The 121,896-nt window shown below is 38.6% G+C and overlaps 1 protein-coding gene and 1 pseudogene across 8 annotated transcripts; one reads left to right on the forward strand and one right to left on the reverse strand.

Moving 5' to 3' along the window:
• Positions 1–60,736: 60,736 nt before the first annotated feature.
• TRMT11 (tRNA methyltransferase 11 homolog) lies at positions 60,737–116,081 on the reverse strand. 8 transcript variants are annotated; one of them, XM_027601975.1, is made up of 14 exons: positions 115,939–116,043; positions 112,107–112,149; positions 110,663–110,728; positions 108,529–108,602; positions 105,265–105,346; positions 105,084–105,176; positions 104,714–104,848; positions 103,582–103,738; positions 94,353–94,433; positions 91,524–91,688; positions 89,886–89,958; positions 89,632–89,763; positions 80,479–80,599; positions 60,737–61,308 (listed from the first exon to the last, which is right to left on the reverse strand). In XM_027601975.1, the coding sequence occupies exons 4-14, from the start codon at positions 108,549–108,551 to the stop codon at positions 61,177–61,179; spliced, it is 1,194 nt and encodes a 397-aa protein (XP_027457776.1). In that variant the 5' UTR covers positions 108,552–108,602; positions 110,663–110,728; positions 112,107–112,149; positions 115,939–116,043; the 3' UTR covers positions 60,737–61,176. The 8 variants fall into 8 exon arrangements, with proteins under 8 accessions (XP_027457776.1, XP_027457777.1, XP_027457772.1 ...); XM_027601976.1 differs by lacking the exon at positions 115,939–116,043 and adding an exon at positions 112,359–112,373; XM_027601971.1 differs by lacking the exon at positions 112,107–112,149 and having other exon boundaries at positions 115,939–116,081.
• On the forward strand, positions 61,318–63,719 carry LOC113926699 (annotated as a pseudogene).
• Positions 116,082–121,896: the final 5,815 nt, after the last annotated feature.

Raw genomic sequence — 121,896 nt, forward strand, 5'->3', positions numbered from 1 at the left:
AGGTTCTTTACTAAATATCAGTGACACACTTTTCTTTTAATGCAAGGAACTCAAAATATGCCCTGAAAAGCTAAAGAAACAGTTAAGATAAAACTATAATAAATTTTACATAGGACAATAGTTACATTGCCACAACAGAATCTGAATTTTAACACAAAAGTAAAAAACGTAGCAATTATTAATGTATACACCAATATGACTAAGAATAATTAAAATAAGTCATAGCTACCATTATTTGAATATTTACTCTATGCCAGCCCTGGGCTAAGCAGTTGACATGGATGACCTCTTTGAATCCTCACTTCTTCCCTAGGAGTTAAGGAAAGTATGACCCCTCATGGTACAGATAAAGAGAGTGGAGCTTCGAGGGAGGGGAATATTCCACCCAAGGTCTTTTAAGTGCTCTTAAGATGTAGAGCCCAGGTCTCATTCCAGAGCTCAAGCTAAGCCAATTTGCCATAGCCCCCATCTTCTAATTCTGGCCTGCTCCTCCAGCAGCAAAACTTTTTCTAAGACTGAGTACTAGTGATGTCATAAAGCTAGCAATTTCTGGAATTCTAGTGAGGAAAAAATACTGGGATACAAAAATAAAGATGTCAACTGGACAGTGAATGGACACAGGGAAATTCTAATATTCCAAAGTAAGCCATTTCTTAGAAATTCAACAAATATGTATTAAGCACCTATTATGTGTGTGGCACTGTTCTGGGCACTTGAAATTATGGGGTAACACACCTTTGGATTCTCTGTATTCATTCAATGCTTTTATCAGAAACCCAGGTATTAGGTTCTATACTAGGAATCAGGGTTTCCAAGTTAAATAAAACACACTCCCTGGTTTCCAAGACCTCCCAATCCAGTGCAAACCTGCCAGACAAAAATCAGGACTACTTTGTGTTTTTTACTACTACTGTGCTTTCTCTCCTTTCCCCTAAAAATGAAAATTAACTGCCTAGGTCCAAAAGAGCACATTAAACCTTTGAGATATATCCTGTTAGTTTCCTAATTACCCTTTAAAAGAAGCAACATGCTAAGAACAACCTTCAATCCATAGAATCAGAATGTGTGAGAGGAACCTTCAAGATTACCCATCTGACCCTACAATGAGGGAACTGAGGCCTGGGGCTCACATGAACCTTCGAGATTACCCATCTGACCCTACAGGTTAGGGAGCTGAGGCCTGGGGCTCACAGGAAACCACTGGCAGATCTGAGGCTCTAACCCATGTCATCTGGCTCCAGGGACATTGTTCTTCCCCAGTGCATCATGCTGAGCCACCTCCTGTGTAATCAACCTATGTCCCTTTGCCTGCCAGAAGAAAATGAAAACTTTTATTGTTCATAATTTTGAATAAGTTGCAATATTGTGGATTCATAAAATTCACTCACAAATTATACTCAATAAACCCCGGTGAGCAATTTAAAGGCACGATACCACCACTCCACCCCCTTGCTGGGAGGGCAAAGTGATGATGGAGCAGGAGGGAGGAGAATGGGGGAAGCTCATAAATTATGAGAAGCAAAGGAGTGATTTCATCAAAGTGCCAAGCTCAGTCCATGGAATGTTTCAATTGTATAAAATTTATAGTTTTCTGAGGGGGATGATTTACGGGCCCTAATTTTCCACAATAAAAAGCTCAGTGGGGATTCTGTGAATGAAATATCTTTTTAAAAATAAATAAAAAATGTAATTCAAAATGAGGGTCAATGGTGCCACGTCTGGAGAATGACTCCTTCTCAGATCAGCTCCAAAAATGAGTCATGAGAGAAAGACCCCATAAAACATGTGTTATATTTAAAAGGCATAGGAAGTTGTATAATAAATAAGCAATACACAGAAAAGCATATTTGATCCAACTTGTTCAATTGATAGAATTATATCTTTATCATTAGGTTTCAAAGATAAAAGAATAACTGGAAAGAAATCTAACGATTCTAATGAAAGCTAAAGTTATTTCAAGAATGGGGGAGAAGAAAAAAGAAGATAGAAAAAGAAAAATCTTACTAAAAATAATTAAGGAAATGTGCCTTTCAGGAAAGAACAAAATGTAAATATGTATTGCTTCTCGTAAATTTGATCAGTATGGAATCAGAGTCTCGATTTCTTGAGATAATTTTCAGTCCCTTTCTTCAGTGAGGACTTCCTCAGGAAGAACATTAGGTGCCTTTCCTCTGCCCACACATGTAGCAAATGCTATTCCAGTGAGTAAGGCACGGGCGCACTGAGTCACAATCTGACCTCAACCCCACCTGCACACTAGTCCGTTCTTCATTGCTGCAGCTCCATCTCAGCTTCCTGCTAGCAACTGAATCCCCCACTAAGCTCTATCTCTGCCTTTCAGGCTGGGGTCTTGACAAACTACCTGGACCTTTCCAACTTCTCTCTCTGAGGAACTGAAGAATCCCAAACCTAATATACCCAGGTCTTTGCCACCCACTCTTGACTAGATGGCCTTGCATCTCAACTCAGTTTTAACTGACCACACCACTTTGGACAGTGACAATTCATAGCAAGTTATCTCCCTCAACACACACCCTAGCTGATACATCCCTGGGTTCCATCTCCCCTAGCAAGAACTTGCTGTGTAGCCAAGGCCATCTCACTATTGATGGTGATGATTTATTAATTAGGACAAAAAGATCAGAATCAGGTTTCTGAATTCTATTTCAAGTACTATTATTGATTTGCTAAATGAATTTGATAAAGTGTTAAACATTTGTGCATTTCCTGCTTTTCTCTTTGTGGTGGATAGACTCTAAGGTGGACCCCTCATGATCCTGACTCTTGTTGGTCAAGGCCTTGAGAATTCTATCTCCTTGAAAGTAAGCAGAATGTGCACCTTGTTTTTAACTAATAGACTATGACAAAGGTGATTCCACATTACTCACAGATTCATTCTAGAGATCCTGTGTTGTTGACTTTAAGGAAGGCAGCTGCAATTTTGGAAGAGGGTCTGTGAGAGAGAACTATGTAGCATGGAACTGGGGGCAGCTTCTAGGAGCTGAGAGCAGCCTCCATCTGATAGCCAACAAGGAGCTGGAGCCCTCACTTTTATAATCACAAGAAATTAACTTCTGCCAACAACCTGAGTGAGCTTGGAAACAGATCCATCAGCACTCAGGCCTCCAGATGAGAACGGAGCCCCAGCTGATGTCTCAATTACAACTTTGCAGATGACCCAGTTAAGACCTGTCCAACTCCTGACCCACAGAAATGATAATATGTGTTTTGTTTTAAGCTGCAATAGATAACCAATACCACTTTAATTCAAATAAATAGCAAAAAATTGATCATAATGTGCCCTGCAATGGATGCTATAGAAGACTTATTTTCAACCTCTAAGACAAATCCACCAACATGAAGAATTTTACATTATGTATAGGAGGATTAAACAGAGTTAAACAATATTGTGTGACAGGGGCACCTGGGTGGCTCAGTCATTAAGCGTCTGCCTTCAGCTCAGGTCATGATCCCAGAGTCCTGGGATCAAGCCCCGCATTGGGCTCCCTGCTCAGCAGGAAGCCTGCTTCTCCCTCTCCCACTCCCCCTGCTTGTGTTCCCTGTCGCTGTGTCTCTCTCTGTCAAATAAATAAATAAAATCTTAAAAAAAAAAAAAAAAAAACCCACAATATTGTGTGATAAGTGAGAGTTAGCTAGGGCAGTTCATGATTGACTGCCAAGTAAATGAAGGATACATAAGTGCTCCAGGTGCACTGTGGGAAGAAAGTTGATAGGGTCCCAAGAAGATTTTATGATGGAAATAGAGCCAGTCTCACAGTTCCTGCAGGATGCATAGGGCTTGCTTTGGCAGAGACGAGGAGTAACACACTTGTGACACAAGTACACCTCCATTAGAAAACAGTTCACACACCCCAATCTCTGTAAATGAAAATGCAATTCTCTGTGGGATCAAACATTTTATGACCCTACAATTACATGACCTTGGCAAGTTATTTTATCTTCTAAACCTCAGTTCCCTCTACTGTAATATAGGAATAAAAATGGTATCCTTCATTAGGTGGTTTTGAAGAAAAAGAATTAGAATTAAAGTGCTTGGCACATGAAAGCCCCTGATAAATGTCTGCTCTTATTATTACCAATGCGACTGTTAGTTCTTGCTGGAAGAAGAGATGGTGGTTCTACAGAGAGCTCCCTGTTTGCCAGATCCTTTGGCCATCTCAGAGGCAAGCTAAGAGTCTTAATTTCTCTCCCAACACTTGGCCATTCCAAAGAAATGTTGCCTTCCACTCCTGCTTCCTGGCTTTCTTTCTTAGGTAAGTTGATGATGGAGATTCCCTGTACTAACTCAAGAGTGACCTGAGGACAAAGGCCCAACTATTTCATTTTCTTAACTCTCACCATCTCCAAAACAAAGCTTGGCATACAGTAAATCCTCCTGAAGTGGTTTCGGTTTGTGTTTTGGCTTTTTTAATGAGGATTAGGCCAGCATCTCAGGAGGCTGGAGGGCAGACAGAGGGAGTATATGGAAATATGTCTCAAAATTCTAGCCTCTCTCTGATACCCTTGAAATGTTTTGCTTGAGGTTCCAGAATTTAATTCCCTCAAGAGATTTTCCTAGGTCAGTTAGTATAGGTGGTTCAAGTTTTTTTTTTTTTTTAAACATACCCATTACCTACTATTTATACATACATCTTTTCTTTCAGGATCCATCTTGAGAAATGGTTCTTGTTTACAAATTTCTTCACAGTTACCAACTGCTGTGAACAATAATAACAGCAATAAGCTGAGGAGATACCATCAATTTGTATATTTGCGATTTGCCACTGCCTCAATGGGGAGAGCATAAAACACCTCTATCATACTAAAAGGTCAAATTTAGAATGCATTACATCTATTGGATATTTATAAATGAGACATATGTGAGTCTTCTGGTTAGCTGATGGAATTTATGGTCTTCCTGCTGTTCAGGAACATAAGTTGCCAGGAGTTTACTGGAATATTCACATATGGTCAAATATTACACATACATCTGGCATCTTGGTATATTTGAGAAGCAGTGTGTCTACACACAGACAGTTGGCATCTGGCTTGAATGCTGAAAAGTATGGAGGGAAGTAGAGATGCCAACAGAAAATCAAAAGAAAAGAGGAGCATGGAGAATGGCTTTTCTCCCAACAAAAAGAGAAATGGAAACACTATATCTCCATCAGATGATCAGCTGTCCAAGTCTGAAAATTCGGAATGCCTTCAGGCTGCTTTTACTTAAAATTAATCCAGAATGTTGTTTCCTTCAAATAAATGAAAAAGACTGAACAACAGAGTTGATTTATTTTAAAGATTTTATTTATTTATTTGAAAGAGAGAGAAAGCGAGGGCTCAAGCGGGAGGAGGGGCAGAAACAGAGAATCTCAAGCAGACGCCCCGCTGAGCGTGGAGTCCGGGGCAGGGCTCAATCCCAGGACCCATGAGATCATGACCTGAGCCAAGACCAAGAGTCAGAGGCTTAACTGACTAAGGCACTCAGGTGCCCCCAGAGTTGATTTCTTTTAAAAATTGAAGTCGCTAGGAGGAAGATATGGTAGAAAAGGCTTGTGTTCCATCCCCGTAACTTACCAGCTGTGTGTCCTTGGGCAAACTGTGTAACCTCTCTGCACATCAGTTTCCTCAACCATAGAATGTGAACAGGCATACCTGCTGTTTGACAGCAAGTAGTTATGATTTAAAATAAAATCATGTGATGTATATAGTCTTAGAAAATATTTTTCTTATTATTAGCTTCATTGAACCATTTTGTAAGTAAGTGGAGTATACATTATAATTAAATTCAAAACCATTATTAACTGTAGTAAACATTTTTTTGTCTACCAAAGAGCACACCTCTGGGAACTGTCACCTCACTTCTCCTCTCCTACCCCCCCCCAGCCCCCAGCTGAGACTTCACTGGTGCTGTGGGAGCCACCATGTTTGATAGTATTAGTTCAGCCTGGTCACAGATGATTGGGACAATGTTCCTGAGGTTAAGCCACCTTCTTGCCCTCATAATATGTGAAGTACCCCACATATGGCACCACCCCTATATAGCAAATTCCATATATATATATATGTATATATATATATATATTGCATAAGCTTGTTCAAATTGTGTTTCTGTCACCTGCTACAAGAAAGCTTTCCAAAATCAAAAGAGCCTAGATGTCCATCAACAGATGAATGGATAAAGAAGATGTGGAATACACACACACACACACACACACACACACACACACACACACACACACACACACAGGAATATTATACAGCCATCAAAAAATGAAATCTTGTCATTTGCAAAGACGCGGCTGGAACTAGAGGGTATTATGCTAAGCGAAATAAGTCAATCAGAGAAAGACAAGTACCATATGATCTCATTGATATGAGGAATTTGAGAAACAAGACAGAGGATAATAGGGGAAGGGAGGGAAAAATGAAACAAGATGAAACCGGAGAGGGAGACAAACCATAAGAGACTCTTAATCTCAGGAAACAAACTGAGGGTTGCTGGGGTGGGAGGGACGGGGTGTCTGGGTGATGGACATTGGGGAGGGTATGTGCTATGGTGAGTGCTGTGAATTGTGTAAGACTGATGAATCACAGATCTGTACCTCTGAAACAAATAATACATTATATGTTAATTAAAAAAATTAAAAAAAAAAAGCTTTCCAAAATCAAATGGGAGACAGTAATGACTTAGGGTACAAAGACATACAGAGAATAATATCAAAAAGAAAGAAAAGTGATGGATAAGAAGAAATGAGACTGACTAGGAGATCCAGTCACAGCTATGGAAATCTCAGCACTGTGACTTACTAGTCATGTGACATTGAGCAAATCAGAATCTTACCCCTAATCCATAAAATGGAATTGATTTGAAATGCTCATAACAGGTGGGATACAAATGTGATCCTGTCTCTTATTTCATCAAATATTAACTAAAAATAACTCAAGAATCTTATACAGGCCTGGTCTTCCAGTTTTCCTTCCCCCGTACCATCAGACAACACCCAAGAGGCTTAAACAAACCAAAGAGGGAGGTCACCTCACTTGAATCCGAAGCTTGCAAAAAGTGCCATAAATTAGCTTGGCCTCTGGAAAGGAAGGACTACCGCCAGCCCACTATTCCCTTAGTGCTCCACTCCACCCAATGCTCAAACCTGCCAGGCACATGCTCAGGAAGTCCCTTCCAATCCCTAGTGCCCAACAGGCTCCATGCCCAGACTGGTGCAGATGTCCAGACCTTCCAGGGCCCACAATCACCTCTTTCTTTCAAATCCCAAAGACCACCTCAGAAGTCTGATTGCTTTCCTTTTCAATCTCTGGGATTAAAAACCAAAAAATAAAGAAAACAACAACCCAAAACAAGAGAATCCTATTCTACTTCTTTCCTTGATTCTGGAGCTACCCATGCACCACCCTCCCTCATCCCACCTCTTTCCCAGAGTAGCTACCTGGCCTGTCTTCCCTCTTTGAAGTGCCTCCACTTGAAGCCATAAGCCTAATTATCCTCCCTACTCTCTCCCTGGAGAACAGGAATTAGAAACTGCTACCATAATAGCTAAGATCTTGAGATCTGTTCCCCTTCTAGGCTGTAAGCTCCTTGAAAACTGGAAGAGCATTTTTAGTTTTTGTGTGCCAAACCAAACCTACCACCACCAGCATCCAACACTAAGTAAAGTGTCAGGCACACATTGAGCTCTTCAAAGTGTCAAATTTGAAGCTGAGAAATCTTTACCAAAGAAGAGAGCCCATTTGACTCCGACATTTCCCTAGCTACCTCCCAGATCATGCCACAGGGGGGCCCAGTCTTCACGGGCAGAGATCAGGCCTCTTGTTTTACCTCAGATGGGTGAATTATGCTGCTTCCCCTTGCATTTTTGTTTTTGGCACCATGTGCAAACAAAGAAGTATGAAACAGAAGGTCTACAATGGGCTCACGTGAAGAGCAATGTCTATTCACATCAGGATTTTCAGGTAGAATTAGAAAGGACATCTTCTGTGCCTCCTTTTTGATGACATATTTTGTATTCAGGCTGGATGCTCCATGTACCTATTTCATCCACTACTCTTACCCAAGCAACTCTGTTATCTTATCTTTAGCCTTGGTGTCTTCACTTTAAGCAAAGAGCTTAAGATAAAATATTGTATCATACAGACATTATCGGATTCTTTGGACCTGATACAAAGTTTCCACATTATTTTATATCTGTAAGTCACTGTGGTTATGCTTCAGAAGTGAATATTCTGGAAACTTTAATATACAAATAAATATAAACAAAACTTTTGTTTTTCCTCTAAAACCATTCTTCCGAAATGGAAGAATCACTGCATACTGAAGTCTTCACAAAGTCTCTTAATTACAGGGCACTTACTCAATTGTTTTAGTTTGGACAACAAAGTTAATTGACTGAAATTATATCAGATGATATTTCTAGAGGTCACCTGAAAGAACTGATTTTTTTTTTAAAAAAAAAGGAGATGGGAGGCAAAGGAACTTAATACAGATTTAGCATTATAAGCAGGCCTTCTGAAGGTAAGTTTAGTGTAATTGGATATAATGCAAAAATTACAAATAGAATATCAGTTTCAGTGTCAGCGTCATACACAAAATCAAACAATGTTATAACTCAAGTAGTAAGGCAGAGGTAAAGATGCTATTGTTTAGGGAAATTTGATAGGTGATTAAAAACCTCTTCTAGTGATAGAAAAGACACAAAGGTTGAAGATTTATGTGACACATTTAAGCAAAATTGTTTCATGAAATGTAAGGGTGGAAAAAAGAGGTACTTCTAAATCAATATGCTATTTTGTATATTACTTTATATAAATATACTGATTCTAAAATTAATATGTCATTGTATTTCAAATGTGCATAGAAAACTAATTAATTAATCACATTATATTATAGGTACCAATCACCTGTTTCATTTAACCCTAAAAGGGTTGATGTAACCAAATTGGTCACAAAACTTTTATTATCTTCTCATTGGAAAAATGGAAAATGGCCTCATACTGCGGGTTGCTTCATAGTCAGACAAGCACAATATTTCAAAGTGAAGAAAGATTAATAATATCTACAGTTGTTTTATTAAGGTCTAATCCCTGCCCCCTTCATTTTTCACTCAGTGTTGCAAGGATGTGGGGGAGGATTTCATAATCCTTAAACTGTTTCATTTTCTTCTTTCTTCTCAAAATATATTCCCCCCAAAAAATCCCTTATTGTACACTAATCATATCTCAGATGCCCAAGAAGAATCTGATTTTTCTAACATTTCCAAATATATCTGCTAAGTTTGACTTATCATTATTACTTAATCTAAGTTTCTTTTTCCTCAAATGAAAAATAAATGGAACCATCCTCATAGGGATGGCATAGGATTAAATGAGATACTGCACATAAGACCTGCCCAGTTGACTTTGGTACATTCTAACTGCTATTCTTATGAGGAAAGTACACGGATCCACCTTGCCATCCATGAAATTAATCAAAACTATCTGGAAAATCTCAGCATTAAGTCAATATGCAGAAAAGTCAGTTATCTGTATCTATTAGCTCTCATATCAATACACAAGTATGTGGACAAATTTTGAGTACTGCATAAAATTTATTTTCATCTTAACAGGGGATATGCAGAGCAAGACATCTAGACAGAATTTTGCTGAACAGGTGATGTGATTGGATATAGAAAATGTGCAAGTGTAAGCTAAGAAGTATAGTATTAACACTGCATTAAAGAGAATAGCTTTACTGAAGTCGGGGGAAATTTTCCCTCCTGAACTCAAAACACAACACATTTGATGTAGTATACACAAAAGCAATATATTCCTGAAGGGCAGTCAAATGGTAGAAATTACTGTCAACAATTTAAGAATGCCACCAAGTTTCTAGCAATGAGAAGTGACTCTCAAATGAGGGAGATTGGAAAGCCACTCCTTGGTGGATTTAATCCTATGTGACCAGCTGCCTAATTTCTTTCTATACCAACTGTGTCTGGCATATACCTGGTACTCAGTACATGTTTGCAGAATTTATGCATGTTGAACGCCTACATTTTCTAAGTCAGTCAGCATTTTAAACCCATGATTTCTTACCCATTCTTTAAAAAAAAAAAACAAAACATTTTTTGGAAACTTCTTAAACTACTGACACATGAAAGCAAAATGTTATCACCTTCTGTTTGTGTAGGCCTATTAGACAAATAGGGAAACTGATCCTCAAGTGATCACTAGAGTGAAGGACTGACAGATAGATATTAATATTCCTTAGCAGGCTTCTATTAACTATTAACCATTTTCCAACCTGTGATGCTCTAACCCTTCCAACCTTGTTTTGAAGACTTCTAGCAAGAAGGACAAAGGCAAGAGGTCACTGCAACCATGTCAGGGAGAAAAGACATAGAATTGCTACTGGGGAGAGAAGCAGGTTGGGGTAGGGTTGTAAAAAGAGTTATACAGCAGCTGTGGCCTCCATGGAGTGATAGAAGGCACACTTTTAAGAAGCTCAGACCTTTGTAGAACCCCAGGTAACCACCATTCATTTATTTGCATTACCATCATGCATCTGAAGCATACACTTAATTAAAAGGCAAATACATCTAAGAGAAATATATACGATTCACAATGAATAATTGTTCTGAATGTAAACAGTACCTGAGACAAGGAGAAGACAAATTGCAAGGAGGGTGAGGAAGTTTGGCATGCGTGGGATTGGCAGGAGGCTTTGTAGAGAGAGCTCGCTGTAGGGCTGGAAGGAAGACTTGTCCGATGGCTGTGTGGCACCTGACTGAGGAAATAAGGCAGCAGCAAAGACATGGAAGGGAGCAGATGGAGAGAAAGTGGACACCAAATTCAATAGCCAGTTACCTCAAATTATAGGTTCGAGGGCAGGGGAGGCAGTGGGGAGAAGAGAGCTATGTGGCTCCTCAATGAGAGCAAACAAGAACATCTTCTTTGGGGTGGCCAGCTGAGTCTAGAGGCAAGACCCATCCAGAAAAGCAGTGAGGAAACTCCAGACTAGACCACACGCCCTTCCATTTAGTGCTCTGGAAGAAATTTTGAATAATTCTTCAGGTCATTAAAATCCAGGGAAAATTTCAGGGAAATTATCCTACCCAGCACTTTGTAAAACCACTTACCATAAGAATAAACAAAGAGTTTGGAGATGTTTCTTTAAGAGGGTCAGAGGCATTTTTAAGTGCTTTTTTCCACTTCCTCTCCTTACTGCCCACACCCCCCCCACAGCCTTTGCCCCAAGAACACACACATACTGAAATGCAAAGAAAAGAAAAAGTTCAGAAATAAGGAGTTTAAACAAGTTTTAGTCTTCATAAGCCAACGAAATCTCTAGAGGCAAAAGAAGTAAAGATGAAATGAAGAAATCTTGGTTCAAGTTCAGATTATTTTTATTTCAATTGATTAAAAAGTTGAAGAACACCAGGATATAGAAAGAAGAAAGAAAGGAAGAAAGAAAGAAAAAAAGAAAGAAAGCTTCCTGAATCATGCTTCAGAGACCATAAAAGTAAAGTTTCACACTCAATATGCATGCAATAAAATAAAAACTATGTCACATTTCTCAGACAAGCACCATTATATATTACTGCCCTAAGGTAAGGAAAGCTAAAATGATATAAAGTGCCTCTTTTATTCATCAGCTTGGCACACTGTATTCTCTGGAAGTTTGCTTTCCCATGAGTATTATTTAAAATAATCAACACTTATTACTATAAGGCCTTCTTGATATAAAATGTAGATCCTGTGATGTAAGCATTATTTATTGCTTAGTAGCTACTGGGACACCAATAGTGCTAACAAAACAGAGGCTGAGGCAGGGAGGTTACCTTCTCAAGAAGGAAAGTCATTTTCTAATCCAGGTATTTTGTTAGAACCCTGAGGTTAATAACTTTTCCTCTAACAACACCATGAGAACATTCTGCCATTTCACAGCCATCATCATCAAATCACACATTTTGGGGAAAATATAAACCCATTCATTTCTGTATCTAGTCATCTTTTGTTTTGATACATTAACATCAAAGAAAAGTTTTTATATTGTTTGAGAGGGAAAAAAAGTCTGCAAGTTGGAAAAGTCTGATGAAACAAGTAACATTCCCTGTAATTATAAATGATTCCAGCCATTGACTGTGGTTGTAAACCCCAAGCTTATATCTGCAGCAGTGACTCACTGCCTTGAATTCTGTTCTCCAAATTTTAGCCTTTCATAGCTCTGCTATAACAAGCCTCTTTTTAAGGAAATTCTCCAAGAAAGCTGGATCAACTTAAATCAATTTCATATTAATGGCTAATGCAAGATAGCAAGAGACAGATTCCAGATACAACACAAAAATTATTTATAGGAGAAATATGATTGCGAAGTCATCATTCAGTGAACAGGTAGTAAGCTCCAACCACATGCATAAGACCATTCTAGGCATGATGGGAGAATACAAAGATGAAGAAAACCCATTCCGATTTACAGAGGTTTAAAGACAAAGCCACAAAAACAGCACCATTGCCCTAATGTCTATTATTATCATGTTACCTAAAGTATTTGATTCTCATGAGAAAGAAATTAAAATCTAATTTATCCAGGCTTTTGAAATCAGGGAGAACATGATCCAATGATGTAAGCAATTGGCTAGGACCGAGAGGATCTGGAGTCTAACTTCAATCTGCTGCCAACTGAGAGCTGGAGAGGAGCTGATGACAGATGTAGGTAACATCATAAAGGGATCCACAGAACGGTATTCCATTGTGTAGATACAGAAAATACAGTTTTCTGGGATTATACAGAACTGACCAGGCTCCAGAGAAGACTGAAACTAATAAGACTCAAAATGGACAGACTGGCAAGCTAGAATACCACTTTACCAATTTGCACTGACATATCAGGTTAGTTGCCAATGAACCTAGAATTCTATAGGTCTACTGGCCCCAAAGAAAGACTACACCAAAAAATAAAATACTCTACTCTGCAGTCAAGAGTTAATTTCAAAGAGAACCAGAATTCTTTTACTGGTTACACATGGTAAACTCTTCTCTCTTTGCTGGCTCATCATTTTGTACAGAAAAAAACTTGGCCTGTTTATCAAAGTCACTCAATGTTTGATGTCAGCTTGACTCCAGTTTTATCTATTCTCTCTCACGTGCCTGCCCTTAACCCCCCAAAAACCAATCTCCAATCACAGAAAATCTGCAGTTCTTTCCTCAATAAGCCATGCTTTCGTGTTCATGCCTTAACAAATGGGTGAGAACAATTAGAAAGTTCTCCCCCTATCTCCTTATACTGCAAGACTTAGATTAAGTGTCTTCTCCCATGTGAAAAATGTCCTGACTCCTTCCTCTTGCCCACTTAAACCTGGGCCCAGGAGACTTAGTTGTTCCCATTATAATACATTCCCTTCTCTGTTGTAGCAGGTATCCCACTCAAATTATTTTTGCTATTTGGTTTTTCGGGGGGGGGGGGGGGCGGGTAGAGGGAGAGGGAGAAGCAGTCTCCCGCTGATCAGGGAGCCCAGTGTGGGCTCCATCCCAGGACCCCGAGATCATGACCTGAGTTGAAGGCAGATGCTTAACCAACTGAGCCCCAAAATCATCTTTCTTTTTTTTTTTTTAGCTATACAATAAACATTTATTGGACAAAATTATTAGCAAGCGGCAGAAAAACAGTTCATACTGTTTGGTATACTTATGAAATTCCAATTTTGTTTTTCTTTAGATGCACCAACCTTTGCATCAAAGGTTCTCTCCAGGCAGAAGGAACAATACCCTGGAGGCATAATTTTTACCTTGTAGTCTACAATAGGCAATTAAAATCTTCCAAAATCAGTCCCGGATTTCACTCTAAATGGCATTCTAAAAGGAAGAGGGTGTAGAGTTTACCAGATCTATGCCTTGTGTCTAAGGGAGGGGAATATCCTCAAAATATTTAGGCAATTCACATGTATCAAATGTCACCAATTTCAACAAGAGCCCATTTCTAACATCTGTTACCTAAAGAAGTATCTGTTATATAATAGGAATAGCTTCGGGAGGGCTTTTAGTAGCTGCTTTGGGAGTGTGACCTTTCTGATTAAACACTAGCTGATCACTCCTAGAACTAACATTTAAATAAATAAAAGAATGTAAGCTCCATGAAGGCAAGGATTTTTGTCTTTTTTGCTCACTACTGTAACTGGCCCAGAATAAGTGCTTAAATATTTGTTGAAATGACTTTGCTGAAGTATTTAAGGTACAGACATTATAAAAACAAAAAAAAACAAAGCAAACAAACAAAACATGTTCTGGCCACAAGTATTCTTAATGCAACCACAATAACAAAAAATAGGTTTCAGACACAGTCCTATTTTAGGGGAGTTCAAGAACTTAAAAGGAAGCGAGGAGAAGCATCCAGGTAAGAGGACATGCACACTAGATTTCCAATGTTGGATATTATATACTTTCTTTGAGATTGTATCAATCTGGCAACCATAACAGAGGCCCACTTAATCTAAAAATTAAACTGGGACTTACAGCCAATACATTGTGGGCCTGCATTTTCTGTATAGCTCTGAACTCCTCTTTCTCAAAATCTTTCCCTTGCTCTTGAGTAATTTATTTTTAAATACTTCACCTTAATATTTCACCACATTTCTGCATCATATTAAACCCTGGCTAGCCCTTAAAATGTTAAAGGCAAGACATTACCATATTTCTTAACGAATACATTAAACCTTTATGTATAAATACTTTAATATTAGCCCCTGTAAAGCCATGAGATGTTTGAAAAGTTTTTAAACATGAATCAAAGAGTCTAGTTTTAAGAACTTAGCTATGAATGGGTGAGATCATTACCCATTTAATATAGTTCCCAAAAGGAGTAACAAGAGTATGTAAAATGGGGAAAAAAGTCCCTCGGTGTTTGAAATTCTGTTGCACAATCCTGTCTTCTTTGTTCAAGAAGTCTGTAGTCACTTTCAGATTCCACTCCTGGAGACAACTTCTTAATCTAGACATCAGGCAACCCATTCATGGTAAAAGATACCCAAAGATAAACAACACCACGTCAAAGAGGATGAAGAGCCAGAGATCCACCCGGTAGGAATGTTTTGAAAACTGGTCGGCCCTGGATTGAGACCCCACTTTGTGGTTATGATGCTGCTGTCGCCTCCCAGCCTCCTCCAAGCCCAGCCGCTCCCAGGACCGTCCAGACCATCTTCGGCAGCAGCGCCAGCCACGATCTCAGAATCATCTTATTTCAAACATGAGAAAATTAAGGCCATAAAAATAGTTACTAGTATCTACATCCAATTCTTCATCCAGCTTCTTTCACTAAAAGCAGCTCTCTACCTGCCTTACAAAGTCACTGTGAGGGTAAAATAAGGCAGAATGTATTGGCAGATGAGACACATGTGAGAGTTCTTTGAAAAGACGCTATAATATCCTTGTTATTAACTAAGTAGAAAATAGACCACGGTTAATGTGACCTACAGTGTTCACCCCAAGAATGTTCTTGAACATTCAGCTCACACATACTAATTAAAAACTACAAAAAAGGGACCATTGTCTTGTTTCTTTCTACATTTAAACCCCGGCCAGGCCTGGATGAGATCCCTGGCATTCTCCATGCCCACCAACCAGGGAATAACCTTTCCTCTGGTGTGCCTATTACGTCCCCAGGTTTGGGCACAAAGCCTTTGGAAGACACAACAGACCAGAGGTTTTCTATGTCTCAATGGCAAAATCACGAGTATCAAATCTAGGTAACCAGAGCAGTAGTTTTAAAGCTCCTTGAGACTATGCTGACACTGACATGTAAATTTGCCATATATAAAATAGTCCCATATAACATTTTATACGGAGAATAAAATTTTAAAGGAGAAAATTTAAAGCAACAATTTTAAAGGGGAAAATTTCCCTTCTAAAGGAACATCCCTCTCCATCCTACTGGACATATGCTTTTCTTTGACAAAGTTTCTAACTCCACACAGGATTTAAGGACACTAGCATGTTCAAAATGACACATGAGATTTTATTACTCTAAGAAACACAAACAAAATTAAATGGTTATGGATATGAGACTAGTCACCCCCAGGTATATGTCACCAAAAAAAAAAAAAAAAAAAAAGTAGTCAGGGCCGAGTTCAATAAGACGGCTCTTCTATTTTGTTTGCTGATGTGCCATGTATACAATCACTTTTTCCATTATACCACTCAGCTTAGATAACCATGAATCAAGAACCAACTGCTCAAGAACATACCACCAAAAGTCAGCTCAAGAATATAGTTTCAGAAAGCATTCAGTCCTCCTACTGCTCACACGATACTTTGGAAAAACTCTAGAGCCAAGTGAAGCATCTTGGATAAGTCTACTAACTCAGAAAATTTGCAATTATTCAGTGCTAATATTTAGAAATATAATTTATTTTTATATACTGACTTTATGTTCTGCAAACTTGCTAAATCAACTTATTGGTTTTAGGAGATATATATGTCATAGAGGCCTTATGCTATCCAAGTGCTTAATTGAGGGTACTCTCCCACTAACATGTGCTAATTCCATAATTAATTCTCTAGGAGAGTTAATCTTATTTTCTGTTTCTGAGTTCTTGAGCAAGTTCCAGCATCCAACTGATCAGCCAGTACCTGGACAAAAATATGTCCTATTATCTGAAATAGGGTACCAAATGAAACAATCTTGGTCAGTATACTAAAGACTGAAGCGACATCACCCCTAGTTTGTCTGGAACCCTATTATATTCATAAGAAGAAGCAATTACAAGTCCCTCTACCAGTCTGCAAACTTCTCATCCTACATACTTACATTGCAGTTAATTATCTTTATAGTCAATTTATCTTAACATTCAAAATAAATAGCATGCAGAGAGTGTGCAGTGAAGTAGGAAAGCTAGTATAGAAATCAATTAGAGTCAAGTGTATTCTTTGCCTCTTAGGTGTCTGAAGTTCAAACTAACCAATGTGATGGAGTCAACATGTTAGGAGAAATTACTAATTTGCTGTGTGCTTTTATTTTACCCACATAACTTAGATTTATGATCAACTAAATGTGAAGATAACTTATAAAACTCTCAAAATTATACTTGGACTTGTAAGGAAATATTTAATACCTTCCTAGGAAAATATCTCCTTCTTCCCGCCTCCATTAAATAAGCAATGTGGAAAATATTTCATAAGTAAGAAACAGTTCATGGGCGGGTTAAACTATAAGATTCCTTTTCACACAAACTCTAACACGTAAGAATTTGAGTGAAGGGCCCAGAATACTTTGAGATAAACTTAGAAATTCAGCATGGTTTCTAGAACTGTGTCATTTGGCTCCAACAAGATTGGCAGAGCTCACATACTTTCTGAGTCACAACTTAAGAGTGTCATTTTTACTTATTTGTAAGAATTCCTGTATCCACTTGATCACCTAGCAAATAAATCTTTGGAAGCAGGACCACTGGATTGGTCAACGATTCATAAAATTCTAGAAATCACCAAGACAAATGCCGGCATTCACAGTTGCCATGACTCTAAATATCAGAACAAAAATAAAGAAATAAACAAACATATGGACCAACCACTGGGAAGAACAAAAAGCTCCAAACTGTATTCGCTATGCTCTCCAGCTCCCCCTTCTAACAAAGTTAGAAAACCAGGTGTGGTACTTGATTTAAAATTAAAACTAAAACTAAATCTACACAGAGAATTCAACCACTATGAGCAAGTAATTATGATTAATCATTCTAAATGAAGTCTTTATTAGACTAAACCTGAATCACCTGAATAACACTTTAATTGGCCATTTCATATTTCTTGCATAGCTTCTTAAAGTTTGAAATCATATGATGGCATATAAATGTTTCTTAAGACTCATAAAGGTAGGTGATGAGTTATTTTTAACTCCTCTCTTCTGGGTAATTTAAACACATGGGATATGTATTAACAAGGTAAGAAGCTAGAATTTGAGCAAATTGAAAAGATCTCAAGAAATTAAATGAATTTCCATATGGTCATTTTAAGGCCAGAAAATACTGAAGGAAAGCAATCAGTGTGTCATCAAGATGCACAACATTCTTTAGACTGAGAGATAACTGAGTTTCACCATTTCAACACCAGAGAAGGTAACTAGTGCTCCTTAGGCTTTTATATAAACAACTGCCACTCGAGGTCGCCATGTCCTTCAGGGTTGACCTACACAGTGCCAGGCAAATGGGACCTGACTCCATGCACCCAACAGACATTGCCCCAAAATACTTCCCTTCAGTATGAGAGAACAAATCTGTTTCAAAGAAAAGCTTTCAGGAATGAGGCTACATTGTGATGCTGTTTCCCATATTTGCCGGGAATGGCCAGCAATCCCTGTACCAACGGATGAAAGATGACGCCCAACTTTGCCGAGAAAGAGAGAAGAAGGCAAGGGGGTCAACGCTCAGAGCCAAAGACCCTTTGTTCTTCTTTGCTTCTGCCTTCATTGGGTCCTTCAGGATAATCACAAATCTTTATCACTGTTTCTTAAGCATGTGATGTGTGACCACTGGTCTTACTGGAACTAGGAGGATCTGTTTATAGGAAAGATACGATATGCTAATCTGCATGTTCTAAGTGTTCAGCTAAACATAGCCTAAGGGACAATGCACACATCTCTTAGATCACAGGGTGGCTGTTTGAGCTAAGAAGGTTTTGGGGAAGGCAACTCCCCGTGGCATTCCAATAGCAGAGTGGTTACGCAGGCCTGGGCATTCCAAAGGCCTAGCTCTTCTCCAAAACTTCCCTCGCCCCTGGCAGCCTCTGTGTTACATTTTAGCAAGCCAGGTTTTATGGATGACTTCATGCTCTACATTAACCCCAACACATAATAACAAACTAATACCTATACCCCACATGTATGGATTAATTCTTTCCCCAAATGGTTATTTTAGTCACAGACATCCCACAGATGAACGTCAGGATAAACCAATCTTACATACTAGAGTAAACAGTGATATTAGAATGTCTTGGTATATTAAATTTAATATTACATAGAATATCAAAATTTCAAGAGAGAGAAACTGTCTACATGAGACTTACATTCATACACAGACATACATAAACACTGCTCCCTATGGCACTGTAAATCAACTAACTGCTTTCACAGAAGGCTTTATCTTTGTTTAACAGTAAATGGGCTTATTTACATATCTATACTTCTCTTAAAAAACTCTGAGGGTGACAGGTTTTCAAATGGAATAGAGATCTAACCAGATGAGGATGAACATTTTGCTCAACGTTCACAGCATGGTCTGTCAGGTAAATTCCAATTTGTTTAATAATTCACTCAAAAATTCAACCAACCATCTACTGAGCACATGCTATGTTCTAAGCACTGGGGATATAGGATCAAGAAGGAGCCCTGCCCCGAAGAAGCTTCCCACCACAGAGGAGGGGCAGGTGAGGAAGGATCGCCACTAAAGAAACTGTCACCAAGCAAGTCATAAGGTACAGCCTCAAGTGGGGAGACAAAGGAAAAAAGTTATTCAGTGCCCCAGGGTAGAGAGGAAACAGGGGTAGTGAAAACTGTTCAACAAGAGGAAAAATGCTTGAGCGTCTTAAAAGATTGGCTGGAATGTGACCAGAAGACATGACTGCGCAGGGACAAGTAGGTAGAGCAGACAGCCTGAGCATTCACAGAAGCTGAAACAGCACAGCACGGAACTGCTACAGAACTGGGAGTTGAACTATCAATAGAGTTCAACATAGAAGAGTTGTGTGACTATATTCTATAATTTCCTTATAATAAATAAACCATGCATTAAAGCCACATTGCTGCCCCTCCCCATCTTTTGATATGGAAAAAAAAAGATCCCACGAATTTTCTTTGAAATTTTACAAGATCATCCAAAACACATTCTAGTGGAAAGTTACAAACACAATTACAGTAGACAGTAGACATAAATTCATAAATGACTTACAGTTGAACTTAAATGAAGAAGAAACCCATTGCAATTTATGTCTTCTCCATCACCCTTGGATTTCAGGGTTTTACTCAGCAGCACCAGGTGGTAGAAGTTATTCCTGGAGCGCAGTGTGGAGGTTAAGAGCTTTGACCTGCACGGATCTGGGTTTGACTCCTACCTTTGTTTCTCAGTAGCTATGTGACTCTGGGTAAGTTTTTTTAATCTTCTTGAGCCTGAATCTCCTTATGTATAAAACAGGTGTTATACAAGCACATGTCTCAAATGGATAATCTGATCATTAAATCAGATTATATGTAAAGAGCTTTGCAGAGAGTCTGGCATGTAGGGAGAGCTCAATAAATAATTTAAAAATAAGAACAAAACAATACGATATTGGTCTATACATGCAAGCAAACCTAGTAGTTTATGCAATTGTCCAAATAATTAAGAATTCTCATTCTTGAGAAAAAAAACCTAGCTATTTTAGATATGAAAAATAATATGGGTTTCAGATGAAAATGGTTTGGGGTTTGATTTTTCTAGCAAAGAAAGCCAATCCTCTTTCCTGTAAGCATTAGAGAAGCAACCTAAACTTCTTGGACGTGGATTATCCCATTGGATTCTCTAGTTAAAAGTTGCCATATGGTTTATTATAAATAGATGAGTGAATTAAAAGTACCCAAGGAAGGGGATATTGGGATATTTGGGAAGCTGAAAAGCTCATGAACAGCAAGGCATACTTACTACTTAGAAGAAGCCCCCAGGAGCAGCTTCCACGGATACCTGGATGGAGTAGCACTTGGATTGACTGACTCAACCGTTGATGGGATAGCACAGTGCTTTCCAACCCTAGCTATTAAAATCACGTAGGGATCCTTTTACACTCCCTTGTGTTTTCTGCCTAAATTGGTCTCAGTAGCAGCCCTGGCATCTGTATTTTTTCAATTCCTCACGTGATTCACGAGAGGAATTTGGAAAACGAGAGAAAGAGAAAATACTTGGTATGTACAGGGACACTTAAAATGCTCACATTCTGATTTTTGTTTCTGTTAATAATTTTGCAAGGGGCAAATTGTCTCTGCCATAAAGTAACTTTTGCTTAATTCAGTGTAACTGTAACATTCACTGAGTGCTTGCTATGTGCACTGTACATTATGCTAGTAACTATCAGGAATGTGTTTTGGAAGTCAAGGATAGTTGTTGGCAGAGGGAATAATCTCATTAGGGAGCCAATATTTACACACAAAAACATAATCAGTGATAACTATGATACAATAATATCAACAATTGAATAGTCTAAATTTAAAGGTCTTGCAGAGATCAGGAGAAATGGGCACAGTGGCCGAATCTTGGGGAGTGCTTGGGTGAAGCTGGGAGAAACTGAGACAAGTCTCAAAGTGGTCAGATTTGTAAAAACAAAGAAGAAGGAATTTCAGCACTTCTTTTGGGGGGGGTGGTGTATGCTAGGAAGAATCCAGTTTTCAACTCATCTTTCTAGCTGGGCCAATTTATCACAACCTAGTTTAAAAAGGATGTCCAACCTGCCCTTGGCCTCCCAGGAGACTCTGCTTCATAATTCAGTGCTTGTGTAGTATGTGAACACGTGCCATGATAAAATGACAGCCACAGGCTCTTTCTACAAAGGAAAGTCTCTGAGATCAGCTTACAGGGAAAAACAAAACCAAAAACAATGAAAGCAAGCCTGTAGAAATGAGACATTTTTAAACTCTTAAATTTATTTCATTTTCATTCATTGCCCAAATGGGTTTCCTGATATTTTATTTTCTTGGCTAATGTTCTTTAGTTTATCATTTGTCTTCATTCCACAGTCTTGGTCTCTGGATTTGGTTATGTCCTCTCTTTAAAATGTTGGCAGTATTTAAAGTAGATTTTAATATTGGTTGAGGATTTTTTCTTCTTTAATTTGTGGTTGGGAAATGATCTGCTTTTTGTTTCAGGTTGTTTAATGTTTTCCAATATAATATTCCTTCTTGCACCCCAGTGGGTTCATTTACAAAACATTTAATGCCATTTGTGTCTTTGAAGAACAGTGGATTCAGTTAGAACAAAAGTGAGTTCCTGCACAGAACTTGGGACAGCTTATAATTGGTAAACTACTAACTTGACTAGGTTTGTGAACTAATATGGAGTAGAAAACTTTTGGATGTTTACTCTCTTCCTTTTATTCATTAATTTATTCATTCAACGACTGTTTATGGAAACATCCTCTCTGTGTCGGGCACCAGGCTAGGCACAAGGAAGTCTCAGCTCCTGTCTCTAGGTAATTTATAATTCTTTGGGAAGTGGAGAGGAGAGAGAAAAATAAAGAGAGCTAAAACACAATGTGAATAATGCCACGATGAAGGTAAGCACAGGGAGCTATGGCAAGCTCAGAGGGAAAGCAATCCCAACCCCAAGTGGTGCCTCTACTATAGTAAAAGCAAAGGATTTTAGCTGCACAAAGAAGAGAGTAAGGTCACTGCAGACAAAGGAAGCAGTTTATACATGGCCTAAAGTCAAGAGATATCATGAAGATAGTGTATGGAAGAAGTGACCCACAATAAGACTGAGGGCTAAGTCTGGAAGATCTAGAATGTGGTGTCAAAAAGTACGAGCCTAACCCTATAGACAATGTGGAATCACTGGAGCACTTTAAGTAAGAGACGCATGATCTGCCTTACCATGCAAAACAGTGAGGATAAGGAGAAGAGATGAAGTAGATGCAGTAATCTGAGTAAGAAATAAAGGAGACTATGGACCACAGTTGTAGAAATTCCTATGTTAACAAAGGGATGCTCTGGAGAATTCGCTGGAAGTAGAACTGACAGGATACAAGGAAGGCTTTGATGAGGACGGCATATAGGAATGGAGAAAGGCAGTCAAGGATGATATCTGGGTTTCTAGCTTTAGCAACTACATGGGTGCAATGCCACCAACCAAATATTCCTCTCTTACACTCATTTGTGGCTTATGTCATTTTTGCCCAGAACCAAGTTAAATAAATATGCTTAAGTAATAATGGGAAGTTTAAGTAATTCATTCACAATTCAAGAATAAAGTGGGCAAAATTTCATTTGTGGTTATATTTGTATGATGTCTGAATTGAGCACTTCTTAATTTAAATCTGTTGCTTTTAAGTCAATCAGCACAGATGTAGAGACTAGAAAATGTACCCTCTTAAGGTGAGTGATCTAAGGATACTTTCTCACAATTATTAAGACCATAGACCTCTGGTATCACTTCTCATCCATTTGCTCAACCTCTGAGTCTAGAACAGAGACAACAAGAAGGCATCTCCTTGAACACAGCCACGATGTCAACTGCCTGAAGAATTCCACTGTTCCAAGGATCGGCGTATTATAACATACTGATGCTGTAGGGCTTCATGAGTACAGGAAACACCGAGGCATACTGAGGGTCACAGGGAGCACCCTTTCTCATATTAAATATGTTTTTTTAAAAAGATTTTATTTATTTATTTGAGCATGAGTGGGGGAAAGGCAGAGGGAGAGGGAGAAACAGATTCCCCATTGAGCATGGAGCTGGACACGGGGCTCAATCCCAGGACCCTGGAATCATGACCTGAGCCAAAGGCAGATGCTTAACCGACTGAGCCACCCAGGCGCCCCATTCATATTAAATATGTTATGCTGCCTCACATATCAAACATTTTTCTAATGTTTGATATGTTTAGAAGGTAAAGGAATTTGAAATGGCAAAAGAACCAAGAAAAATGGTAAAGTTCCTAGCCCTCCTATGAAATAAGAATGGGTAACTTTCCATTTCATGAATAACTAAGAAGTCCAGAGCATTTCCTGACAATACGTTAACTGGTACTCTGTGTCAGGAATGTGTAAGCTAGTGAAAAAGACATTTAGCCAACGATGAAAGGTGGCTGAAAATTCAGAAGAGCTGCCTCTACGGAAGTACATAGCGGAGGACTTCACTTAAGGGATCAAATCTATTGCAAAGGGTCATAGAAATAACCCAGAGCAAAAGATGTTTGTACTTAAACCTAGGTCAACTGGGGTCAGGGAAAAGGGAGAATACTCCAGGAAGAAGGAAGGGTTAGAAACTACTATTGATAAACTCAGTAATGGTGCCTGGATTGCCTCATCAAGAGAAATGATGAATGGGATATCCGTTTGTCGAGGACTGAAAGCACATCAGAAAATGAAACTCCTAAAGAAGCTGAAGCTTCCAAAAAGAATGCTCAGCAAAAATCATGCTTAAAAACAGGAAGTCGTTAAAGGAAAAGTAAGATCAAAGGATTAGGGTGAATCTTTGCACCTGCTTCTGCATTATCTGGTGAAAGCAGTGATCTTTGAATTGAAAACTGGAAAATTAAATAAGAGGATATGAAATTCTAAAATGGTGAAAACTAAAACGAAGTTTAGTGTTCAATGGTTCATTTCTAGAACAATGAGAAACCTGATATAAAGTAGGACAAAACTGACAATAGTTAAAGAATTTGGGAGAATGGAGAACATGCTTCAAGACTAATTTTCCAAATGAAAAACAAATTATAAAAAGTGAAACATGAGGGGCACCTGGGTGGCTCAGACTCTTTGGTTTCTCGCAGTCATGAGATCAAGCCCTACGCTGGACTCCGCACTCAGCACAGAGTCCGCTTTAGCTTCAGATTCTCTCTCCCTTCCCCTCTGCCTCCCCCCACTCCACACGCACATGCTCTCTCTCTCTCTCTCTCTCTCTCTCTCAGATAAAAAATATATATATATTCAAAAAGTGAACATGGTAACTATTTGGAGCAAGATTCTACAGGGTGGCAACCAAGCTTTCAAAGAAGAATACACATAGTGAATGGTAAATTCATATTACATTATCGTGTGTATATTACATACACAATTGATAGTACATTACAATATACAATATTGAAATTACCGTAAAATACACAATATGCACTGATAATATATTATAATACATTACATCACAAAAACATTGTCTACTGTATTACCCAGGATTCAGAGAAACAGAACAGTGTGTATATATATCATAGTCACCTCTAAGTAGGGCTCTCATGATGCAGCTATTTTCTGTGGTATCAGCATTACATTCAGAACCTTCTGTAAACGAGGCTCAAGATTTTTCTTCCTTGTTCAGTTGGTTGTAAGAACTCCACTGGGCATCATAGGAATGACGTGAGGGTGAGGAGGCAATGCAACAGGAGTCCATTTTGAAAGAGTCTGAACCACGTGCTAGAGCAACTTACTAGGACCTCCCAGACCTGCCCAAGTCTCTTATTCATCCTCTCACTTGACGATGGACTGTGCTGTACACACCCAACCTTGTGACGAGGTGGGTCAGACAATAACCAATTCATGATGGGAAGCTCAAGCCACACAGTCACTTGGTGTCCTACGGCATTCTGTCTACACAGTGCAGTAGCAAGCCAGAAGCTGTTTTCAAGAGAATAATTACTTGCAGAGGAAGACACAGATTTGCAACCTAGAGATCTACTTGCCAGAAGTTGCATACAGCATCCCTATTTGCAGTGCACACATTGTCACTGAATCAGCTGGATCTTAAGGGCAAGGTGGCAGGGCAGCAGGTACTAAAGCTGGACTTGCTACAGAGCCTTCTTTTCATTGGGTTAACATTCAAAACTGGCAGCATCCTGGGGTAACTCTGCACATAGCTAGCAGTAACATACTCACATGTTGTAGACGTGACCTCGAAAACATTTTTTAAATCTTCATACCAAGCACTGGATCTCTCTTTTCATGGGAGATGATGCAAGGTGCAGGAACTTCTCTTTCACCTTACTCCAAACCACTGAACTCCTAGACACTTCACTGAGGTGGTGGGCCCCTGGAGTTTTGTGGGATTTACACCCCACTCTCTTGTTTACACATTTCTTACTGAGGCATCTGATTTGCTACTTTCTGCTCATTGGATCCAATCAACATAATATCATGTAGAAGACCAGTATGATGTTTTGTACAACGTCACAACAATCAATTTCTCTGCAAACAACTTTCCAGCAGAGAACAGAATTGGCATAGCCCTGACTTGAGAGTGTGAAGGTCTTACTGTCTATGAGTGAATAACTGTTGGCTATTTCAGACAAAAGCAAACTGCTTCTGGCGGTCCTTGCAAACTGGTCTGGAGTAAAAGGTATTATTTGGTCCAGGAAAGACATCATATTTGGGAGAGAAACTTCAATTGGAGTTACCACCTGCTCATTCTCCAAGATCCAGCCAATGTCTTCACAGACCAAACAGGGGAGTTCAATAGGCATGTGATAGGGATCATTCTGCACTTTTCATGTCTTTGATAATGGCACTAACCTCTGCAATTTCCCCCACGGATGTGATGGTGCTTTTGGTTTACCATATTTATAGGAATGGGAAGTTCCAGGAGCTTCCACTTTGCCCCTCTTGCCATAATGGCCCTTACTCCATCGGTCAGAGAGCCAATGTGGAGATTCTGCCTGTTATACATTCAGGAACTGGGAAAATAATCACAGGATAGTTCAATTGACCAAATGGGCTCACTGTGAATTAAACTTGGGCTCAGATTTCATCTGTCTCCTGACCACTGAAAACTTCCATTTTAACTGGGGTGCTACACTGGATAGTTTAGGCCATAGGAATTAACATAATTAAGAACCAGTGTCTAACAATTCCCAAAAGATCTAGGTATCTCCTTTTCCACAGTGCACATTCTATCAAATGGCTGCAGGTTCCTTTTAAAAAAGATGAGCAGAAAGATTTATGGTGTTTACTTGAGGCAATAAGGGGTTCCTCCTCAGCAGGGAGTCAAGAGGCTCTGAATCTGTGAATTGCCTTGGGTCAGGAGACTTGGTAAGTGTCCCTTACTCTCCATTGTAGCAACTCAAGTCAGGTTTTTGGCCACCAGAACTAGACTTTTTCTATGTTATACATTAAGCAATACTCTAGTAGGCTGCCCATTTTTTCATTCCTAGGGACACGGTGATCAGTAGCCACCACCAAAGATCTGTGCGGTGCAACACACTCTGATGATTATGATGTCCCTGCTGCCCTTGATTATAAAGTTATAATCTCAGTAAGGAAAAAAAAAAAAGAACCACCATCACCACCAACAACAAACACACACATACACACAAATAATATCATGGAGAAAAACAAAACAAAACAAAAACAAGAAATTTACCTACCTTGTCCTGGGATTTTCATGGTAAAAATGATTCTCCCTGGAGAAACTGTAACACAGGCCTACCTCACACAGGTTTGAGGTTCTGATTTATTCCAATTCTACCTTTATGGTCCAGGGACGCCCCAGTTAAGAAATTAACAAGCAACTACATCTCTCTAAGGTCATAGTTTGCTCACCTGAAAGAGATAAATAATAATATTTACCTCCCTCAAAGGGTTGTGGTGACAATGCATAAAAGCATAATGCAGAGCATGTGGAAAACTCTTGGTCGACACTAGCTGTTACTTGTACTCTGGGAGAGGATACTATTACGCGTCCGTTCTAGAGACGGAAGTGCACCTCGGCCACCACAGTGTCCAGAGTAGCAAGACAAGAGCACACAGACTTCAAGATGTCCCAAGGTCAGTTTCTGCCGCTTGACTTTCCGGAGCAGCTGCTCTCCCTCACATCGGCTGAAGCTGTGTGCACGCCCTGGCCGCTGCCCGAGCTCGTCTTCAAAGCAGCCTGACTCCCTAACCTTCAGTAAACTCGGCCATCGAGGGCCTCTGACAAATGCGCGGGAAGGACGACGTTACGACAGAGGAGCTGCTTGATTTATTGTGCCTTATGAAATAGAAACCTCCTCCCATCATGGGAATTAGTGATGGAATTTTAAAAAGAATAACAAAATGAAATCAGGAACAGAAGAAAAAAATGCCCGGGTCCAACTCAAAAAAAAAAAAAAAACCTTTCTAATAAAAAATGCAAACCAGATGCAGTTAGAGATGACTGATAATTAAGGATGATAAATGACTAATGTTTTCTATTGAATTATCCAGTGCACACTATTGTTTCTACATGAGGGAACAATTTACATATGGCTGCTGGGCTATCTTTTTACCTAAATTTGATTTCACAGGCAATTCTCACAATCCCAAAGTGCTCTCTCCATCACTGAGTCCTACGCTTCCCTCAGGAAAGTGACTGTCTTACCTTTCTGAGATCTCTTTTGTAAGAATAAGGAAGGTTGGGATGCATTATGGATAAACTTCTTTCCAATGAGCATAACATCTACGCAACAAAGCCACAGTAAGTAAGATACAAACGCTGTTCCTTGGTGGGGGCGACGCGTTAGCACGGAGCTACCCATATTCCCAAACCAGGCCATCTTGGGACTAAGGGTGTGTGTTTTTCAGGCACACGTAGGGGGTGAGGTGCACAGTCTGTGATTAAACCTTTCTTAAATCCCAGAACAATCCCTCACTCTCGCTGTCATTTATCATGCCTGCAGTCTGTTTTCTGAGCTCCTAGAGAGTTTTAGTCTATACTGCACAACACGGTATTAATGGTCTGCTACCTTTTACTAGTAACAATTGTTTAATCTATGCTAGTATTATCTCACCAACTACAATATAAACAAGGTAGGGACTTGATCTGCTGCCTCCATTCTCTTAATACCACGTGAGCATGAAGAGTATCCTCAACAATTACTCACTGACGACTTGACAAAAGATGTTTGCTCCATCATTAGGATTGCACTAATATTCAACTGAGACAACTAGTTTCATCCCAGACTTGGTTTGTGTTACCTTCAGGATTTTTTAGACACGAGGTGATTGTGTTAACCACACAAGGAGGGTCTTAATGAAGGACAGGCTAATCGTCAAATGATCAACCTCTTTCTACCCCTAGAATCCTACTTAAAGCTCAACAGTAGCCCTTCCCAGCCAACGGTGCCTATATATCAATCACTGTCATTTGAAATTATCAACTGAATTGTTATATCTTCTGTCTAATATAGGGAAGAAAATAATGTTTATATATGTGGAAGGAAAAATAGCCCCAATCTGCGAAGAAAGGAAATGTCTTCTAAGAGGAAACTTGATTTCCGCCCCCCCCCCCCCACCCGCCCCGGGGACCGGTAACCCTTTCTATCCAGTCCATAAGAGGAATTCACCTTATTACCTGAAGATATTCTATAGGGAGGGATTTAGAGGATTTTTCGTGTGGATTCTGATTCAGTTCATTTAATTATCATGGACAATAAAATTTCTTTACATTTGTTGCCATGCTTGTAAAAGAGGAGGAACTCTGCTTTCCAGATCGAGATTTCTAGCAAAGTTTGACAGAATCAGATAAAAGAAACGACGTAAGAAGGGAAAGCGATCTGTTGGAGCCCCTTATCGCATTTTGGATGTCCACATGTCTCCTTTGATTTCCTAATCATGCTCCTCAAAGCCCAGCTGTTGCACATCTGGAACAGAGCAGGTTGGACACTGTGGTGATGACGACTTTAAAGAAGGAACCCTTCGGTTCCACGTCAGACAGCCAAATGCTCTGTTGGTTTTAAATTTAAAAATTGGCCCCAGCTGCTCAATTTCTTTTGGCCTCTGATACAGAACACTAAATAAAGACAAATAATTAATCAGCCTATTGGAAAGAAAGCAAGCAAATATGTGATTTAGACACTGAGGTTACAACAGTTTGAATCACCCGAACGTTACTGTGTATCTTCTTTTCGTCAAAAGTGTTGGTTTAAATAGGGCAATTGGGCCAAATCCCTCCACACACTGCAAAGCTGGGGTCTGGCCTGTGGGATCTACATCCTTGCGGTTCCAGGGCTGCCAAAATCATAACTCAGGTTTACTTCAGAGATTTGCAAAACATTCTATTGACAAATAATCTGAGTTTTGTGGCGGTGACAGATAAGAAGAGGTGTTTCTCTTTTAATATTCTTGAAGCTGATTTAAACATTTGACTTGTTACAAGTGGGAATGATTACCTGGCAACATTAAATCCATTGTGATCCAGATAGTAATCAGTCAGCAAACGGGTAATTATAGATACTACTAAGAGTTGAACTAGGATTAGAAGAAATGCATATAGGACAATTAGTCACTCCTTGTTTACATGGTATTATATTACAAAAGTAACAATTCTGCGATGTAAATGGAGAGATGACAATTAGCAGCATGTTCTTAGGTAGCTGTTAGTTACTTACTTGGGTTAAAATACAAAAGGATGTAAGAACGCCATTTTGAAGTTTTGTCGTTATTTGGGTTTAAAGAAAAGGGGTATAAGGATGCCAGCTCTTCTCTTTCAGTTGCAAGTTACAGAAGCACAATTCATCCTCACTCAGACTCAGGGAACACGTGGCTTATATAACCGGGGAAATCAAGGCAGGAACTGGCACTGTTTGTCCCAGGGGTTCTATCAGTGGCATCGAAATTCTGTTTTCTCTTGGCTCCAAAGTCTCTCTTTTTGGCTTCATAGTCGAGCAGACACATCCACTGGTGGCACTAGACTGGCCCAGCTATTGGCATGTTGGGCATCCATAGCCCTTAAAGCGAGGGAGCCCTGAAGGAAGGGCTCTCCTGTCTCACGGTTGTCTCTGCTTTGTCAGACTTGGGCACCTGCCCAGCTCTGGAGGAAAAGGAAAGGTCAGGCCAGAACTATGTGAACGAAAAGTGGGAGACAGATGGTTCTCATGAGGAAATGTGTGTTCTGCTACCGGAAGAGACAGTACATATCTGCTCCATATGTCCTTTTGTCGTCAGTTTCCCCCTCCCCACCCACTTCAGGAGCACACTAAGCAGACAGACCAAGGGGGGGGGTGAAATGTCATTTCCCAGGGGACCGTGGCAGAGCAGCTAATGCATGCCAACTGCCCGCATGTTCATGTGCCTGTCTCAGCCTCCCCTGTAGGTATCTTGGGCCCTGGGACTAGACTTAGCCAACAGACTGGACCACAGTGACATTTGTCACTTCTAGACCAAGACAATTAAGGGCCATGTGCTTTCTCCACATCTTCCTCCTCCTTTGCAACAGTGGCCCTGGAGGCTCTGTGGTTCAAGTGAAATGACTGGCTACCAGATGGAGAAGGGCTCTCCAGCCCAACCTGGACTCCATGTGAGCAAGACAAACTGTATTACATCAAGTCGCTGAGACTTGGGGAGTGACCTGTTGGAGCTGCTAGAGGTAATCAGCCTGCAAATACATTACTTATTTCTCAGCACTGCGAAGTAGCAGTTAAAGAAAGCCTTACTTATGGATCTCCCATAGTCATTTACTCTCTGACTTCTTTACCATGGAAATTTGCAAGTTCCTTTAATTAGAGACTGAAAAGTTGTATGATCGTTGACAGTAAGTGTTTTCTTTATACAGAGTACATAATTGGCATTTAAGACTTACTTTATTGATTCCCTAAACAGGATGTTCTGTTTACATTGAAATGATTTTTTAAAATTTTTATTGAGAGCCTTTCTAAAATGTACTGTTTCTGTTATCAGCTGTTATTTTTTTGAATTAAGAAATTTTTGATGATGGAACATTATCATAAAGATCAATTATTTTGGGCACCTGGGTGGCTCAGTTGGTTGAGCGTCTGCCTTCGGCTCGGGTCGTGATCCCAGGGTCCTGGAATCGAGTCCCTGCTCTGCAGGGAGCCTGCCTCTCCCTCTCCTCCCAACTTGTGCTCTCTCTCGCTGTCTCTGTCTCTCTCTCTCAAATAAGTAAAATCTTAAATATATATATATGTAATTTAAAAAATCAATCATTTTTACATACTTAAATAAATGAAGAAATGGATTGAATGAATACTGACCTATGGATTTCTTCTGGCAGCCAGTCTTGAAAATAATTCTTTAATTACTTGCTCTTTGCATTTGCTTTTTTCTCTAAAGTCTGGTTCAGGTGGGATCCAGTTAATTAAGGATTATACCTAATAAAGTTCCTATTTATCTATGTTTCGTTGTAATATGAGATTGAGAAGTTGTCATTTTGGACGAATCTTCTCTATGATTTAGGTAAAGAGTATGTAAAAAAAAAATCAATTCTTAAATCAATGAAAGATATTTTATACTAACTGTACAAAAATAGACATTGCCCCAGGGGACTAATAGCAAAAAAATTAAATGATAACTCCGAGGCCCTAGTATCTTTTTCCTCCATTGTAATGGCCCTTTTGATAATTTCTTTTAGCTATAGGTAGTATTCAGAATATTTTAGCTTATATATTCCCATACCGAACCCAGAAGTCTACTTTGATGAGGAAAATCTAGGTATCACTTATTTTTTTTAAAGATCTTTATTTATTTGACAGAGAGAGACACAGTGAGAGAGGGAACACAAGCAGGGGGAGTGGGAGAGGGAGAAGCAGGCTTCCCGCCGAGCAGGGAGCCTGATGTGGGGCTTGATCCCAGGATCCTGGGATCATGACCTGAGCCGAAGGCAGACGTTTAATGACTGAGCCACCCAGGCGCCCCTAGATATCATTTATTGATTCAATAAATAGTATGTTCCTATAATAAAGAATGAAACTCATGCTCTGTGTTTAAGGAGCATGCAGTCCAATGGAGCACATGCTAAAGGACAATTATGGTGTAATACAGACTAAGTGCCATGTAAGCCACAGGAAGCATAGGAGCACACGCATTGGGAGCCCGAGAAAGAGGAAAAGCTTCATGAAGTGAGTACTGGGCAAGTTATGCTTCCAAAGTGCTTTATGTTGTGACTTTATGATTGATGTGCCCGTTTGAAATGGATAACAAAATGGGTCACTCATAATGTCCCATTAGAGGATTTCATTTATTAACTAAAGAAATAAACTAACTTGCCCTGACTTTTAAAAATAGAAAATGAAATTATCAGTATGTATTTGGTGTGCTGAATCTAGTGATTCAGATTGTATTTTAAGAAAGAATAGCTTCAATCTCTCTTTGTAGTCTTCACGAAGAGAATGGAACATGAGTGCTCAGGGAGAGCACTCATTCTGTGCTCAGAGTAAGCAGAGTTCCCTCTGAGTTAGTACTCAACGGGGGTTACAATGTTTCTGCTATGATACAAAACTGCCATTTCAACTACATTCAGACCCAACCATCAATGGCTACAGGGAAAACCCTTCCAAAAAGACATGGGGCCAGAAGTGACTCATAAAAATCCTGGTCAGAGGAACCCTAATCTGCATGTAGGATCTCCCATGATCTGAGCATCAAATGCTCTATCAATACATTCAACTTTTACAAAGATTGATGAGGACCAATAATTTGTCCTCCAATTCTGTATAAATTCCAAAGCACATTTAAGTGTATAAAATTGTGATTATTTCTATTTATTCAAAGGATACTATTTTACTGATGAACTCTTGGCACCACCGCAAATTAAAATTAAATGTTTCATATTTGACTTGCCATTTGATTTATTTGGACCACTGTTTGTACAGTAGTGTGTTAATATTTACATATTTAATGTTTTTAAAAATAATAAACATTTCAACTCAACAAGCATTTATTGAACACCTGTGAAGCTCAAGACACTCTATTAGGTGCTGTGGAATATACAGTCAAGAACACAAGAAATAGCGAACAGACACATGAAAAAGTGCTCAACATCGCTCGGCATCAGGGAAATCCAAATCAAAACCTCAATGAGATACAACCTCACACAGTCAGAATGGCTAAAATTAACAAGTCAGGAAACGACAGATGTTGGCGGGGATGCGGAGAAAGGGGAACCCTCCTACACTGTTGGTGGGAATGCAAGCTGGTGCAACCACTCTGGAAAACAGTATGGAGGTTCCTCAGAAAGTTGAAAATAGAGCTGCCATATGATCCAGCAATTGCACTACCGGATATTTACCCCAAAGATACAAATGTAGGGATCCGAAGGGGTATGTGCACCCCGATGTTTATAGCAGCAATGTCCACAATAGCCAAACTCTGGAAAGAGCCAAGATGTCCACTGACAGATGAATGGATAAAAAAGATGTGGTATATATACACAATGGAATATTATGCAGCCATCAAAAGGAATGAGATCTTGCCATTTGCAACGACATGGATGGAACTGGAGGGTGTTATGCTGAGCGAAATAAGTCAATCAGAGAAAGACATGTATCATATGACCTCACTGATATGAGGAATTCTTAATCTCAGGAAACAAACTGAGGGTTGCTGGAGTGAGGGGGGAGGGATGGGGTGGCTGGGTGATAGACATTGGGGAGGGTATGTGCTATGGTGAGCGCTGTGAATTGTGCAAGACTGTTGAATCACAGATCTGTACCTCTGAAACAAATAATGCAATATATGTTAAGAAAAAAAAAAGAAGATAGCAGGAGGGGAAGAATGAAGGGGGGAAATCGGAGGGGGAGATGAACCATGAGAGACAATGGACTGTGAAAAACAAACTGAGGGTTCTAGAGGGGAAGGGGGTGGGAGGATGGGTTAGCCTGGTGATGGGTATTGGGGAGGGCACATTCTGCATGGAGCACTGGGTGTTATGCACAAACAATGAATCATGGAACACTACATCAAAAACTAATGATGTAATGTATGGTGATTAACATAACAATAAAAAATTAAAAAAAAGAACACAAGAAATAAAAGTGTTTTCTTTTCAAAATAAGTGCTGAATGTAATTATCAGGCTTCACTGTGCTATGTTGTGGCTTCTACATCCATACAAGGATCCGACTCAGAGGCATGCATTGCATCCTGAAAAACAGCATTAGTTCTTCTTCAGAGCTCCCCAGAAACAGAAAATCACCACCAATGCCTCAAGCAAAACTGATCCCACTCAGACTGGAACAAGGAAATAAATATTTTTATTAGCTGAGATCCCAGCAGATACTATTAGATATATCAAAGTGATATATCTAATTCTTAGGTTCTTAAAGCGATTCCTAAACCTTCACCGAACTAGGTGTGGGTGATTCAAGGAAAAAGACACTAAAAAAGTGTGCAGGTTGCAGAGCTGATTAGCACTGAGCTGGAACTGGAAGTCAGATTCTCAGAATTTGGTACGTGCCCCAGCAACACTGGAGAACTTGTCAGCAGTACAAATCTGAGGCCCCTTCCAAGACCTACTAAGTCAGAAAGTGTGGCCTGGGGCCCAGCAATCTGAGCTCATACACGCTGAGGTTGGAGAACCACTGATATGCCATGGCATGGAGAACTTTCACTAGGATGTGATTTTCCCAGCTGCAGCCATTATGTACTGAACCTGTTCGGACGTCATAGCTTAATACTGAAGGCCAGTTAGAGTGTAACTTCTAAGCCCATATATTTTCCCCCGACTCTCAGAAGAGTTCACCTTAGCTTCGGAGGAAAAAAAAAACCTCCCTCACTGATCAGTATGCCAGCTTTTATTCTTAGAACCAGGCCTGCATTGAATTATTCACACAGATCTCAAAGATCTTTAATATCCCACCAACATATGGGAAAATAAACCACTGACAATGTGTCAATGCTTTTTTTTTTTTTTTTTTTTTGCTTTTCTTTTCTGTGATTGAGTTACTGAAAACAATTCATAGCTTTTGCAATCCTGAGCTCTGTGGACTTATAGGAGGTCTACTAAAAATGTCATAAACTCAAAGCAATTTGGTACAGGAAAATAAGAATTCAAGCTGTCACACGAATGCCAATGGCCCAAGTGGCTTATGATTAAAACATGACGTGTACTTTCATTATTTTTACAGCTAATTAGAAAAATTTATCAGCAACCAAAAGAAGCCAGAGGAAACAAGGCTGCACGCAGTGATTAATGATAACCAGTTTCTACTTAGAGTGGAAAACTACTACACTCCAAACACTCACTTGTGGCCATTAGAACAACTATTGCTTCTGAAGGCAAAGAACTGATCAGAGTTGAGGACATATTAAGGTCATAAATGACACTCATTTACCCATTTCTTCCATACATTCTTCACCATGTCAAGTCCTATCAACCCCACAAAGCTTCCTTCACTGGCATTTTATTTCCCTCCTTTCTAGTCCAAATTATTATGGCCTGTGAGGTACGGTGTAGGACTGAATTATAAAAGTGGTATGAGTCAGACCAGCTTGAACCTTCCACTTAGTAGATGTGTGCTGTTGGGTAGGATCTTAATCCAAGCCTTGGTTTCCCTATCTATAAAAATGTGGTGAACAATACTACTGATATCACAGAACCATTTTGAGGATGAAATGTGATAAAACATATAAGATGCTTAGCACGTTGTCCACGCAAATGTTGAATGGGTGGTGGTGTTCTCTTGTCATTGTTGTTCAAATTTGGTTTATGTGTAATGGTGTCACCAACCAGGATATAAGTTCCTGGAAGACAAGCACTGAGTCTACCACTTCTATAGGAAATAAGAGAGGAAGGGGAAAGGGAGGAAAGAAAAGAAAACCATTCAAACTCTCCCACCAATTGGCTGATTCCTGGAATTCTACCTTTAGGGTTTCATTCCTGTATTTTAGGTTTCTGACCTCATGAACCCATCTGGTTTTGCACACAACCCTCCCTTAGGATGCATGCAAGATCCGAAAGTCATTTTCTACTCAAATTTTGGAGAGAGAGAACAGATGAGCGTGACAGGTACATGAGAGGGGGCAAAAAAAAAAAAAAACAAGAGAAGAGGGTGTCTACGCAACTAGGCTAAACCTTGCACACTTCCCAAGTTCTCTGGCCTCCAACCACCGGCACCAAACTGGAAACCAACATTCTCTTAATTCTGAGATGGGAATCCTAGAGAGAAAGCAAAAGCAGTGAAAGTTCCTTCATCCTCTGATGGGAGGTACATCTCCATCACTGTCCCCAGAGATCAGTCTCTCTTTCCTGATTAAGCTTCTAACCAGGAAACTCAGAGAAGGTAAGGGAGCCCATGGCTACTACTTAGTATGTCATCTGTGTGTTTGATTTTATTTTGATTCATGTGGTTCTGCTTTGTAGGACCCTCTAATTGTCCCAAACCCTCCCAGAGAGACCCATTGGGAAGTAGCTGTATCTTAACCCCTCTCTTTGATTCTTTAAAAATCAAGGTAATTTTTAAAAGAGTTTACTTATTTATTATATAGAGAGAGCACACACTGGGGGCAGTGGGAGAGGGAGAGAGAGAATCCTAAGCAGGCTCCATACCCAGCATGGATCTCAACGTGGGGCTCGATCTCACGACCCTGAGATCATGACCTGAGCTGAAATCAAGAGTCAGATGCTTAACCAACTGAGTCATCCAGGTGCCCCCAAGTCAAGGTAATCTTAACAGGGCATTCTGACAGAACTTTTTGTTTCAATTAAACTAGAAAGAAACATCCTTCATCTACAGAAACCAAGGTATCGCTATTGTCAATCTCTCTCCTCATGTACACAGTTACTGCTTCCATAAAACAAAAGAAAAACTGCTCCTTAGAAATCTCCAATAACCAGAGAAGATGACGCTGGCAGGTCCTGGATGACAGGTTCTGGAACAGAGACACCCCACTGGCAACAGCAGATGGAGAGTTCCCAGCACAAAGCTGTTAACAAAGGGGAGTGAGATAACATGCAGCTTCATGGTTAACGGCTGTCTCCAACTGCAGGTCTTGGACAAGGGTCCAAAGCAACTAACCCCGGCAAGAACATCTAGGGAAAAATTCAATGTTGGAGTTTTGTTGTTTTATCTCAGAAGTTTGCTTCATTTAAGAAAAAGAAAACTAAGTAGGAACCAGAGAAACCCAAATGATTATTGCTTTGGGGATATTTTCAGAATTCTCCCAGAAACAGTAACGGTAAAGCAAGGCACAGTTTATACATATTTGACATTTTAGTGGGTGCCAAGAGCTTTGTCTCTTTGGCGTCATGGACAGATCTGCTCAAAGGGATTTCCCTCTCTCTGATCACAAACTACCAAGTCACTGGTCTACTGCTACTTTAGCATCCTGCCTAACGTTTATAGCCTAGTCCAACTGAGTGTCCTCCTTACAGGTGGTTTGGGCAAACAAGGGAAAGGAGAAAGGTAACTCACGAGCATCTTCTGTGACTTGGCCTTGTTGGGAACTAATAGAAACCCTTCACTTTTTCAGTCATCATGGAACCAGAATGACTGGATTTCTCAGCTTCTGGATACATACCTTGGGACCTTAAATTGCAATGACTCCAGATTCCCCCTCCCCAAATGAGCAGACTTTTGTCTTTTCCAAGAATCCCCAGATATCCCCAAGTAGTCCTGGTCCTCCCATTAGGTCAGGAACTCAGATGGCTCTCAAGCTTGGACAACTCTACAACTGCTGGACCAGAGGCTGGTTCCTACAGAAGCCAACATGGACCGCTGTCCTTTGTCAGGGCCATCACAGCTGTAGGGCACTTGAACTGGGTGGACCTGGAATACAACCTCTCACAAAGTGACAGGAAATAATTCTTCTGGGATTCATGTCATTAAAAAATGGGGGGGGGGGGAGAGAATGAAGAAAGTCTTCCAGTCAGAATGCTAGCAGACTTTTTTTTTCAAAGATTTAATTTATTTATTTGACTGAGAGCAAATGTGCACAAGCAGGGGGAGCGGCAGGCAGAGGGAGAAGCAGGCTCCTCGCCAAGCAGAGAGTCCAATGTGGAATCCATCCCAGGACCCTGGGATCATGACCTGAGCCGAAGGCAGATGCTTAACTGACTGAGCCACCCAGGCGTCCCTCTAGCAGACCTTTTTGTAGGACTTGACAAGGTGATTTTAAAATTTATAGGGAAATGCAAGAGTTCAGGATAGCCAAGATAGTTTTGAATAAAAGAAAAGACAGAATGACTTGCTTTTCTAGATATCATATATCAAATCACATTCTAAAAGTTACAGTGATTAAGATAGTGTGGTATTGGCACAAACATATACAATTATATCAACAGAATAGAAAAGAAAGCCCTAACACAGACCCATGCATAAACGGATACTTGATTTATTCCAACAGTGGCACTGCAGAGCAGGGGGAAATAGATGATGTTTTGATGAATAGTGCTAGGAAAACTGAATATCCTCATGGAATAAACATAAAATTTGACCTTCCTAACTCACACCACACACTAAAATCACTTCTTACTGGATCAGAGATCTAAATGTAAAAGGCAAAATAACGGACTTTCTAGAAAATAGTACAGGAGACTAACTTCATGACCCGAGGCAGGAAAATACAGCATTCCTTAAATAGGACACATAAAGTTCTCACCAAAAAGAAAAACAATGTTTAATTTACAACACAAATGAAAACTTCTGGAGCGCCTGGGTGGCTCAGTTGGTCAAGCGTCCAACTCTTGATCTCAGCGCAAGTCCTAGGATCGAGGCCCACGTCAGGCTCCCTGCTCAGTGTCTCCCTCTCCCTCTGCCCCTCTCGGGCTCATGCTCTCTTTCTCGCTCTCTCATAATCATTTTAATAAAAACTTCTATTTATCAGACAGTAATATTAAACAAGAGCCACAAGTTGAAGAAAGGCTCAGATCAGAGGACCCCTATGAAACAATAAAAGAAAGATGGACAATCCAATAGAAAAATGAGGCAGAGGCTTAAAAAGACGTGTCACAAAAGAATCCAAATGATCCACAAACACGTAAAGGGTGGTCATCTATTAGGAATCAGGGAAGTGAAAATTACAAACAATATGTGGTGGCCACGCAAATCTGTGGATACACTAAAAACCACCAAATTATACATTCTAAATGAGTGACTTCTATGGTATGTGAATTATGGAGCAATAAAACTGTTATTAAATTTTTTTAACACAACAAAATTAGTACACACCTACCAAAATGACTAAAATTTAAAGATTACTGTGTTGGTGAGAATGTGGAGCAATTAAAATTCTTAATCATGCCCGGTGGGAATATAAACTGGTACCACCACTTGGGAAAATAATCTGACATAATCTATTAAAGTTAAAAATATGCATGCCTGATGATTGAGCAAGTCAATTCCAAGGTATAAACCTAACCAAATGCATGTAAATGATCATCAAGAGACCCATAAAAGAATGTTCACAGCAGCATTATTCAAGAACACCCCAAACTGTAAATAACCTAAATGTCCATCCTCAGCAGGAATGATAAATACTGTAAACTACAGTATTATGCACACAGCAAAGAACATGAACAAACCTCAGCTAGATGCAACAATATAGGTGAAATCTCACCAAAATGTTGAGCAAAAGAAGCTATAAACCATCATGTTTAAAGATGCACTCTTAGATGGTAAAACTATACAGTAAGAAGGAAGTGGTTCCTGAAAGTCAGGATACTGATTAGATATCCCGGGCACTGAGGGAACTGTGTTGGGAATGTGGTACATGGAGAGCTTCCTGTTTGGGCAAGATTTTATCTCTTGAGTTAAGTTATGGTTACGTGTTTCCTTTGTGATAATTTATTGATCAGTATACTTGTGTTTTATGCATTTTACTCTATATGACGTATTTTACAAAACAATATTTTCTTTAATTTAAAAATGCAATTGTGAAGGGAGTTGCTCAGGCACCCCAACATTCCCACCATTAGGCAATGCACCCTTGATTTTGCCAGGCTAGTGTGGCCAACAAATGGGCTGTCCAGAGGGTGGGCACCCCACCAAGCCTCACCCGTGCTGCACCATGTGCCTCGCCCTCTGCCTGCGCTCAAGGCTGGTCTAGCAATTCACCTAGGGCTTCCAGCATCTCTAGGCAAGAGTATGGAGTATCTTGATGGCAGGATTATACTCAGTCCACAAAGGCTCAAGCTGGGACTGATGATCCCCTCATAGCAAGGCTGGGGAGAATAAGTTCTGGCCCCAGAGGACCCCTTCCTCACCCTGGCAGAGGCCAGCCTTGATCCTGGCCTGCAAAGTGCACTTCTCCCAGAGGTCTTCCTTGCTCACCTGCTCTCACAATCTGACCTTGATCATGGCTCCCTGGAGTCCACACTTCCTTAATTAGTCCCCACTCCCATGTAAGTGCAAATGACTGGACAGGCACAAGGGATCTCCCCAACTCTGTCCGGTAGCAGCCGAGCTCCACCCATCCACAGGCCAAGCACCTGTCTCAGCATCTATCCATTTTTTTCTTTTTTTAAGATTTTTATTTATTTATTCATGAGAGAGAGAGAGAGAGAGAGAGGCAGAGAGAGAAGCAGGCTCCCGATGAGGGACTCAATCCCAGGACCCTAGGATCATGACCTGAGTGGAAGGCAGACGTTTAACCGACTAAGCCAGGCACCCGCATCTATCGCTTTATACCCATGAGGAGCTCATGAAATAGGCACTATTACCTTCATTGTACATAAAAGGAACAATTTCAGAGAAATAATGCAATTTGCTCACAACTGCACAGCTAAATAATAATAATAAAACTACAATTTAATATAATATAATTATATATTTAATATACAATTATTATAATATACAGTTTAATATGATCATAATTGTAATTTAATATAATTAATAATTTGTGATTTAATATAATTGCAATATAATAGTGTATATAATTTATAATATAATAATGTAAATAATAATACAATAATAATAATATAATTTCCATTATTACCTATTGAGTACTTAACAGTGTGTTGGGCACTGTTCTAAGCACTTTACATGTGTTAATTGTATAATCCTCACAACGACTCTATGAGATGGGTACTTTTCTTAATACTATTTCACAGTTAAGAACATCGAGGCCCAGAGAGGACCAAGCAATTTCTCAAGGTGTTACGATTAGTGAGGCTTCAGGAATTAAACCAAGTTTGCCCTAACCACAGTTTAGCCAGCAGTTGCCCAGAATTAAAGGGTGAGCTATGCAGTGTTCCCTTTGGGAATCTTCAAATGTATGGAGAGAAGGTGGCTATCAGTGAATGAAGCAGCACTAACCGGAAGTGCTTTACCCCGCCTGCTGGCAGGGCTCCATGTGGGTCCCTCAGCTCTACCCCTGCCTTGCCTCCACCTCCGAGGATCCATGGAGCTTCCCCAGGTCCTTTATGCTAGTCTGGCTAACGGATTCCCTTTATAATAGGTCATCTTGTTGAGCTATTTATTTAAAAATTAAAAAACGGAAGCACCTGATTCAGTTGTTCAGTTTTTTAGAGCTCTATTCATAGGCAAATTGTTCATGTTTTTGTGAGTGGGATGTTGTCATTGGTTTCTGGCTTTGGGAACTACTCTCCCTAGCCTTTTGCTTTCTCCTTCTGTATCGATAATCTTCATCCTCTAAGTCTAAGTGGTGACTGCACATTTCTGCTGATGAGGATCTCAGCACACATCTAGATGCTCCTAGACTCGAAGCAGGGGCCCCATGGCTGCTTATGGGATCAGCGTCCACTTCCAACGTAAAAGCACGTCCTGTTCTAGTATCAAGTAATTACAGTTAATTATCCTTTTTAACTATCCATGCTCTGAACCGAAGATACTAAGCAAACAGAAAACAAGGCTGTTAAACAGAAGATTAAGAGGCGGGACTTAAGGGGCACCTAGCTGGCTCAGTCAGTTAAGCGTCCAACTCTTGATTTCAGCTGAGGTCATGATCTCAGGGTTGTGCTCTGACTCCGTGCTGAGTGTGGAGCCTGTTTAAGATTCTCTTTCCCTCTGCCCCTCCCATCACCCGAAAAAAAAGGATGGGACTTAAACCACTGGACCTCCTAACTTACATGATTTTTTGGCCTGCAGAAACTATGTGTCTAACCTAGTGTTTGCTCTCAAAATAGAATTTGCACTTTATGGTTTATTGAGTATTATTATCTTGTCAGAAATTCTCACAGTTTATTAAATACACAGTTTCAAAAGATTGTTTCTAATCTTTAATTGCAGCTTTTATTGTATCTTGGAGGCAAATTAATTCTTTCTTATGAGTCTGCCTCTCCACCCGCATAAGGCAAGTCAATTGGGAAATGAAATCTAATAGTTTCTGCCTCAATTTCCCTGCACAACATCAATCCCGAAGCCCATGGCTTTCGGCTACTCTGGCAGCAGTGTATTAAAGGTATTCTAATTTCCATTTGAGAAGAGAAAGTACTAACTAATCCTTCTGGAACTGTTCACAGGTTCTTAAAAGGGGTCCACAGAGCTCTGGTTTAATCCAGGTGTCAGTTGGCAGACAAGTAGATTTTCAAACACCACTAGAGACCTAGGATCCCAAATTGTTGCAAGGTCCCTGTCTCTCTCCACCATTTGACCCCTTTCACTCAGGAGCCAGCACCAACATTCAGACCTCGCCCCGCCTTTTCCCTCCCTTCATGCTCACAGGCCACAGCTTCTCTCAAAGTATCCTCTCCAGAGGCTGCTAATATTTATCCCTTTCTAATCCCCTGGGTGAAGGAGACCAGCAATGGCGTCTTCAGGAAGATTATAGCAAATACTATGGTGAGGAACAGCCGTGTCGGTAAGATGGGCTCCCTCCTCCCGTGGCTCCTCCTCAGCCCACCTGTCTATGTTCTGACCTAACATTCCAGCCCTCACTCCTTTGCCTGCATCTCTGACCTCAGTCCCTCTCTGATGCAACATTCAAGTTCCAGACCCAGAAGGCTCCAGTCCTCCCAACTTTCTGCCCTGGGCTGTAAAAGCTTTTGTTTAGAGATTGTTTACTTTTTCCTTGGCTCAGAGTGATTTCTGATGTCAATAAGAATGAAAATTTCTGTCTAGAGACCGTTGCCATTCCAAGCATAGTCCACAGACCAGCAGCATCGAGCTCCACCTGGAAGCATGATGGAAATACAGAATCTCAGGCCTCATCCCAGACCCATCTGCATTTTCACAAGATCCCCCGGGGACTCATCTGCACATTAAAATTTGAGCAGCTCTGGTCTAGAAAACAGAAATGTCTATTACAACACAAGTTCAATTTATTCTTTTTTTTTTTAAATCCCTGACTACAGGACATTTTTATAAAATTAAACAGAACTGTTAAAGAAATATTTTCTTAATTTAAGTTCCGTTGAGTTTGGTTAATAAAAAATAAAAGCTAACAGGACTTTTCCTGCATTCTCAGGGAAATTTAGTATTTCTACATGGTATAACAAGGTTTAGTCTAGATATCTAATCCTTGACAAATTTTCCCATATTAATTTACACACAAAGTCCACTGAGACTCTAATTTATTTTTAACTAAAAATAACCTTTTCCTTTTCTCATGTTATAAAAGCAAAACATGTTTTAATAGAAAGTTAAAAAAAAAAAACCACATAGCTGGAATGAAAATAAAACAAATCAATAAAGTAAGAAAAAAATAAAACTACCCAGAGATGACCATTGTAAGACATTAGAATACTTGCATGTATAAGTAATATTACCATAAATAACAGATAAAATGTAGTCACATGGTACTTACCCTTTATTTCTCTATTATGAATACATGTCCATTAAATATTAATCTACAATATTTTTTAAAGGTTGAAAGGTACTGATTACTTATTTAGGACATTAAATCAACCAGTGTTGTGCCAGAACCCACTTCCATTTTTTTTTTCCAATGTCATTTTAAAAATAGGAGCTATATTGTTAATTATGCCCTGGACTTGATTCAATTGATTTCTTATAAGGCAGTATTATTTATTCATTTGATCAATCTCCATTACCTTCAGTCCTTTCTGTTCACTAATAAAATTAAGAAATTCATTAAGAAAGGTATGTCAATTTTTATACAGTCTTTGAAAGCTGCCAACTAAGTAATATCTTCTGATGGTCATTAAGTGGATCGGTCTGTACTAACACTACCGTTTTCCATATGAGAGGTTGATATACACGTGTTCTTTCTTGTCCTGGGGCTAAATTTTAACTCACTTAGAATGCACTAAGAGTATCTGAAGACCAAAGTCATAACTTTAAAAACTAAAAAACATATTGAGGTTAATGTCGAAGTTGCCACAAAAGTATTGACTACCTCTATCCTGGTAATTATTGATCAATGTTAGACTTTTTACAGATATACACATATATAATAAAGTACAGCAAGATAAGAAAAAAGAATTACAAATAACATTTGAAAACCTTAAAATGTTTTATACTTGGCTATAGACACAATCCAGCCAATGAAACACAGTGGAAGGTTGTGGAGATTCGTAAGTGCCTGCACTCCTCATTAAGACCAAAATCGGGGGGTGCCTAGGTGGCTCAGTTGGTTAAGTGTCTGCCTTTGGCTCAGATCATGATCTCAGGGCCCTGGAATTGAGTCTGCATTGGGCTCTCTGCTCAGCGGGGAGTCTGCTTCTCCCTCTGCCTCTGCCCCTCCCCCCACTCATGTGCACACACTCTTTTTCTCTCAAATCAATAAATTAAAATCTTAAAAAAAAAATCCAAATTGGTTTTCTACAACATGAACCATATTTAGATTCCTTTGCTCAGCTGGGGTTCTTTGGATTGAATCAACAGAAAGAAACTCTGGCTACCTTGGACAAATAAAACCAGACTCTATAAGAATATGGAATAGGCCTCGGGCAGGACAGCAATCCAGAAGCTCTGGGATCTGGGCAGCAATGGTCCTTGCAGCTACTATGATAGAGTAAATGAGCTCTGGCCTCACCGTCAGAGCACGTCCCGTTGGTCCTGCGGTGGTCACATGCCAACCCCCGGCCATTAAAGAGGAGAGGACCTTCACTGACAGCCCCACCAGCCTGCAAACCTCTGACAAGAAAGATGCTGTTACAAAATGAGAAGGAAATAGGGGTTGAATCAGGCAAAACCAACAGCTGTCCACAAAGCCACTGCCTTCGGACAGTGTCGTGGCTATACGCTGGTTATTGACACAAAGAGGGACACCAACATATTCAAATGTCAGACTGAACTGGTAATGGGCATCAGGGCCTGAAAGAACTGACTGAACTTTAGTTCATTCTGAGAACTATGAAGTATGTAGAAGAAAAAAAGCAGCCTGTGATTTACTGATACACAATAACTGGATTCAGAGAAAGCAGGCCATTTCAGTTTAAATAAACAAATGATTAATCTTGATAACAAAAGTTGAAGAACTATGTTAATGACTTGAGTCATTTTGCTTCCCTGCTAGCAGACAATAGTTGTAACCTGTGTGATATTAGTGGAAATGTGTTTTGAGTTTGGAGCAGTGCTTATCAAATATTAACGTCCATATTAATCACTTGGGGCCTGTGTTAAGATGCAGATTCTGATTCAGCAAGTCTGGTGTGAGGCCTGAGGTTGGGCATTTCTAACAGTTTCTGGGGCAATGCTAACGAACAGCAAACTAGCAAAGGACTGAGCCTCTCCCTACCTTACGGATCACCCGTGCCCAGGATTCTCCTCTCTTATCACGCAGTCCTTCATTCAGACACTGCACTTCTCACCAGGAATTCCAGTGACATGAGGCGACTCTTTGGGCCATCTTTAGAAAGATCTGATGAGGAAGAAGATTAAAACTGCCCACTAAAATGGGCCTTGTTGGTTTTATATACATGCAATGGACTGAATGCTTGTGTCCCCCTAAAATTCATATTTTGAAATCCATTAATATCCCCCCCCCACCATGGTATTAATGGAGGTGGGGCCTTTGGGAGGTAATTAGGTCATGAGGTTGGAGCCTCATGAATGGGATTCCTGCCCTTCTAAAAGAGGTCGTAGAGAGCTCTTTTGGCCCTTCTGCCATGTGAGGACACAGCAAGAAGAGAACCATCTATAAATCAGGATGCAGACTCTCACCAGACACCAAATCTGCCATCATCTTGATCTTGAACTTCTTGGCCTCCAGAACTATAAAAAATAAATGTCTGTTAGTTTTAAGCTACCCAGTCTATGCTATTCTGTTCCAGGGGCCCAAACAGACTAAAACACCAAGTGACCCATTCCCCTGAGCACAGGAACTACACAAACAATGCCTTAGTCCTCTGATCTGAAAGCAGACAAGCGGTCTATGTTGCATTCTCAAAATGCTGCTCTCCTCAGAAATCTAATATACTGACTTACCCTCAGCCCTTAAAATGGGTCATTGTCTGTCATCAGAGTTGGGGGATTTATTTCCCAATCAAAAGAAAAAAGGAAAACTTTGAAATGAATCTGTTGTATGCTTTCTGGACAGAGCCCAGGCCTTGTCCTCACCCCCAGCAGTGACTGGCCACATCCTGTAAGTAGGGCCAACTCAGAGCCTCTGGGTGCTCTGAGGTGCTGTTATCTGCACCTTGTCACAGATGTACTGAGTGATGGATCATGAAGTGAACGGCCTATTCTCTCTCTGTAGAGACACAGAGTCAACGTGTTCTCAGAGCTCACTCAGCCTTCCTTGCCTGAAGGAGAGGTGGGGGCACTGCACACACCCCCTCTGGCATTTCACTTCCCTTGGTGGACAGCTTGAACTGGAGAGCCAGTGATAAGATAAAAGTAAAACAGAAACAGCAGATGTCAGGTTCTGAAGCAAAGCATTATTTTTAGAGCCTGTAGGTAATAGAGTAGCTAACCCTTAGGGGCAAAGAATTCTTCAATTTTTAAATTTGAGTTCTTGACCCAAGAAATATAATAAAAATCCTGCAGCCAGGTCTAGGTTGGGTCTACAGCATTAAGAAAGGGAGAAGAAAACAAAATCTGCTCAGGAAGAGTAAGAGTTATAATGCATTTGAAATAAATCCATAGGGTTTCCATAATCTTTCTCTGGTTCCTGATGGTCCTTGTAGGATCATCTTCACTAGAATCCTGGTGAGCGGAGGGCTCATGAAAACATTACTGTCAGCACAAACCATTGCCGCCTACATTTCCATTGACCATCATTTTTTCCCCCTTCCTTTCCTCCCAATAAATTTTCTGAATATTTTGAAAAGCTGTCTTTGCACACGACAACGTGTAGTTCTGTGCCAATGGGGGCCTTATAGTTTCATGAGAAGAGGATTTAATGCCACACAACCAGACACTATGATTAGGCGCTAAGAACACCAAGAGGAATGGGCCAGAGGCCTTATCCTGGAGAAACCTAGAAGAAACCTCCAAGAGCTAAAGGCCATTGTTAGTAGAGTAACTGTCAGAAATGCCGATCTCATCAGTCAGAGGTAGGCTCAAACCCAACCTCTAACGTTACTCACCACTAAAATGCTCAACTTGCTTATCTCTGTGAATTTCAGTTTCCGTATCTGTAAAATGGATATAATTCCTAGGGCATAGAATGGTTATGAAGATTAGGTATTATGTAAAAAACACTTATCACAATGTCAGCCTACTAAATATTTAGTGTATACACGTAACTGTTATCAGTAGTGTAGATCACTGAATCCCCTTACTCCCAGCCTTGACTTCTATTCACTAACTCCTTTTCCTAGCATTTATAAGAGCTGTCATGGATACTAACTTTTAGCCACATGATTCCTGGTCCAAAATTTATTAAGAGAATACAGATGAGCACCCTGAACAGTGTGATATACTCTAGGCTTACACCCTCTCTGGGATCCTTCTGAGTCCAGAGTCTTAGAAGTAAACAGAAATTTAGAAATCTAGTAACTAACCCAATTTGGAGTAGACCTGTTCTCTGCCCCATCTTTGGCCATCGATGGGGAGACAACAGCAGTACCAACAGAGAGCAGAGTGCAGGTGCAAAGAGCTCATACATCCAGGAAAGTATGAGGGAATAAGGCAAGCTCCTTGAGTCACAAAATCCAGCCAGCCAGCCAGCCATCTGCATTAGCCCTATCCTTTTGAAATACCACTGGGGAGATGGAGCTGCCCAGCTAAGCCTCTCAATCCCCACCTGCCCTATAGCAAAGATGTTCTTGTAGAAAGACTTTGAAGACAACCAAGGCAATAAGGAGGTAATCTCTTAGGCCACTAGGTCTTGACCCAGGTTCCTTGAGTTCCACTGCTGTCAAAAAGCTAAAACCATCTCAAATACAGACCGTAGGTTTGACTGACTAAAGGCAATGGTATAAATGACACATTTTCTGTGTTTTTCCTGAAAACTAATTACTGCCTAGACAGAAGCATTTTGACTATTTTAATTATTGCCAGACCTATTACAAAGTTCCTGGTGTCTGTGCATTTTAAGCAACTTGTTTAACCAAGCCTGTTTGGTTCATCATTCATTATAATTCCTCATAGAAATACAGTGTTCAGAGCTCTGATTTATATTCAACACTGACGAAAAAGCCACCAATCCCTTCCAGTCAGCAGAGGACTACAAACTTCTCCACAGATCCCCTGATAGAGCAACAAATAGAATCAGTGTCTCCACCCAGACATCTCACTATAATTCACTAAAACATACTCCTTGAAATGTACCTGATTTTTCCCTGATCCATGGAAGATAAGTAACTTCAAAGATAACCTCAGACAGAAGACTTCAATTCCCAGCATCCAAAGGTCAAGACAACCATAGACACCATTAGATCAGCTACCTGTAGAGTGACGTTTACTTCTTGTCCCAGAGGAATGAAGAAGAGGGAAAAGGGAGCAAGGAGGCAGCAAAGGCTTGCCAATTTGGATACTCTCCCAGGCATCCTAGGGCTTTGCTTAAGCTGCTTTATAAAGGAAAAACAATGCTCACAAGTTTATCATTTATTGAGTCTCTGCAAATTAATGAATTGTCTCTTAAAAAAGGAAGGGCCTACAAAAGGCATAAGCTTAGGATTCCTTTGATAAATTGCACCAGAGTTCACTGACCAGAGGACACCGGTCCCTTCCATGTTACTGCAGGGCTCTCTATTTGGCACCGCGCGAGCCTCAGCAGGCCGACCCGGAGTTCCTATCTGCACTAGACACAGCCTTTCCGGGGCCAGGTGCAGGCACACAGGAGGGAAAGCTGGCCTTATCTCTACTCCTTGCTTCCTATCTTCTGTGGATAAACAAGGGCTCCAGCCCCAGGCTATCAGGCTAGTTCCCCTTCACACACGCACATTTAACTGCACAGGGAGTCTACATTCCTTCCCAAAAGACAACTTCCTCTGAAGTAAATGGCAAACTTCGCCTCAGGGAGGATGTCGACTTCAATCCTGAGGTAACAGTCCCTGGGCAGACTGTATTTTCTCCCTACTCACACATTTTTCCCTCAAAAGTAGCCTTGACCATATCTTTCCTTGATTGGAAACCACTCTAAGAACCAGAAAGGCATAGAGCAGCCCAGGAAATAAGCCTCAGATGACCCCAAAGGTGGCAGATCAGCAGCTACAAAAGGAGTCACATTCTTTGCTTAGTTACGCATCTAAGAGAGGCCACCCCTTCCACTAGAGGATGGGAGAACTCAAGACAGGATTTGAAAACTGACAGGAAAGAAATCCACCTTTTATCCTTCCCTATTGGGCCCAGTAGCCTGCCCACATACATCTCTTCACTGGAAGCTTTGAAATTAAATGAAAGAGTTTCCCGGGCAATATCCTGAACCATTCAAGTCCTTCCCATGACAAACGTGCCTGATGGGTTTAGCTGTAGGTTCTGGGTTTTGTCTTCCCATAGGGAACAGTTTTCAAAATGCATTCATACCCATCATCTTAATGGATTCTCATTGTAGGGGAGATAGCTAGGGAAGCACTGCTATTATTTTTATGTTAACAGTGAGAAATATACACAAATGAATTAAGAGCTGTCCCAATAGGGCTGGGATGCACCCTCTAACTCCTGGTCCTTTGTTCTTGCCATTGCTCCACATGGGTGTTGCAACTGTGGCTTCACGGTTGGACTACCCTATGTTGTTTGACTCCGAGCTAAGCCAGCTGTGACAGTGGTTTTCTCTAGGGCAGGGATCTGGGCAGCTGAGGGACCCACTGGGAGGGAAAGGGGAGGGAGAAGGAAACTTTTCACTGGCTATACCCCTTTGAACTACTTTGAATTTTAAACCATGCAAATTTATTGCCTAGTCACAAAATTTAAATTAAAAAATTTTAAAAAGGACTGTAGAGCTTTATAGAGGAAGCATGAAAAAGATGGCTGTAGAACTTCAGAGGTGGAAACGTGAACATTTAAAGAAAATGGTTAAGACATGAAAAGAAATAACGTGCACTAAAGAAGAAAATTTTTCAGTTCTTTTAAGACTGATTACATCCCCTCACGCTGCCTCCCCACCATTTTCCACCTCACTAGTATGTCACCCAGAGAGCAGTATATTGAAGTGGTACAGTCTTGTTTTTGTTTGACATCTTGATTTTTTTTTTAAGTATCAGAGATGGGGACTCAGAATAAGTATGATTTTTTTCATAATTTAACAAAATTTAACATAATTTAACAAAAATTAACCAAAGACTGTGTGTAGATTTTCAGCGTAAGAAACACACCTTGTATCATCTTTGTGTCCACGGTAGTGGGCCTATTTCAGGTATGCAGGAAATGCTGAAGAGAGACAAGCAGGGAATGATAGAGGCAGAGGGTCAGAGAGGACAGAAGACAAACAAGGGCTACCGGCATTCCATCCTTCCCTCCCTCTCATCCTCATTATTGATGGGTTTTTAAAAGGTCATCAGAATACAGTAAACCAGGGCTGCCTGGGTGGCTCAGTTGGTTAAGCCTCCAACTCTTGGTTTATGCTCAAGTCTGATCTCAGACTTCAAAAACGCCAGCCCCATGTTGGGCTCCGAGCTCAGCAGGCAGTCTACTTGAGATTCTCTCTCTTCCTGCCACTCCCTCAGGGGCAGGCATGTTCGCTCTTTCTCTCTCAAATAAATAAATAAAATCTTAAAAAAAAAAAAAAAGAATATGGTGATTCCAAAAAAAAAAAAAAAAGCTGATGCTCTTGGTACTTCAAGGACATGTGAAAGGGATGTGCAGGCAGTCTGAGCAACTCTCCTTCAGGGAACACTCTGTGTCTCAGGACAATGGACCCCAGCACAAAATTCTGAAATAAGCAACAGTGTTTGAATCATTTTTTTTTATGACCAATTCCTTGAGGTTGATCAGTAAAATATCCTTTATGTATATTGCTAGGATTTCAAAATCATGACACTTCAACAGCTCATTTGTCTTGTAGTAGAGAAGCAGCTCCTGGAGACAGGACTTGTGTTTGTCCTTGGAAATAAGGACAAACATGAGTTGGCAACCCACAATCTTTATTTTCGTCAGCTTGCTCTTCTGCAGGCCTATACCGTCAGCACTGTGTGAGGAGTAAAATCAATAAAAATCATCTCTCTCATTTCAGGAAGCCAACTGGAGACTGGTTCCTGGCTCTGGAACAAGTATCTGTCAGTCAGGGTCAGGGAGGTTTCTGTTGCATTTATCTGGGAAATCTCTTACACAGTGTAACTGGGAACTCAAGAAGGCTTTGAGATGAGAAAACTAACACTCAGGCAGCATTAAGTATGTGGCTCACCCAACTCAGTCATTAACTGAGACCCAGAACCAAGAGAAGAAAACAGACCCCAGAACAGTGGCAAAGCTACAAAACTCATCACCATAGGACCCCTTTCTCAAGCAAGTCAAGTACTTCAGACATAGGGCACCATTTTGTCAGAAGCTAAAACTTCCTAAAGAGTCCTGATGTCCTCATAAGGGATGGACATCATGGGGAGGGAGATCATCTTATGTTCAAGTCCAGACTCTATCATGGCACAGAAGCCCTTTATGATCTGGCCCTCATTTCCTCTTCAGCTTCATTTCTTCTCCTCATCCAATACACTTAGCGGCAGGCATGTGAACTACTTGAACTGTATCTAAATGTGTTTTCAAGATGCTAATCCTTCTGCCCCGGAACCCCCTCCCTCTCTCACCACCTGACATCATCTGGCAACGTCTACTCCTTCCTCAGGAGTCTACTTACATGTCATCCTCTCTCAGAAGTCTTCCTTCACCCAATCCTCTCCTACCCCTATGTTTTAAATGTAGATTTTATGATTATTCAGGTATGGTGAGACCCACAGATCAGAAGACAATTGCTACCAAAAAGATAGTTTGGTCCTTGAAGTTTGCAAAAGTAGAGGGCATGTCCTGCTAGGACCACACAGGGTTAGTCAGGAGACAGAAGGGAGCAAAGAGAAAATGTGGGCAGGAGCCTTTACTGGAGTTCCTACAGGAAAGGATGGGCAAGGCTGGGTAAGCAGGTTTGGGATTGGCTAGTTTGAAGTTTCAGTGGGCTCTGGGGTGTAGTGCCTGTCTGTAGTTGCCTGGTACCCGTCTCTGGAGTGATTAGGACCGGGAAACTAGCCCAGAGTAGAAGGACAGAAAGGAGGTGGTAGTCTCTGGACTGTTTGATTTGCACATGACAGGTACCCATGCAGGGAGTCCCTTACTACCTCTAAGAATTGGCTGGCCCTAGGAGGAGCTGCCCCTTCAGGGTCAGCAAGGCCCCAAAAGTCAAAATATCAGAAACACATGATTCATAAATCCAATGCTATTAGAAGTGATTAAGTTCCTCTTATACTCACCCTGGGCTTACCCTCTGAAAAGACTGACCTCTATTTTAATTAACTCCTTACCTCTTTGCTTACCACCACCTCCAGCCCCTAGACTATAAGCTGTGGAGAATGTCATTGCTGAGAATGGCAATGAAGTACACAGAGATCAATTTGATAGGCTTCAAAGTCTAACCCTTCGCTCTGACACACTAGGTGAGATCACCTGCTGTGGAAGGCTCCTGGACCACTTACAGCTAGTGGAAAGGTGCCATGTCTCCTCCCAGAAGCCTTATTCATTACATAGTACTTGTCCTTCTTCTTTCCTTGGGAACCCACTTAGCGTCATGAAAGGTCTTCTCTTTGGGTTCAAAAACGCCAGACTGAAGGCAAAATGAAGTTCTGCTGTTTTCAGGTTCTTGATCTGTTTCTCTGAAACTAAGTGAAAACAAGCTAACAAAGGCAAAATAAAAAAATAAATTTTTATTCATTTTTATTTATTTTGCTCTAAAAGATAAGACTGTTTGTAGAATTAAATGTCAAGGGACCTTATGACATTTCCTGGCAGGATTTGTGTGTGAAGCTTTCAACCAGTCAGTTTATTCCAAATTAGTAGGAGCTTCAGGAAAGGCTTTTGGTGGGTCCACAGCTGGAAAGAGGTTTTGTCATGAATTCTGCCAAATGCATAAGGACATATAAAAAGGGGCAGGGGGAAATTGGGATTTTTGGCTCAACATTTTTTAATAAATGAAAAAACAAACAAAACCCCCAATTTAATTAAAATTTTCCCCATATTCTGGCCTACGCTGTAATTTTTATGTCACTGCCCAAAAGCTATTATGTAGTTACTTAAATAAGAGAAAGGAAGGGGAAGTATTTTTAATTTTAAAGGATAAGGAAAAGAGAGAAAAAACTCTGAGTTTTTCTTTTCCATATCCTAAGTCCAAACGGTAGTAGCCTGGGTATTTCGTTAGCAGGTTTTTCTTCGAGGCAACTAACAACAGTCTGTCAGTTTCTTTAAGTCCTAACTTTATGATGTAACATGCTAACTTACACAACAAATGGAGTACATCCACCCATCCGGTTCGGGCAGAAGTACATCACCCCCAAGCCAGTCCTGCTCTCTAGAGCTTCAAGTAACACAACAGAGTAACTTCATCTCATTAGTAATTTGAGTAGAACTCTCTTGTAATAAACTTGGAATTGCCTGATCCAGTCTCATGAGTACTGTGTCGTGCCAATTCTCTTTGCTAAACACACATATCATGGCGAGGGAGGAAATGTGACAGAATGAACTTTGGAGCTGTGCAGTGTTAACTCACATCTTAACTCAAGCGCCTTTTTGTTCCCTACAGGGATCTGCTACTCCTCACATATGCAATCACTGTCCGGCTTTGGTCTTGCATCCTCAACAGCCTGCCCGGCAGTTCTTCAGGCCTGTTCAGTAGGCTCCTCCTGTTCAGGATGGCCAAACCTAAACACATCCTCTCTCCACCGTTTTCTACAGTGTGTATCATGCCATCCACTGAGTCACCCAACCAGAACCCTGGACATCATTCTTTACTCCTCATCCCTGTACCCAACCAATTACCAGGACAGGCTCATTTCGCCTTCTAAATATTCTCCAATCAATCCTGACTACCACTGTTCTAGCGGTGACCTTGATATCTCTAACGTGGATGGTGGATGACCGTATCAACATCCTGACTAGCATTCCGGCTTCTAAATCTGTCTTCCTCCATTCCAAACCACTACCACCGGAGTGACAGTCAGACCAAACCTGATCATACCGCATGTTCTCCCTGAAAATACTGAGGTAATTCCCTGTGCTCCCCCAGCATGGCGGGAGGGGAGGGGGCAATCAGAAACCCTCCTGCCACATTCTCCAGCCTTACTTTTCTGGTTCCCAGTTCACACTTCAGTGACTCTGAACTGCATGAAGCTCCCCTAGACACCATGCTCCTTCTATGCCTTGGCATCAGCCATTCAGCGGCAGACAGGCCTTACAATATAGAGAACAGGAAAAGTAGAGTAACACATACAATTTGTACAGAGAACAGCAGTTACCATTAAAATAAAATAGAAAATTTGGAGTTTTTAAAAAACATTTTCTGGGATCTAGAGGAAAATGTAAAGAAGAAAATTAAGGGCAATAAATCAGCTAGAATTTTTATTTTCTGGCTTTAACCAGGAAGAGGAGTCCTTTTGGACTAGATTGCCACAGCTCCCTCTTTGGTATTGATTGTGAAAAATTTTCCCTGCCTGAGACTCAAGCTAGTGGTCACCAGTTGTCTCTGAGTTTAAAACCTACCAGTTAAGACTTTGGTGTCTGACAAAGGACAAAACACTGCACTATTCAGAGCTAACTTTGGAGCAATATACTGAGCCTTTCTGAGAAGGCTTGGTAAAGGACTGCCAGAGAAAACACAGAACAAATGTAGAGAAAATTTCCAAAGCTCAAAAATTCCAGATGCCTGTGGATGGTAGGGAGCATGGAAAGTCTATCAAATACTTTGACTATCAGCCCATGGTTGAGTGGCTTTTGCAATAAAAGGTATAATACCATTGTTATACCAAATGGCCCAAAAAGCCAAACACTTGACACAGATTACTTTCAAGGGCTTAAAGTAGTGTGGCTGGAGTCAACTGATTGGACTGGAACAGCAACACTGTAACCTGAGAAAGTGTCCACAGCAGTGACGCACAACCAATAGCTCTCTCAGAGTGGGGCAAAGATCCGAAGTAATCAATCTGCCAGAAGCATGCTGGACAACACCCCATGCAGTGTGGTCTCCTAAACCACAAGGCAACCAGGTCAACTTTTGGCAGGAGTCACAAGTCTGGTAGCTCTGCATCAGAAATACTGTTCTTCATTTTGTGTCCTATCTATAATGGTGGATGTGCTGCTGCTGTATTTGAGACAATGACGGGTCCAGGCAACAGTGAGAACAATTTGGCTGATGCCAGCTCAATTGTTTCATCTAGTTGGTCTCATCAGAGAATGACCCAGACCATTCTGTCAGCAGCCACAATGTGTCCACTATTTGTAGCCCCTAAGGAGGGTGTCTTTAATCTGCCAATCTCTAGTTTTCCAAGTGACAGACCAAACCATAGGTCACAATAGTAGTAGCCTAAGAGTCAATAAAAATATAATAAGGCTCAGCAAGGAGGGTATTGGTTGGAGCTATGAGAATAGCTTTGCGTTCTGCCCACTGACCCGGCCAACCACCGCCATTCCCATTGCTGATATCTGGCACTGAGAGAAACAGCCATAGCAGCCCTCTGAAGACCACTGGGCTATCGTATAGCTAATCCAACAGTGAAAGAGGCAGATTTGAAGGAATCTCCTAAATGCAACAACCTAAACATATTTTTAAAGCCCCGAAATGGAACATTTATGAATCAAGGATGCCATTGAGCCAGTGCCTTTGTCTTGGGCAACGGTATGAGAGATAAAGTTTGCCCCAAGTAGCTGCCACTTTTTCATGTTAATCCCAAGTTGCCACTGGGGTAAAGCCAGCTGCACTTTTGAATATACCAATTCCATCTGACAAATGGCATCTAGATAATACAACCTTAATATCTAATTTCCTGATGCTAAAAAAAAAAAAAAAGTCAAACCCCTGCTTCTTTAATTTGTTGGGCCCTTCTCACCTTGACAGTTATATGAGTCTGTTTCATCTCCACCACAATGAAAACAGGACGTCGGATGGCTGAGGTGTTCAACTTTGGCAAAAGCACAGTAGTTTGCTAATAGTTTTTACAGAAGGGGGAGCCGCAGGCAAAGGAGGTGGAGACACTCTATCTTTCAATGGTGTGCTCACATCCCCTGAAAGGCAGTCTAGGGTGCAGGGTGTCAGTACCTCCTTAAATATACAGAAATGCAAGATATCTATGGAGAATTGTTTCCCCATAGGTGTAAGTTGTAGAAAAATAAGATAATGCAAAAAAAGAAAGTTTTGATGTTTGTGCTGGCAGCACTCAGACTTGTGTGAAATACTCCAGCCATGATTTACAAATAAATAAATACATATTTAAGGAGCTTTCACAGATTTCTAAAGCTTATCAATACTGGTTTTGACCATCTTGATCCACTTCACAAACTTATAACACATTAGATAAAATATTTGTACAGTCCATCAAAACCCAACTCAAGTACCTTTTAGGGGTTTCAATTCTAATTTTCTCCACAGCCTTTTTTTTTTTTTTTTTTAAATTTGACTAACTTCACACATAAGCCCAGCTAATCTTCACCGCTGGATGGTAGACAAAATAGAGTTCTTCCAATAAGCCCTCAGGAGAGAGTCAGGAAGGCTTGATTAAAGGAGATTTTAAAGGCGTAGAGGTCAAAGCAGATTCCTTTTTAAGCAATTCAGTTTGGCATCACTGCAATATTATCTTAGTAAGAACATTCAAATTCTAGGACAAAAATATACTGAGTACATCCTAATATCCCGAGAAATAAGGCTAGCAGTTACAGAAAGTCAGGCTGGCTTATCTTAACATTCATCTATTAAGCTCCATTTTGTTCCATGACCCAGGCTTCTTAAGAAACTGCCATGACAATTTAGCCTCCATTCCCCTAAGAGCCTGTCTTCAATGGCTTATGAAGGAAGGGATAAGAGCCAAATTCCAGGTTGGTCTCAGTTATGTCTAAACGTCAATTTGCTTATCCCACACAGTGAAACATATGAACATCCTGAGGCAGGCCTCTGTTAAGGAAATAGGGTCAGGTTCCCTAGTAAGCTTTTTCACCCCAAAGGATAGACAGGAATGTGCTGTCTCTATGATTCTATGGCTAGATAGAATCACAGATATGTTTATCATTCCATTACAATTCTTTACACTCTAGACCTTATGTTCTCAAACCACTCTGTTTTAGAGAAGATCTCAATGTTTTAGTAAAGTACAAACATCATCAGTCTAGTGTTATTGTGTCCATGTGTATGTTCTGGATTAAGGCACTTTTTTTTTGTTTGGATTACAAACCACATTACTTGATAAATATCTGAGAAAAATGGGAGTGGGTGAGCTGGAAATGAAAGTAGACTTCACTTATTCTGTGAATACAATCCTTCTAAGAAAAAAGATTCTTACAAGTGTTTAGTTTTCTAAATAACTTTATAATGGAGCAAAACCAAGCTCTTGTAAAAAGAGCCAAAGTCCTTATTCTGTTATAATTTATTCCCTTTTGGTCAAACAGGAAAACCAACAATGAGGTCATCAATTTTCTCAGCAACACCCACCTCCATTTCCACCCCTATACTCCATTAATGAATTTATTTACTTATGCCCTGCTTTAGCTACAATGAATTTTTTTTTTCTAGTAGAACCATTAACATCAGCTTACTTCCACTGTGTTTTAGGGAGACTAAAATGGTGTAGAAAGATCATTTCCCAAAAAAATGTCACATTCAATTTCCAACACATAAACATTGTATTTAATTCCCTATTTCTTTGGATTATCAATAGCCAATAATACTTCCAGCATAGGATGTCAGCAGTTCTCCTAACTCAAAACAACTGAGGCCTTTGATTCAAGAGCCAGATTTGCTTATATTGGCATCTAGATAATACAACCTTAATATCTAATTTCCTGATGCTTTAAAAAAAAAAAAAGTCAAACCCCTGCTTCTTTAATTTAATTATAAGAGTATAAAACATATTACCTCAAAAGCTGTTTCTAAGTCTCAAACTTCTAAAGCACATTTTTCATCCAATAATATAAACACATTCACTACAATGCATCTGGTACGTTAACTCATACTCGACTGTCCCAACAAACTTGAAATAAGGTTCTTTCTAGTTGTAATCACCACTTTTCTTAAATATGAAGGGAATCTCAAATTTTAAGTGAGTTTTGTCCATACGGAAATAGTGGTAACACTGACTTACCTCCCAGAATTTAAAGAGTTTGAAATGTTTTATTGCTCAATCTTTGTATTTAAAGAACTAGTCATAAGGAAATTAGTGGTGAGCTGGCCAAAACCTGGGTCACCATGGGCGGGAAGTGGCTGAGAAACTTGTAGCAGATTTTAATTTTTTTTTTTTTTTTTAATCTGCTGGGCACTCTGGCTAAACACACCAAAGACCATCCACTCCACTATTTCCTCTCAGCTATCACAGCAAAAACAAATCCCCACCAGAATGGATAGGAAAAAGGTTACTTCTGATGAAACACCACCAAGGTACCCATCTGGATTTTATGGATATTTAATATGTGCCAGAAACAAAATGATAGATTTTGTCATATTATCTACATGAAATAGGCCAGCCAACAGACCACCTAGGGTTCACACAGATTATACTATAAATTCATACTACAGGACTATCCAAAAGGCAGGCACTTTGCTAGGGGATATTCTCCTGGTAAGTGCATAAGGAACACACATATAACCAAAACACTCTGGAAATGATCTGCTGTAACTTACACAGAAAGTAATAAGATCCTGATGCCAGAAAATAAAGTCTTTTTTTTAGAATAAGAGGAGTTGAGACCTCTGCTCTAAAACCAAAATTGGTTGAAAGTGACCAGGTTTCTTTTTCACTTCTGAGTACCAACTTCAAAATAACCACACACATTTATACTCTGAGCCTACCTAGTGATAGTTCAAGGAGACTGAACATGATGATAGAGAGGATGAAGAATTAAAAATCAGAAGACCTCAGCTGGTAGTAATAAGAAATAATTTGAAATATTTTTTTAAATGTTAGATAATTTTTAAGGACAAAGTGACTAAAATTAACGTAACTTTTCCAGAACTATTTGGACTAATTTTTGTGATAAGCAAAAAACAAAACAGGGCAAGGCTAAAATCTCATATTCCAAATTTAGTTAGCTACAGAGTTGCAAACTCACCCTCCATATAACCTCAGAAAATTTTAAATAAGATGGTTTATAATAGAAATACTGAAAATAAATTATCCTTGAATACTTTTAGCTTTCCCCCAGTGTACCACAAATCACATCCAGAAACCCAAACAAAACAATCACTGAAATGTTTGAAATCAGCTGCTGAGATGCAGGGTTGCAGGACAAGGAAAGGAGAGAGAACTACGCAGATGGCTTCCTCTTTCTCTCTCTCTCTCTCTCTCTCTCTCTCCCTCTCTCTCTGCTTGGGCAGGTCTTTTGGAGGTCCTAAGCCATGCAGATTCAAACTGCGAGTCCATAAAAGCCAGCAGTAACACTAAAATAATAATAATAGCATAAATAAAAATAGGCTATGGTTAGAAGGAGAGGATCCGTTTACTGCCACCCTGCTGAGGTACATTTGACCACCGAGAGCAGGAAAGCTATTAGCATCCTGAATTAATGGGTAGAGTGGTTTTCAAACAAGATATTTTCATGATGGACACAATGTAGACTCAGCAAAGTTTCTCCTTCAAGAAAAATATAGCTTCCATTTCAAAGAGCTCTGATTAGGCTTAATACCATTAGGGAACCATCAAGGACTTGTGTTGTTGTTACTGCTCTTAACTATCGGTTACTTTCTAAACCAAAATTTGTGGGTAGTTAACTTGACCGACAGTCAATGTCTAGGAATGCAGGAGCAAGTCCAAGGTACAGACGAGCTTCAGATGTGGACAGGCCTCAAGGAGTTGGGGAGCTTTTCAGGTTGCCAGGTCCTAGCCTTTCTCCTCCTTACCATTATCACTGTCATTACATACTAGTCCAGAATTTATAAATAAAAATCCATTTCCTTTATCACCTCCCTCCTGAAAAGCAGCGAATACAACACAATTTTAGGAATCCTCAGTAAGCTTTATTAGCACTATAAATCAATTACAATCAGAAACCAAATCAACGAACCTACTGAATGAATAAGTTCTTAACCATGGTTAGTTAACTGCTTACAACGTATTGACAAGTATCTGTTTAAAAAGTCAACAATATCAGTTCTCCTTGCAAATTAATTACCAAAAATATAACTGTTTTCAACTTCCATAATACTTGAAAGTACAAATATAAGTTAAATAAGGTTCCAAAGACCACATACAACAAAATAAATCTATAAAACAAAGCTAATTGTAAAAGAATTGTTCAATTTACTTTGGAGCATTTACTTCATTATATAAAATTATTTAAAACAGTATATGTTATCTGTATCATACATGGAAGTTCACATCCAGATGTCTTTTCTGTTAAATCCTTACTCTTTCCATTGTCAAAATCTTAATTTTCACTCTTGGCTAGATTTCTCTTCCTTGGCAATTCTTTTTGTAACGCCACTGAAATATTTCTCACGGAAGGAATTATGACCTTGGTATGGGAGAAAGTGATCACTTAACAGATGTGAATACTGGTCCCGGTTCTGGTTGGTTGGAAAATATAGAAAACAAATATGTTTGAGTTATTTCTTTAGTTAGCTGGAAACCAAAGCAGTCATTTACTCTAAGCAAAATCCCGCCCTCTGGTGCATGTTTGTTTTTCTTCATTATCTGAATTAGAAATACACCACTGCTCTATATCTGTATCATGCTTGAGTATCCAAAAGCGTTTTCATCTGCTTCACCTCGTGTGATCCACACAACAATCCTCTGCACAGAGAGAACAAATACGTTTTGCTAGGAAAACAGAGATCCAGAGAGGGTAAAGAGAACCAACTTGGGCAACACAAGTCGAGACAACCGCGTGCATCTTCAGATTCACAGTTTAGCATAAACTGAAATCACCTGTAACTGGTAAGAATCATCACACAAGGAAGCTTCTACTCCAAAGATATTTAACAACAAGTGATTGCATTTGTATGATGTTATACAGACAAAACCGTTTGGAGGTATATCAATATTCAGTTCATGAAATAAACTATTCCTGGCAATGTTAAGTAACCAGAGTAGATGAAGAGGCTAAACAAGTGATTTCCACGCTTTAAGACATTAAGAGACAGGGAAGGACTATGGCTCAGACTGATGTTTGGGCACTGGAAATATAAATCTGAGTTAGAATGTTCTACTTCACCTTAGAAAATTGAGGGCTAATCAGCTTCTCATCCAATTTCACTAGCCATCTCAAACTGTGAAAAAAATCTAATCAGAAATAAAACCTCACTTCCTACATACTTCTGTAAATTCAGATTCTACTGCATGTAAATTGATGTGATTTTGAGAACAGATGTAAAGACAATTAGAAAATACAAAGCCTAATTTTTTATCCTGGTTTCAGTATCAAAATGGTATCTACAAATATTATCTCGAATACAACAATCTTCAAAATATTTTTTACATTTTCCTTATTCCTGTATGAGATGAACACCTTTGTCCTTTTCCTCATATCTAATACTTAATAAAAGCCCAGGTGTAGCCAAAATAAAATTACATTGACTGATTTGTTTATTCACAAACTATTTTTGCTACAGTTTAAAAAAAAAAAATCACACAAAATCCAAATTATTAAACCTGTCCAGATTTCCTGATTCATTACAAAAAAAGAAAAAAGGCCTTCCTTGTGGCCCCCTTCTGCCACTCCGTGCTGCGGCCTGCATTCCATTTCACTTATCCACAGGATTCTACTTTCCGTTCCTAGGAATTTTGTTGGTCCGTCTCTCTTGCTCTCTCTGCTGTGAAGGCTTCATTCTCTTGTGAGTTTCTTTATTATCTTTTTCATGGTCTCAGGAAGAACAAAGGACAACCTGCGTTGTCAGCCCACCACCTTGGACTGGAACCCCTTTCCCATACTCCTGCAGTGCCTGCTAGCTCCTCATTTGATGAGTACCTCAGCAAGCTCAGTAAGGGAATTAGTGAAAAGAAAAATACTACCCTAGAGACTGTAAGAAGTAACAACATCCATTTTCTCAGCACAAGAAGAAAAACTACCATGCCTGAGGCACTTTAACTATATGACCCAATAAACAGGTATAGGGCTACATACATACCAGGCACTGTTCCAGTACTCTATGTACATGGACTCATTCAATCCTTACAATGACAGTTTAAGAACAGCACTATAATTGTCTCCATTTTACAGATAGGAAACTGAGGCACAGAAAGGTTAACTAACTTGTCCATGGTCACACAACTCTTGAGTAAAAAAGCCAAGATACAAATACATCTCCAGAGACTGAGCTCTTAACCTTCATGCTGTATTGCTTCTTACACACCATTAAAAAAATAAACCATGAGCTCTTCCCGGACCTGGCTTAGCAGGAGGTGCCATCATGGGAGTCGACATCCGCCACAACAAGGACCGAAAGGTTCGGCACAAGGAGCCCAAGAGCCAGGACATCTACCTGAGACTGTTGGTCAAGCTGTACAGGTTTCTGGCCAGACGAACCAACTCTACCTTTAACCAAGTCGTGCTGAAGAGGTTGTTCATGAGTCGCACCAACTGGCCACCTCTGTCCCTTTCCCGGATGATTCAGAAGATGAAGCTGCCTGGCCGGGAAAATAAAACAGCTGTGGTTGTAGGGACAATAACCGACGACCTGTGCGTGTCCAGGAGGTGCCCAAACTGAAGGTGCGCACGCTGCGTGTGAGCAGCCGTGCCCGGAGCCGCATCCTCAAGGCTGGAGGCAAGATCCTCACCTTCGACCAGTTGGCCCTAGACTCCCCCAAGGGCTGTGGCACCGTCTTGCTCTCTGGCCCACGCAAGGGCCGAGAGGTGTACAGGCATTTTGGCAAGGCCCCAGGAATCCCGCACAGCCACACCAAATCCTACGTGAGATCCAAGGGCCGGAAGTTCAAGCACGCCAGAGGCCGCAGGGCCAGCTGAGGCTACAAAAACTAACCCCAGATCCTGCCTTGTTATTAAAGATTTTGAATGCTAAAATAAATAAATAAATAAATAAATCAACCAACCAACCATGAGAATAAAGGTAGAGTATCGAATCTAAAGAGTACCACTTAAATTTTATGACACTCAGCATATTATATACTCCTGCAAACACATGAAAACATGCCAATGGTTACTAGCCAACTTCAGGCTACATAATTTCCAAAAGATAAAAGATAAATCTTATCTGATCAACCTGTAGGTATACGATTAAAGAATACCAAGTGAAAGGTGGCACTTACTAGGTATTTATTATGGGCCAAAAACAATACAAATGTTTTAGATAAACTCATCAGCTCTAAGAGGTAAGTACACTACGAGCATCCCTTAAAGATGAGGAATTAAAGAGTACAGGCCCAGGGGAGCACAGTGGGTAAGTGAAAGAGCCAGGATCTAAACATAGGTCTATTTGGCCCCTGATACCATACTCTTAACTGCAACATAATGAGGGTTTCTCCAAAAGAGCTTTTTCCTCAACTCAAGGAGTATCTCTGGGGATCCAGGTAATAAACTAAGGCTTTGGTAGCTGAGCTGCCTACCCACAAAGCAACAGAACTGGATCAGAAGTACTATTAACTTCATTCTAGCAACTAGGAGGATTATTTCAATGACACAAAATTTTTATACCAGAAGGACATCGAGGGAGCCACAGAGATGCCTGAGGGATACCATAATCCTAGGAGTACTGTCGACTTCAGAGGAGGACTCCAGTCTGGTCCACATCTCAGGACTGTTCCTGGGACAGCAGCAATATCGAACAATCCAGCATTTAACCTTGGCTTGCACATTTCAGCTGCACCAGAAGTCTGACTGAAGAGTCAGCCAAAAGGAAGGGATATGCCATCATCTGTTCCTCCAGGTATTCTAACTTCGGGCCTTATACCAAATAAGATCTCCAGAAAACATGTCCACTTCCTGAGCTACGTTAGCTTAATCCTGGCAGAAATGTCGTTACTCGGTTATATTTTAGAGCTCTGTCCAGATGCCGACATCGCTCCTGCTGCTCCACTTCTCACAGCTCCATGCTTCATGCTCCACCTCATCATCGAAACAGAAGCCTGGGTCAAATGCCTCGCCCTTTTCCTCTCACATCGAGTCAGACCTCAAATCTTCCATTCTGCATCCTAAATGTCTCAAATCCACTTCTCTTCGCCCACAATGCTGGTACTAGAGTCTCAGCTTCCGCGTCTTTCCTTGCTTTCTTCCCCTAAATGGCCAGTTGCCATGCCTTCGGTGGCTCCCTCTCCAGTCTATTTTCCTTGCTGAGACCGAACTCAACTTGCTCAAATGCAAATCTAACATGCCAGCATTTGTGGCTAAAATCCAAATGGGTTCAAACTCTCCCCAATTCTGAGGCTTTCCCCTTACTGTCTGGGAGTTAGATTCAACTGCACATCAGTTTGCTGAATGTCCTCTCCGTTTCCTCTCCCGCACAGGAGGAATCAAAACGTGAGGTGCTTCCCAGCTCTGGCTTCTGTCTTCTCTTCTCCCTGTGCCGCTTCCAGGCTGTGCACGATCACCTCTATGTCGAAATGCACTGTGGACTACTTCCGGGAATGTTCTGGAGCTGCAGTGGTGAAGAGAGGAGAGATTCCAGCATGCAGGCTTAGAGTAAGACAGCGGAGGACGGGCTGGAGACCGACTCCGGCTCAGTTGCCAACGGGTTTAGACCACCTGTGCTGCCAATACACAGCTCACCCAGGGAAGCAGAAGTAGGATACAAAAGCTGAAACCCAATGGGAGACAGGCTTCCTCATAGGCCAAAGAGACAGCTTAACAAAGCAGCTTGTCTTTGACCTAAAGGACATAAATAGGACAAACTGGTGATAAAAAGCAGAGAATATGATGATCAGAGTAAGAGACTGGAAATGAACAGCAGGAGCCTGGAAAACCCAAAAGTAATAATTAAGACCTACGCTAAAAATGGTTATCAAGAAGACAAGTACTACTGGGGCGCCTGGTGGCTCAGTCAGTTAAGCGTCTGCCTTCGGCTCAGGTCATGGTCCCGGGGTCCTGGGATTGAGCCCCGCGTCGGGCTCCCTGCTCAGCAGGGAGCCTGCTTCTTCTTTTCCCTCTGGTCCCTCCACCCTGCTTGTGCTCTCTCTCTCAAATAAATAAATAGGGCGCCTGGGTGGCTCAGATGATTAAGTGTTTGCCTTCAGTTCAGGTCATGATCCTGGGATCCTGAGATCGAGCCCCGCGTCGGGCTCCCTGCTCGGTGGGGAGTCTGCTTCTCCCTCTCCCTCTGCCTTTCCACCCTGCTCATGCTTTATTGCACTCTCTCTCAAATAAATAAAATCTTAATTAAAAAAAGAAAACATGTACTACTATGGTATATTTATCTGAGTAGTTTAGACCTCAAGACTGCCTCAGAATAGACTAAAAGCAAAATAAGCCCCTACCAGACCATGCGTTCAGTGGTACAGGGATCTAGAGGCAGAGAACTATATGCTCCTGGAAGAAGTTAGGAAAGGCTATAACCTTAGAGATGCAACCTCTGGGAGGAAAAAAATTCCTAGTTTATCTATCTCTCAGGGAGTACAGAATAATCAATGTGAGGTATGTGTTTGGGTCCTGTGCTGGAATGCCTTCTTCTACAAGGCTGATTGTGAAATGAGACATTCTTAACAAAAACTCCTGGAAAACCCAAAAGCTCCAAATCTCTTGTGCAGTCAGAGATCTGGCAAGAGCTGCTCCATTACCTAGCAGCATTAAGTCCTGCTTCAGGGTAAGCAAGATACTCCAAGAATGTCAGCTACCACTTTCATCTAAGTGGAAACATCATGGTTCATAAAATGTTCCACATGAAACATCAGTATTACCTGTAGTCTGTCAAACATTACAAACATGTCATATACATGTAAATATCATACACCTATGAACAATACGCATTTAAAATATACCCCTTCCATATGAAATCTACTATTTGCAACTGTTCAGAATTTATGTTACCTTGATGCTAAAGAAAATGGCAAACTTGATAAGTTTTTTTTCTTTTTTCTCTCTTTCATCCTATCTTTAGTTTATCAGGGCTCACACTTGAGATGATGATATTCAACTCTACATATTTTTCATCACCTTTTCATGACTCCTCTCTATTCACATTCCCTGCCCATCTCAACCAAGAATATCTGCAGATTTTTTTTCAACTCCATATCTCAAAGACCAAAGTGTTTACCTAAAAGGAGAAGAGTATCCTCAAGCAACACAACCCTTGATGTCCCTCATTACTCAAGCTTGCCCCAGTGTTTGACTGCTGGTTTCCCCAACACTTTCAAACCTACCACTATCAGTCATTGTATCATCTATGTATCCTAAGACCTGAGTTCTGCCAGTTTTTAGTAAGCAAGAAAATATTTCATGGGAAATAAAAACACACAAAGAATTAGGAAATGCCCAGAGAGAAAACAATGGCAGTGAACGTTTACAGACTATCCCAAATTTCATAACCACCAGTTAAATTTTGGAGCATGTTAGTAGTTAAGGAGCTATGAATAAAATATTAAGATTATTGGTTATACTATTTCTTAGACACTTGCCATTTAAAAAATTTTATTACTGAAGTATAGTGAATATACAGTGATATTAGTTTCAGGTGTACAACACAGTGATTCAATAATTTTATACATTACTCAATGCTCACAATAAATGTCTATCACCATCAGTCACCACACATGACAATATTATTGACTATACCCCCTATGCTGTACATGTCTTCATTGCCATCACCCATTTATTTTAGAACTGGAGGTTTGTACCTCTTAATCCCCTTTACCTATTTTGCTCATTCCCCCCCCCCCACCCACTTCCCCTCTGGTAACCACCAGTTTGTTCTCTGTATTTGAGTCAGTTTGTTTGTTCATTTGTTTTTTAGATTCCACAGCTAAGTGAAATCATGTAGTGTTTGCCTTTCTCTGTCTGATTTCACTTAGCATAATACCCTCTAGGTCCATCCATATTGTCACAAATGGCAAAAAAAAAAAAAAAAAAAATCCTTTTTTATGGCTGCATAGTATTTCCTTGTATATATACACCAGATCTTCTTTATTCATTCATCAATTGATGGACTCGGGTTGCTTCTATGTCTTGGCAATTGTGAATAATGCTGCAATAAACATAGGGTTGCATATATCTTTTCAAATTCATGTTTTTAATCTCTTTGGGTAAATATCCAGTAGTGGAATTATTGGATCACATGGTATTCCTATTTTTAATTTTGTGAGGAAAATTACTGTTTTCCATACTGTTTTCCACAGTGGTTGCACCAATTTACATTCCCACCGACAGGGTTCCTGTTTCTCCACATCCTTGCCAACATCTGCTATTTCTTGTCATTTTGATACTAGCCATTCTGACTGGTGTGAGGTGATATCTCATTGTGGTTCTGATTTGTATTTCCCTGATGATTAGTGATGTTGAGTATCTCTTCATGTGTCTGTTGGTCATCTGCATGTCTTCTTTGGAAAAATGTCTATTCAAGTCCTCTGTCCATTTTTTAATCAGGTTGCTTTTTTTCTGGTGTTGAGCTTTATAAGTTCTTTACATACTTCGGACATTAACCCCTTATTGAACATATCATTTCTTTGAGTTTCTGCAGGAAAATCTGTACTAGCCTCAGATGGCTATATAATGGAATTATACTGCTTTCAAACCTATCACTTAACCTCGTAAGATAATCAGCATAAATGTGACAAGAAATAACAAGTTCTGATTTAAGAAAGCAACTTATATTTATAACTATGTGTTTTACAAAAGTCAATTATATTCTGCATCTTTTCCTAGCAGATCATTATGTAAATTTTGCAGATAAGGAAATGGAAACTGAACAAGTTTAAGTAATCTGCCACAAATGACACAGCCAATAAGTAGCATTTGCAGAATTATGGCCTAGATCAGACTTTGAATCCCATGCTTTTTCCATCAAACTTCTTTTTTCAGTAGAAATTATATCAAAACAACAGTCAAAGAGTTAACTTCCCACATGATAGATTAGTGGGTCATTCAAAATGGAGTTTGACAGAGGACATTCCTCATAGAATAGCGACATTATGGTAGCACATATTTCTGATCTAAGCTTTTAGACAGAACCCCTTTAACCACTGTCCCACCCAGCCAATTTCCTGTCCTATCAGTACTGCTAATTCTAAACATAAGCCGCTCGAGGAATTTTAACACACTTGCCAAAGAAACCAGTCAGTCTTACAATTGGTAGTGTACTTTTATGTGTACACTGCCCTCTGCTGGCTTAAGTAGATAAATCCTTCTTTATGGTATTTCCTGATGTGAGTTAATGATTGTTTAAAGGACAGCTGACTGTACATCTGACAGTCAGTCCCTCACTGTTTTTGAGTCCTGTTTGCTGTAAACATATCTAGAGTCATAGAGCACCAGCATGACCAGGATGGCCATCTTCCTTCAGGAAACATTAGCACTTATTCACACCATTTCATTTTTTAAAGAATGATGTGGAAATATACAAATACAAATCCACCTTGGTGACTCTAAAGTATATCACTGTCATCCATGTCCAACCTAGAACTGCAAAGTATTCTCTAATCAAAGAAAGAAAAAGTACATAAACTAGACCTTGTTCAAGTTAATCCTTATTCAAGTTAATTATTTTTACAACTCTACATCAAAAAGAGTAAGAAAAAGAAGACATTAAAAGCCACTTATAATTTAATATTTTTTAATCTCAATGGGAATAAATTCTCAAGAAAAGAAACAAAATTGTATGTTTTGCAGTAACACTTGAAGCAGATACTTTAGATGGAACTAATGACACCCTGAATTGCACCGTGAGAATACATACACAAAGAGTGCTTCTCAAACTGGGCATCATAAACTGCTCAGACTTTAAAGGAACTAAAGATTCTTCACTGAAAACTCCACTTAGGTAAAACTATCCTTCTAATTACTGCTTTCTCCCAGAAACTTGCCACTCTTTGTTATCATCTCCTCCTTAAACAGAGGGGAGGTGTTATGATTTTCCACAATATGGTGATTCAGCTACCTTTTTGGTTTGCTTCTCATTAGAAATGAGGCCTAGGTATCCTGGGACTCAAACGTTTTTGTAATACTGATTTTTGAAGAGCAATGTCAGGGTAATGACAAAATTCTATGTACTTTCAAACAGAAAACTTTTAGTGAGCCATAACTATCTGTTCCTACTCTTCCTTCAAATAGATGATTTAAATATTGTTGAATTTGATTACTTTTATTCCAGAGGGCCCCAAATAATCCCTGAGCAGTTACTATTCATTCCATAAGTATTTACTGAGTTGAGCAAAACCGTCAAGATCTGTGAATTTACAGGGCTTATATGCAAGTAGAAGACACACATTAAAGAATATATACCCAAACATATACTTACTAACTGTGATTAAACATTGGGAAGAAAGGGTTGGCATAAGCATATGAGACAGCTAGCAAGACAGGGTGAAGAGTATGGACAAAAAAGGCTTCCCTAAGAAGTAATTTATCCGAGAACTAAAAGAGGAATTAAACTTATAGAAAGAGAAGGGGAGAAAACACTGTAGGGAACACGAGAGGAAACACAATGTGAGAAGACTCTGAGACTAGAAAGAGAGAAGTACACTCAGGGAACTGAAGACAGGCCAGTGTGGCTAAAACTCGGTCACAACAAAAGCAAAGGTGACACACAATGAAATGGGAGACAGGCCAGAAATGGACCAGGCTGGCCTTGAAGCTTATGTGAAGGATTCTGCATTTCATTCTATATTCCACAAAAGTCCTTAATGGCTTTAAGCAGGGGAGCTTCGATATCTATTTACATTCTGGAGTCAGATGTACTACCAATGTGCCATGAGATCACAGGTAAGAGCTTACCTATGTACATTCTTAAAGATACTCTGGCTACTGTGTAGAAAAATATAATGGCAGGAGAAAGTGCAGGAGCAGGGAAAGCAGCTAGGAGACTGCAAGAGCAGTAGCCCCGGAAAGCAGCAATGCCCCACGTGCTTCAGAAGGACGGGGGAAAGGAGAAAAACATATGCAAAAAAAACCCAGAAAAACATACGCAAAAAAAACAATCAACCACTCAATTATCTCAAGACAGATTTCTGGAAGTTACCTTAACTCCTGTCACCCTCAGCCCAATTATCCAATCAGTCAGCAAGTCCTGTCTACCTCCCCAAAAAACTCTCAATCCTATTAACTCCTCTACAATCTCCAATTCTACCTTTCTTAGTTTACAGCTTCATCATCTTTGCATGACCATGCCAGGAGCCTCCACACTGGTACCACAGATATCTTTCCACAATTCAAACTTGCCTGCATAAAACACCAACTTTTTTTATTATTATTATTATGTTATGTTAGTCACCATACAGTACATCATCAGTTTTTGATGTAGTGTTCCACGATTCATTGCTTGCGTATAACACCCAGTGCTCCATGCAATACGTGCCCTCTTTAATACCCATCACCGGGCTAACCCATCCCCCCACCACCCTCTCCTCTGAAACCCTCAGTTAAACATCAACTTCTGCCACTCTCCTAACTAATAACCCTCATGGCTTGCCATCACCAGAAAGATAAACTTGAAGTTCTTTGGTATGTACAGATCTTCAGGAGTAGGCATTCTTTGGGGTTCAACTTTGCTTCCAACCATCCCCCCCTGCCCCCGCCAAATACTTAGTATTTCATTCACACTAAAATGTGTAGGGGTCCCTGAATGCTCTACAACCCCTCTCATGCGTCTGTACCTTTACTCAAAATACTGGCTTCCTCTCTTGACTTGAGCACCATTTTCTCAGGTAGATGCTCTCTGGTGTTCACATAGCACCTTGCAAAGATCACTACAGAACCAAACACATGAGGCTAAAACGGGTTGGGTGACCATTTCTCTTACTGTGCAAGGTCTCTAAGGATAGGGAATATGACTTCTCAGTTTAACCTCATCTTACACAAATGGTCCCATAAATACATGCTGAGTGATGAAAGCCAGGGCTTTCTCCCCAGGGAACATGTAACCAAGTCAGGGAAAGAAAACATACAAAAATATGAGAAGTACGTGAATGTAAAAATCATTAAAAGACAGTTTTGTTTCTCATTTCTCATAGCACCTTTTATAAAATTTCACCTGTCCTCAAGACCTTATCCTAATATGTTTATTCACCTCCAGCAAAAACTTACAACCTTCTTTACAGAGAAAAAGGGAGTCATCGGGTGAGTTTCCTCAACTTCCTTGCCCCCACCCCATCCTCTACTACAGACTGGATCCCCCCCAACCCTATCCTCTACTATAAACAACCCCTTGCTTCACCTCTCACACCACCTCCATTCACATTCTGACTAAAGCCGAAGTTCTCTCTGTGTCCTTTTACTGCCAAAAAGTTACTTTCTTGGAATCCCTCAAACTTTGATGAAAATACCTGAGAATAATCATCAATGTATAAAATTACCATTTAAAAACAAGGGATAACCCCTAGAAAAGTGTCAGTTTGGGGATGAAGCTGTAGAAGTCTATAGCCATTCATAAGAAATCCAAATGACTTCTATTATAATTATGCGTCAGGTTTAAGTTGTCCTTTTTTACTTACTGACAGTTCCTGATAATGAGATAATGATTTCTTCTACCTCACTAGTATTAACCTTAAGTCATTTATATCTCAGAGTGACAGTAGTTTATACAAAACAGCAGTTCCATTGCAAACAACTGAGTACAAATGGCTTATGAAACTTATTCTATGATAAGTGAAAACCAATGATGCTGTCATCATAATGAAAGCCACTAAACTAACAATGCTCATCTAACTTTTTTAAGAAAGACTCACTCCTGTATTCTTGAAATGGATTAAAGCTATGATATACACTCTTACATAAGGTGAGAGGAAGAAGGCCAAGAGATGGAAGAGAAAAACAGTGGGTACACTCTCTTTCTTGTAATCAGTAGAGAGTGAAATGGAAGGTAAATGACAGTGCTGAATGTAAGGGGCCTCAGTTCAGCGTCAGGGTAATTACCCATGTCCGGCTTTTGTTTAAAAATCCTGCTCCCCTTATCAAAGCTTCCCACTGTTCTACATCTGGTACTGGACAGTAGCTATAGAAACCACTTGTGCTAAAGTTATACACTATAAACAGCACTAGGCCATTTCCAACCAAGGACAAGCAGGTCAAAAGTCCGGCATCCAATACTATTAAGAGAAATCTCTAGCATTATTCTTAATGGGAACAAGGTAGGATCAGAAATATTTATCCCTAAATTAGGTACTCATATATAATCTGTACTATTTTAAAAATTGCATTTCTTGGCAAGATATTAAGTTACCTAAAGTCTATTGAAATATTTTAATATTAAAATCTTCATTGAGTTCTGAAAATGAGTAACATTTAGTGATGCAACTTTGACATCAGGCACTCAGCACGTAATTTCTTTCTAACTGTAAAAAGACCATCATGGATATTCATGCTATCATGATGATACAAAACTATAAGTACTTTCTACATGCTTTCCACTAAAAATACACTAATTTTATAAAATTCAAAATTTAACCTCAAATATTAAAAGAATACAGAGCTGACAAACCAGATAAAAATGAAATGACAACTTATTAGTTATTATATCCAAATATTTAATTAAGTAAGTAGCAAAGGATGAATAATAGACCAAGATATGCACTGGCATGCACAGTCTATGATGTAGACTTTAATTTTATTTTGCTTTCATTTGGAGACTACTCTCCTAGTTGACTTTTTTAAACTGTGACAGTCCATTAAAAGAAAAAGAAAAATACACATGTATTTATATAAAGATCAAAAACAAGCAAAATTAATTTACTTACAGATCAATTCAATAGCAATACTACTACAAAGGAATGCAAGAGTGATTCCTGTAACAGTCAGATTAGTGGTTACACCTGCAGGAAGAGATCAGAAATAGCCACCAAAAGGGGTGCTTCTGCGGTGCTATAATCCTAACCTCGGTGGTAGTTATAGAGATGTTCACTTTATAATTATTCATTAAACTGTACATATGTTTTAGGCAAAAAAATATATGTTTAAAAATCTCATGGTTGTATTCCTGGTGGGTCATGGAGGGGGGAAGAAGACATATATATTCATGGCTGAATTTGAAAAACACTAGAAAGATAATTCTAAGTTAACTGTATCATAAGTAAAGAAAAAAAAAAAAATAGCAAGTAGAAAATCGGCCATTCAAGAACTTTAAAAGAAGTTCCAGAGGATCATGCAGATTCCACACGTAAACTTCCCATTTCCCTACCCATTCATACCTTGGGACTCCCAGATCAAACTTTATATTTTGAAATATAAAGATTCTAAGATTCTATAATATAACATGAGAATGTTAAAGACTGCTTTACTATCAAAGCTTGAAAATATGATCATTACAGCTGGAGCATAATGACAGATGCTCTCTACCTTCAGAGAACTGCATTTTTCCTGCAAATAAAAGAGATACATACTAGAATCCAGGTATCTTAAATGATTACCTTCCTGGAGTAGCTAGGGGATAAACTTGCTTTTTCTTGGTTTACCAGAAACAACAATTTGAAATCATGATAGTATTAACAAAATATCCAGTTTGGCAAAATCATTTAGTTGCAGATGTATAAAAGTCAAATGATGACCCTTTAAGATTTAAATTCAAGGAAAAGCACCAATTACAGCTAAAGCCAGCCATTCAGAACAAGATAACATGAGATAAGTAGATGACATAATCCTTTAAACTTCAACAAGATATGCAGCATCACCAGGCTTCTACCTACTTTTTTTTTTTTTTAAGATTTTATTTATTTATTTGACAGAGAGAGAGAGGGAACACAAGCAGGGGGAGTGGGAGAGGGAGAAGCAGGCTTCCCGCCAAGCAGGGAGCCCGATGCGGGGCTCGATCCCAGGACCCTAGGATCATGACCTGAGCCGTAGGCAGATGCTTAACGACTGAGCCACCCAGGCGCCCCTCTATCTACTCTTAAAAGCCTTTTTCAAAGATCTCAAGTCAAAACATAATTTATAGATAATATAAATAGTTTCCTTCTGACTCACTATACGAGATAATTTTTTAAAAGAGTCCTTCTTAGTCTTTCTCTCTCTCATACATAGACATTTGGCTGGTGATGAATACTTTACTGTATTAGGACCTCCATTCAAGTTCATATCTAATTACCATGTTCTTACTTTGTATCACCTGGTCTTATTTTTCTCACTGATAACTGAAGCAGCGTCTCCTTCCCACTGGGCACGTTGTATGACTGAAATCTTCACACCTAATCTCTAATCTTTCATAGCTCTAATCGAAAAGAAAATATCCACTGTCCTGGCATTAATCCTGAGAACGGATAAAGCATAATGAAATAGGCACAAGCATTATGTCAGCAAATCACCAGTTCATGACTAGCAACACTACTATCATTCTAACATGTAATCTACTTATCACAAAGACTAATTTCTTCTACTTCAAGTCATCCTTAAGTCATTTTCTCAAACACAAGACCTTGGTGTCTCTTCTCTCCCTTCATCATTTAGAACATGTTACAATGTTAATGGTTGTTTCTCTCTCCATAGCTTCAAAATCTCCTGGTCCATGAGTCAAATCCCTCAGTTTTGGACACCTGCCATTCGGATTAATGAAGCATTGTTCATCAGCTTCGTGTTAGTGGACTCTTTATTCAATCCAAAATTTTAAAAATTAACATTAATTCTCATCACCTGCCACTATGACCTCCCAATATTCCCTATTTTAAATCATCCGAACTATACTGACTAGCTCACATAATATAACTTTAGTCTAAATTAGTGTCCATATAATACCTAGAATTCAACTTACCTATACTTCAGTACTTCTCAAATCACAGCATGTCAGGTAAACAAGTCACAAAACAAACAGGGCACATGATGGCTCATTTAGTGCAACAGCAACTTAAGATACTTTTTTTTTTTTACACTTAAACATACGATAGAATAGACTTTAAAAGCTGCATGAATGTTTAAAAAGATTTTAAGGAAGTTTCAAAAATGAGTACTTTGGATACTCTTTCATCTGTCCAAGTATACCATTGGAAAAGGTTGACAAGGTACTGTTTTAGGCAATTTTCACTGAAGATGTAACTATTACACTCATATTTTGGTCTGTTCTGGACAACTCTGGAAATTGGCATTTTTTTCCAATGAACTTTATATAAGAAAAATGTTTTACAGAAGTAACCACTGTGACCACAAATATATATATAGCACCGTCAACCACATGTTGTATCAACAGGAAAAATGAATTCTAGTAAAATAAATCACATTCTACCATGGCCCCATGAACAATGAGGAAAAACGATCTTTAAAAAGAAACTAGAAATATGCTACTCAAGAATATTTGCCTTTTAGGGGGTGGGAGGATGGGTTAGCCTGGTGATGGGTATTAAAGAGGGCACGCTCTGCATGGAGCACTGGGTGTTATGCACAAACAATGAATCATGGAACACTACATCAAAAACTAATGATGTAATGTATGGTGATTAACATAACAATAAAAAAATTTTTAAAAAAAGAATATTTGCCTTTTAACCCTGGCATGTTCCAAAAGCAGAAACTGTCTTGGTAAAGAGGCAATATGATGCATAAAAAAGATCAAAGAATTTCAAGTACAAAGAAGAGTTTTGGTCTCAACTCAGCTACTTCCTAGTCTCTAAAATTAGCAAAATAACATGATCAGATGGGTATGAAAGCTCTGTAAACAATAAGTAGCATAAATCATTCCCTTCTCTTTCAGACTGTATTAACAGGGACTAATGGCTTCTCTTATCAGGTCTTTTCATTAATATGGGTAGCAAAAATTTTCTTCTTTACTACTAATGCTCGACAAGCAAGTCTAAAAACTATAGCAATAATGAAAAGACAAAATTTTACAATACACCTACATTCTTTAGACAGTTTTCTCATTTATAACTTAAGTTTACATTCTAAAAGGGGAGAGGGAGAACACTTTATAACAATGTATCAAGTGGGCCAAAAGTTATACTGAAGTTAAACCTAACAAGTGACAAACCCAAAATGCAGAAAGACAGTACACAAGAGTGTAAAAATCTACAATTAATAGTCTTCCACTGCCAAAGTCAACAACGCTGAACAAGGCTGAGGATAATTTGTTAGACGCGTATGAGAATTGTTTGACAATTTTATGTCATCACTTGAATTATAAAGGACTAGAATCTTGCTGCAATTATATACAGTCCTCTCCATACAAACAGAAGGTAGAAATGAAGTGATTAATTCAAAACCAAACATGATTAACATGACAAAGTACTTTCAGTTATAGTACACTGCATACTAGTTAAAACTCACTGATTAAATTTGATCTTATAAAGTCAAGACTGTTTCAAAAAATTATTTGAGCACTAGGCTTTTTCCTTGTTTTTTAAATCAATTTGAAAGGACAAAAGTAAAATAATAAAAACAAACAAAAATTAACACTGCCTTTCTAGGTTTAAAAACATCTAAGGTGAGTGCCCTTAGTCAGCATTTACATGCTTAGATCATTCTCTACGTCTTCCAAGTATCAAATAGACTGCCTACAGAAATATTATAAATCTGGAAAGAGTACTGGAAAAAAAAGATTTTCTTAAATAAATTAAACTTAAAGGAAAGCAAATGCAAAATGACAACAGGTCTCAATTTTGCCACTAAGATAGAAATGACTGGTTTATTATGTGGTCCCCATTATTAGAGTACTTTCTCTATATTTTCTTCTGAACAGTGTTTCAGGCCATCATAACTATCATATGGTGCAAGTACTACTTATGGAGGCCACAGAATAAAGAATACTGATGTCATTCATTTTACTTTCTAATATCAAGACTTACAACTATAAAATCTACAGGTACTATTTCTATTTTTTACATGTATTACTCATGTGCCTGGCACATAAATGTTATTACTAACTCAAATAATTACATTAAGTGCTGTGATTTCTAAGAGCTGCAGTGTTACTAATTTAAATTATTATATGCCTTACTTCCCTCAAAATACTAAAAGACAAACACATACATGAAAAGTAACTGACTGGAAGAGCATGAAAAAAGCATACTTTAACATGCAACAGAGGCCTCTTATTCATTGTGATACATGTTGGTAATTGTTAGTGATATGGACTGAATTGTGTCCCCCGAAAATTCATATACTGAAGCCCTAACCCACAATATGACTGTACTTGGAGACCGAGCCTTAAAGGAGATGATTAAAGTTAAATGAAATCATAAGGGTGGGGCTCTAATCTAATAGGACTGATGTCCCTGTAAGCAGAGAGAGAAACCAAGAGTATGTGCATACAGAGGACATAGCAAGAAGGTGGCTATCTGCAATCCAGCAAGAGAGGTCTCATCAGAAACCAAACCTGTTGGCACCTTGACCTTGGGCTTCCAGCCTCCTCAACGATAAGAGAATAAACTTCTGTTATTTAAGTCACTCAGTCTGTGGTATTCTGCTATGGTAGCCTAAACAGACTAATACTACAGTCAGTTAATTGAAAAAGTCAGTAAAAGCAGGAAAAAAGGAAAAAGTTTTGTAAATATACTGAAATTTTAACTTAAAAAACCAAATATTCATTTATCAATCTTTTGATATAGAATCAGGACATACAAAGATTTTCAGTTTTGGCTTCTGTAAAATGATGCAAGAACTTAAAGACTCTTAAAAGCAATCTGGGTAGAGAAACCTAGAATGGGCTAACTTTTCCAACCCTTTTTAGTCATCTCACCCATTCCCAGTCCAAGAGTCTTTCTTCGCAACTCACTTTATCCTATCTTTCTCAAGTATTGCACTTAGCTTTTCTAGAAATGACAACTTTATTCTTACAGTCACATTTCACTGGTCTAACTAGCATTTAGTTAGACTACATAATTACCATACCAAATATAACTGACTTAAACAGTTCACAAAACAAACACAACTGATTCATGGCAAACAGACAATTCAGCTGGTAGGTACAGAAGTGTACACACATAGTAGAGATCAAGCAAGTCAACAGCTGGAAGTATCTGACATGTTACAGGCATAAGTATTGGTGTTTTAGAACAAAAATGGCCAGTACTAGTTAATCAACTGAGTTTGAAATGGAGGTTACTTAAGAGGACTTCTGTATATCCAAATAAATGTTGTCCATCCAAAATTGTCACTTCAGAAGGTTGTCATTGTGTCAAACAACTTGGAAACCCCTCTTTTAGAATTTCTGAATCTTCTTAATGTTTTAAATATTTAATGATAGATCATCATCCTTGGAACAGGTTCTGATTTTCAAAAAACAACAATTAAATGACCAGTCTGCTATAAAATGTGAGCACCAAAGTCCAGTAACACAATTTGGAGAAAAGCAAGGTGTTACTATACAGCAAAATAACTGTTTAATATTAATATATTTTTTAAATATAAATCTAAAAGTTTCAAGAATATACAGAATAATTATGATATAAATATGAGTACAAGATGCCACCCCAAGGATATCGTTTGAATATAAACTTGTTTTAAAAATGACAACCACTTATGTTAATTATATCACATATACCTGTATATAAATACACAAATACATACACACCTACACAACCACCCCTGAGTGAACACAAATCAACTATTTATATACATAAACAGCTTAAGCTTTCTGAAATGCCCTGATATTGGAGCCTGATTACTGAAGAGAGTTTATGTCACACTGAATCTTATTTGGTAATGAAAAGGAGTCACTAAAGTTTTGGCATAAAGAAGTTAGGAAGAGTCATTTAACAATTAAGAACTAGAGGTGTGAAAAACGGAAAAGAGATAATTTAGGAGATGATCAGCACAAACCAGGTGTATGGTAATAAGATCTAAGTTAGAGACAGATAGCAAATGAAAACTAAAAGGACAAAAATAAGAAATATATAATAATATATTCAAAAAGCACTGTATAAATATTAGTTTTCATTACTGTGAAAGAATCCTTAAGCTATGAATTAGATGAAAAAAATCAAATGCAGAGATGAGTATGACAAAATCTTCAGGCAGTAACACTCTGTTCTTTCCTGCTTACCCTACAGATCAAAAACATAGATGGGGCTTACTAAAGTTTAGTGAATTTGGGAAAGCTATGGTTGTCAATCCAGATAAGTACGGCCCAAGGAGCATTCTGTAGATTTAATTAAGTTCCATTATGAGGCATTATTCATATCAATTCTGATCTGGATATGAAATAACAGATGTTTTGTTCTTCTCAAGAATTGTGTGTGTGTGTGTGTGTGTGTGTGTGTGTGTGTGTGTGTGTGTGTGTATTAGAGAGAGAGAGAGAGAGAGAGAACAGGTGTTGGGCCCTAACAGATAACAGCAAATTACTTTTTCCATTATATAAAGTGACATTTTCTCTTCAGAATAGTCTGTAATCGAATAGGTCTTGCTTTTGGAGAAAAAATGGTAACTAGTAGATTGCTAATTAAACAACAGTTGTTTAACTAAGTGTGCTTTTTTTTTAACTGCATTAGTGGCAGAGATGAGAAGTTAAGGTCAACTTCTATTTCTATTCTGCTATTCAACTTCTCTATCCAACTCCCACCCTCTAAATTCCACCAAATCCCACAAACCTCTTGAACTTCTGCCTCTTCCTGAATTTGATAACTTTTTAAAAATCAAGGACTAATAATTCCAAACTCCATTACAAGAAAACTAAAAAAAATCTTTGGATTCTTCCAGAATTTATCCAAAAAATACTAGGATAATTTACCTCAAATTTCTTCACCTTTTCCATTGTTATCAAGCGCCTTGATGTGTGACTGGAAAGCTTCTGCTCACAGTTGCTAATAAGTTTCAGGCAAGGGTGCCAGGGTACCATCTCTTCAGTGTATCTGAAGAAAGAACAGCTGACTTTTAGGAACACTCACATGCAAAGGCCACACAGGATCATCACAGAGTTATCCAATGTAAGGACATCCCCCCACTACATGCTGTTCCATTTTATTTCACATAGGCTAACTGTCCAGGCAATCCATAAACAATCCGTATTTTTTTTATTTTAGTATGTTATGTTAATCACCATACATCACATCATTAGTTTTTGATGTAGTGTTCCATGATTCATTGCGTACAACACCCAGTGCTCCATTCAATATGTGCCCTCCTTAATACCCACACCAGGCTAACCCATCCCCCCACCCCTCTCCCCTCTAGAACCTACAGTTTGTTTCCCAGAGTCCATAGTCTTTCATGGTTTGTCTCCCCTTCCGATTCCCCCCCTTCATTTTTCCCTTCCTACTTTTTTTTTTTTTTTAACATATAATGTATTATTTGTTTCAGGGGTACAGGTCTGTGATTCATCAGTCTTACACAATTCACAGCAATCTATATTTTTAAAAAGCAAAGTATTTGAATATTACCACATCCAAAAAAAAAGTAGTTTAAATTATTTTACCTGTAGACTGAGAATATGTTTTATGGAAGAATACCAAGCGTTTAAACCACAAAAGTACAAGACAATGACTCTACACTCAAAGATCCCAGAAGAGCACGTAAGACAGAAATATATTCTACAACAACCCCTTGACATTCATGAGGGACTGATTCATGTGGAGATTTTTATAAATTCCCAAAGAATAATGTCCACTCGGCATATACTTTCCCTATAAAATGAAGTGTCCCTGCAAAATTTTAATGACATCTTAAGACCTCTATTAACTTTGTATATACAGGACTAAGGTTAGCTTATTCAAATAAACTACCAATAAAATAAGCGCTCCATGGTCACCTTAACCATAAAATCAAAACCATGATCATAAGCAGTGGTGACTGCTGCTACACAGCACACGTACTATGAGAATGGAGAGGACATCTCAAAAGCAGGTCAGGCTGCAGGAGTTCAGAACCTGACATCTGACAGGTTGTTGGACTCACTCCTGGTAGAAGAAACAGGTGACAGATGAGGGGGAAACGGCAATGGAGCAGAATGCTGAAGAACAGCAGCGGAGAGGGCTCACTAGGTATGGGTACCACTAAGAACACTGTAGATTGCCAGTTTTTATTTTTCCTTTGCAAATCTTGATACCTTTCTAGATGGTCTCCGCAAACATTTATCACATGGGAAATTTTAAAGCTCTGGTCCAAACTGGGAAAGGTGCCAATCAGCACTTCCTGTAAAGGACCACCATCTCAGCTAGCCCGTTCCAATGCGTCAACATGGTTTTCACTGGCACTCTTTTACTGACTTCTCTAGCCCCTCTGACCTTCAATGAGCTCTCCCTCATTACCTCAACCACATGCTCAAAACCTTCATCACCCACTTACCAGGCAACATTCACAATGCACTTCCACTATATTATCAGTGGAAGGAATTCTCTTGAAGTCATTCTCTGCATCCTTCCTTAGAGCTTTCCATTAAGTAATGAATGACCATTTCAGTTTTCATCTGATCTAACAATTTTCTAATGTTCACTATATAGTCAGAAATGTTGTATTTCTCCTAACATTAGTTGACATCACATCTGGAATCTTCACACGAAGCATTTACGATATGAAGGAATACATTCTACACCATGGTTAACAGAAAGAATAGCCTTCACCTTAAGCTTGAAAAAGCAGAGTTTGTAGATGTATGAAATAGTATTTGTCAAACTTAGTAATGTACCCTTGTTTTAAAGGAAAAAAAAATCTTATTTCCTGGCAGAGTTGACTTAAAGTATTCTTATTAAAATGCAACGTAAAGATATTTAAGTGAGATATAAAGTTCATATGCTTATATCCCTTATATAACTATAAAACCAAAACAAATTTACAAATCAAATCTAAAAGTACAAAACCAATACAATTTTAATTGATACTGATGACCCAAATGATGCTAAGCTGCTGAAACTGAGTCACCAGGCATTTGGCTTAAGAGCAGAAAAACAAATTTTTGTTTTAGATTACCTTTTCAGCTTGATCTTTGAGTTCAAGCATGAAAGAACATCATTATTAACAGGCTTGTTTTTAACCACTGCCCTATTATATTAGAACCAATCAATTTAGCAGTATACTTCCAAAACACCATGCTAAGAATTTTAAAATATCAGTTAACAAAAAATTGTTTACTATATGTGTCCTAATATATTTCATACAAACATACTGCATTATACTATTTGCAAACTGTTAAAAATAGAAACCATAAATCTGTACTATGCCTGGGTCATTATGATAGTAAGGTATGCTATCTTAATTTCATTTTTATTACTATAGCCCTACAATCCAAACAATCTATTTAAAACCTAAATCAGCCATAATAAGAAAGTCCACAGAGACAGATAAGTGGCTGCCAGGGGCAGAAGTGGTGGTGAATGCTTATGTGTATGGGGTTTCTTTTGGGGTGACAAAAATCTTCCAGAATTAGAAAGTGGTAATGGTTGCACAACTTTGTGGATATACTAAAAACCATGGAGTTGTAAACTGTAAAAAGGTGACTTGCATGATATACAAATTATATTACATCATTTTTTAAAAAGCAAAATTGTGCACATAGACCCCTAGCCTTTTTTTTTTAATTTTTTTTTTTTAAGATTTTATTTATTTAGGGCGCCTGAGTGGCTCAGTCGTTAAGCGTCTGCCTTCGGCTCAGGTCATGATCCCAGGGTCCTGGGATCGAGCCCCGCATTGGGCTCCCTGCTTGGCGGGAGGCCTGCTTCTCCCTCTCCCACTCTCCAGAGAGAGACACAGCGAGAGAGGGAACACAAGCAGGGGGAGTGGGAGAGGGAGAACCAGGCTTCCCGCCGAGCAGGGAGCCCGATGTGGGGCTCGATCTCAGGACCCTGGGATCATGACCTGAGCTGAAGGCAGACGCTTAACGACTGAGCCACCGAGGCACCCCGACCCCTAGCTTTTCCATGAACCAATTTTGACACTCATTTTCCTATGAACCTTCATGCCTCAAGCTATTTCCAAGTGTCACTAGAATTTCACCTCCCATTTGAGAAACAGATTTTGCACTGATTAGAGCACTCACTGAACAGTTCAAAGGATCACTTTTTCTTGTTTCCTAGTTAAGAGATGAAAAACATGAACACTGGGTTTTACATGCAACTAATGAATCACTGAACACTATACCAAAAACTAATGATGTACTATACGTTGGCTAACTGAACATAAAAAAAAAAAAAAAAAAAAGAAAAACATGTTCCTTCACTGCTCTGAGCTACTCCAAAATTCACTTTACTAAAGTTTATTCCCTATGTAAATCAAACCATCATACTATATACACCTTAAACTTATACAGTGAGGTATGTCAATTATTTCTCAATAGAATTGGAAAAAAAATGTACCCCCCAAATCCTACGCTGGGGCATACTTTACTAAACTTTACTTTGTCATTGTTTTTATCACAAGCAGTAGCAGTGGGATTTCTATTAAAGAGCATCTTTCACAAAGAAATGCAGTTTCTAATCACCTCAAGAGAGTTATCTGTGTCTAATGCAAATTAGAAAAGAATACTATGGATACATAAAGCCTGAGCAGACAGCTGCAGTCAGTAGCTTAGCAATTCCTATAACATCAAACACACGTGAGTTGAATTTATGCCATCCAAACGACTATCACACAGACTTTCAGGGTCACTTGCAAGTAGCTAAAACTGAATAATAAACCCATAAATACCAACAGCTTACAGTAATTTTATGTGGTCAGTCTCTATGAGTGATAAAAATAAACTACTATGAGAGCACAGATGAAAGATTAATTCTGCTGAGAAGGGTTGGCAAAGTACCATAGAGGTGGTGACAGTTAAGCCAGGTCTTGAAAGATGACTAGAATTTTATCAGCTGAGGAAAGAAGAAATGGTTTATCAAGCAATGGGGACAGAATAAATAAAGGTGAAAAGACACAAAGTGTATAGAGCATCTTGATACTGGCAAAAAATCCAATACCCCTGAGTGGGGAAAATCTACATTCAAGGAAATACAGCAAGTTTGTTGAGTAGCAATTTTTTCACTGCAATTTAAATTACCAAACAGAAAATCCTTTTTCAATTATCAGCTGACAATTCTTCACAAATAACTAAGCTTTTAAGTAATATTTTATTTTTATTAGGTCTTATACTTTCAAAATGCCCTGGGTTTAAAGAATAATACCTGAACTTGATTATAATATGTAATTCTTATTTTTTTTAAAGATTTTATTTATTCATTTGAGACACAGATAGAGAGAGCATGAGCAGGGGGAGGGGGAGAGGGAGAAGGAGAGGGAGAAGCAGACTCCCCACTGAGCAGGAAGCCTGATGCAGGGCATAATCCCAGGACCTGGAGATCATGACCTGGGCCGAAGGCAGACACTTAACTGACTGAGCCACCCAGGCGCTCCTGTAATTCTTATTTTTAAACTTGAATCATGTAACAGAATTTGTTTGAATAAATGAATTCAGTAGTAGTACTAAAAGCCTATATTCACAACACCAAAAGTAAAAAAGTTTTAAAATTGAGCTGTGCTAATGTATAATTTTAAAATGAAATCTTTATTCTTAGTTCAACACAAAGCCATATTTTTAATACAACATAATCAAACTTAATTCTAAATCGTTTAATTCAGAAGCAAGAACATTTTTTCAAACTTTTGCAGACGATTTTGGTCCTAAATTCCTAATAATACTGTGCTATTTTAAAAGAACAAAGATTTTGCATGACATACAATACAGAAGTGAAAATAATTCATTTCCTAATGAACACTTAAGTTCATTAATAAGTTAACAGTAATAAGAATTAATACTTTATTAATAAAATCACCTTAGGCTAAAGGGAAGGAGATCATATTCTTCCCATAATTGGCCTGAGGTGACCTCTGAAAAATGGTTTGCTATTCACTTGACCCAGAAAAACCCTACAAAATCATGCAAATCAAGAGGTTCAAATCTTCGTGTTCACTTTAAGAACACACATGAAACTGCCCACGCCGTCAAGGCTATGCATATCTGAAAAGCCACCAAGTATCTGAAGGCTGTCACACTGCAGAAGCCATTCTATCTCTACACTGGTGGAGGTGGTAGGTGTGCCCGGGCCAAATAGCTGGTGGCCCAAAAAGAGTGCTGAATTTTTACTGCACATGCTTTCAAATGCAGAGAGTAATGCCAAATATTAAGGGTTTGGATGTAGATTTTCTGGTCATTAAGCACATCCAGGTGAACAAAGCCCCCAAGATGTGACATAGAACGTACAGGGCTCATGGTCGGATTAACCCATACATGAGCTCTCCCTGCCACCCTGAGAGGATCCTGACTGGAAAAGAGTAGACTGTTTCTAAACCAGAAGAGGAGGTTGCACAGAAGAAAAAGATATCCCAGAAGAAACTGCAGAAACAAAAATTTACTGCCTAGGAGTAAATTCTGCATAAAATAAATGCAAATAAAAGTATAAACAGAAAAAAAATAAAGGGAAGGAAAAACAGAAGTTTAGTAATGAACATCAGAGGACATGGACATAACTTTCTCCAGGGATGAAGTCAGGGAAGTAAATATCGTAGTCTTCCCATGTGTGCATTAGCCACATACCTGGACAAAATCTTTCCCTTGATAAACATCTAAGGTAAAAAAGGTGGTAAAACATGTATCCCCTTTTTTTTTTAAAGATTTTATTTATTTATTTGAGAGAGAGAATGAGAGGTAGAGAGCATGAGAGGGAAGAGGGTCAGAGGGAGAAACAGACTCCCTGCTGAGCAGGGAGCCCGATGCGGGACTCGATCCCGGGACTCCAGGATCATGACCTGAGCCGAAGGTAGTCGCTTAACCAACTGAGCCACCCAGGCACCCTTTGTATCCCTTTTCTACTTCTAAAATATCCCTCTGATAATATGCATTTGGAAATTTTCCCTTGTTGAAAATTATTAAAATCAAGAAGTCACTGAAAAAAGATCCAGTGTCCATTTTGTAAGATCTTTAGAAATATTAAAAATACTTAAAAGTACCTCCAATTTAATTTTGTATAAAGAGAAAGGAAAAAAAAGAACTACAAAAGATATTCTTAAGTACATTCAACTTCAATTGTAATTAAATAATAAAGTACAAAATAGTGGACAGTCAGAAATGCCAAAAAATAAGTACACAAAAACTAATGGGAATATTTCAAAAGGACAGAGGAACCACCCCAAATTGACTCCCACTGATCAAATCTGAGACAATTTGAGCAACAAAATAGTGACAGTAATGAATTATACCCAATGAATATAAGCGTCCATGATTCCATAGCAAAATAAATTAATAAATCTGTAAACAAATGGAGGAAAATTTGTAAACAAATGGGGGAAGAAGGGAAAACTCTTTCTTACGGTAGGATGCCAACTTACAAATGCAGAAGGAATGATGGAACACAGAAGTCATCATTGTAGTGGTTGTCAACAATGGAGTTGTCAATGTGAATAGTGATTTGATGAAGAACAAGATATTGATGGAATCTTGGGATATCTCCCCCCATGAAATACTAATCAAAGGAGAAAATGATGGCTCACAGTGGAGAACACTAACAGAGAACAAAATGATCAGATGATCAAGTTTAAGATCTCTAGTAGGGGTTAACTCCATGTGCCCCATGACGCAATGCATGAAAAACACGGTATAATTTTTGTGGTGCTCCTACCAAGGGCACTACCTAAATCTGGTCATAAAAGAAACATCAATTTTCTCTCTGACCCTCCCTGCCACCTCCCTCTCTAAAAAAAAAAGAAAAAAAAAAATCAGATGGACCCTGATTGTAGGCCAACCTTTAATATAAGCCATATACTCTACAAAACTGTTAAGGACACAAAAGATAAGAAAAGAATGGGGACATATTCTAGACTGGAGGAGAATGACATGATGGGTTAATAGAGCACATTTTCTCAGATGGACTGCAACTGGTAAAATTTGAATAGGGTCCATAAAATGGACAGCAGTGTTATCAATGCTGATTTCCAAACTCGGAGGGTTGATTGTGGTTTGACAAGAATGTTCTTGTTTCTGAGAAATATGATGAAGTATGTAGGGGTTATGGGGCATCATTATCTGCAACTTCACAAACAGTTCCAAAAAAAATGAATGATAATGGGTATGTGATTAATGTAATGGGTGAGGAAAGAAGATACAATATGTGTACATTAATAGCTGGAAAATCTGGATGTGGAGAGTTTTTTGTGTTACAATTGAAACTTTTATGTAAGTCTGAAATTATCTCAAAATAAATGTTTTAAAAATTTAGTTCTGAAACTTGAGTTAAAACAGTAAGCTTCTGGGCACCTGGGTGGCTCAGTTGGTTAAGTGACTGCCTTCGGCTCAGGTCATGATCCTGGAGTCCCGGGATCGAGTCCCACGTTGGGCTCCCTGCCCGGCGGGGAGTCTGCTTCTCCCTCTGACCCTCTTCCCTCTCATGCTCTCTATCTCTCATTCTCTCTCTCTCAGATAAATAAATAAAATCTTAAAAAAAAAAAAATAGCTTCTCTCTCTTTCTCTCTCAAATAAATAAATACATCTTTAATTTAAAAAAACGGGGTGCGGGGGCACCTGGGAGGCTCAGTTGGTTGAGTGTCTGACTCTTGGTTTCAGCTCGGTGATCTTGGGGTCATGGGGTCCAGCCCTGCATCAGGCTGCAAGCTCAGTAGGGAGTCTGCCTGGGATTCTCTCTCTCCTCTCCCCGACCCCTCCCCCACTCTGCATGCACGTGTGTACATGCACACTTTCTCTCTCAAATAAATAAATTTAAAAAAAAACAGTAAGCTTGCTGTTGGAATTCAGCTTGTCTAAGGCAGGAACCATTTTTGTATAGAAACAAACAAAAGTGATCTTCTCCAAAAATATTAGTAAAACTCCATCTATCACTTCACATACCAGGCGCCTGAGATCGGTAAACTGCTGAATTAAGTGAACATAGCCACAGGAATAAGGAAACCAAATAGCTACCTAGCTATTAACTGTAGAGAAGTCACTTCACTCCTTGGAATTTATTTTCCTTATTTCTAAAGTGAAAAGATTAAATGAGATTACACTGGCAGCAAAACATAAGACCAGTATTAAGGAGCCTGGGCATGAATGCATACACTCTTATCAGCCGATAAACAAATGCGTGATTAAAGTCAGGCCATGGTAACTTTCAACACAACATTTATAAAACAAAAAACAGCACAGCTTCCAACTGCTGAGGACCATCCGCCATTCTGTAAAGACAGTAACACTGTTTTAAAATGCTTTCTGTAAAATTATGTATAGTAAATATAGGAACTAAAGTAATTTTTAAAAAGATTACTATGGCAGATTAGAGAAACAGCCAAATTTTGAGCTTGATCATAAATTTTCTTTCAAATTTAAAGATCCTGTCTTATTCAAGACACCTTGTGTTTCATTGTTGATGTACACAGCTCTGTTTATAATTAATAATTACTGAATAATAAAACCCAAACCAACAATGTGGAACATAATTAGGGCTTTAAATATAAGCACAGCTTTTATTTTGGTGTTAGCTTTTAAAAAAGATTTATTGCATTTAAAGTGATCATAACAGCCAATATATGTTAAAGCTAGCTTGGAGCAGATGAATCCCTCAACTAAGTTCATATATTTCTGTCACATGTTCTTTGTTTTTTTCTTTTTAACAACTATTTAAAAATGTAAAAAACCATCTTAGTTCAACCCATCTTAGCTCAAGTGCCTTATAAAAACAGGTGAGGACCATATCTGGCCCACAGGCTATAGTTTGCCAACTCCTGATGTAAAATAAAAAGGTCAAAGCAATTCAATCAATAAGAGGAAGGGGCCTGTTTTATACACATATGTAGGTAAACAAAGACTATTATAAACATTAAACACAAAGATATTTACCCTGAATCCAATTAAAAATAGGGAAAAAATGTTAGATTTACAAATACCATAACAAAAGTGAAATCAAAAATAAAATTAGTTAACATTACATACTCTGGTGTGTACACTGGTAACCAATAGACTAGTCTTCCACCTAACACGAGGGTCTCAGCTGCAAAGTTTAACAGATCAAAAAACATATCACTCAGATGATAGCTTAAGGAAACAGGAACATGGCTTTCTGGACTAGAAAAAGAAAACAAAATTTCAAAATCAGTGAAAAACCTTAAGACTGTTAAACTTAGATAATTAAAAAGAACAACATGCTTCTTCTCAAAATAGTAGTATCATATTTAACTTTCACTTACCATTTTTCCATTCCCTTTGGTATTTCCTTCTGAGAACCTGTTCTTCTTGTAGATTCTCTGATACCATATGGAGCTAGACAGAAAACACAAATAATGTGGTAGTCAAAAGTCACCTAATCACCAGTTAGGTGTAGATGGATATCATGGGCCTCCAGATGGGACACTCAGAGAGGAACACATCGCCACCTGTGAAATATTCCAGCCGAGAATACATACCACAAGGAACATTCTATTTAAAACATTGGGAGGGACAACAGGCCATGTTCTTCAAAAATGCCAATGTCACAAAAAGACAGAGAAAGGCTGTGACAGTGTGACAAACTAAAAGAGATATTACCAAATGTAATACCTGACACAAGATTGGATACTGTCCCAGAGGGAAAAAACAAAGAAATAAAGGGATATTCCTGGGTGACTGACAAAAGTGGATAACAAAATAAAATTAAACTATTGCATTGATTTATTGAAAATGTTAACTGTACTCTGGCTACCTAAGAGACTATCCCTATTCTATACACTGAGGTATAGGGGTAAAAGGCCATAGTGCATCCAACTCACTCTCAATGGATTAAAAAAAAAATTATGCTTTATATATACATACAGAATGAGAACAAACAATAAATTGGATTGTTAATAAAAAGTCACCCAATTTTTATAAAGTAGATTCAAACTGACAGTGTAATGCCTTGATAATTTTTCTTTTGTTACATCTGAAACCACCTAAGTTACCAAAGAACTGAAGTGAGCTGAGATGGAACGGTTGAGATACACTTGCCACTATTTACAGACTTACTGCAAAATATGGTAGAAAAGGCCAAACTATTCTTAGATAGGATCCCTGCAAAGCCCAGAACTCATGGGGCACAGAAAAACAAGTTCTCATTCACATTCCTGAAGCTCAGTGGGTTCACAAGCCTATTGGCTCAAAAAATTCCAAATTTCTTGTAACTCTAGAAAGGGGATGTCAGTGAAAACATGTGCTACAAAAACAAAACAAAACACCAAAGCTTACACATGGAGAATTATGTGATATCTAAAACTCTCTTCTTTGGGGCACCTGGGTGGCTCAGTAGGCTGAGCGTCCAACTCTTGGTTTCAGCTCAGGTCATGATATCATGGTTGTGGGACTGAGCCCCATGTTGGGCTCCATGCTCAGTAGTCTGCTTGAAGATTCTCTCCCTCTGCCCCTACCCCCACTCATGGTGGGGAGAAGAGGGGGCGGGCACATGCTTTCTCTCTCAAATAAATCTGTAAAAAAAAATAAAAACTCTCTTCTTTGACATCTGACACTAATTGCAAATGACATTTTGGCTCCAGCTGGTATACTAATAACCAATTATAGTCAAAAATTTAAAACAAATATATGCTCCAAAAAATAAACTGAAGAGAAAAAGGAAAGACAGATTAACATATATAATTTAAAAAACCAAAACAGTAAACTCTTAACTACTTAGTTAAATTCGTGTCCTGCCTTATATTCACATTTTTTCCTTCTCACTATTTGAAGAAGTCTGGGGGCAGGGGGAGAATACTAGTACAAGCTGGTATTTTTCTGTGTGTTGACAGATTTTCTGCTTTAAATGTAAATGACTTTAGGAAACTAATCCTACTCTTACTTTTGTATAAAAATAAACTTACGATCAGTGATGATTGCATCAAAATATGTGCCCTTCCTCCAGGAAGGTTTAGATGCATCTGAAACCAGGACATCAAGGTAATACTTCTCTAAACCATACTGACGAAGATTTGCCCTAATGTTTTCATCTGGTCCTCTCCATTTCTGGTTTTTCCTACTAGCCTTTCCTAAAGGGAAAGAAAAAGGAATACAGAAACTACTAAATCAAATAGAGCATTCTTATTTCTTATTGTTTAGCTAAAATAATGTTTAACTCATCTAAACCAACATCCACTCAAATAAAACTTGATTTCATTTAAAATCGTAACTTTATTTACATACTTTATTTCAACTTACTACAAAAATATATTTTGAACAGTAAAATGTACTATCTAACTGATCTTGTTCTGTAACCTTTCAAGTAAAACTGCCTTAAACACTCATTCAACACGTACCAAATTGAAAGCATATACAAGTAAGATACAAAGCTGTATAGAACATGGTCCCTTTCCTCCAAGAGCAAATAGCCCCATATAAAATTGGGATGAATCAAATAAATGAAACAGAAATGAAGAGAGCTAACTTGGGAAATGAAAGAGTGCTATGACCATGGAGAGAGGAGGCCAAATGGAGACATTACAGATGAAAAGTTAAAGTGGGAGTTGAAGGAAGAAGTTCAAAAGTTCTAGTTTAGGAAACCGTTGATTAAGATCAGAGAAACCAGGGTGCCTGGGTGACTCAGTTGGTCAAGCATCCAACTCTTGATTTCAGCTCAGGTCATGATCTCAGGGATGTGAGATCGAGCCCACCACTGGGCTCCACGCTCAGCATGAAGCCTGCTTAAATTCTCTCTCTCCCTCTGCCCCTACCTGCCTTCTCTCACCAAAAAAAAAAAAAAAAAAATTCAGAGAAACCAAGAGGAAAAACAAGCTTAGGGGAAAAAATGAGATTTGCGATCATGCTTGTCAGCTACCTATAGAACATTCAGAAAGAGCTATTCAGTGGGTAGAAGCCAGAATATATATACTGAGGAGATATCAGATACGCACTTAAGTTAAATCCATAAGAATGAATGACATTTTTTATTAACCTAGGTGGCAGTTACATGTTTTTTTCTATAATTATTCTATTTTTACATACTCTTCTGTATCTTGATCTACTTCACAATAAAAATGAAACTTAAAAAATCAAAAGGAGAAGAATGACATGACTGCGTAACATGCATTGTGAGAGAAGTGGTCAAAGAGAGATGCCTGGAAAAAAGCAACATGTTAGCACAGGTCAAAGAAATCCACAGGGCCTTAAGACGGAGATGGAAAGCCAAGGAAGTATAAGTACCGATGAGGCCATGGTCCAGGAAACCAAGGGAGGCTTTACGAAGGTCAACACTGCCAAATGCTATAGTTTTGTGGCCCTACTAAGAGTTTTCAGCAGACATGGAAGCTAGAAGATAATGGACAGAAGACAGTGAGAGATGAAGAAGAAAAGACAGCAATACTAGTTTGCAAGATGCACTTTGGCAAAAGGAAAGAAAAACAAAGTGGCAGTTAGAGGATCCCTATAGGACTGATAGGAAAGGTTTTGTATTTTTAAAACAGGTTTTTGAGAATATTTGAGAGTATAGAAAAAAATTACAAGCATATGAAACAGAGGGCATATTTAACAGCATCTTGGAAAAGCTCTGAGAAAATTCTACCTCAATCAGAATTTTACCCAAGTAGACTGAAAGGTTATAACATAACTTTCATAAATAAGAATTCTAATAAATTATATAGGACAATCTCCTTAAAGCAAACATACTACTTCTACTAAAAGCAAACTGGAATAATTCTTCTTAGCACTTTGCTCTAACATATTCCCAAGAATATCTTTTTCTGCTTAGCCCATTTAGATGAATTTGATAAAATATAACCAATTCTCCTTATGATAAATATTACTAAATTCCTTAGAGTCAAGGTAGGAAAAAAGAGAAGTCATCAAGCACAGTATGTCAGATTGTTTCAGGAAAAAAAAAAGGTATAATAAATTCTCACCGATACAGTAACTTGAGAAAAATTGGGTGGTAAAAAGAAGAAGGGTGTTCAAAGGGCTGATTCTAGTTACAATAATGGAATACCACCATAAATAGAATTTCAAAATCATCAATGAAACTTGACATTTTTAGTACCATTCAGGTATATGGAAATACTTTCTTCAGTTTGATTCAATTCCATCCAATCATGTATCATAAGCAAAGTGTCTAGATTTTAAAACAGTTTCCAAAATTGCCTCCAAAGTAAACAAATGTTTGTCTCGAGTTAACCTGAGTCTAATGCAGAATCTTCTAAGTTACTGTCACCTTAACGGCTTCAAAAATATTTTGGTTGGTTATGGAATTAAAAACAATATGGTACTCAAGGACTAAAAATTAATCCAGTATTCAAGCAACATATGATTATGAATAAGAAATGGTGATAATCTTTAAATAGAAACCGTATACATGTTATTAATATGGACATGCTGATTAGAAGATGGCTAGTCCCTCTCCTACTTCCTTCCCAAGCCTAAAGTTCACAACCTTAGAGTTTGCCAACTTTTTAAAAATCTCTCTTACTAAGACTGTTGGGAGAGCTTTTTCTTTTTCATCTTTGTGTTCCCCCAGGAGATCACTTTACACATACTGAATCACTTCGTAAAAAGCAGATATCCAACGAATCTTATTGTTTGTAAGAATAAATAAAACTACATTTTATCACAACTCTGTATCTTAACACTAAAGATAGATGCATAATGCCATATAAACCCATTTAATTATTTTGAAGGCACACTTGGTACAAGAACAAAGACTATAACAGTCTAGAACCTCTACTCACCCAAGCCATGAACTGTATTGTAGTCTATGTCTGTCCCATATACATATGCACCAAAATGAGCAGATGCTATCAGAAGGCCACCTAAAAAAAATCACACAGTTATGGTCTGTTAACCAGAAAGTCCCAGACTCTTGTTTCTTCCCCTATTTAATCTGATCCAAAGTCTTACAAACTAGCTGTAGGCAGAGTACCAGAGAGTAATAATAACACTGGTCCTGACCATATTTTGTAGGCCTCACAATTAAACCCCTAAGCTGTGCTCATTACATTGGTCACAATGTAGGGAATTAATGTATGTACTGGCATCATGACTTTAAACATACTACTTAGGGAAATAACTTTTTTTTATCAAAATAATGTATATTTAGACATTTTCATCTGATTTTGAGAGGTCTATACAAAGCATCTTGCTCCTTACTTACAAATGAGCATATAAAGCTACTATATAAAAGAGTCAGCAATAAATAAATTCTGACAACTGGGCTCAATTCCCATGGAAGCCTGAGTTTCAAATAACTTAAGACGGCACAATTCATATGTAAGACATTAATCCCTACAAAAATTAAAATATTAGGACAAGAAATAGTTATTCCTGTAACCAGTGAAGCAATTACCTCTTATTTTAAACTGTAAATATGAATTTCTGAATAACTATTATCAAGCATACACAAAAATAATAATACAATGACTTTTCTGTTTACTTAGTGCTGTGATTGAAGTAAGAACAGAAGTCCCAATACAGTTTGACTGGACGAAGTAACTTGGTAGCTGTGCCCAGCTCACATACAAAGAAAAGTCCTAATAAATATTTAAAATTTAATAAAACCCTTTAAAATAAAAGGTAATAATATTTTTAAATTGTTTAAAGAAAAAAAATCACAAAATTATTTTAATTGTGCTTTCCATTGAACTTTACTTTTTTTTATTCATCCAAATTAAAATGCTCTTAGTCCTAACAGCTATACCATAGAAAGGTCTGTCAAACTGACATCAGAAATTTATTCTCAAACTATGCACAGACTCAGACAAGGGAAAATAACTATATATTTTCCCTTACATCCTTTTCAAAGGTAATTTCTAAAATTAAGATGGGTAGTGCCTCCAGAGGGCCAAGATCTATAAATTAATAGTATTCCTTCCATAGCCATTTAAACACAGTCTGGGAACATGCACTTAAATAAATAGACTTTGTTTGTAAAAAATACTGTAACTGACTATTACTACTGGAGTCCATGAAGAAGAGAATGGAGGACTAAAAAAAGTACAGCAGAAACCAAAACCTAAGTTCCCTCATACTAACTACAAGAAGCATTTGTGTGAGAGGGAAGCTAAGTAAGACCCTGTTAGTCTTGTTCTATCAATGGAACCATCCAAATTTAGAAAAGATACTGTATTGTGATGACTTGGAATACTCACAAAATCACTTCACCCAAATTATGAGGAATTACTACAATTCTGCCAATTAAGGCAGATACTCACCTAGAAGAACTAGTTGTCAAGGGGAACAGAAAAGCTTTCCTGTGCTTCCTTAAACAGAACCTTATCCATTTGGTTAGAATGAGTTTTGAGAAGACCCAATTTAGAGTACACTGCTGAAAGGAGATGAATAATCTGTTAGACTACATCTGTTAGTTTACTTTGTCCCCTTTAAGCTTTCAAAGTTTTAAATAAAGTCATTATAAATGAGCTTTTCTGAACTGGTCACTGGGTAATCGCTGTTAATCATCTAGTTGTTTTCTCAATTAAATTGAAGCATTTTTTGCATTTAGTTATACCTCAGTTGGAGTTTCCCCGAAGCTTTCTGGTGGAAGAAGGGATGATAAAGGAGGGGTGAAGTGGTGAGGGGCAGGTATGTGACTCACCCAATTTCTTATGCTATCAAGTGTACAAATACCACAAACTCAGTGTTCTAATTTCTCCTTACTTAAATAGTAACCACTTTAAGGTCAGGGCAATATCTTACAGGCAAAAGGACACAATAAGTAGAATTTATAGAAACTAATTTGTGATTTTCATCATTAGAAATTTAAGTGAAAAGCCTTACAGAAGTGTAGAAATGAGAGACTGGGCTTTGGTTTTGCTAAAAGGAAAGGAGAAAAGGAGGAAAAATGGAATACTACTGTATCTAATTCATCCTTTTTCCAAATGAACTCAGGTAAGTTACACTAGCAGCCTGAGCAAAAGGATACTGTAATAGAAATTTTACCAGATAAACTATGAAACTCAGGAAAAGGAGACTACAAAGAGTTGTGGACAAAAATGGGAAGGAAGCAGAGACTATTCCACAGACCTACAGAGACCAATGATCTCTTTCCTCGTTTTCTTTTTTCCTCCCCCACAGTATCCTCCCAGGACCAGTAGTTTCCCAACACCTGGCATCTTTGTCTATCATTCTGCAATGATAAATTTCAAAAGGAGCTGCACTCTTTTCCTTACACTATGGCTCATCGAAAGGTAGAAGCAGCCAAGGAGTGTATAATGGCCTCCTGGATATAGTCTCAATTACTAAAATAGCTGACTCACTTTAGAGAGGGGAAGAAGAAAAGGAAGATCTATGGACCTCTGTCATAAAATCGTATCACAGCCACCTACAGCAACTGGCTGTGTGTCTACTTGTACCAATTATTTTCACTATAAACAAAGAATCAGATGTTTACAATTTTAACCCTCGATTTCCTTGCCTGCTGTTACAATTTGCCAATAGTCGCAAATGATGAGTATCTTGGAAATCAGCCAAAGAAGGAACTAGAAAATGAGTTCATGGCCAAATTGTTCATCATCACCATTCAATATTGGCTGTATCTAACATCTTTCACCAAAAAGGCATCTAAGTTCCTAACAAAATAATAATGTTATTCATTACAGTCTACTGAATGTCTACCATGTGTCAGGCAACTTGCTAAGAATTTCATATACATATATTACCTCACTTAATCCTCACAATATATTAGTATTACCCTTTTATCAATGATGGAACTGAGGCCCAGACAAGTTGAGAATGTTGCCCAAAGTGACGTAATAACTAACAGATTAAGGACTTAATTTGCTCTTTTCTCTATACCATTTTCTCTCCTTTGGAGTCAGCACCAACTGAAATAAATATACACTTTGCTTACCAATTAGATAAACAAAAGTAAAATTTGTTATTAAATTAAGTAAAGCTGCACACTCAGTAAGAGTTGTACACCATTCACAACTCTTGTATATCATAGGCAGGGCTGTACCATTCTAGGAATTCAACATATCATGTTCATCAATCCTTTAGCCATGCTCATATTAGAACAACAGGACTTCCTAACTACTTAGAGCTGGCCCAATGATAGGTATCTTCTCCCTCAGAAAAAAAAATGGAGATAAGCAACTTTTTAAAAAATCTTATTAAGATGAAAAGCAATATATATTCACCAAAATGGAAAGGAAAGTTATGTTTCTACAGCTCATAATGTCATTCTAGACAATAGCAGACTGTCTAAAGAAAAAGGAAAGGTATTTAGGCAGGAAAAGATTACATCTCTCCTTTCAGTTTCCCAGAAGCTTTCTACTCTATCCTATAACCTTGAGAAAAACACAGGTCATGAGAAGTCAGTGGATAAAACATTTGGGAAACAAATATACTTCAATTTTGTGCCTTTAAAATGGAAAAGAATTGGATACACTTGACTTTGTTTTTAAATATTAGAAAAGGAAACAAGGAAAAAATACTATCAAAAATATTTGTGAAAAACTATGGCCATGGAGGAGGGCACAGGGTATTTCCCCAATCCTTCAGAAGGTACTACCCATCAGTGAGACAAAAGGCCCAAGAAAAAGGACAAACTATACTTAAAAATTGTGTCTATTTATAATTATATCACCAATCTCAAAACAAAAGCACCAAAAACTAAAGTTCTAAAGCTATGCTTAAACTACAAATTAGAAAAAAATATATTTTAGCAGCAACTTTGCAAAGATCTTCTTACCAATTTTCAATTAATTGTCCTATGTAAACAGTCACAAGACCACGATCTACTACCCACTCTAAGGAGCTGCTCTAAAGCAAATTAGGGGCAGACCTCCTTGCCCCTTACTCACACTGAAGGTAATATTTTGATTGCTGTGGCAGTTAGCATTTCATAATACACCCAACCTCATATACATCAAGGGAAAGAAATTTTACCTATGCTAGGAACTCTATTTTTAGACTTTATAGTCTTGTCTACATGTATGTGTACATATTATGTACATGTATGTATATCAAAGAATTCTTCTCACTTCACAGAAAAAATTTTTAAAGTCCAAGAACAAATTAAGGATTAATAAAAGGTTCAGCATTTGGAAAAAAGAGAAATTATAGATCCATTCCTCACAGCATATAAGAAATCAGAGAGGGAGACAAACCATGAGAGACTCTGGACTCCAGGAACCAAACTGAGGGTTCCAGAAGGGAGGGGGGTGGGGGGATAGGGTAACTGGGTGAGAGGCACTAAGGAGGGCACGTGTGGTGATGAGTCCTGGGTATTATATGCAACAGATGAATCGTTGGAACACTACATCAAAAACTAATGATGTACTATATGCTGGCTAATTGAGCATAATAATAAAAAATAATTAAAAAAAAAACTCCAAACAGACCGAGATCTAAAGGAAACAAAACTAAAACTATAAATGTACTAGAAGAATAACATAGCTAGATACCTCTGTTACTTAGATGTAGGGAAAACTTCTGCGTGGGAAAAAGCAACTGCTTGCAAAGTCAAAAGCTAAATGGCGGGTGCCTGGGTGGCTCAGTTGGTTAAGCGACTGCCTTCGGCTCAGGTCATGATCCTGGAGTCCCAGGATCGAGTCCCGCATCGGGCTCCCTGCTTGGCAGGGAGTCTGTTTCTCCCTCTGACCCTCTTCCCTCTCGTGCTCTCTATCTCTCATTCTCTCTATCTCAAATAAATAAATAAAATCTTTAAAAAAAAAAAAACCAAATGGCAAACTGGGAGAAAATATTTGTTTTTTTTTTTTGTGTGTATATATATATATATATATATATATATACACACACACATGCACATATGTAATATACACATGTATACATCTTTACATTTACATTAAAAAAAAAAGGAAAAGAGAGGGAGAGCTAATTCCCTAACATACAAAGTACTTCCAAAAATAAATGTCTACATAAAAATGGGCAAAAGACATGAAAAATATTTCCAAAAAAATTATTAAAAAGGCCCTTAAAATATAAAAGGTTGAAACGATGTGGATGGAACTAGAGGGTATTATGCTAAACGAAATAAGTCAATCAGAGAAAGACAATTATATGATCTCACTGATATGTGGAATTTAAGAAACAAGGCAAAGGATCATAGGGGAAGAGAAGAAAAAAATGAAACAAGATGAGAGCAGAGAGGGAGACTCTTAAACCATAAAAGACTCTTAATCATAGGAAACAAACTGAGGGTTGCTTGGCGGGGAGGGGGGTGGGAGTATGGGGTAACTGGGTGATGGACACTGGGGACAGTATGTGTTGTAATGAGCACTGGGTATTACATAAGACTCATGAATCACAGACCTGTTCCCCTGAAATAAATAATATGTTATATGTTAAAAAAATATATATAAAAGGTTATTAGACTTCACTTATAAGAGAAATACAAAATAACACTACAGTGAGATAATGTTTTCATCCAACAGACTGGCAACATTTCAAAACCTTGACAATAAATCTGGTGAAGCAAGGTTTAACAATATACCTACATTCTTCAACCAGCAATTCTATTATGAATTTACCCTAGAGCCATATCTCCAACGTTACACAAGTATATACACAAAAGATTATTCATTGCAGGCATTATTTGTAACTCTAAAATACTGGACACTACCCATGTCCAAGTAAAGGAGACTGAATAAATTATAGTATATACACCCATGGAATACAACTATAAAAAAGAATGAAGACAATACCTATGAATTGACAGAAAGTGATTTTTCAGGAAAAACTATTAAGTGAGAAAAACAAAGTGGTGTAAGAAAGAAGTAGAAATAAAATGTGCATATATCTGCCTATCACTACAAAAAAACCACAAACAAGAATCAACTAAAAGAGCAGTTGGTTATCGACAAGGGCTGGGGGAAGAAGATGGAAGTGGTATGGAAAGAAGCGATATTTGTCTAAGTATACCTCTTGTGCAGTTGACTTTTGGAAGCAAACTGATCGTCTACATTTTTAAAAATATATCAAAGAGGATGGAAGGAGGTAAAAGTCTAAAACTGAGGGCAAACTGAAAAAAATGAACTCTGAACTGATTTTTAAATGAGGGGGTAAAAAAAGAAAGCACAATATTTGACATATTTGACTTTATTGCCCTTTGGGTAGCATAGAGAACTGAATACATAGCCTTAAAACATATCCTTTTAACAGGGTTTTTGTATTGTTTTGCTTTTCTTTTGGTGGTAAGTGCAAAGCAATTTTGGAAGTATTTTAAATGTATTATAGGAATGAGCAAAAGAATAAATGTGTAGATGGTTAAAAAAAAACAGGATTCTCAATGTCGAAGAAGGCACATGTAAAAATGGAATGGGGATAAGCAAGAACAAAATCTGTCAGGACAGACTAGAATTTGTAGTATATATGAAAATTCACAATTTCTACAATATCTGTGTATATCCACATGCACGTGCACACAGTACATATATAGGGATATGTGTACTTGCATACACATTTACATGCATATTGTGCACATACACACATAAATGTCCTAGCTTATCTGCTGAAAGGGTCGAGAAATGAAGATACCTAGCACCCAGATCTTGGTCTCTAATACCATTCCCCACTAAAAGCAACAATGGTTCCTTGGAGAAATGACTGATTCCAGGGTTTGGGCAGGTAAAAGATGAGCCAAACAGTAAGAAAGTACTCAAAAATAAAAGACAGGAACAGGTCACAAAGACAGATCTAGCGCGAAAGGGCTCCACTTGGCAAACGTGGGACAATTTGAGTAACAAATTAGTAATGAATTATAGACCACTAAGGGGGAAAAAGAGGGAATTCACAAGCTTATATTGATAATAAATACATAGGAGAGAAGAAAGGGCTCTTGGTTATAATAGAATGAGTGTCAAGTGGCAATTGTGGAGGGAGTACTATTATTGGAAAATCATCCCTTTGTGACCAAAGTGAAGACTGGTTCAGGCAAGAATCATCAATGAATGCCAAACCTGAGAACTTGACAGGGGTGAGGGGGAATTTAGATGCAGAACAGGATATTTACATGGGTTTTAACATGTCTCCCCACAGAATGCCTATTAACTGCAATGGGGAAAAAATAGCAATCATGCAATGGAAAAATCACCCACCACCTTAACCAGCTGATCAAAATGAGTATTACCAATGAGGGGCAGATAACCATTATGCAGATGCCCTGAGGAGGACACAAAATCATTGTTGTAGTAGTCCAGCCAGGAATTTATAACCTGAATCTAATCATGTGGAAATAAATGACCCAAATGAGGTACATTCTGAATAATAAATAAAGAGAGGAGGGACAGTGTTCTCCAAAAGTGCAAATTTCATAAAAGAAAAAGAAAGACTGCGGACTTGTTCCATATCAAATGAATCAAAGAAACAGCAAGGACAAAATACAATACTTGATGCTAGACTGGAAAGGAAAAAAAGATGGTATAAAGGACATCAGTGGGTCAATTAACAAAAATGTCATATGAACATTATTGTATTAATAGTACATTTGCTAACATTGAAAACTATACTGTGGTTATATAAGAGAATATCCTCATTCTTCAGATATATATACTGAAGTATTTGAGAGGTAAAGGGACGGGATGGATGCAACCTACTTTCAAATGGTAAAGAAAACAAAATTATGTAAATAAACATAAACATAAACATAAAAAGAAAACAAATGATAAAAGTAAATGAGGCCAAATGTTAACAAGTTTAATCTGAGTCAAGTACATGCAAGTGTTCTCTGTTCTATTTTTATTCTTGTATCTTAACTATAAGTTTGGCATTATTTCCAATAAAAGTTTAAAGAGTTGCAGGAGGCACTGAGGATAAGGAGGGTAGGAAAGAAACAAACAGGTCGAATATCGGGTGTGGGATATATGGAGACACTGGTGGAGTGGGAGAAGAGAGCCTCACTAGTGGATTAATTCAACAACACAGAAAATCATTCCAACGGTTAGAAATCTTTTGACGTTGATACTATTTCTTCCTAATCACATGTGGTCACATTCCTCAAGTCAGTTTATAGTATAACAGCTGGCCGACAGATCCTAAGGCAGAAAGACACAGCTCTAGCATAGTCGTTAAGAGCAGGAGCTTTGGAGTTAGACTGCTTGAGTTTGAATCTCATGAAATTTACACACTGTATAACCTTGGCCAAGTCACATAACCTCTCTCTGTGCCATAATCTCCTCAGCAAGTTTTTTTCTTTTTAGTTCAACAATGTTAGTTATTGTGGCAACGCTGCTTCCCAAGTTTCTGATGGGTAAAGGACAGCTACAGGGAGAAACTCCAACCACAAACATAATTTGTTCCAACACAATGTGAATCACAATTACTTTAGCCAGACACACCTAAATATGAGCGCTCCCTAGGTATGAGTAAGATCCAGCAAAAAATGGGGCAAAGCAGGAAAATGTCTTCATGGAATCGGAGGAGGTAAAGGTGGAATTTTAGGACTTCTACACGAAGTTAATTACAAGGACATCTAATCAGGTGTATAAAACACAGACTGCAGCCTCAGCAGCCAGGCTCCAGCCCATTGATAATTAAGTCACTTTCCTTATCTTCACACTTATAAACCTCTACAAACCAAATCAAAGATTAGACATATTACCCATTTTTTTCCATGTAAGTATATGGTTATCAATGTTAAATGAAAAACACTTTTTTTTATCTTGTCACTCAAGTCTTTTTTCCACCCAAGTTTTCCTATTTAAATAAACTGTATAGCTTTACAACATTTCCACAGTACACGGTATTGCAATGTATGGCATACCCCTCCACCTAGTGGTTTACTTGGGGAAAAAGCCCACAAAATTATGTCATTCTTGAAGTGGCACAAGTGTTGCATACTGGGCTATTACACAAATATGTGGTCGTCTCTTAGCCACTATCTCATGATAATTAAGATTATTCTGTACAAATTTACTAATCTTTTAGCAAAAACATTACTATGACCTTGACTAATATAAACAAGTAACACCTATGCACTAGTTTAACAGTAAATAAAAATACCTGTTCCAACAAATGGATCAAAGACTATATCATTTTCTTTCACTTTTCCATGGTTGGCCATGATAAATGATAAACCAGCATCCATGCTTGTATTTCCAATAAAGTGTCTCTTTTTGACACTGTAAGACTCAATAAGCTCTCTCTGTCCATCTGCAATCTAGATCAGAGATTCTTCAAATTAGTTTAACTGCATAAAACAGATTGAAGATAACCATTCACAATAAAACCACCATATCTTGATGATAAAAACATCTTTCCACTTACCATTGCTCTAAACTTGTTTCTTTTAAAAAAATGTGACTGAGGTAATTATGGACAAATTCCTTGTATTTTTTTTAGCATGTTGTAATTTATAGTGACTTTTCAAATTAAATTTGAATTGAATTTGAATGCAGTAATTCCAGAGGTTGGTGGTGAGTAAACTCTACCCACCTCTTTTTTCTCTTAAAAACAATAATCTGTAACATAAGCCCCAGCTTCCATTACCCTTAGGGAAGTGAGCAGGACTGCTCTGCAATAATTTTATTTCTTTTCAGAATATGAGCTTAGATTCAAGAACTCCACAAATTAGATCCCTCAACTACCACAGCACTCTGCCTTTTCTCCACTTAAAAAGCAATCCAGACTTTCTGACAAGTCTTATGTTATTTTTTCCTCGTACACCACCTCCTAACCTAGGCCCTATTATCTAGCAAGCGTCTTGCACTTCCCAGGAATCTCTGGAAAAACAAACAAAACAAAACACATAACCACGTATTTTTCCACTCATTTGAATTCATACAGTAATTCTGAGTCTTCAGTTGTCTTAGAATTCTACATATAAAGAGTCCTATACAAAGAATTCTACATATAAAGAGTCCTATACAAAGGTCTAACATTACACTTTTTTTTTAAGATGTATTTATTTATTTATTTGACAGAGATAGCAAGAACAGGAACACAAGCAGAGAGAGTGGGAGAGGGAGAAGCAGACTTCCTGCTGAGCAGGGAGCCCGATGTGGGACTCGATCCCAGGACCCTGAGATCATGACCTGAGCCGAAGGCAGACACTTAATGACAGAGCCACCCAGGCTCCCTGACATTAAACTTTTAAAGAAACAATCTGAAACAGGTAAAAAGAACACTTGCTTACCCATCTACCAAAATAAATATTATGTGGATTCTCAGGGATGCAGTTTGGGTCCAAACCATAATCCTCCAAAATAGAGAATATATGCTGTGGCTTCTTTAAATTCACTTTCCCTTCAAATGGCAGAAACGCAAGTGCCTAAAAAATAAAAGTGGTTCTCATGTCCCATTAGAATTTTAAAGGAAAAACAGTGCTTATATAATAATACCTATCTTGTAAGTTTGGTATCAGCATTAAGACAAAACATGAAAATTACTTAGCACACAGTGTGCTACAAAATAAACACTTAACAGAATTGAGAATTATTACGTATCAACAGCAGCAGACCACATTATTCTCATTGATTTTTTTCATTTTTGCTAAATTCACTTACATCTATTCGTTTGACTTTTTCTTCTTGTGTCAATGTTTTATTAAATGTGTGAATCTTTATTTTATATGTAGAATCTGAATGCAGAAATGGAACCTAAAATAAAAGCAAATAAATTCTTTTAAGCTTCATAATTCTACAGTATCTGTAGATATACCTATAAAAAACACATTTCACTACGCACCATCTTCTCCACAGGGTAGTTTTTGAGAGAATTATACAGCTCCTCTGGAGATTTTCCATGACCCCATAGTTCAAATATGGACCTAGAAAATAAATGATTAGTACTAACCTCAGTAACAAAATCAGTTCATGCAGTAATATGTAACAATTACTTCCCTAGTCCTTTTATCTTTTTTTTCCTTTCTAGTTCTTTATTCTTATTCCACTTACACAATTATTGCCTATATTTTCTAAGCTATAAATGAGAAATGTGTCCTAAAAATAAACATAAGTCCAAATCACAGAGAAGTTTAACTTTACACAGAAGGAAATTTAACGTAAGTCAAGATTTTTCCAAGTTTTCATTATTATATTTTTATACTAGAATACAAATGATGCAGTAACATCATTTATTTTAGTAAAATGGGTGACAAGCTGCCACAAATCCAATTTTTCCAGTGTCTTCTCCATAAAACAAAAATGACCAGTTAAAAATGTTACAATTAATATTTAGCTATTACTTACTAACATTTAGTAACTGTTACTTTTCTAACCACTACAAAAAGAAAATTCTTACTATAAAAAAATCCTCAAGCTTCCACCAATTTCAAGGAACATTTAAACAATTACAAGAAAATTTCCTTACAAACAAGAATTCATTATAATGGAACTCAAATCTACATAGTAGCATAGTTTTGTGCATCTAAATTCAAACTACTTTATAAATGTCATTAATGCTGCCATCAGGATTGAGAATATTATCCTCTGAAAACAAACTCTTCCTTTCCTTTCTACCGAATTTATTGAAAGAGGGCCTCTATAGTAATCCTACTCTTATTTAGCCATCACTAAAGGGGTGATCTCAGCTATACAAATGTACAAAGAGTAAAAAGCAACAAACACAATTATTCAAAATAGATGTCCCCAAATTCCATGTATTCATGATTTGTTCTTAATGTTTAGAAATTATAATAAGCTTGATCAATTCATTTATTCAACAAATATTTATTAAGTATTACTGTATACCAGAAATTATTCTAGGCAGTAAGATACAACAGAACAAAGCTCACTGCCTTCATGAAACCTAAGGGAGAAGATTCCTGGAAGCTTAAGCTGAGGAAAAGCATATATAACTCAACCTCTGGAAAAGCAAAACCTTAAAAAAACAAAAATAATAAAAGCTAACACTTTATATAACCAAAGTACAAGGGACTATTCTAAGCCATTTAATACAGATTCATAATTGTTCTTCATAAGAGCCCTATGAGGTAGCTTCCAGTATCATCACCCATTGAACCAATGAGGAAACTGAAGCACAATGAGATAAAATGACTCTTTCAGGTCATATAGCAATTAATGAAGCTAGGATTCCAATCCATCAGACTCCAAACTACACACATGACTACATGCACTATAATACACTGCTTCTGAAAAATTTAAAAAAAAAAGAAAAAAGAAAAAAGAAATCCCAGGCCATTCAGGGAAAGGCAGTTTAATGGATCATAATCATCCCTAACGAACTATTATACAGTATAACATAGGAACTAATGCTTGTAATGATAACCTAGAATCAACAAAATATGACTCCATATCCTCTTTTCCAGAAATTTATATATTAATAAATTTATATTTTAAATAGTCAAAATAAAGATTAGGCATACAACAAAAACTTCAGCTATAATTGGAACACTAATTTATAATAATATCTTTTATGATTTAGATTTTCAGAGTAAAGTTTTCATATATATGACTGAACTATTATGATCCATAATTTAGAGATTATAAAGCTTACATAGGCTGTCACATTTCTCATAGGTGCTATATAAATAAGCCATGGATACCCACTTATTAATATAAAATCAACAATAATCTCAAATATTTTAACGATTATGGAAGTAATAATGAAATTTTTCTGACAAAAATTCTTTAAGAAACTATCCTTTGAGGGAAGGAGGAGAATGGAATTGGGAAAGGTGCACAGAGTCAATGGTTTCTGTAAACCACTTTTTTTTTTTAAAGACAGCTGTGGCAAGTATCTCAAAATGTTGAGATCTAACAAGGTAGATACCTAGGGGTTTATTATACTTTTCACTCTTTTTGTGGTATGCTCAAGATATTCCATTTTAAAGAGAAATCAACAAAACAAAATTAACTTTCAATCCCTAGTCTACCACAAAAAAAATTTTAAATTTAAGTTACTTTTCAATCCATGCTTATAATAGTCTATTTTATTTCCAGAACAATTAATGCTACAATTAGGACTGTGAATTTCTTCATTTGAAAATGAATTCCTCCTTTGCTTTCTATGAAATTTATAGACAGAGGACCTCTACAGTAATACCACCCTTATTTAGCTATCACTGAAGGTATACCCAACCTAAGCTATTCAAAATATACAGAAAATAAAAAGTAGTCAAGGAAATTATATAATATTATACAATCATTACATAATTATTAATTATACCATTAAGCAAATGTAGGAAAAGATATGAGCTTTGAAGGAAGTGTACAAGTTCTTGGTCCTCAAATAGCTATTTTAAACCTAATAAGCCTTATCTGAAATCAAACAACTCTTACTTAGAGCCATAAATTTTAATATACTAATCAAAAGTAATGATTATTCAAAAGATTTTTTTTTTAGTTATATTTCTGTCTGATAGTCATTTTTGCTGAATAGTAAGACCCATTAGCAAGTTTCAACTTAAAAGATTAGAAAGGAAAGAGGGAAAGAAGGAGGAAATGAAAAAAAGATAAGATACCAATGATAAAATCTAGAAAACAGGTAGGATAAAGTATGAACAGCATCATTATAGTAATCCACACAAGATATGATAATCAGGACTTCGTTCTCTAACAAAACAGCAAAACATATTTCATGGCAGTCCTCACTTTTTGTCATTTCACACTTATCTGCTCATCCAACTAAAGCCATCTATAAAAACATCTTTAGATTTTCAATACTTTGGTTATAATTAAATGTGGCATTTATCCTATGTAAAAACAGCATTTACATCTTATACCATAATCCTGCTTAATATAGAAGTTTAAAAAAATTACCCCACAAGAAGTGTTTATGCATTTCACCACTAAGATTCCCTCACCCTGTTTCAGCAGAGAACTCCCTGTTCTACCACCACCATCCAGTGGCAAATTCATGTATCTGCAAGCTAAAGTGAGCTCCCCTCAACAACTAAGCCCTTCTAATTCTCCGCCAATATAGCAAGGACAGAGTAGTATGAGAAGTACAGTATATAATCTACAGGAAAACACTGTAAGTTTCTCTTACTTGGCACACACTGTTCGTTTCATTAAGTTTCTGGCAATATCTTCAGAGGGAATGCTAAGAATCCAAAAAGGAGACTGAAAAAAATAACAATATACAACTTGTAACTGGTTTTACAGCCTCATTTGCTTCTATTCAAGAAGTCAATAAGAAGAGATTCCTATTTGTTACTTTTATGTAAGAATACCTGATCTGACTCTAACCAAAATAAAAACTGCTCCAATAGTAAAAAAAAAACATAAATTATTTTAATAGGTAACCTGTTAGGATAATAGAGTACAACATCAGAACACGTTTATAAATGACCATAAATGCAAATATCAGCAAATATAAGGTTAATCTTAAGATTAATTTTGTAGGGCGCCTGGGTGGCTCAGTCGTTAAGCGTCTGCCTTTGGCTCAGGTCATGATCCCAGGGTCCTGGGATTGAGCCCCACATCGGGCTCCCTGCTCCATGGGAAGCCTGCTTCTCCCTCTCCCACTCCCCCTGCTTGTGTTCCCTCTCTCGCTGTAACTCTCTGTCAAATAAATAAATAAAATCTTTAAAAAAAAGATTAATTTTGTATTTACTGTCTTATGTATTTTGACCAAAATAATTAATGCATATTTTACCCCAAAGTATAATCTCAGAATTTTTTATTGATCATTCCTGACAATACGGCTATTTTAACTTCTAAGTAACGTATTTCTTTGAATGATCCCTCTTTTTTTAGGTAGTTGTGGCCACCTAAGGGTTAGAAAAGGAACTCTTTGAAATAACTATGATGGAAAATAATAGGGTATATTATATTATCATTAGTTTTTATTATTTTATCTAAGGAAAAAGTTTCAGGTGCATCAGAGGTGTTTACCAATCCTCTGTCTCAACCATCAAGATTGCAGGCACTTTTTTACAATTTATTTTATCTTATCTTATTTTGAGAGAGAGAGCATGCAGAGGTGTGCATGGGTGTGGGAGGGTGGGGGTAGAGAGAGAGAGAGACTTAAGCAAGCTCCACACTGAGTGCGGAACCAGACTTGGGGCTCAATCTGCCAACCCTGAGATCATGACCTGAGCAGAAATCAAGAGTTGGTCACTTAACTGACTAAGCCACCCAGGCACCCTGATTACAGGCACTTTTCGTCTCCACCCAGATAACCCGTTGCCGGAATACAGAAAAACAAAACAGAACCCTGACCTCAGTTCATCATTCTCACCCAATTATATCTATACTCTTCCTCTTTTTCTCCTCCCTCAGTACATGAAAGTCAATTAGGAGTCCAAGTCCAACCTTAGCAGACTTGTTTCAACTAAGTTCTCTCATCTTCTGGAAGAAATCCTCCCTGTGAGTCTTTCTTCTTCCATTATTTACACTACTCTACAGAAAATTTCAAAATAATCCAAACAGAAAAAAATGGTTATCTCAGTATTATTTTTTTAGAAAAATTTAAAAGCAATCTGAAGGAAGTGAAATCATTAGATAAATAATGATAGAACTAATCAACAGAAAATATTATACAACCCTGTTAGTGATGAAGGCTATGTAGCAACATGTTGCCTGTATTAATATTATCAAGTGAAAAAGAGACTGAAGAAGTTCATAAGTAGTATTAGAACTAAAGGGAAAAAAAAGCATATGAATAAAGATTGGAAGGCAGTACCCTCAAATTATAAGTCACATGAAGGAAGAATTATGAATGACTTTTTCTATTTCCCGAACTTCTCTAATACACTGATAAACTATCAAATACAAAATACAAAGCTCATAAATTCACAATCTTACACATCTGCAATTTCAAATGTTTAAATAATTCCCAATATGTCTGCAATTCCACTAAATTCTAAATTTTAATTCTAATCATACCTCATCAACAGAAAACAGCCCTTTTTTCCAATTAAGGGACAGATACCAATTGTGGTACAAGTATTGAGTTAAAAATTAAAACTATACACTAAATGAATACTGGAAATAAACTTAAATGATGTTCCAAAACCACAACTTTTTTCCAAAAATAACCTTTTTATTCAATTGCCCCTAGAAACAGAAACAAGTAACCACACAAATATATATTTGAGATTTGCAGTTTTTCTCTTCCCGAAGATTCTACTTATAAATATACTACACATAGTCTAATGAAAAATACAAATTCAACTTACCTTTCCATAAGTTTCCTGACTACTGATGAACTGACCTCCAAAAAGTGAAAGCAAAGACTTTATTTCCTACATTGAAAATATTATAGAAAGAACACATTTTAACACATGGAACTCAAAGTCTACTAACAGATACAGGTATAATAAGATTTTTTTAAGAGTGGGCAAGTAACCTACCTGAGGCATTTAAATTTCAACACCAAATTACAACTCTAGGTTCTGAAAAAATTTTAGTCACAACCACAGTTAAGTAATTTCTGAGAAATTTTACACAAGAAGGCTGCCAAAAGACTTGCTCAGAAAATGCCCTGATTTTGGAGAAAAATGGATGACAAAAACTATAGATTAGTAAATCTGACAACTGATCAATAAAAATAAAATGAATTATTAAACAGATAAGTTGAGGATGTTTAGACAAGAAATAAGGATTAACCAGGAAGCATCACTGTGGATTTATTAAACAGAAGTTATACTAAGTTAGCCTCTTCTTTCTGGATGAAGTTACAGAACTAGAAAGAGAACACAATAGCTACTTTAAAAACATCAGGAATGCAAAGTTGAAATCTGTTCAGATAACATTATATTCTATGAAGCAATCACTTTGTATTCATAAATACAAGATGACGATACAAATTTTATAATATATACTGTTAACAAATTCTGTCTCCTCAAATAACATAAAGCAGGTAGAATCCCACTCCTCTCTGTAGGTCTTATGGAGGAGGTAAACCAATCAGAGATAGGTACCCTCTGCTGGGTGCCTACAATCCCCTTTCATCCCAACTAGGAGAACAACAACAAATCTTTTTTTTTTAAAACCTTGGATTTACAAGGGGCTAAATTCAGTTGAATTATATGGACAGACCAAAAACTTGCACAGTCTATCAGTAAATACTGACGGTAACTGAAAAGGTCACGTGATCTGGGGCACGCCTCATGCGTTAATTCACGTGAGCTTTTCAGTTCTTTTAGCCACTCAATTTTTCATCCATTTAGTTTGTTTCAGAGCTAGCAATAAAACCCAGGTGTCTGAACTCTAGTACAATAAGGCAGGTGCCAACTAAAACTGGCCCTGATTAACTCTACAAAGATAAAACAGGACCACATTATATTTCTAATCTCTCATTTTAAATCATAAAGGCAGCTACTCATTACAGTTTTCCTGCTTAGCAGTTCTAAAACAGTAGATGGACTCAAAAGTGTAGACTGTCCTCTTGATTGCCTTCCCCAAAGGGATCCTCTCACTCAATACTTAACTAAGAAACTAATATGTACAAGGCAGTGAGCTATGTAAAGATAAATACATATTTATCTTCCGGGAGCTTATGGTCTAATAGAACAAAACATTCAACCTAGTAACTGAGATGTGAGCTGTAAAACAGTGAGTGCTCTTAAAGAAGTAAAAGCAAAAAGGTATTATATTAAAGTTCAAGGGAGAAAAGATTACCTTAGTTTCAGAAGAAAAGTTTTCATGGAAACTGACTTAAGACCTGGAATACAGAGAGAATCTGCATAGGTGAAAGAGGACTTCCACTTCTAGTGATGGCAAACTAGGTAATGCAGATTGAGCCTTCTGCTGAGAACTAGAAAAACCTGGCATCTGCTTGAACGCTTGGAGCAATTACAAGAATTACCAAACCAAACTTCAGGAGAAGCCAGAAATTGCAAGGTGCAGCCACCTGCTTCCCAGGGTATTTACCGATTCCAAAAGCATCTGTGAGGGTGGATGGTCCTTTTGACAGCTTAATGGAGCTAGAGGAACAAAAAGAATATTGAGCCATCCATGGAAAAGAAAGATGGCCTGATAAACCACCCAGTTTGGACTGGGATTCCCCAAAAGCTACATACCAGAGGAACATGTATGAATCAGAACAGAAACAAAACTTAATACCTGGAAATGAGTTCAAGTCATCCTAGATCATTAATGTTCCTACTTCAAGAGGATTTACATCACCCGAGGCCTCATGTTATTTCTTCGAATAACTTTCCAAATATATCTAGTGTGGTTTAAAAAATAAGCCAGCACACATAGGAAAAAGAACCAAGAGAAACAATACACAAAAGCAATAGGCCCACAGGACTTCTTTTATCATATTTAATATGTGTGCTTTCTACAGTTTGTCATACTTATTATGCTTTCTATATTGAAGGGAATAAAAGACATAATTAAGAATTTTGGCAAAGACTAAAAACCCATTAAAAAGGAAATTGCAGAGTTGAAAAAGAATCAAGTAAAAAATTAACCTAAAATAAATGTGCAGGTAAATCTCAATGAATACTATGTAAAATCAATAGAATGAAGACTGGAATAGGGAAGACCCAACTAGACAGAAGGCAGCACAGGCCAAAGCATGAAAACTGAGGGCGTCATTCAGGGAATGACGGGGATTCTCTTGACTGCACTGAGGTGGGAGGTGGGAGGAGACAGAGAAAAGAACCATGCAATGGTGGGCTAACGCCAGACTAAGAAGTTTCAGCCTCGGGACAATGAGGGTGTAAAAGAGAACTGAGCTTTTTGGAAGATTAAACTGGCACCAGGGTAAGACACTAAGAATAATTTAAGAAGAAGAAAGAGGTAAAATGTCCAAGTATTAGGGATGTTATTCTGAAGACTGCAGTCTAGCCACTCCATTCTCACCGCACTGCTGGACTAGAGGCCCACACCCTCCTTGGCCTCTATTTCCACTCCAGTATCCTTTCTCTGGTACTCCAGAATTCTCCCTCTAAAACACAAATGATTACTAGTCACCCACTGGTTTAAAAAAAATGGTCACTTCCTGACTTAAAAAGAGCCAATGGCTCCCCATTAAATCTAAAATAAAATCCAAATTCCTTGCAATGGTTTCAAAACATTTCAAACTCTGGATCCTACCCACCTCTCTAGCCCCACTGCCCATTACTTCATCCTCACTCCCCACACATCCCACACCCCAAACCACCATAATCAACTCCCTCCATGCCTTTACACTTGCTTTTGTTTCTCACTGAAGAGGGCTTTCCAGTCCTCTTTACACACAAAACAGCTCTTTATCAAGTAAGATCTATTAAAATATTACTTCCTCCTTGACACTCTATGCCCTTACACCCCTATCTTGACAATGCACCTGCTCAGCAAAACATTAACCCTGAATCAACGCCACAGTCTTCCTTCATAACTCCTAAGGCCAGTGAATTGCACACAACTAAAGAAAATCGGAAAATCTCAGCACAATTACAAATACATGATCATCACCCTCAGCTGGATTTCCAGCATTGCTCTAAAACCTGTGTTCTCAATTTTTAACTTGTCAGCTCCCTCTTTTGCTCTCAATGACTATTTCAAATTTAACTGTTTTTCCCAATTTCTCCACTCAACTGCTTGGTCCCTGATCTCTCAAAAAACAACCTTGACTCATTCATAACCTAGAAAACGGACCCTCGGGCAGCTACCCCATATCCAGCCTAACTCTCCTTTGCCCACTCTCCCCTTCTAGTGAAAGGCCAACACCTCCCACCGTGACCTTATATCCATTTTCTCCTTCTCTTCAGCCTGTAAACTTTGCCTGACCCTAGGCCTCCCTCAAACTGTTAACCAATCTCTTACTTTCCCTTCTTATGCTCTAGTTAAGAGCAGTCTATCTCCCCTTCCTCATTTTCCAGTGACCATTAAATCAAGCAATCTAGCTTACCACCCCAGTCCAAAACTCTACACAACAGTTATAGCAAAATTCCTAAAACTTTACCCTCCTGATTTCTGTGCCCCCAAAGTCTTTCTATTCTGACACTTGCCAATCCTCATTACCTCCTCTTTTCTCACTTCACCCCAGTATCAATGCTTCCAAGCTCCTGTATTTGGCCCACCACTCTTTCGACACTATGCTTTCTCTGAATAATTTCACTTTCTCTCCTAGTGTTCAAATGCAGAAGCTTCCAAAACATTTATTACCAGTCCAGACCACTCTATCCTACCCCATGCATACTCCGATATTCACTGCCCCCCCAACCCCAGTCATCTCCACTTGATATTACAAACATATCAAATTCATAATAACCAAAATTTAAATCTTTCATCTGCCTGTGCTCTACATTTTAAATGCAGATGCTCTTATATGCACCCCAGGAGTCATCTTTGACTGGCCCCTGTTCCCCCCATATTCAATCATCAAGTCCTGATGATTTCATCGCCTAAATATTTTCCCAGTCTATCCCATTCTTTTACCCCTGCCCTAATTCAGGCCTTCTTAATCTACTAACAAGACTATTCCAACAGGCTCCTAACTGGCCTCTGATTCCAGACTTATTCCTCTCAAATCTATCCTCATTATCACTGCCAAAGTGATTTTTAAGGAAAAATCTTCTTTGCTTAAAACTCTTTCAGCAAATTTCCCTTACAAGCTAAGTAAATGTTCTCTTCCCTTCCAGAGGATTCAAGGCTTTGCATTTTCTGGCCCCTATCTACCTCTCCTGCTCTCTTCTTGTCACTCAGCTACATATTTCATAATCCAGTAATACTGAATTATAATTCTAATTTATTTATATCCTTGGCCTGGCTAACTCCTACTCATACTTTAGTTACTGTTCAAGTGTCATATCCTCATGCAAGCGATCTTAAAGGCCAACATCCCTCACCCCCTCAGGTGGATTAGATTCCCCTTCTATGCTCTCCTTTTTCCCTACGCATCTACCATTGCACTTACAAATGTTATTTCTTAATGTTTATACATCTGCTCGGACCTTAGCCTAAACAGTAAGCTCCTTGAAGACAGAAACAGTCTTTGCCATCTCCATATCCCCAGCGTCCAGCACATGCAATTACAAGTACTCTGAAAATGTTTCTTGAATGAATGAAACACTTTTCCCAACTTCTCCATCATCTAACCCTTGCCACCTACCACCACCACCAGCAATCCCACCCTCCTCCATGGAGTTTGACCTGCATATTTGCCACTTAAAACACGGCAGCGAACATTTCTGTTGGCTGTCTCTATTCTCCGCTAGACAAGAGTTCCTGGAGAGAGAGGACGGGTCATATTCACCTGCCTAACTCCAATACCTGATGCATGGGCAGAAGAAGGAATGAAAATGCTTGGCAAGTCTGTGAGAGTCTTTCTCGGACTTCTCTCTCACACACCCTCGGCCGAGCTCGGATCCTTCCCAGGGACCGAGGGACTGGGGACGCGTGATATCCCTGACAAGCACACACACCCTCAGCTGAAGCTGAGATCTCCGCCGCCCGCACACCAACCCCCACCGTGCCGTCCTCTCCCGTCAAAAAGTTGTGGAGGGCAGTGCGGGCTCACCGGTAGGCGGAACTCCAGATGCTCTTGCGCCATGAGCAGCAGATACCTATTCAGGGAACACGACAGCGCCATTGCAGCCGCCTACGGTGCGCCTGCGCGACGCGCGCAGTTCTCCACCTCTTCTCCCCCGTCCCGCACACGGCCTTTTCCGCTGAGGCGGAGCCTGAACGGCCGGAAGCGGAAGCTGGGCAAGGCGCGTGCTGTTCCGGGGTTCCTCACACGGATACGTGGAGCCCGGACGCTGCTGGAGGGGCAACGCCCGCAGCGAGGCACTTTCTGGTTGAAATGCGGAAGTACGAGTAGCTGGTGTGAGGGGGCTGTGTTGTGTTCTGCAGCAGGTTGCGATAAAACAAGTTCCCATCGATCCTCCCACCAGGAACGTACTTCCAACTTTCTCTAAGAACGCTTCAAATCCTAGTTCTTCCAAAACTGGACTGGAATTTTACCTTTTCCGTGCAGACTTCTCTAGCTACTCCAAGCTTGGAGGATCTGGCCCACTCATCTAATATTTATTATACTTTTTGTATTTTTGCAATACCTTTTCAAGGATACACACCTGAGCCAATTAGAATAAGATTTTTTAAATTTTTATTGTTATGTTAATCACCATACATTACATCATTAGTTTTTGATGTAGAATAAGCTCTTGACCTAGATCATCTCTTACGGTTCATTCTATACCTCATAGAAAACACAATGTCGTCCTCAATAATTTACTCAGTTATTAGGAGGTTGTGATCTTAGACTTACAGGCCCAGTCCACAGCTAATGCTATATTAAAACAATGATGGAAATTGCTTCTAACTGTTCACGCTGGCACAGATTTCACAGCACATAAAATAAATAGCATATCATAAATTATAAAAATTTGCATAGTCTATGTATATATATTATTGCTTTTGCCTTATTGAGAGCAATTTATTTTGCATCCCACCATAATATTGCACAAAGTACAAGAGTACCACATATTCCAAGCACCATGTGCTGGGAACATACTCCATACTTCATAGCCATGATTAAGAACATAAGCTGTGATGTCAATCTTAGGTTCAAATCTCAATTCCCCTATTTACAATCTATGCGCTCTTAAGCAAATTTCTTAGCCTCCGTTAACGGCAGTTTTATCTAAAATGGAGTAATACTGCCTCCCTCAAGGGATTGTTAGGATTAAGTGGAATAATGTACATAAAGTGTTTAATATAACATCTGGCATATTGTATGGGGCGAATAAAGAATTTAAGGAGACTTCTCTTTAAAAAAAAAAAGAAAGAAAATTTCCAAGCAATCTGTCTTTGTTAGGAAAACATCTTGGTAAGTCCACTTAAGATAAGCAATAAAGTGAGTCTCTGAGGAACACAGATGTCTCTTGGCCTCAAGCCTTCAAAAGGGATAAAAGTATGAAACATGAGAAGAGAGGTCAAGGTGGGACAGAGAACCAATGAAATATTAGGGGAATGACGTGCAGTGCTTGATATGCCCCATCCCCAAAGCTTGTCAGAATTATCAAACATGAAATTTTAATAGGGTAACTTTATAGGGGATATCATAGAGGTGCTGATTTTCATGCCTGGATTAATAGGATGCTGTGCAAAGATATCAAATGAGAATACATGGTCTAGGAGAACCCAAATTCAAGGTTCACTGATTTTTCACATGAGTGTCCTTAGCTTCCTTAAAGCTAAGGTTCATGGCTAAATGCCCACTAATTCTCCACTCCAGAAATGAGCAGGAGGTCAGGTACATCAAGAATCTCAAACTGTTGGTTACATGGTCTGGGGAAGTAGAAATTAACCCTGCACAGGCCAGGCCATTAGGGTTAGTATGGAACTACTTGTGAGATCAATTAAACTGCCTTTGAAGAAGTCACACCAGAGCTGTTCCCTGTTTTTGAGCTTACTAAAGTCCTTAAGGAACAGCAAGAGAGTATGGGCTTTGAAAGTTGGTATTTAAACTAACATCTAGAGACTCACAATTGTAACTTTTTTTTTTTTTTAATTTGTACGGGAAGGGGCAAGAAAGTTCATAGTCCATCTTCTGGGAACTGATCCAAAGCTTCATCCATGCTTCATCTACCAGGGCAGACTTCTTAGAAACTTGGCTCCTCCTGTGAGATTACTATTATGTAAGCATTTGGGTCTCTGGTCTAGCCTGACGATGACTGAAAACCAGAATCATTCCTAGATAGTGAGGACCCGAAATTAGGAGAATCTTGAGTTCTGGTTATAACAGGCCCTTATACTGTCGAGAGTATTAGGGCAGAGTCAGTGAAGAAAAGAAATGAATAGAGAGTTAACAGATCCCAGCAGCAGAAGTCATGTGTAACGTTAAAACTGTCTATGATCTGTCTGAGGCTGAGCATCTAACATTTGAAAAGGGGTTGGGTATCACAGAGAGGCATAGACATTTGTGCACCAAGTAGGAAACTCCTTGGGATATGTATTAAGACTAGAAGATTTTTTTTTAAGATTTTATTTGCTAGAGAGAGAGCACACACAAGCAGGGGGAGTGGCAGGCAGAGGGAGAAGCAGGCTCCCTGCTGAGCAAGGAGCCCAATGTGGACTCAATCCCAGGACCCTGGAATCAGGATGTGAGCTGAAGGCAGAAGCTTAACTGACTGAGCCACCCAGGTGTCCCAAGACTAGAAGATTTTTGCAATGAGTGAAAAACAAGGGCTTTTGAACAGTTTGGAGAATAAAGTTTTATTGGAACAAGTTATATAACAACTATGGGGACTTCACTATGGTAAGCATTCTTGACCAACTTCTAATTTCATGAAATGCCAGAAGGGTCTCCAGTATCCTCAATCTAAATGAAGATAATACAGGAAGAGGAGAAGAGAGAACACGGGGTGCTCTCAGGAAACAAAATTGAACAAGTTAGGACAAGGCACCAGTTCAAACTTAAGCAGCTGCAGTTGATTTAAATATGACTCAAGATCTCCTGAAGTAGAAAAAAGTAGAGCTTGTCCTCTGATCAAAAAATTCCCCCCAGGGCGCCTGGGTGGCTCAGATGGTTAAGCGGCCTTCGGCTCGGGTCATGATCCCAGGGTTCTCGGATTGAGTCCCGCATCGGGGCTCCCTGCTCAGTGCAGAGCCTCCTTCTCCCTCTCCCTCTGCCATTCCCTCTGCTTGTGCTCTTCTGTCTATCTCTCTGTCAAATGAATAAATAAGATCTTAAAAAAAAAATTCCCTCCAAACAAACCTGAAATCCTAGTTGTAAACTAGACCTACTAATTTGCTACCTGTGAAGTAGGTTCTGTGCATAGAAAAAAATGTGAAGGAAAATGGGCTAGAGATTCAGCCTTCTGTCCTGGCCATCCTTAAACTCTAATGCTGACAAAATTCAAATAATCAAAAGCCATACATTTCCAGACAGAAGTAAGATGGCAGCCTGATTGAGCTAGCCTAGAGAACAACTCTCACCATATCTTAGCAACTGGCTGAAATAGAAACAGTTTTCCAAAAGGAGCCTAACCTAGGGCCTACCAAAATTAGGGATGCCTTCCTTCCTTGGGCTGGTACTTAATTTAATTCTTTTGTTTGCAATGAGATCGAGATCATAAGATACCAAAAAAATCTTTCACTCTACTTTTATTCCACTCCAAATAAAAGGCCAAGCAAGACCTGGATATTATCCACACTGCTCCAGGCTTCAGCTTTGTAGCTTATGTGGCTTTGCGCATTTTTGAATGGGACCCCATTTGTTACTTCTCTTGGGCAGAACTCGTGAAGCAGAGGTGATGTAAGTTCACAGTGCATTTGCCACATTTGAACCAGATCTTTTGTCCTTCCTCCTTCCCTACTTCCCACCTTCCTACTCTCCCTTTCTTCTTTCCTTCCTAAAATGTAAGTAAACATGACTTCTAAACAAAGGAAGGCTTTTGGCAATATGCAAGTATTAATAGTCCCAAAGTGTGCAACTTACCTTCTAGGAAGGGACCCACAGATTCTTATTTAAGCATAATTCCCAGTAATCACCATCTCTTGATCTTATTTGCTTCCCATGAGAGGAAAAATTATTACATATAAAATAAATGGTCTCAAATCCCATAAAAGGCATATTCCTCAGAACTACTTTAACGGGCCATAGGAGGAGTTTTACTCAATCCTACAGGGCACAGATTCTTAAAACTTGGCTGCACGTTGAAATTACCTGAGGAATTTTTAAAAATTCGAGGCCTAGAATCTATCCCCGGGGAATTGAATTTAATTTGGGGTGTGGCCTAAACATATTTTTAAAAATATTTCAGTTGTTAATTTGATGGCAGCTATCAGCAACATCATCACCTGGGAACCACTTAGAAATGCAAAGTCCTACCTACCCCCAAACCTGCTGAATCAGAAACTCAGGGTGGGATCCAGCAGTCTGTTTTAAACAAGCCCACCAGGTGGTTCTGATGCACACTGAGGTTTGAGAATCGTTGCCTGGGAGAGAGGAGTATGGATAGATAGACTTTGAGTACCAGTACCACAGATAAATAGCATGTTTACCTTCCTCTTACCCATGCTTGGAGAGAGAATTTATATGATAAACTGGCAAAATGCTGAAAATATGTTTCTCAGCAGAAGGTATAACAAGAAGAAAATATTCCTCTCTTACCAGCTAGATTGAGAATCTCAAGAAAATCTCCTTAGCTGAGAAAATATCTAGAATAGCCTACTTAAGTTAGGTGATTTCCTATGGGCCATGCATGTTGGCTAGAAAAAAGGCTTTACAGAGAATTTTAAAAATTCTAATGCAAAAAGAAGAGAAATATGTTATAAAGGCAAAGGGAGAAGAAGTAGAGGAAAAAAGAGAGTCAGCAAAATGGCGGGAGCTAGATGCTATTTTACCATTGCCCAGCAAGTTTGGTTATTAAATGCTTGAGATGATTGGTGTGGTTGAATTCTTCTGAAACTCAAAGAGGTTTTACACCTAAGTTATAGTGGTCATGCCTACTGCCATGAAGAACATAAAATCAGGGAGATTCAGCTGATGTTTAGGTTATACTCCTGATTTTTAGATTGAAAGTAGTTGGAATTAGGGTTATCATGGTGTTTAATTAGATTTTGGTTTGTTATGGTAACATTTTAAGGGACTCAGAAATTAAAATAAAATCTTTATTGATCACTAATGTAAATCAGTCACTGAACTAAGGCAATGGGGATACAAGATAAAAAATTAGATCCCCCAGCTCATAAAAAAGGTCAAAATCCCGTGGTAAGAGATATCCCCCTTTTTCCCAGTCAGACTGTGTAAGGTCTATGCTAGGAAAATAAAATCTCACAGACTAGAGCTAAAGAAACAATATTGCTGTGGTTGTGGATGGGAGTATCAGGGAAGACTTCGAAGAGGAGACAACATTTTAACCCAGCTTTTAAAAATGAACAGATTTCCAAAGCTGTGCTCAGTTTATTTGGAATAGTAAAAATGGATGGCATAATGGGATACAAGTGCAGGTGAGTAATTTTGAGGGAAAACAGTGAGGTTTTCACAAGCAAGAAAATTACATAACCAGATCATAATTTAGAAAATATTCTGATGGATGCTGTGCTAGAAGGAAGCAACTGGAAGAATGAAGCCTACTCAAGTGATTCTAGCAATGTTCAAAGCAAGAGAAGAGGAGCGTCCAAAAAGGCAGAGAGACACTGGGCACTGAGAGGAACGAATTGATTTTTGTTTCAGGCCCCTCATGTCTGAGGGCAAATTGTTTGGCAACTGTGGGCTAAGAGAACATTCAGGCATACATGTTCTGCATATCGAATGTACAAATGTGTTGAGAACAGACTGGAGGGTAGACACGGACAAAAGCAGAGATAGTGTGAAGGCCAACTGCAATAATCTAAACAAGAGACGAGGAGAATTTGGCCAAGAAGACAGAAGTACAAGTGGGGAGAAGTGGTCAAATCCTGAATATATTTTGAGAATACTGCTGATAAGGTTTGCTAAGGTGTCAGATATGAAGTATGAGAGACAGGA

The sequence above is a fragment of the Zalophus californianus genome, chromosome 7 (assembly GCF_009762305.2).
Source record: "Zalophus californianus isolate mZalCal1 chromosome 7, mZalCal1.pri.v2, whole genome shotgun sequence".
In the NCBI taxonomy this organism is placed as follows: Eukaryota; Metazoa; Chordata; class Mammalia; order Carnivora; family Otariidae; genus Zalophus; species Zalophus californianus.

What these genes read in the sequence shown, in the direction of transcription:
- TRMT11 (XM_027601971.1), bottom strand. Translation starts at nt 116,010, where the DNA reads ATGGCGCTGTCGTGTTCCCTGAATAGGTATCTGCTGCTCATGGCGCAA. An exon ending in GTCAGGAAACTTATGGAAAG is followed by an intron (nt 108,603 to 110,662) that starts GTAAGTTGAATT and finishes TATTTTTTTCAG; the next exon opens with TCTCCTTTTTGGATTCTTAG. An exon ending in TGATGCAATCATCACTGATC is followed by an intron (nt 89,959 to 91,523) that starts GTAAGTTTATTT and finishes TTTTCTGTCTAG; the next exon opens with CTCCATATGGTATCAGAGAA.